The following is a 125,000-nucleotide window of genomic DNA, read 5'->3' on the forward strand; positions in this document are numbered from 1 at the left end:
ATGTATTCATTCATGAACTCATTGATTGATTAATTGTTTAATTATACACTTTAAAGCTAAAATGAGTTTACAGTAGTACACATGACAGTATCGCAGTTTTGATTATTGTTCTTTTCCTCACATAACATTAGCACAAATTCCATTTTAACATAAGTGTAGAATGCAGACTATTTGTTTCAGTGCTTTTAGGGTAATATCTAAAACAGTGAAAAAAATACATTTATTTTCATGTTCTCCTTACATGTGATACTGCAGGGAAGGTTGGTAGATTGCATTGCATTCCCATAAGCCTTTGCGGGTTCCTAGAGACGCAAAATGTGCTGTTTATTATGGTAGTGTGTGGGATTTCTAATTTTTATTTGTATATTTTTTGGGGTTACTGAATGGGTTTCATTGCTTTATGTTATGGCTTATCTTCAATTCAGGTGCAGTCTTCTGGGATAGCTTGACTGTTGCTTTGTAACATGTTTATGCGTATTCCTTCAAAATATAAAGGTCATATTTGTATCTTTGATTTGTATAGAACCACACCTTGTTTTCAATGCTAAAAAGACAAGCACTGCATCCCTGAGACACTAAGCTGAATAAACAGGTTAGTAATTGTATGAAGGATGTGATGGGCCTGTCTCTTATTGGGGTTAGTTTAAACAATGCTACAATATATAATTCAAGATAAAATAGGAATTATTGTCATTTATGCCATGCAAGGGGCTGATGTACCATCCAGCACTGGATTCTACCATGTGCTTGTGCTGCTGGGGATTGTCCTGACTCCCTGTTAGATTAAGCAGTGCAGAATATGGATTTATGGGTTTCAAAAGAATGTTCATTGCTACATGGATGTACAAAAGAATTTAATCCCCTTGAAAGTCATCATAATGTTCTGCATGGCAAAAGATTTGTACACATATTTATCAATTCAGTAACAGTAACAATGCATTTTGAAAGTGAAAATAAACAATTTTTTGTAGATATTTAACTGAAAAAGAAAAACTCAAAAGTTAGCATAAGTATTTAAACCTGTTTGCTTTGGAAGCTCCAGGTTTACACAAATGACAAATTAATCACAAACAACACAAAGATGACAGTCATTTGACCCTAATTAAACATAATTAGGTACTACTTATAGTCATTTATATCTCTCTGGATATAAAAAGCACCCTTTGTAAGGGCCATAGTCTTTGTTGGACAATCACTGCAAAAATGAAGACAAAGAAGCATACTGCTGATGTGAGAAACAAAGTAATTGAAATGAACCAGAAAGAAAATGGCTACAAAAAAGACAGAAGAGTTTGAATGTCCTGTTAAGTCCTGGATCCACCATTAGAAACTGGATGGTTCATCACAGCAGCCAGACTCTTACTAGAACAGGTCATACCTCGAAACTAAACATCAGAGCAAGACTGGTGAGTGAGGCTAGTAAACATTCAACCGTCACTCTCAGAAGTCTGCAATGGTGTTTGGCTGAAACTGGAGTGAAAGGGCCCACAATTTCAAGAGCCCTCTATAAAACTGGCCTCTGTGGGAGGGTAGTGAGAAAAAAAGCCATTCCTTAAGAAGGTCCACATGAAAGCACATATGTCATTTGCTACAAAGGATAAGAAAGACAGAGTTAAGATGTGGGAGACGGTTTTATGGTCAGATGAGGCCAAAACAGAACTTTTTGGCCAACCCTCAAAGAGGTATATGTGATGTAAAACTAACACTGCCCATGCCTCAAGAAACACCACACATATGGTGAAACATGGTGGTGGCAGCATCATGCTATGGGGGTCCTTTTCATGTGCTGGGACTGAGAATCTTGTCAGATCTTTTTGAATGGACAATGGATGGACACAAACACCGCACAATATTGCAGGAAAACTTGTTCCAGTCTGCTATGAACCTACGGGTAGGGAGAAGATTAATCTTTCAACATGACAATGACCCTAAGCATAAAGCCAAAGCAACACTGGAATGGCTCAAAAACAAAAAGGTGAATGTTTTGGAATGGTCAAGTCAAAACTCTTATTCTAACCCTATTTAGAATCTGTGGCATCATTTGAAAACTGCTGTCCAGAGGTGCCATCCCACCAACCTAGAGGATTTCTATAAATTCTGCCATGAAGAATGGGGAAGAATCGCTCCTGTTCAATGTGTAAAACTGATACATACTTACCCCAAATTAATTAAGGCTGTAATTGCAGCAAAGGGGTTCTCAAAAAAGTATTAACATGTAGGCTTGAATACTTATGCAAACACTAACTTTTGAGTTTTTCTTGTTCAGTTAAATATCTACAAAAAATTGTTTATTTTGACTTTGTAAATGTATTGTTACAGCATAAGAGTTCACATTAAAAATACTGAATGGATAAATATGTGAACAAATCTTTTGCCATGCAGAACATTATGGTGACTTTCAAGGGGATTGAATACTTTTACATGGCACTGTACGTGTGTATTTAATTGTTATCACTGTTGCTGCTGTTTTACTTCTGTCACATACTGTACATTTTAGGAAATACCTTCTAGGAGAGCAACATAAATTAAATCTTACAGCTATTAGCACCCATGTAAAAACACTTTGCAATTTTTGATTTAGCCTGGTAATCAGGGAGGCACAGCTGGTACCTATGGGTTTATTTGTACCTTCTAAGCCATTGCGGCTGCCATCAAAATGTGTATTTGATGGACACCTGTTTAGCCAGTTGTACATCACACTCACCAGTGATGGTCTGTTTGCCTAAAATAATACATTCTTGTTTATCATGGTGCCATAGAGTGACAACGTTTGCATGATGGAACATTACCAAGGGAATGCTGTTGAGTGGCATGCCCTACCCATCATGGGCATCACAAATGGGCATGCCAGTGTTATTATATCATTATGCGTGTTATTCTCACCACCTGCTGGGCTTTTTGATGGTCAAGCTGTGCAAATCCAACCTTACAGCTAAATGCAACCATGTGAAAGCTTTTGTGAAATGTTGGATTTGTGTCCATTGGTCATGTGGCACAGCTGGCACCTACAATCCATGTTTATGTACTTGTGCCAGAAACAAACTGCTCCCAGGCTGTTGAGTCTGCCATCACACAACCTGTGCTAAATTGATGCCAGCAGTCAGAAATTAAAACATTATTACGGAAATTTTGCTGAATGACACGCATAGTTTCTTCTCAGCTTATTCAGCATCTGACTAATGGCTGTCTGTTTGAATCTTTCCATTCTGGATTCCAACCTCGTTACCGCACTGAAATGCCCTTGTCAGAATTGTGAATGACCTTTCTACTCAGTACTGATGAAGGTTGTCCCTCAGCACTGTTAGAATTTGACCTTACTGCTGCTTTAGACACTGGTGACCACTGCATCTTCCTGCAATGTCTAAACAATTAAGCTGGAGTGACAGAAGGATTCTACTTCTAGATGTCATCCTGTTTCTCCGGCTGCATGCAGTCACCTGTCTTTGATGGAGATTCCAGCCCATTTCAGCCTCAGTGACCTCTCTTGTCCCTTGGTCCACTTAGTTTTAACATCCGTATGCTGCCTCTGGGCTACTTGATTCACCAGCATGACCTCATGATTCAACAGTCTCTGCTTTTATTCTGAGAACTTAATCATGCCACTTCCTTTGTCTGTCAGCTTTGAAAACTCCACCTGGAAATGATCAACTCCTCCTGTGCTATTTAACTTTGTTTCTATTACTTTTTCCATGTTTTGTTGTTCTCACTTTAATATTTTAACTATATTTAATTTGCAGACTCATGTTCATATTTGTGGTACGTTCTTGTGTACTTCACTGTACTGATTTGCTTGTTTGCCTCAAAGACTTAGTTTGACTCCCTTGTGGGGCTACATCTAGGTGGAGTTTGCATGCTCTCATACTGTCCACTGTAGGACATTGCCCATTTTGCTAGGCTTTCAGTGGCACACAGGGCCTGTTAACAGATTTAATAGGGATGCGGAAAGCCATTTGCAGCCCTACCTACATTTCAGAGCGAATGGCCTAACTGAAGTTCTACCATTTTTTTGGTCAGTTTTGTAATTCATCTGATAACAAAGGTATAAATCAGAGTTGAGCTGACACCTCTACAAAGACTTTTTTAGACAAAAAGGCACCCAAATGGACCTTTGTTTTAGGCTTGTAACCATTAACTGAACTCTGACTGACTGTAGTGGACAATATAAGGCACCTATGGGCAGGCACTGCTTCTGTAACTAGAAGTGGCTTGTTAGTGATCTAACAACCAGAGGGTACACCTTCCTTCAAAACTAGCTGTATTCATCTTTTCTGTCTGTTTGGGGACCCAAAGCTGTTGAGCCATTCTCTTTTGGAAGCTGACAGTTGATAATCAGTCCTCTTTGGGGTGAAAAGGCACCCACTCTCTACAGAGAAAAAAAAGCTCATAAACTTTCCTTGGCCTGGAAGCTACTTTCCATAGAGTCTTAGAGCTGGATGTCCTGATCTAACTTTAAAATCCATTCCGCAAAGCAATCTCGGTGTCAGTGACTGAGCTCAGTCTGAGAAGACTGAGAAGCAGCCAATTACTTCAAGAAGGGAACTGAAGTCCATTTAGAGTAACACTTCCTCTATGAGGTTCCAGAGGACAAAGCAAAGCGCCTAACAGCCAGCTGAGGAAGGCAGAATCACACCACACCATGGACAAAAGACCATGTAGCAAAAACCAACAGTGCACTCCAATCCAAGAAGAGTTCTCCACTTCAAGCTGGAACAACAACAGACAAGTCCATACAGCATCAGACATCATCCCTAAAGGCTTGGTTGGCATTGTCCATCCATCCATTATCCACTGCTTATCTGAGGTCGGGTTGCAGGGTCAGCAGCCTAAGCAGGAAAGCCTAGACCTCCCTCTCCCCAGCCACCTCCTCCAGCTCCTCTGGGAGGACCCCGGGGTGTTCCAAGGCCAGCCGGGAGATATACTCCCTCCAGCGTGTCCTGGGTCTGTCCCGTGGCCTTCTCCCAGTGGGGCATGCCCGGAACACCCCCCCCCCAGGGAGGCGTCCAGGGGACATCCTATCCAGATGCCCGAACCACCTCAACTGACTCCTCTCAATGCAGAGGAGCAGCGACTCTACTCCGAGTCTCTCCTGGATAACTGAACTCCTCACCCTATCTCTAAGGGAAAGTCCAGCCACCCTGCGGAGAAAACTCATTTCGGCCGCTTGTATCTGCAATCTTGCTCTTTCGGTCACTACCCAAAGCTCGTGGCCATAGGTGAGGGTAGGAAAGTAGATCGACTGGTAAATCGACAGCCTCGCCTTTTGGCTCAGCTCTCTCTTCACCACGATGGACTGTTGCAGAGCCCACATTACTGCGGATGCCGCACCAATCCGTCTGTCAACCTCCCGCTCCATTCTTCCTCACTCGTGAACAAGACCTCGCGATACTTGAACTCCTCCACTTGAGGCAGCACTGTGCTCCCAACCCGGAGAGAGCATTCCACCCTTTTCCGGCTGAAAACCATGGCCTCGGATTTAGAGGTGCTGACTCTCATCCCCGCTGCTTCGCACTTGGCTGGGAACCGCTCCAGTGAGAGCTGGAGGTCACTGTCCGATGAAGCCAACAAAACCACGTCATCTGCAAATAGCAGAGACGAGATTCTGAGGTCACCGAACAAGACCCCCTCCACTCCTTGGCTGTGCCTAGAAATTCTGTCCATATAACTTATGAACAGAATCGGTGACAAAAGGCAGCCCTGGCGGAGTCCAACCTCAACAGGAAACGAGTCTGACTTATTACTGGCAATGCGGACCAAGCTCCTGCTCCTCCTGTACAGGGACTGAATGGCTCGTAGCAACGAGCTTTGTACCCCGTACTCTTGGAGCACACAGGATGCTTTGAGGCAAACGGTCGAATGCCTTCTCCAAATCCACAGAACACATGTGGACTGGTTGGGCAAACTCCCATGCCCCATCCAGGATCCTGGCCAGAGTGTAGAGCTGGTCCAGTGTTCCACGGCCAGGACAAAATCCGCATTGTTCCTCTTGAATCCGAGATTCGACCATCGACTGAACTCTCTTCTCCAGCACCCCTGAATAGACCTTACCAGGGAGGCTGAGGAGTGTGATTCCCCCTATAGTTGGAGCACATCCTCCGGTCACCCTTCTTAAAAAGGGGAACCACCACCCAGGTTTGCCAATCCAGAGGGACTGCCCCCGATGTCCATGCGATGCTGCAGAGACGTGTCAAACAGGACAGCCCCACAGCATCCAGAGCCTTGAGGAACCCAGGGTGAACCTCGTCCACCCCAGGGGCCCTGCCACCTCGGAGCTTTTTAACTACCTCGGCGACCTCAGCCCCTATTATGAACGGGCCCCCCCCCCCCCCCGGAGTCCTCCAGCTCTGCTTCCTCTAAGGAAGACATACTGGTGGGATTGAGAAGATCCTCGAAGTATTCCTTCCACCGGTCAATAACATCTACAGTTGAAGTCAGCAGGGCCCCATCTCCACTGTACACAGTGTTGGTGGAGCACCGCTTCCCCTCCTGAGGCGCCTGACAGTTTGCCAGAACCTTCTCGGTGCTGACCGAAAGTCGTTTTCCATGGCTTCCCCAAACTCCTCTCATGCCCAAGTTTTTGCCTCTGCAGCAGCCAATGCCGCCACACGCTTGGCCTGCCGGTACCCCTCAGCTGCCTCTGGAGTCCCACTGGTCAACCAGACCTGATAGGACTCTTAATTCAGCTTGACGGCCTCTCGAACCTTAGGTGTCCACCACCGGGTTCGTGGATTGCCGCCACGAGAGGCACAGACAACCTTGAGGCCACAGCTCCGTTCTGCTGCTTCGACAATGGAGGCTCGGAACATGGCCCATTCAGACTCAATGTCCTTCGCCTCCCTCGGAATGAGGTTGAAGTTCTGCCGGAGGTGGCGGTTAAAGATCTTTCTGACCGGTTCCTCCGACAGACATTCCCAGCAGACCCTCATTATTCGTTTGGGTCTGCCTGGTCTGTCCGGCAGCCTCTCCTGCCATCTGATCCAACTTATCACCAGGTGGTGATCAGTTGACAGCTCAGCCCCTCTCTTCACCCGAGTGTCCAAGACATAAAGTCGCAGATCTGATGACATGATTACAAAGTCGATCATCGAACTGGGACCTTGGGTATCCTGGCGCCAAATACACTTATGGACACCCTTATGCTTGAACATGGTGTTCGTTATGGACAACCCATGGCCAGCACAGAAGTCCAACAACTGAACACCACTTGAGTTTAGATAAGGGAGGCCGTTCCTCCCAATCACACCTCTTCAGGTTTCACTGTCATTGCCGACAAGAGCTTTTAAGTCTCCCAGTAGGACGATAGAGTCCCCAGGAGCTGCGTCTCGCAGCGCCTCTTCCAGGGACTCCAAGAAGGCTGGGTACTCTGAACTGCTGTTCGGCGCATAAGCGCAAACAACAGTCAGAGTCCTTCCCCCAACTCGAAGGCGTAGGGAAACAACCCTCTCATCCAATGGGGAGAATCCCAACGTACAGGCCTCGAGCTGGGGGGCCATAAGCAAGCCCACCCCTGCCCGATGCCTCTCACCCACAGCAACTCCAGAGTGGAACAAAGTCCAGCCTCTCTCAAGAGGAATGGTTCCAGAGCCCAGACCATGCATAGAGGTGAGCCCGACTATAACTAGCCGGTACCTCTCAACCTCTCGCATGAGTTTAGACTCCTTCCCCGCCAAAGAGATAACATTCCATGTCCCAAAAGCCAGTTTCGGCAACCGAGGGTCGGAACGCCAGAGTTCCTGCCTTCGGCTACCACCCATACCACATTGCACCCGACCCCTATGGCCTCTCTTGCAGGTGGTGGGCCCACAACAGAGCGGAACCACGTTGCTCCTTCGGGCTGAGTCCGGCTAGGCCCCGTGGTCGAAGGTCCAGCCACTAGGCGCTCGCCAGCGGGCCTGGCTCCAGGGTGGGGCCCCGGGTACTCTTTCCCAGGTAAGGGAAACGCCGATCCTCAATTTAACTCCATATGGGGTCTCAGGATCGAGTTAGTCTGTATCTTCACCTCAGACCTGTTTGCCTTGGGAAGCCCTACCAGGAGCATGTAGCTCCCGACAACATAGCTCCGAGGATCACTAGACCACGCAAGCCCTTCTGCCAAGACAAGGCCTCGATCCAAGAAGGGAGCTGGCATCGTAAAACTGTTAAATCTGTGACAATACAAAGTAAAACCTGAAATAGCCAGTAAACAGCCAGTCTTTACTGCGTTTTATGTTTATCTGTTCCATACGTCTTGCACCCTGTCTTCAGTTTTGATACATATGCAGTTATCATATTTCTGTAATACTTATGTTTATAAATAAATTGTATTATTTTGTTTCTTAAAATGGGTGTGCTTCAGTTACCTTAATATAAGTAAAACGGCCGGAGACTGCCTCCTGCAGAGAAAAAAAAGGAAAAGAAAATAAATTTAGAGCTTTACCAAATTATTTAATGAATTACTGGCATAGCCAAAGCAAAACTGGTAATTAACTAATTGATTAACAGCAATCAATCAATTTGTCTCACATCATTACACACTTCTGCGGTGGGTTGGCACCCTGCCCAGGATTGTTTCCTGCCTTGTGCCCTGTGTTGTTTGGGATTGGCTCCAGCAGACCCCCGTGACCCTGTGTTCGGATTCAGCGGGTTGGAAAATGGATGGATGGATGGATTACACACTTTCCTACATTTACTTTTACAGAATAATGGGGCTTGTAGCACAGAGTAATGGGGATTGTGGAGGAGAGGTGAAAAAGAGAGTGCAGGCAGGGTGGAATGGGTGGAGAAGAGTGTCAGGAGTGATTTGTGACAGACGGGTATCAGCAAGAGTGAAAGGGAAGGTCTACAGGACGGTAGTGAGACCAGCTATGTTATATGGGTTGGAGACAGTGGCACTGACCGGAAAGCAGGAGACAGAGCTGGAGGTAGCAGAGTTAAAGATGCTAAGATTTGTATTGGGTGTGACGAGGATGGATAGGATTAGAAATGAGTACATTAGAGGGTCATCTCACATTGGATGGTTGGGAGACAAAGTCAGAGAGGCAAGATTACACTGGTTAGGAAATGTACAGAGGAGAGATGCTGAATATATTGGGAGAAGGATGCTAAGGATAGAGCTGCCAGGGAAGAGGAAAAGCAGAAGGCCTAAGAGAAGGTTTAATGATGTGGTGAGAGAGGACATGCAGGTGATGGGTGTAAGAGAACAAGATGTAGAGGACAGAAAGTTATGGAAGAAGATGATCCGCTGTGGTGACCCCTAATCGGGAGCAGCTGAAAGAAGAAGAAGATTTGACATATCTGTGTGGGTATGAAACAGAGAATCCCTTATATAAATTTCATACATCACAAGTGTTTTTCTTCAGACACTGCCTCTCATAATTCAAAACATGGGTTTATAAGAATAATTAGTGACTCCACTGTGAGTATGAGAGTATGCATGAATGTCCCCTGCAGAAAACTGGTGTCCCATCCAGGTTTTAAGCACACCGCTACAGTAGTAAAGGGCTCATGCTTTCTTTCTTGGGCTGGATCCTTCACCTTCAAATGTGCTTGCAGCTTTACAGATAATGTTTAAAAATGGAACTACATTTCAGAGAAGTGTGGTATGGTGTCTTGCACTGCAGTCCAGTAAGGTGTGGTTTGTCTTCCATTTGATGTCTATATGGTTTCATTATCTGTATTTTATAAATATATTATGTGTGCCATGGAAAAGTATTTGCCCTCTACCTGTTTTGGGCTCAGGAAATTAAAACATGTTAATCAGGAACAAAGCTGCCGAAGTGGGGAGCTAATCTAGGTTTTTTAAAATTCTTAGAGGAATTGATAAAACTGATCTACCATAATTCTCTCAGCTCAACTGTGAGTCATACATTCAAGGACATTAATGGAGAAATTAGCGAGGGGCAATACATTCAAAATTGCAGTCATTGTTTTACACAAAAGATCACCGGAATCTATAGCAAACCACTAAGTCGAAGTAATGTAATAATAACAATAATAAGAATGATAATTCCAGCTCTCCTTAAAGTAGTACTGGGCCTGTAAAAACTTTCTCCATTCTGAATTGTTACAAGTTAAAAGTTTTAAATCACCCCACAATTTTCCAAATTTACTTACTTCTTTTATTATTGTCCTTTTTGCCAATTATGAGCTGCATTTTTCTATCATTCTTTATACTGTTGTTTTCCAGTCAAGCACTTTTTTGTTGGGTATGTTGTCTCCCCTACAATGGAATGTTCTAAATAAACATTTTCATTGGTTGATTTCGTTTGTAATGTTGTGCTGATTTGTTCTTGCCCTTAGTTCTGCATCTGAATGTTCATATAGGCCAATATATTTGATAGGGCCTTCACGGCCGATGGTTTAAAAATACCGTAGAGTACCGGTATCTTAGAGCTGATTTCATTTGTCATTTTCAATGACTCGCAACCATAGAGCACAACTGATTTAACATTAGTGTTAAATATTCTAATTAGGTTGATTGCATATTTTGTGAAGAGTTCAATGATTTCTTAATTAGGCTGAACACTTAGTTGGCTTCCTAAATTCAGTTTTCAATGTCTTCATTTGCACCACCATCTATGGTAATAATGCTGCATAGATAACAAAATGTATTAACCTCTTGAAGTGTCTTCTTAAGCTGAATTTTTTGGAGTTGTTTCCTCAAATACACATGGTTTCAGTTTTATAAAAGTTGATTTTGGATTAAACTTTTGATGTTTCTAGGTTTCCTCACAGTTAGGAGACCTGGATTTGCTTCCCGGGTCCTCCCTGCCTGGAGTTTGCATGTTCTCCCCGGTGTCTGCATGGGTTTCCTCCGGGTGCTCTGGTTTCCTCCCACAGTCCAAAGACATGCAGGTTAGGTGCATTGGCGATCCTAAAATGTCCCTAGTGTGTGCTTGGTGTGTGGGTGTGTGTATGTGTGCCCTGCGGTGGGCTGGCACCCTGCCTGGGCTTTGTTTCCTGCCTTGTGCCTTATGTTGGCTGGGATTGGCTCCAGCAGACCCCCGTGACCCTGTAATTAGGATATAGCGGGTTGGATAATGGATGGATGGATGGATGGATGTTTCTAGGTACAGTACAACTGGTTGTTCATGTCCTTAAACGAGTGTGCATCTGCATAGTCTAGATCTTCTAGCTGTCCACATATTCAATGTGTTATTGCCTCTCAGAACTTTTATTTTTTATTTATACAATTAAGGACGCTGTTGTGTAGCAGGGGAGATAAACAACATTCCTTACTTACCTTTAAGGCATTTAATGACCAATCGGGCGTAGCCATCAGCAGTGTGTCGACCACGTTGAGTGGTTTATTTACCTCACCAGTGACATTCATGTCTTTGTTGACTCTTCCTATGAAGTCAGTAGATGGACTGGGAGAGTATGGGGGAGTCAAGAGGCTGCTGAAAAGGGGTGTGTTGCGCTCTGCATAAGGACAAAGGTCCAAGTCTTTAGAGTCCTGGTGCTTCCTATTTTGCTATATGGTTATGAGACATAAATGCCATCCAGACTCCTTTGGTACTATGTCTCTTCAGAGAATCCTTGGGAACCACTGTTTGACTTTGTGTTGAACGAGCAGTTGCTCACAGAGTCCCAAATGAGGCACATTTCCTGCATTGTGTGGGAGCGTCAGTTACAGCACTACGGCCATGTGGCGAGATTCCCTGAAGATGACCCAGCACACAGAATCCTCATTGCTGAGGACCCAAGCAGCTGGAGTAAGCCATGGGGACGCCCACGTAAAAACCTGGCTGCAGCAGATAGATAGTCATTTCCAGAGGGTGGCACTGGACCATGTATCTGCCTTGGGGGTTGCCAACTGGGATTCCAAGCTGTTTCGTTGTGTGGTGGGTGCAGCAACGCACTATACCAGAGCATGCTCTCCTACCTGACCTGATTTAAATTACACCACATGTGTTTTAAAAAATTTTCACTGGTGTAAACTTCATGCAAGTCATAACAATTGGCATAATGACAGAATTCTTTAATGATGTTTGATTATTTTTGTTGGAACTCAATAACGTTTCAGACTATTCCAAATTGCTTCATGTTCTAAACTATCAAAGGCTCTTTTGAAGTCTGTGAATGCCAAGAATAAGAAGGATTTTCATTAATGCAATTGTTCTATTGTTATATGTAAATGGTGCAGCCATTAACCATGTTATTCTTTTCTGAGCACAGGTTCTATTTTGTGGAGACAGTCGATTTACAGTGATACTTGTAATAATTTTTTTTAAGATGTTTTACAATGTAATTCTTCACCAGTTGATAGTGAAGCCATGCATGTAGGTGAACCAAAAACCTTGAGAGCTTATTAAAGGACACAGTATCTAGATTAGATAGTGGAACTACTATTCTAACCAAACAAGTCTGAAGATCAGGATGGTGTCTATTCCTTCTTGTGTCTTTACATTCCAGTACAAACCAGAGAGGCAGAATCAGCAAACACAGATCACTTCTCCCTCACCTCATGCACTGCCTGTCTACCAGTAGATCCTTTGTGTTAACTCCAAATGTGCCAAATTAAAGAACACAAACTAACCCAAAGCTCCTCACAAGAACCAATTAAAACCTAACTGTGTAAAATGGACATCAAATCATACAGCCACAGTCCAACTAAAAAAACACGGACAAAGATTTTCCTTTTTAGTCTGCATTAAAAAGCGAAGCCTGGAATGGGAGTAGGAGAGTATTTTGGTATCTCTTTTGGCAAATGACATAGGTTAGAGTCCAGTGTTTCTCAACCTTTAAGTATTTGCGACCAGAGTTTTCATAGCAGTTTTAATCGCACCCCCCTAACATTTTTTTGAAACCTAATAAAATGTATTCCTATATTTTTTGCTGTCGATACACCGCTACAAGTTTAAAATTTCCCTATGAATAGCGAAATTACTCTACATATGGCAACATTTGCTCCCCCTTTTTTGTTACTAGGGGGGTGTGCCCCACAGTTTGAGAACCGCTGGGTTAGACACTGAATATGGGTATTATTTTATGCTAATTTGGCAGTTTTCACCAAAAAAATGTCCATGTATATAGCAGTATGTATCAGAATACTAAACCAAGGGACAATATTTCACCCATTAGCAGAATGCACAGTATGATATTAGCCAAATAAACAAATTGTATTTTAACTACTGTAAGGCAAGTTAACTAAAGTATGCTCTAACTGTTCCTCATCAACATCTATAATGCAACATTAAGAATAAGGCACACACTGGACCATACTCCATGTGGATTTAGAATATTTATTTCCTTTAAGAATTACCATGCTATAAAAGGAACACATAATGGGAACTGTACTGATATAAAGGAGAACGTGCAAATCAATACCCAATCCAGAAGAGGAGACTACAAAAAAAAACAAACTTAAAACTAGCCTGATAGAGAGCAGGTTTTTATGAAATAATGTCCAACTCTTAGTGAAAAGTGTAATACAGCCGTGGGTCCGGACAATAGCCAAATCTTATCAATGGTTCCGAACCCAAGGGATGAAGGATGAACCATGGCAGAGGTTTTATCTTGAATTTCAAGTCTTCCCCACCATTTGTGCTGTACCTCATTGTGAACTTGTCAGATGGTGGGTCGCGTCTCGTTTTTCTTTTCTAACATACATGCTTGAATATATCAATCTATTGATGATCGAAACATACGGGCCGAAATCTATCCAAATTAAGAACCTTATTGATAAAGCACAGGCAAAATCATATCAGCTTCAGTTTCCCAATAGGATTTTTAAAATATACCACTCAAGGCTAATTGCGCTGCATTTTAAGCAGGAATACTTCATGTGTGAGGTAGCCGTGTAAGACACGACATTTACACTAGAAAACAGGGCGCAAGGTAAGCAATCACATTCGTATTTATGAAAGTGGTCGACAAACAACTGAAAGAGGACGTGTGTTCTAATGTGCGGATACACTGGAAGCGCGGCTGGAAGCGCATGCGCGATGAGACACCGGCGTTTCCCTGAAGATAGGCTTAGGAGGGAGACAGAGACGCTGGAATAAATAGATAAGTAAGCAAATAAATAAATGCATTCCAGAAGGCTGCACATCTCAGTGGCAGCCGTGGGATGGAGCAGTACGCGTGATCTCCGGGGAGCAGGTTTAAGGCAAGTCAAACCGTGTGCTCAACGGTTTCGTGGTTTCCTTCGGCAATTTTAGAGGGTTTCAGTTTCCTTTCTTTAATCTTTTTTCCCCCCATGACCTCCACTTTAGTTTCCACTGTTAACCTTATTAAGAAAGAAGGCTACTCCCGTCACTTTTTATACACCGATGCACGGCGAGGATAAGGAAAGAGGAGAGTTGAAAAATGTGACAAAGGATTACCGGCGAGGTATTCGGATGGAAAGAGCCACGCAAACGGCGTCCCTAAGCCCGCCTGCTCGGAACTGGCTTCTACTGCACGGAGCGGCGCTCTCTTCTGCCTGTTGGCTTCGGCCGCCCCTGATCTGATGAGAAGGGGCACAGCGTGGGCATCAGCTGAACCAAGAAATTTGCTCTTCGAAGCCACCGGGGACTCCACAGGATTATCAGGTAAGAAGCATGATTCCGTACGATCGGGTGGAGCGCGAAAGATTAGGCATAGTGGCTATTGTCCGGTTTGGCATTGTGGTTACTAGAAGTAAGTGTTCGTTTTAAAAAGGAGAGAGTCAAGCGCATAAATAATGTTTGCTTCGTATAATGAATGACAAGCTTTAAACGATTTATATGAAACTTGAGGAATTGTAGTTTCTAGAGTGAATTTCCAGGAAAATGTGTCTATAATTGGGTGCTTTTCAGTAGTGGTTCTGAATTGCACATTGACTTGTCGTTGCGAACGGCTGGCGGATGCGTGTGGCGCGGGCGGCAATGGTCAATTCAACTTAGAATTTTTTACAAAGGTGATTGCAAAGTGGCACAGCAGGAGGTGAAACCTTGTTGGCAATCATTCAACCCTGCAGTGAATTTCTCATCATCTGTATTATTTTGCTTTAGGGACAATTCGAGATCTATCTATCTATCTATCTATCTATCTATCTATCTATCTATCTATCTATCTATCTATCTATCTATCTATCTATCTATCTATCATTGTTACAATAGCTTTGTTTCGCAAGTGGTTCTTCTAAGTTTCCAACAAAAAACTGACATATTCGGTAAGGAAAATGACAGGTGCGAAATGAATAATAAAATATATTATTTTACCGTTTTATCGTAAAGAATGTGTCAGTTTAAACCATCGCACCAATCCATCCCTGATCTCCCGAGTGAATGGGAATAACGCGGCCACAGACTGTCAGGACGGTCCGCTCTGGCCCAATGTCACCAGTACATTCGATGCAGTATCATTTACGTGAAGTCGATATGCCTAATGAGACTTGTGAACGTATGATATTTCCATGCAACCATATCAAGATATGATTTTCATCAATTAAGAACGGTGAGCTTGGAAACCACGCTTAAGGAGCCTGCGTACTTTTTTCTACTTATAGAAATTCGATTTTCTCTTGCGTCCTACGCATTCATTAAAATCGCCTCTTAACTGTTTATTGTGTTTAATTCTAGAGCCACAGTGTGCTATATCGAGCTGAAGTGCATCAGAATGTGACATCGCTTCGCCTCCTGAAACTGTAGTTTCCACCTCCGCTCTTATTTTGCTAAATAATAATAATAATAATGTGGATGATAAACTTGCTCGTTACGCTGTCACCCCCTTCCGTCCAGCGCAATTTCGATTTCTCCATAACAGCTGACACAATGAAGACAGATTTGAGAGCGCGATTGCTACACACAGAGCAGAGAGCTACTCGTGGAGGCGCGTGGCCGTTTTGTGGAAGCAAACAAGGAATTCAGCGTAGAGTGTGAGGCGGAAGGTGTTATGATGTGTGGATTATGTATATACCGGTGAGAGACTGAATACAGTATATGTATTCAGTATATTTTACCATCTTTTCCCAGCCTCCTCTACTTTATTACGTACTCTCCTTTTAGCACTCTATAATTTACGGGTTGAACCGGTGTGGATTTGCCAGGTTGGCGCCCGGTCCAGGATGGGTTCTTGTCCCCCAAAATTCGACTAGGTGGTTCAACTGAAAGACAAGTGGCCAAATTAGTTTTAGCCTGCGCCTTAAAACTGGCTGATGGTCGTACAAAGAGCCACTGATTGTTACTGAGTTCTGGGTTAGGTATTGAACCTTTCGGTAATTTATAAAAAAAAAATAAACAAACAAACCGTTAAGCTTGACCTCGCATTCTGTGTCGCTGTTTTTCTTGATGCTGACACATATAACATAATCCTACAGTCAGAGGCCATATGATGTAGTGACTAATCAGTTTTAACATTACAGTAATTCTCGGGATTAATCACAGTACCTCCACACCTTTTGGAATTATTGTAAGAACTCAACGGCTAAAAAGAGATGACAACTGTAACTTTTCGTTTTTACTTTCAGACGTTCTTCCTTAGTATAGGCATTGCGCCCGCTGTCAGGACCGGTGCTTCAGATTCTGGCCCGTTCACTGGCTGCGTGGAGTCTGCGGGCCCGTGTTCTTTAGGGACACTTGTGGTCTCCTGCTTACCAAAGACGAGCACTTCCGGGCGATAGCCAACTTGAAACTGGCCCGGTGCGTGTGATTGTTTTCGTTGATGGATTTGCATCCTGAACAAAGTGGGTTCCCGCCTTGCACTCAGTTCTCCTGGCATTTTTTGACATCCCTGGAACTTCTTTGAATAAATGTCTTAAAAAGCTGACGGCTGAAACAGTGCGTTTTGAACTTCCTGTGTATTCTGTGAACATTCTGTGCTAGCCTGTTTCGTTTGACTAACATTATCTGTTAAGTACAATGTGGCTTAAGTTCATTTTTGAAGAATATAACTTGTATTGCGCATGACGGTTTTGTTATTTGTATTGCAAATGTCATCAGGATTAATGTGTGCCTTAACAACCTCCTCTTTATTTTGTATAAGCCCTTTCATGGTGGTTTCAGACTAGAGCCCTTGCATTCAGATAAATGTCTTTTGTTTGCACCTCAGTTGTCTTTATAGTATATTCTATTTCTGACAAAACAGAATATTCTCCAGTTTGTGGGGTTTTTTTTGTTAAAATATGAACCAGAGCCACTCAAACCTTTAACTCATTTTACACTAACTTATTGGGCACTGCATCTGAGTTTCCACCAGTGATCCAGTTTTAATTGAATTCCTAGAGTCACCACATCCACAGACAAATAAGAATGGAGCTCTTGGATATTTTACATGTAGGATGATCATAATGCTCTCCAATTGCAATAGTTGATACTCTCCTCCCACCATCATTTCCACTAAAATGTTAATTAACATTTGGATGGTTTACTTCCAGCAGTAGTTTCAGGAATACAACATTATCCCAGTGCAAGATCACTATTCCAGCTACGAACTGCTGAGTTTATCTTAAGCTCTGCACAAGCTTTGGATATTGTCATTATTGTCACTCTCTCTGTGATGTAAGCATGCAGAGATTTTAGGTTTTTTTTTATTATTATTTTTTATCATCCAGCCGAGTCAATTGTTCTGAGTCTAGTCAGCCACAGTTTCAATGAGTTTACTTTTTTGTGCTTCCGAGCAGTTGGTTAGCTGGTATTGCAATAGTCATGTCAAGAGTCTATGAGGTTGGCGTCATAGCTGACACTGTCCTTCCAACTGCAAGTCTTCATATGTGCTGATATGTGGTGGTACCAAATAATCTAGCATGATCTTACTAAGATTTAGTGGACCTTATGAACCATTTAATTTACATGCTTGTCTAGCAATAACAGAGGTGTATTTCAGGCATATTTCCTACCTGCAAAAGTCCATGTTTTTGTCCAAAATTGTAAATTTGATTATATAAAATCAGGAAGCTACATGTGAACTTCACAGTTTAAGATCTTTGATTTCACTCCTTGGGTTCAGGCCTGTCCTTTAAGGAATTTCTGATGTTGGGTGTAGCGGTGATGTGCGGCACAGACAAGGCTCGTGACCACCAGGCAATTCCCAGTGAAGTTTTAATGAAGCAGATTTATGGCAGCAGAAGATTCATTTTTAAGTGAATCTTGTAATCTCAGCCTTTTTTATGCATGCAAAGATAGACTGTAGCTCTTTTCCAGCTAAATATTTTGAGGAATCCTCAAGATGAAAATGAGGCTCCTGTAAAATGCTGAAAAAAACAATTGGGAGCCAGTAAGACATTTTAAGAGTCTTTTTTTTGTTTTTGTTTTTTTGTTTTTTGCTTTGTTGTTATTCATATCTTTCTCCTTGTACCTCATCCGGAGCTAAGTGTCATGCTTTTGATTTCCTCTGTGAATGGAGCATAGCCATGCCATTTTATTTTTGTCTGAAATAGAACAGGCGCTGCCCACAGAGCAGAACAGGAGTGAGTAGGAATTAGCAGAAAGAGGTAGCATGGTTCTGCATGAAATTCATGGAGTTATTTGTGGATTAATGAAGGGTCTATTACCCATAAACTGACAGTATATATCTCCTTCTCTTCATCGGTGTCTGCAGTGATATCATCCAAAGGCTGTCTCAGAGAGCAGCCCAAGGCCATGCGTGGAATTGAAGAGAGGCACATCCTGCAATAGTTTTCACACCACATATTGTCCTACTCTCAAAGTCCTCCTGTGGAGTGGAAAAATTAACAACCTAGCTTGTTGAGCTAAAGGAATTTTTTCCATTAGTCTGAGAGCCTATTTATTATCATTTTCCCTTGGGCTGGGGTGAGGAGCTCTGGTGCACTTATTGAGCCTAGTCCTTGATTGTTCACTTTAATTCACCAACTGTGCACTGAGTCAACCTTCTGTACAGGGAACCATAAAAACAAATGAGAATGTTATTAATTAAGCTTCCACAAGTTAAAGCTGATCTGATTTCAGTTACCAGAGATGCCTACTGTAATATATTCACACCAAATATCACATTGACATCCAGGCAGGTGTCACTTTTTTGGTGCTGTCTCACACTCATACAACCTTCCTGTATGTCCACTCTTCCGTTTAGGTCTCTGTCTCCCCTAACAGCTTTAGAATGCTGAGTTAAACTTATGTTCCTCAAGTTTATCAGGCATTGTAGGGACTTTTCTGGGCCATCCAGTGATGTCAGTAAGACAAAATCAACTCTGTCAAACATGTCATATTAAGGATCCGCATAAACCCCCGTCATACAGCCTATATCGAGATTTAGCAGGTGTTCTAAATCGAAGAAAATGCCATTCCTGTAATACAGTGGTGTGCATGTGAACATTGTTTTCCTTGTGCCCATTTTAAAAGGAAACAATTGATCGTTACCTTTTCCCCTTCTTAACAGCAATGCGTTCTTATTTAAGCGTTTCCCAAATATATATTTTATGCACATTTACTACGTGAGCCCCAAGGCTTCGGAACTCCCTTTCCGAACAACCAGTTCCATTAACCTTTTTACGAGGCCTCTAAAGACCTCTTTCTGCCTTCGCGTTGGGTGAAAGACAATAGGTCAATAAGATGTTTTCCACGCACAGGCCGAGCTCCGGATTCCGGGAGTGAGCCCGTGGCGTTCGTCTGATCGGAGCTGTCCTCAGTGCGCTGCTTGCCTTTGTTTAATTGGGACAGGATATCGTAACCAGATGTGCAGATTTTCTATTCAGGATGGGCTGTAATACTATGAATCCCACCCCCCCTTTCGTGATGCACTAGATGCATTTTCTCCACCTACAGTTGGTCTCTGCCAGATGTTTACTCGGTTTTACCCACAAAGTCCACAGTGAACAAGGTAATAATGGAGTCGCCGGGCCAAGCTGCAGATTAAAGCGAGGTGTTAAAAACGAACATTTGACATCCCAGACCGGCTGGCGCTGCAAGTCCAAGTCCACGTCAGCTGCTCCGTGGGAGGCGCGTGAGGCCGCAGGGCTCCTTCGTGTCACGCAGGCTCCCCGAATGCTGCGCTTTCGATAAGGGGCGCGAGCTTCCAACAACAGATGCGCTCGCTGCAGGCGAGGCGTTGCTTTTCTTACGGTTATCTTGACATTCGAGTGCCCACTCATTCGCCCATCGTATCTTAATGGGTGCCTTTACACGTCTTTTTCTCATACTTGACGCCGATGCGAGATCCTTCATTTTCTAGTTCTTAAGGAGGTAGATGATCGGAAACCGCCCCGTATTAGTGGGCAAACAGCGGCATCCATTAATAAAAAAAACATATAGTTTAACCCCGTCTTTGTTTTGGTCAACTTTAGCTGCTGATTACATCAATACTTACAGCCCAGTGCCGGGGGAGTAATCAGCTGGTAACGGGAAGCCATACACCAGGAACAGGAGAGGGGCGAATCAGATCGGACGGACTTGCTTTGCCGCCTCCGCCGCGCGCACACGCTGGACGGAGTTCACTTTCGGTGATTCGGAGCAGATCGTGTGCTGCCAGTGGATTACTCATCTTCTAAGTAGGAGGAAGGCCAGCTAAAATTAGTTGCCTTATGCAACGCGAGCACATTCCACTTCGTATAAGAATCCTTTCGCCTGAAGGTCCGAATTCCTGGTCATCGTTCAAGGATTGTCCACTTTTGGAGTGCTGGCTCGTTAAGCTGTGCATTAGATTTCGAGGGCAGTATTGGAAAGGGATTCCTCTGGCCCGACCAGTCAAAATGAAGAATCCACCAGGAGTGCCGCATAAAGTATCTGACAGCACCCGTCACCCGCACCTGATTGGCACCGAAAAGTCGACAGATGTGTAACAATCGCCGCTCCTGCTGACAATCTGAGAGCATGTACAGTACAGTGTTTAACCGCACAGTTCACGTAAACACTTTATAGGTGTGCACTTGGAAAAGTACCTTCAGGAATGCAGTTAGACTTTTTGTTTAAGTATGTGCAAGAGCACATATTGTAAAAAAAAAACAAGATGGAAAACTGAAAGCCCCGGATTAAGGAATTTATTTTGAATCAATTAGAAGTGTTGTGAAATCAGGGGAACTTTAAATTGCACAACTTAAACCATAAATAATTAAACCATTAATAATTGTACTGTAATGTGCAATTCTTAAACTGCAGCTAACAAATGAAGAGTGGACAGTAAATAGGCACACCCATACACACCAGCAGGGAATGGTACTTGATTTGTTCAAGTATATAAAGAAAATACATATGTGACGTATCCCTCCTTCCCTCCAATTGTCCTTTTACTGAACCCACTTTACAACTTTCGGTGTCGGGAAATGTAGTGCATTTCACATAGTCTAATGCAGATATATAAATGCAAGGTGGTGTACAGTAGTGATGTTTTTGTGCACAATTTTCAGCTTGGAGAAGACTTGACATTGATATCCCTTACAAAAATGTAATGGACAATTTTCATGGTGGTTAAGTATACAGTGTAATTATGCGTAAATGACCTACATACATTTCCTATTAGAATAATATTTAGAGGTCCACAATATTTTCCAGATTAGTCTGGTAAATCTGTAACTTCAGGGATGTTTCTTAAAAAACACATGAAACATTTTTAATGCAATAGAGAATACAATTATGGATGGCAAATGTTTGTTTTAAAACAGGCTATGAGTCTTAAAATTTGCACCAGAAAATATTCCTGCAATGTTGTGTTTAATTTGAAAAAGGCATATAGTGCATAGTTGTATATTAGAGCGGTCTGACAGATCACATTGACATCATTGCTGCCTGAGGTATGCTATGCTGCTGGCTGGCTTGGGTCAGACTCTATCTTATTCCACACCTTTCCATTGCTCTTCTAGCCTTTTTAAAGCACCTGTGATATGGTGGGCCAAACTTGTTCTTTGATATTGTGAAGTGCACACATTGAAGGTTAATTTTAAACTTGTTTTTGAGGGACCCAGCCTGAGACCAACCCTTGAACCTCAGTTCTATTGTATGTATCCATTAACATCTATTTCTTGTATTGTGGCTTTTGATGGTGCATGCTGAGGTGCTATATAAAGTTCAATTGATATTAGCTGCCATGACTAGTCTTAGATGATGTATGAATATATGTGTCATAGCCACTATAGTTGTCATTCATGGCTTACAGTCATTCTCTGTGCACAGTATAATGTAACTTAACACCTAATAGGAATGTCACATGTTTTGGACTTTGTATTTTAATGCTAGCCTTTCAGCAACAAAATGCATGCATTAAATTACTAAAAACTTTTCAGAACTTCATTGTATCCCAGTCCCTGCACAGACATTGGGCACAGCCATGACTTCATCTCTGTACCCTTGTTCAGGCTCAATTGGCCTGTTGCTTTACTTGACACTCCTCTGTCCAGAACTGGTGAAGAACTGCCCAAGTGCCGATGAGCTGCAGAGTAGTCTCGGCCTTGGCTGCTGTACTGCCAATGGCCATCCTTCAGCAGCCGGTTCTGTTAATCACCAACACAGAGGTCCAGGGTGGCTCATAGCTCTTTGTGCCCATCTCATTGTTGGTGTCTCTCCAGCACACTGATGCATCCCTGATCTCTTTCCTCCTCAGGCCATTACCATGTCTGCTGCAGTCTGCTATGCTGTGGTTGTCTGCCTCAGGGTTTCCACAGGGTTGAATGAGTTCAGCTATTGGAGTTCGTCTCTCCATCTAATTGATTTTTGTGCTGTAAGCATGGTTTGTCTAGCATGCTGGTGTCTTAAGTGTGTGTATTTTGTGAGTGCAAGCTATGATGGACAGGATTAGAAATGAGTACATTACAGGGTCTGCTCAGTTTGGATAGTTTAGAGACAAAGTCAGAGAAGTAAGAATGCGTTGGTTTGGACATGTGCAGAGGAGAAATGCTGTGTATATTGGGAAAAGTATGCTAAGAATAGAGCTGACAGGCAAGAGGGAAAGTGGAAGGCCAAAAGAGAAGGTTTATGGATGTGGTGAGAGAAGACGATGCCGGTGATGGGTGTAACAGCGCAAGATGCAGAGACCAGGAAGATATGGAAAAAGATGATCCGCTGTGGCAACCCCTAATGGGAGTAGCCGAAAGAAGAAGAAGCAGCTATTATCATCCATATACATGTACAGTGTTGTCCTATACTAAACAACAACTGTGGCGTTGCATCCATAATTGCTTATGCTCCTACACATTGACTTAAAGTCACAAATGCAACTTAGAAAAATCTATGGATAAATAAAGTTTGCATTGTAATCTCACATCACTTGGATTACACTTTCATTCTCAGCTATTGAGTCTTCTGTATGGAGCTTCTATGTTCTGTTGTGCTTGCTCCAAAATCCCAAAGCTATACATTGTTAATTGGTATTATTATTGTACATTTGGCTGACACCCATATCCCGGATGACTTCTTCAAGATCTGGTTATGTTACGACTCTATAGATATTTTGAACAGTTGGAGCTCAGGCCTTTTAATTAACTTGCCAAGGGTTTTATAGTAAAGTACTTGTATATACTGAACCAGCAGCCTTGTGGTTTAAGGTCCAGTGCCCACTGCCCTAGCCATTACACCACACTGACTTCCCAGGTATGTGAATGTGAGTGTGCTCACCCAGTGCAGGACTGCTGTCTTACCTACTCCCACTCTCCTTTTGAGTATTTTAATTTTCCACAATTAGAAGCTCAGTTTTGTTCCTGTGAGCAGCATTAAATAATATAAAGACCTACAACATGACTAAAGAAAGGAGAATGTCATGTTTTCTTAGCAGTATGGTGCCATTTAGTGTTTCTTATTTTGCACACAGTACAACATGCATACATTCTCAAACATACTTCTTCCAATTCCGGTAGAGGGTTCCAGAGCCTACTACAGCAAAACTGGGTGCTTGGCAGTTCATTGCCTGGTCCATTCACTCCACACCTACACAGGACCAATCATCCTCCAAAGCATTTATTGTGAGAGTAAAACTGGAATAACTGGAGAAAAAGTCTGTACTTCCAAGCAGTCAGCCAACTTCTTGTCTATCTGAAAGCAGTCTGGGGCTAGCTGATGTTTATTTCCATATTTCTAAGAAGGCCAGAGTAGACGGGTTGCCTCTACATTTTTACCAGAGCCAATCACCAAACATCTCTCTTCCAAGGATTACTTTCAAGGGTGAGTCTGGGATCGATTTCCACTATGTTTACAGATCACACCACCATGGTGAAATGTATCCGGGGTCCATGGAGAGTTTAGCGTGGTTAGAGAACCAGTAGAGGTGCTATTTTTTTTTTTAAGAGTAGTGTGGGTTGCATTTCATGAGCGTAGGTGTGTGCGGGAGAAACAAGCAAATTTGGAGTAATTAATGGGAGAACTGGTTGATTGCTCCTTCATGTGTCTGAGAGTGATTGGCACAGCCATCCCACAGACTGTTGCTCTGAGGATTGTTTAATTCAGTTACACTTACTGGAGTGTAAGATTTGATCTAGGATAGACAAAAAGAGATCCAATCCAAATGGAAGGAAGGAAAATCAAGAGGGACAGCAGGAGAGAGAGAGAGAGAGAGAAAGAACAGATACGGGCAGTTGAGACAGTGCAGAAGAGAGGAGCAAGGGGAATGGAACTCCATGGCTGGATCCCTCCTTTTGACCATTGTAGAAAGTAGCAAAATGAGGGAGACCAGGTTTGGTGGGTCTCAAAAGATGCCAATGGAAGGTGGCTGGGATGAGAGGAAAATGGCTAACTGCATTTGCCAGCATCTCAGCATCACTGCCAGATCTGAAGTGTGAGCAGAGAGAGAGAGACAGAGAGAGACGCATTGGGTCTTAGTAAGAAGAAAAGTCGATTCTGGCTGTGATTTTATCCTTGGTTTAACTTATGAAACACCATATTTTCGAACACTATTTATTTGCATAAACTTGCAGAATGCACGATTGCACTGATAACTGTTGTTGTGTCCTCATTCACCCTGGTCCGTCTTCAGTTATAAGTATTGATGTCCTGGGAAACAGAAGAGGCGCATGCCTGTGGGCACGCGGGGCATCACAACCTCACCTTCCTTTTTGCCTGCGTGGGATGTCAGTGCCTTATGTTAATATGTCTGGGAGGTGTTAGCAGTAATAACCGATTAAATTGTTGGTGGTAGTGGAGGCCTACAAGTGGGTTTTAGTGCTTTGGAAGGGAAATAGGAGGGTAACACTTAGTCTAAGAGCATGTCCCTAAAAAGAAACTGGACACCCCATAGGAAGTCTGTATGAGGGAACCAAACTCCATGAAAAACATGTCCTAGATAGGGATTTATCCTGTGGATCACATGGCAGCACACTTCCATGTGTTCTTCTCTTCCTTACATCCAATTTCTAAACTTATTTTTGCCAATATAGGAGAGTCGTCAGGCTTTAGCTATCCTGGTAGTGTCAGGTGCAGCACAGGAAATCAACCCTGATGTGTCACTAGTCTACAGTATAGCAGGATAACCTCACTTATTCTGGGCCAATTTAGAGATATCACTGTTAATATAACTGGAACCAATGTAGCTGGAGAAATCACACAGAGAACAAGCAAAGTGGGTTGAAATTTGAAGCTAAGACTCTGGAGCAGTTAGGCAGCAGTGCCAGTCACTGCTCCACTCTTAGGTATATCATGATACAAGTGAGTGTTGTGTAACTGCACTGTGTACTTCATTTAACACTTTAATGGGGACACTTCAAGTAAAGTGGTTTGCAGTGTTCTCTATTAATGTAGGACATTAACGCATTCAGAGTGGCGCCTGTTTGCTTGTACCTTAGTTTTAGACTCTTGACGACCATGAGAGAATTATGCACTGTAGTAATAAAGACATTCTCAATAATAAATCCTCTGGCCAAATTGTGGCTAGCTTTTTCGATTATGTTAGCATACTGTATGTGGCCAGCCAGTAATAAACAATTTATTAAATGATTATGTGAAATTAAAATGAATTATGTTATAGCCTGTGGTTTCACCACACAAGCAGGAAGGAGAATTAGTTCTGTTCCATTTGTTTTCATAATAAATTAACCATACCTCCCAATGTTGGCTTTGTTTCTTTTTCATTTTTAATATCAAATGTGTAAGAGTTTTATAATTTATCAAGTAGAAATCAAGGTTGGTTGTTTGCTGTCTCAGCCCCACTGCATTTTCATTGCATTTTTTTATGTTGTTCTGAGTTCATCAGGGCCTTCATGCAGCCAACAGATTGTAACAGGGACAAACCACACAGTTTCCCAGAGGCAGTAACACTCAATAATAATAATAATAATAATAATGCTTTTTTCAATACACTATACTCTCTCCATACATGGAGGACCCAGGATGCGAACCCATGATCTTCTTACTGCAAGACAGCAGCTTCTGCAAAGATTTACCTAATGTCATACATTTATGCAGAAAGATATTTCAGTCTTCTTCTAAGTGCCCTAGGATTTAGTTCTATATTTAAAGAGTCAAACTATGCAGCCAGAGTAAGGATCCTCCCTTCATCTTCACCCCCTACTCAAACACCATTCAAGGTTAGGCGCTACTTGACTTGTGTTTGTCACCTGGCATGCACTGTGACAATTTTATGTAAATTGGTCACAAAGCATCAAAGCAGATTGTATGAAAATGACTGAAGCTTTGATCCGCTTCTTCCAACTAAAGCTTTCTGTCTGCTCCCATTTCCATTTGGTCAGGCCTTTTTTAAATTAAATGAGGTTTTTGTACTTGTAAAATTATATTTTTTTCCTTTTTCTGATGGTATCTTCATTAAATGCAGTTTTCATTTTTAAAGATCCTTTAGCAGTTGTACCATCAGTTAACACTTACGCATTTAAGCATTGCACCTACAGTACATCACATCCAGGGCAGGTTCCTGCCTTCCACGTGATGCTGTTGACAGTACCATGGAAGTGTTAGCTGAATTGCTGCCAGGCTAGGCTGTAGTTCACTTCAGCTGTTAATTGAAAGAGGATCAGAGATGGGTGGATGTGGGGATGGAAACATTAGGACAATATAGCTTGCAATATAAGCTTGCCAGTCCTAACAACTTAATTCTTCCAAAATAACATCAAGTCTAGTGCTGAAGGTTCCTAAAGACCCACAGTCTACCACGCTACTTGTTAAATTAATTCCATGTGTCTGTGGTTCTCTGTGTGAAGAAAAAACTGTTTGTATGAAATGTAACAAATTTGCAACTGTGACCCCAGGTTCTTACTGAACTCATTTTAAGTAAATTGTCTCGATTGCCTTTATAATTTTAAACTCTTCAATCATGTCAATTATCTTATCTCCTTTTGCTTATACTGAAAAGGCTCAGCTTTGTTTTTATCTTTCCTCTTAACTCGTCCTCTGTAGCCCTATAATTAGACTAGTCACTCTTCTCGAGACTTTGTCTAGTGCTGTTCTGTCCTTTTTGTAGCCTGGAGACCAAAACTGTACACAGTACTCCAGATGAGGCCTCACCGGTGCTTTATAAAGCTTGAGCATAACTTCATTGATCTTGTACTCTACACATTATGGTTTAATACGTAACATTCTGTTAAACTTCTTAGTGGCTTCTAAACATCATCTGGAAGCTGATAGTGGCAAGTCCACCTTGACTTCTAAATCCTTCTCATAATGTCAGATAATGAGATATTCAATGTAGATAAAATCCATATTTTATATAAATGGAAAGCAGGCACCTTTTTGTAGGTCACACAATAATTTGGGATTTGTCTCATAACCGTTTGTTTTGTAATGACTCCTAAAAAGTTTGAACAAGTCGAGCTAGCTTCAAGTTTTCAGGCGATACATACAGAACATACAGAGAAGAGTTATACATCTCACAACAATGAGATCCTGAGCTTAAATTATCTCTTCAGATTTACCTCATGTTTGATCAAATGTCCTCCTTCAGTACAAAGGCTAATTTGTGTCTCTAAATTGCTGAGGTCATGGTCAGTTGTGCTGTGCTATGTGTAATGGAGTAGCATTACATGCTGTAACTCTTGTACATGTTACTGCTAAAAAAGGCTCACCGTGTCTCTGATGAGTACAAAATATTTGAATGAACTTGTTGTCAGCAACCAACAGACATATGGGACTTCAGATTTTTTATAGCAAAAATATGAATGAATTGTTATCTAAAAATGACTCAGTGCATTATTGTATTGCAGAAATACACTCCATTTTCTCCATTGCAGACTTGGCAAGTAAGTACAATCTGACCAGATATTGTGTGCAAAGGAGAAAGAACGATGGAGTGGGCACCTGCCCATCACAGAGTGCACACATGCTTACACATATTCAGTCTATTAGACTTTTTTCTAACCTGCATGTGTTTCAGATGGGGTGGGAAACACAACAACCAGAATACCTGCAAACATGACAAGGACACTGAGTAGGCTGGGATTTGAAACAACATCCCCGGAAGTGTGTTATAACTTCCCTAACATCTGTGCCATTGTATATAATAATGGATAATGTAATGACTGTGTAGTGTTAAATAAAATGTAATTATATTGTACTAATTCAAATGCAACATGAGTTTTATTAGTAGCATAGGTTATGCTCATAATAATTCAATATCACTTGCTCCAGCATTCACGATGGCTTCTGAAATAACTTTCTCTCTCTTAATTTGCTGGTAAAATCTTTGAAGAAGCACACTATGAATATTTGATGCACTTCTTGGACTGACAGCACAGATGTTTGAATCGTCTTTGCTCACAGAAATTGACGTGACTGCTGCAGGGTTTTGCAGGGCAGGCTGATGTGGATTTAGACGGAGGCAGCAATCAAGGAGGCTCTACCTGTTAGTTGGAGGCGATAATGATGTATTTGAGACGCATTCTCAGCGATCAGGGGAGAGAATTGGCGGGATAAGAATTTCATTCGTTATCATTTTTATTTAGAATAGGCTGGCATCTGTATGTTAGGGGTGACATCTAATAACTGTTAGGGTCGTATATTTTCCAATGGTGAGATGCTATCATTAGGGAGATGATGATGGTCTAATCCTGTCCTATCATTTGATGAACATATGATAACTTTAAAATATTAGATGAGCCTATCAACAGAATATTAAGGCACACTATGAAAGTCTTAGAAAATATGAATTAACTTTTTCCTTTGATCTTCTTTTATGTGTCTGAAATTGTTATTAGTTTATAATAGACTTATCAGTGTGTATATTGTGATCAGTCCCCATGACCATGCTCAGGATTGAGCGGGCATATAAAATGATATGGTAATGTATAGTATATTATTATTATCACTAACTCTAACAAGATAGTTTAGTTAAAAGCTAAATTCTACTGATGCTTCCATTCAGAAAGCCAGAATGCCACACACTACTATATATGCTGCTCAAAAAAATTATTAAAGTTGTTGATCATCAGTCTAACACCAAGCCATTTAAGCTTCAGGGATATCAGTCTGTTCAGTTAGGAAGCATAAGTGATTGTGAATCAACTTCCCTTGCTTTGGTGCAAATGAAAGTGACAACAGGTGCACTGGAGGGGCAACAGCAAGACAACACCCAAAAACACCCCAGACAATTGCTCTCTCCTTTTTCTTCTTGACTGATTACTCTCTAGTTTTGCATTTTGCTGGTGTCCTTGTCACTACTGATAGCATGAGGCCGTACCTGCAGCCGATTCAAGTTGCACATCTAGTCCAGCTTCTCCAGAAAGGTTTGCTGTGTTTCCCAGCACAGTCTGAAGAGAATAGAGGAGATACCAGGAGACAGGTCATTACACGAGGAGAGCTGGACAGGGCTGTAGAAGGGCACCAACTCAGCAGCAGGACCAGTATCTGCTCCTTTGTGCGAGGAGGAACAGAAAGAGCTGCCAAAGCCCTACAAAATGACCTCCAGCTGGCTATTGGTGAGCATGTTTCTCACCAAACTGTCAGATGCCGACTCCATGATGGCATGATGCCCTCTAGTGGGACCTGTGCTCACAGCCCAACAGTACCCTGACTGCTGTTAGGTACCGGGATAAACCTTAAATTGGTGCAGTGGGCCCTGGGTTCCTCCTGGTGCAGGGCATTAACTGGCTCAAATGTTCAACAGACCGGAAACCAACTGCGAACCCCTGGTATGTCATGTTTTGGTGCATCTGCCACTGCTAAGTAGCAGCACAGACTGTCCAGGAGCTCACTGATGACCTGATCCAGGTCTAAGAGGAGATCCCCTAGGACACCATCTGCCATCTCAACCTCAGCAAGCCCAGACATTGTCGGGAGTGTATACAGGCATTTGAGGGTCATACACACTACTTAGTCACATTATGGGTTGCCATGATGAAATTTATGCAAGTTGGATGAGCCTGTCATTTCAATTTTTGACTTTGATTTTCAGTGTGATGTTAATTCCAGCCCTCAGTGGGTTGGTGATTTTGGTTTCTGTTAACAGTTGATACATCATTTTGTTCTCAACAAATTAAACATTATTACTCAATAAAGAATTTCCACTTGAATATTTCATTCATCGAGATCTGACATGTGATTTAAGTGTTCTGTTAATTTCTTGAGCAGTGTATATTGAATAGGTGTTTTGGTTTGGCCAGGGATTCATCCCTGGAATTGGTCTTTTTAATCCTTGTCTTTTCATTTTGATGCTTTTTGTGAAACCCTGGCAAAACCACAACATCAAAGGTCAGGATTGCACACTTCCTGGTTGTTCAAGATTCTGAATACAAATAACACTGTTTTATCAACTTATAAGTTTAGAAACTTGTGTATCACCTTGTTTTTGATCATTGGTATTGTAAATTGGGCTTAGTAATTTGAAATATTTTTTCCTTTATTTACGACCCTTACTAGAAATTGCAATATTGATTATTGCCTTGTCTATCTCTTAGTTCTGTTTTACTATTTTTCCAGCTCTGCAGAACTTTGCCCTCTTCTATTGGCTTGTCTACCACAAGTTCAATTCACAAAACAGCTTTATTTAATAAATATTTTAAAAAATACACAAAAAGCAGAAAATGAACAAATAAGGATTAAAAAAGATAAAACCCTGGCATAGGTAAAAAATAACAAAAAATCACTATCAACAAAGAATGAAAAGTCTGAATTGGTTTAAGTTGCCCTCATTCAGGGTGTTTATAAGAAAAAGCAATGATTTACTTCATGAGATATAAGTACATAATAAACAAAAAGAGTTGTGTCACATTTGGATTATTAAAATGTGTGCTTCATTCAAATGTCTAGTCTAAATATTTTTCAATTTTAATAGAAATTTGTAATTTTTCACGATCCGTATCCCTAATAAAGGATCAAAAATCAAACATATTATCTCATCCATAATGACTGACCCTGAAATAGTCTTAAACTATACCCCACATACTTACATTTCAAATTTGTCATTTTTAGATAGACTGATAGATCTTTATTGTAATTGTCACTTTTACAAAGGAACAACGAAATTGAAGGTGCAGTCGACCCAGTGTGAGGCATAAGAGTTAAAAAGACAAGGAGAGAAAATAATAACAAACCGAATAGTAATAAAAGTACTTTACAAAATATAGAAATTGTACTTGTTATATATACAAATTGCACTGGTTGACTTAAGGTCTATATTGCACATTGGGAAAATGATATGGAGCAGTTTTATTCTGAGTTCAGGGCCATGATTGCTTTTGGATAAAAGCTGTTTTTAAGGCAGTTTGTCCTGGTTTGCATTGCTCTGTATCTCTTACCCAATGGCAAAAGTTGGAAGAGGCAATGACCGGGATGTGATGAATCCTGTGAAATGTCTATTGCTTTTTTGCGGCATCGGGAGGTGTAGATTTGTTCCAGAGTGGGAAGGGTACACCCAATTGTTCTCTCCGCTGTCCTGATGACCCTGTGGAGCGCTTTCCTTTCTGAGGAAGTGCAGCTGCCGTACCACACACACAGTCTGTACGTAAGCACACTCTCGATGGAACAGTGATAAAAGGCAAGGAGCAGATTTTGGGGGAGATGGTTCTTTCTGAGGATTCTCAGAAAATACAGTCTCTGCTGCACCTTCTTCAGCAGCTCCTTGGCGTTGGCGCTCCAGGTCAGGTCATCCTCCAGCTCAATGCCCAGAAACCTGAACACCGGGACCCTCTCCACACAGGCCCCGCCAATGATAAGTGGTTGGATGTCAGTTTTGTTTTTTCTAAAGTCAATAACAAGCTCCTTCATTTTTGTGGTGTTGAGGAGCAGGTTATTGACTCTGCAACACTCTGACTTTCCTCTCAATTAAAAGGGTGGCATCAGAAAGGGCATCTGGGTGTAAAAATGTCTGCTCATATATCCCCTTTGAGGTAAATAATCTGTTAACCTGGGTGAGCCCGGGAAATAGCCATTGAAACAGCAGAGAGAAGTGAGAAAGATTGAATCTACAGGAAGGAGCATGAATGTCGGAGTGATGAAACCATATGTTGTACTCCTTTAAGGCCACGTCATGTGATGTTCATAAATACAGTACTATCTTCACTTTCCACCAGAAGTTCTGTAAATAAGCTTATCAAAGACATAGTCACCAAAATAAAATCAGGCGTGATTTTTGCCTCCTGTGAAAATGTGATTTCTGGTTTTAAACTCTCAAGTGGTGTTATTTTTCTCATTTCAAAATGAGAGTTGTCATAGCGTTATGAAGATGAGGTTCCCCTTCCAATCACCTTTTTATGTATTAAACACATTCTTGGTATTTGGTGCAGTGGTTAGGACTGCTGCTTCATAATTTGTGGGGTAGCGATTTGAAATCTCACTGAAGCATTTATGAGGAGTTGCACGATCTCCCTGTGTTCATTTCCATCTCACATTGCAACAAAGTGAGCGTTAGGTTAGTTGGTTAATTGAAACTGGCACTGTATGAGTAATTGTGAAAGTATGCCCTGTGATAGACTTATTCTTATTCACTGTTGGTACCAGTGTTGTGCCCAATAGTGCAGCCATGTATTGGAATAAGCAAATACATACAATGGTTGAATTGGTCATCCTTGCTTGCCTATATTTCATTTTTTTTTTATTATGTATATTACAAAATATTGGCCTATGCTATAATGATAAAAAAATCATGCTTCCTCAAGCTGCAAGTACCCCAAGGTGAAGTTTCTCACACATTTCTGGTTTGTTTCTTTCCCATTCTACAACCCTTTGAGCTATGCCATTCAAACTCATTAGATAATTAATACAGGATTATATTTAGTTAATTAATACAGGGTTATATTTAAAATGTGTAAAATATAAAGCCCATATAATATTCAGCTTTGATGTTCTCCTTAAGTGTCAGGTGTACTTTGTGTTTCACTGCTTATGTAAATTAACTCTTGATTCAGTTAATCTCTGCAATCAATGTGAGTATCACATGTTACATTCACTATACATGGTAGTGAAAAATCTTGGAATTTTTTTTTGCATTTATGACCAAGCATTTGCAGTAGTCTGATGGTGCTTCTTTCTTCATTCCATTTACTCTTCTTTATACTTATCATCCTAAATCCTAAATGCAATATGATATGAGAAGATAATGTTATGTTAGTAATATAACCTGCAGGCTAGATATAGCCCATCAAAGAAACTCTCCCAGCCTGTAAGCAGTATCAAAGCCCTGTCTCTGTTGCGGTAGCATGAGGAGGACAAAAACAACAGCAACAAAAAAAAAGCTCCTGCAGGGGTTCAAAGGCCAAAAGACATTCTACTCAACATAAATGTCCTTAAGTTATTCCTCCTTGTTTGCAGACTTGGCCCCAGAGAATTCACAACAGTAGGTCTCGTAGATAGCCGGGACATCCACCTTCATTCAAGCATCACAGTTGGCTGCATAATGCCTCAATCACGCAGGCTAAGTTCAGGTTTTCTTGATCTGTTCATGCTGTGCTAGGCAGCCTACTATTCATTAAGGATATCTATTTTCTTCAGATACTGGAGCCCAAAGAACAAAATTCATGTGCAAAGAACCTTTACCAGAATAAAATGGTTCTTTGTCAAGCAGCAGTTCAATGAGGAACCACACAAACCTGTGAAGTGCCATTAAAGACCCAAGATTTTTAAGAGTGTACTTGATTATTTGTTTGCTGTCAAAAAATGCTTCTAATATCCAGCTATTAAAGTAGTAAAAAAAATGTTTTCATAATGAGTGGAGAATGTTAATAAAACCTTATTCAGTTAATGATGTCTTATCCAAGTCCAAAACTTAGGGGTAGTCAGAGTCCTGGTTTAAAATCCTGGCCTAGTCACTCTCTTTGTGACACTGGCATGCTCTCCCTTTGTCTGTGTGGTTTTTGCTCCAGGTATCCTACATTTCCTTCTGCAACCTAAGGACATATGTGTTGGGTTAAATGGCCACTCTTAATTGTCTCTGTGGGGGTGAGTGTGTAAATGTGCCCTGTAATACACTTGCACCCAATGTGGATCCTCTTCAATATTATTCTGTAAAGGAGTTTGGAAAATGCAATGGTACTTTGGGGTTTCTTCCCATGTTCCACTTGTACAGGACAATATAATTGCTTACACTATATTATTCCAGTATGGGTGAATGTGTGCGTTTACATGACTGGACTGGCACTTTCACCCAGGGTTGTTTTCTGACTTATGTACAGTTCTTTTAAAATAGAGTTATGTTTTAAGGCAATCTGTTGAAAACAATAATTTTATTGGGCATAATAGAGATAAATCTTTCTTTGAGTAAAATTTCCAAGAATAGGGATCTCTTACATACTGTAGGTAACAAGACTCTTTTCTAACTAACCAAAGCACTAACCATAAATTGAATTATAAAGTTGTCAGTAAACTAAGAGATTAGTTTAAATTTATTTAATTGCAGAGTTTTTTATTTAATTGCAAAGTTTTTATTTAACTGGACTTGATTTTCAGATGATGTCCAGAGGATGCAAATTTGTTATAGCAGCGGTATCTTGAACATGTGTTTAGCAACTGGTGCTATTGCCATAATCAACATGCTGATGCCCCCCAAAAATCACATTCAAAATGAAGAACAGCAAACAAAATGATGCCAAATTGACATCACAAATGCAATAAAAGCATATTTACAGAATGTCTTAAAATAAACCAGAAACGGAATTCTAATGCATTCCCAGCTCCACACAACTCGATAATTGGATTAAGTGAGTATGAAAAGGATAGGTTGGTAAAAAATGAATGGGTACATGAAGGAAATCTCCTGTCCGTTAATGTTACTCAGCCACTAGGGTCACTCAGTGTGTTTGTCAGGCAGCTAGTTAGATTGTCACCAAAAGGAAGCATGAAAATATGCAAATGATATCTAAATTTGTGTGATTCATGAACAAAGATAGTTTAAAATAGCCCATCCTAATAAAACCACACATTAACTAATTACAGTTAATTGTAAAAATAATGACAATAGTTGGATGATATCTGTCAAAGTCCAAAGTAATTAGTGCAATAAAAGGGATCCATTTGCCAAAGTACACAACACAATGCTTAGAAAATGTTGGATTATTAGACTAAAGTGACATGATGCTCTTATACAGTAGATAGTTGTTTGAAATATCATTTATAGAACAATACACAGAAACTAAAAGAAATTTTATATAAACAGTTAATGTTATTTTAAAACTGTTGTTTAATGATGTAATAGGACTTCCCACCCCCTCTCTTGCTTTGTTTGCTGAGTTTAGCCCATTCAGTCTTAACAGTTTTGGCGAATTTTCACATGACATAGTTAAAATCAAGCATTACTTTACACAGGGTTAAGCTTACCTTTGAAAGGGGCAGCACGGAATTAATAAATATTATTCTAAATTAGGGCTGGGTAATACAACCAAGATTTAGGTTATATTCTGTTCATTTGGACAGCATACTGTATGTCCAAAATTTTCAGAGGATGTATTGTGTCAGTGATTTTTTTTTTTGGAGCTGACAGTGTTCATTCAACAGTGTTGTGTAATACAGTATCTACAACTTCAAACTGCTGTTTGAGTAATTTGCACTTGATTATCCTGACATAGCTGCTAATGTATGATTGCCCTTGCTATTAAAATCATGTATCAGGCATATGTATACAGTCTTGTCCGAATGGCTTAAGCTTAAGCCATCTCCTTTTAGCCTATTTGTTTTTAAGTCCATGCCCATAACATAGGTTTCATGATTTATTTCTCACACATCTGACCTCATTTGGTGGTCATGGTCTGAAGTGACAGGAGTAAGCCAGACCACAAAACTGATTAAGTTAGTGTAGAGGAGGATAGTACAAGTGATGATATTATCTGCAAAAAGATATGGATATTTTGTATGAAGATGTTTCAGCTCCAAGGCTTAATTAACTGATTACGATGGACTTAATGCTTGTGCGTGCGTTAGAGAGAGGCTGTAAATTAACAGATGTATCACAATACTAAAAAATATACTTTAAAATTCTGTATAACCTAGAGATTTGTGTGTGCGTGTTTGTGTGTGAAAGAGAAATAGTCAAGAGGCTAATATTACCAATATCAAAATATTTATATGTTACAGCATATAATTAATATGTGCTTGTGTGTTTGTGTTCTGCTCTCAGAGATAAATATTGAAGTGACAAATAAAAGTATTCTGACATAGTCCTGACTACTAGATGAAACTTATACCATAGTATTTTAGAGAAAATAAAATATCAATACATATTGTATATCATCACATCCTAAAAATATCGACATGTAGTTTTTAAGCCATATCACCCGCCCTATAAAAGCACAAAAATTATACAAATACTTTATTTACAACACATTTACTCTTTTGTCGGAATTCTGTTACTTTAATTTTTGCCAATTGCCAGTTTGCTAGAGATGTTTTAACAAACAAGCCACCTTTATTTTATATATTGCATTCTCCATAGTAATCATTATCCCAAGGCAATTTACAAGATCAGGATTAGAACATTTTCATTAGAACATTTTGACATGAACAGACCATTCGCTAATCCTATTCACCTGATTTCTCCAAAATAAAGATTTGATGGTCTCTGAAATCCAGCTCTCTAACACACTGCTTGGTCATTTATCCCATTTCTCCGTGGTTCTCTGTGAGAAGTAATACTTTCTAACACTTTCCATCTGTATCAGTTATTGTTAAATAACTCACTTTAAAGTAGCACCCAGGATCCACTGCACTAATCCCTTTCATAATTTAAAAACTAGTCACGTCACTTCTTTCTTTCCTGATTGCATAAATAACTTAAATAAATTACATTTGTTTATTATTGCAACACAAGCTGAGATAAAACTTATTCAGAATGATACAGAAGTAGGAGCAAAACCAGCAGCCTTCATTTAAGTAAACTGTGCTGTTTGCCTGCCACAACTGAACTGGCATCATAGAGCATAGTCAATGAGGAGCTGCCTGAATGTGGGAAGACAAACAAAGTGACCTGAGGTCACCTGGGGGTTTGAATCACCTCAGTCCTTAATTGAATTGGTAGCAGAAAGTCAATTTAATGGCTCTTTTACCAAAGTGTGAGTTCTGCGCTATACACACTGTGCATATGCAAAGCAACTTTGATTTATTAAAGTGCTATGTGTGTAGAAGGTGGTTAATTAGGACCCAGGAGCATTTAGCTTGTCCTTGTCACATATTACCTGCTGCTATTTAAGGGGTATAGCTATCAGGAGTCCAAGAATGATTCCAGCAAGTCTTCCTTTTCCTGGGTCATTTGCAAACTACAAATTGGATAACATATAGTAAATTTAGGGCAAACTGTCAGAGATCTGTGTAGATAAACTGGAACACCAACTATCACAGAATATGCTTACTCAAACAGACAGATTTAAACTATTAAGCCTATTCTCTGTGTCTTTAGATTGTGAGAAAAATCTGAGTTACTTGCAGCAAAACCATGTGGAGATGAAGAAAACAGGCAATGACAGCGAGCAGGTGGAGATTTGAACCCAAAACTCTGGACTGTGTCTGATTGCAAAGTGCAAAATATGCCAGTCAGTTACATTGAAATATATGACACACTTTAGATTGACACAATTTGGGTGATGCAATAATGGGATATTGGAGAGCCAAACAGTGAAAGACATAAAAAAGGAACATCTGTTTATTTAGTTTATGGGCAATGCTAGTCCATCAAAAAGCATACTAATTCGCTCACTCACAGGGCCACTTTAGAGTTGCTGTTTAACTGAACTACTAAATCTTTAGGCTTAGAAGGAGGCTTGGAGTAGCTGGAAAAAAACTCACACAGACATTGGGAGAACATGCAAACTCCTCATTGATGGTCAGCTTAACAAATTGGAAGTTTGGCTTCACAAAAAAGTAAGAAACTAGAAGTGCAGAGTTCAGATTAGTTTAATCCTTTATAGAGCGTTTACAAGCTTAGGGCTCTGTTGTCTGCATATTCGCCTAGGACTGAGCAATATATTGAATTTTCAACTGTTTTCGATATTTAAGATAAATGAATGTACAAAAGCAAACATCATGATGTTTAGCACTTGATTTTCCACAACTTCTTCTGAATGTTAAATAAAATCCACAAAATCTTCAGCTTTCTTTAAAGCGTGATAATGTAGACTCTGCCCATGCTTCCTAGTGATGACAAGCTTAAGAAAAAATATAACAAGGATCAGAAGAGGAAAAGTATAGACCGGTAGGGTTCGCTCTGCTGTTTGCAAATGGTTTCATTTTACCAAAGAGTACAACATCTAAAGATAAAACACATTACCGCATATGAAGAGCCCTCCCATGCATGTTCAGCACCTGATACGTGCCTTTCTGCCTCTCTGGCAAAACGGGTGTCTGCCAAGCAAAGTTCCATAAAATGTTTACTGTTCCATTGCTTACTGTATGAGTGAACAAGCAGCAGATGGAAGGAGATAACAACTGCAGTGACTCACCATATTGCAAAACACACTTACTCCTACTTAAGATGTACCCTAAAAATACTCATTCTTTGTCAGTGGTCAGATAACTGCACAAACCACTAATTCACATCACAATAGAAGTGACATGTCTACACAGCTTAAACCCTTTCATGCTGTCACCACTCTGCACTGAAACTCTGTAAGCAGGAATGAAAACAGAAGCCTTCTGTATCAGTTATTGGGGTAAGCTGCATTACTGGTCATTTTTAGCAGGTGAATTGACCTTTCTAATTAAAATAATGAATATTCAATGTATAGTGCATTAATAAATGAGTTGTCTTGGTAATCTTTGAATGTGTTAATTATTGGAGGATGTCAAGTTTACAATCATATTAAGTAGTGAACAGAGGTTAGTAATAGAATAATAAAGTATTGTAGCATTGGTGCCGAGTGCTGCAATGGATGGATTCTCTGCTCTTTACATGGCTCTTTGAGGTGGCTCGACTTCCTTAAAAAGATGGCTCTCCTTTGACGCACTAGTTGGAAAAGTACCCCTGCCACTGGTGATGTAATGCCAGGTCATACTTGGGTGACTCATTCCTAGCTGATATAACTTGTCAGCACCCATTATATAGCCATCCTGCTGAAGTCGCCGTCCCTAGCGACTGCTTTCCCATTCCTTGCAATGCCGCACAAACTCGTTGAAACAGCAGCGTGATCTCTCATGCTTCAGTTGTGTAGCTGGTGACGAGAGCATATCAGCATGGATTGTGAGTGCTGTGTTGTCAAATGGCACTCCTGGGATGTTGAGTGCTACACTGTCATGTGGTGCAGCAGAAGCGTTCAAGGCTGGTCAGTTATTAGCTAGCAGGCAAACCTCCTTGTGTGGAGATGCAGATGTACTGGTCTCTTGGCTGTTTTCCTTCACTAAACAGTGTTCCAAGTCTAGATCTTGGCTTTGAGACTCTCTCTTCACCACTTCACAATGCCTTTATGATCTGCTTTGTCCTTTGCCCTGCACATTGTAACCACTACCACAGACACAGCAATACTTAACACAATTCCAGATTCAAATAAACGATTTTTATTTTCCACAATTCCTTCCACATATAATTAACAGAAAAATCAGCAATTCACAAATCCTCTTTTCTCCACCAAAGGAGCATTGCCCACTCCCTTCCGAGTCTGACACACTTTAAGTGAGACAGCTGGCTTTCTTTTAAACCCGCTTTAAACCGCTTCTTGACGTCTGGAGAATTTCTGGGTTGTACAGAAACCAGGAAAGTCCTGGGTTCAAAAAGACCCTGACAGGGCTGCGTTTCTGGATTCCAACTCCCATGCCACCCTGCAGGTGTCTTAAGCTGGTCCATCCTTGAGGAACACTGCCACCTGTCGTGTAGGGGTATTAACTGCTTCCGGTGAGCCCGTTCACCTGCTTCTCCCATTATGGCATCCTGGGCGGGCATGAATCCTTCCATTATCCCAGTCGGGATGCCTGTTCTTCCTGTCTGGTACCTACAGCATTAATACCACCAGCCCTGCTTCTCACAACTCACTTAGGGTCAGTGGCAACTCAATCTACTGCATCTTTCCTGAGCTCTGTGAGCCCGAAGCTACATCAGCGTCTGCTTACCCAGGCTAATGGACCTTAGCAGATGGAAAAGCAATTGTGGATCTATAGAGGTGGGAGTCTGTCAGCTGTCTTCCCTCTGTACTACTGCTGCAAACAGCACTCCAGATTATGGATTTGAGCATCAAGACTTTCCAGCAACTACTCTGGAGAGCCAAGCAGGTCCATTTTAGGTCTCTTGGTGCTCTACTATGTTGAACTGTAGGTTTTCTCAAGTGCAGTGCCGCTAGTGTATCTGAAGCTGATTTCCCCAATTTGCACATGAACTTGATGCTAGCACATTGTTCGAACTGTGACATTGCACGGAATGACTATGCACACGTCTAACTCAAACAGTAATTAAAACAATACTACCTGGCAAAACCAATCCAGACCTGTTGTAACTGGTCTACAGACCTGCTGCGCTCCCCTCCACAACAATGTGTGCGTAATCTGATCTCTCACTCTCCCACTATATCACAATTCTGGGAACTTTTTGACTGCCCCTTGCAGGACAGTCAAACAGAGAGAAAGAGAGCAGTGTTTACTGACCAGCAGACACAGATGCCAGCAATACAGGCAACTTGTTGAACTTAATACGTTCAATGGAAACTCAAAAATAAGTAGAGGAGATATAAAGCAAAAACACTTGGAAAAATTGTGCTATTTGAGATGTTTCTTTGAGGCACAGCTAATTTATAAATGTGTTCACTGTTGAGAAAAAAAGCTCTTCATTTACTAATATTCCATAATATTTTTCTGAGAAAATATATGAGGTTTTTGACTTTGTATAGAAAATCTGTATATACCTGTCTATATAGCACAGATCTTTAACCATTAAGGAATTTTGAGAACTTAATCGAGAAATACTGAATATTGTATTTTAGGTCAAAATGCAATATCAATTTAAGTCCATATCACCCAGTCCGAAATTCACCATTTCTCTATGTAGATTTTGTCCAGGTATTCTGCACCTTACATTAAATTGTAGCTCTAAAATGACACTTTATGAGTACGTGGAGGTGTGTACATGATTTTTTTTTCCTCAAATGACTGGTTCTTAATCCAGGTTTTCTTCCTATGTTAAGTCTGGTGATGTTAGGATATCTAGCAGCTTTTTGTGAAATGAGCTAAAAATGGATTATATCATTAAAACAGAATACAATATGCAACAGCTTTAGCAACTTGCAGAAACATTTTGAAATTAAAAAAAAAAACGCCTAACTGTGCATAGATAGAAATCTACATATTGTGAAATGACTGGACAGACACAGAAAGAGGTTTGGGGGCAGCCGCCCGTACACTTGAATTAGGCTGCCAAAATTGAATGGTTGGTTCCATAGAACAGGTCTCAACAGACTTCGGTCCATCAATAGAATGATCATGATAGGTAAAAATGACGGTTTTAAAGCCAGGCAGAGGAAGTGATGTCTTTGTGGCAGGAACCGGAAATGTCATCTTGGGGTCTGGAACTGGAAGTGACATCATCGGGGCAGGGCCAGGAAGTGTCGTCATTGGGTTTGGAATCTATCTATCTATCTATCTATCTATCTATCTATCTATCTATCTATCTATCTATCTATCTATCTATCTATCTATCTATCTATCAAACCAAATGCATAATAACCTTCACATATCCCTCCTCCTCCTTTGCCAGCTGGCCATCCAGCTGCCTCCCTAGGCATTCACCATTGTCAATGATTTGTTCAGAATATGACAAATGTCTGTCCCTGGCTTTGTTACAGCTTATGACACTTCCATTGTAAGGTCCCTTTTCCAAGATCAGGAGGGAAACAATGCTTGCCATGTTTCTGTGTCTGAAGGGTGAATCCAGCATTTCTCTTTCGGATGCCACAATCCAAACCCATGGCAACACTCTGCTGTCATGTGTACTTCTAGGTGTCGACTGTGGTATTTCTTTTCTACTGTAGACAGTAATTGTATTGTGTTATCATTTTATTCCTTTTAAAATCAGCTGAGCCGTTATACAGCACTAACCACAGGAATTAGAGTGAAGCCATTGAATGCCACTGTTCTCAATGAGTCTGAACTCTTCAACAAAATGCTTTCAGTTTTGTCTGCATACCCCAACTTAACATGTGTGTGCATGATCTGGTCTGTTTGTCGATTATTCTGAATTCATGTGTATGGATAAATGCCACCCGTTGCACGGTAAAATGCATAAGCATTGACATGATTTTGCATAGATTTCTTGCCCTTTCCTGTGTAACTGCTTATAGTCATAAATGTCAAACTTTGCATGAAAAACCACAGCCATAAAATCCACGCTTACTCCTTGTAGGTACATTGTCAGGCAGCTCAGGGCCACTTTAATATAGGACACGCAAGTATACAAACACTTAAATACTCACATTTGTTTCTGAATATTTCTATGTCATACCTGCATCAGTCACACTACCTGGTGGTCCTTTATCAAATCTGTGGCTTGGGTGGTGATCGATGGTATGTTCTGCACAGCATCAGCTATCTTTTTAATTAACCCAATTTATTATTTCTGACATGCCAAGCATCAACCAGTCCTGGATGGGGTGTCAGGCCATCCCACTGAATGCTCCTCACTTGACTATGAAAGTACCACAGCACAGTCACATATTGCAAAACATACAAGCTCCACATAGATAATGAAGGGGCTAGGATTTGAACCCAGGTCCTTATAGCTGTGAGGTATCAAACACAAATGTGTTGTGCCACCCCTGTTCTGTTAACTGCTCTGTATTGTACAATATACTTTCTTTAGCGGTACTTCATTATTATCATTATGCTAATAATAATCATTTTGATTTGAGGGCAGCGAGTCCTGACACAATAGGCTACTGATTCAAAATTAATGTAATGTGTTGTTCTTTGATGCTGCTTAGAGATTTGTTTTTAATTTGTGTGGGCGTCTCTGCAAAAAATACTAAATCCGTGTGGGACAAGAGAATGAAAAAAGGCTTCAACATTTGTTTACTTTTTTTTTGCTTCACCATTTGACGAGATTAGGTGCTGCATTAGCGGCTTGTCAGAAGACAGCGTAAAGAGCAAAAAAAAACAGAGCCTTATATTTATTTTACAGGTTTGTAATAATGACACCATTTATGAAGTGAATTTACATAAAATAAGCAGTTTCTGAGTTATGTTTTATGTAGCTAATGAATCGTATAGTGTGTGCCCTAATTACATAATTGCCCTGTAATATTCAGTAGCTCATCTGTTTTTTTGAAGGGGGGAGGAACATCTGCCAAAAGAAAAAAAAATGGTCAATAAAACAAATGAACTCTCTGCTAATGGATTTTCCTAATCGTGCTGTTGGCTTCTTTCCAGTGGCTGAACTGTTTTGCATGAAGACTTCTGGGGGAATGCATCATCCCCCTGGTTCCCCTAGGGTATACTAAGGTCATCCTCCATCTAGGGATTTCTAGATGCCCAAGCATTATACTTCCGTATTGCAAATGTGGGCCCAGTTGTCACAGATATGCTGCTTGCCCAAGGACCCTAAAACCAGCATTCTTCATTATTCTGCATTTTGTGAAGTGCTTTATGCCTCATAGCTTTGGAGACCTAGCCTTGATTCCCAGAACATAAATTCTCCCCATGTCTTTTATGGGTACTGTCTGTGTTCTCCAATTTCCTCCCATATCCCAAAAACGTATAGGATGCATTGATTAGTGAGTGTGCCCAGCAGTAGACTGTCACTAGTGAGAAATCACTCAGGGCCTCAGCTCTGTTTGTTTCACGTTCTCACATATCCACTAACATGTGGCCTATGAGTCAGGAAGCAACATCTTATAAAGTTCAGCTAAATGAGACTTACTGCCACTGGACTTTTGACTTCTGTAATTGTGAAGGTATCAAATTTTGTACAGCAGGAGACTCCCTCACTCTACTCTGACTTTCATCTTGTCCAAGGTCTGTTGCTATCTCAGGTCCATTGTAGCTGTAATATGTTCCTACTCTAAATTAATCTGTAAATGTAAAAAATAGGTTTACAATGGAGGCATTTTCATATTACTCTCAGCTTTATAAAATAATTGATGATGGATGATGAATCCTGTGCTCCCGACCTGCGAGTGTTTAGGCCATATTGTTTGTAGAACCATGAAAGCAAGAGTGTTCTGGTACCTCCCGGATAAAGCCTCAGTTGTGGTAATGATGTGTGTGTGCATTTAATGAACTTAGAGAGACATGACCTGCATTTTATTTTACATCAAGCACAGCAATGCTGCAATGTTGCTATTAGTTACTGGAATGTTGGCAGCGAGATGTTTATTATAAGAGTCGCAGGCATCGAAGACACAGAGGTTTATTGAGGTCTAGAGGATGAATTTGGACTGTCATGCTTTTAAAGTTTATTCATGTTTGTACTTAATAGCTAACTTGACTAATGCTCAGTCAAACTGCTTTCTCTCCTCACATCCTGAACCATAACTTCTCTCTGTCACCATCTGCCTACTTGATGTCTGTCACAACCAGCAGGCATTTAAAAGGAAAATAAATGAAATGCATTTTCTGGTGGCACAAAAATGAATTGCATGAAATTTAAACAGTGAGAAGTAGGCTTCAACAGCAAGTGAGGCTGAAAACCTAAAGGACTCATACAGTAACCTGAAAAGGAAGTTAAAAGGCAGCCCTACATAGATTGCACAAGAGCTGGCTTTACCTTCTTTACTCTTTGAGTGCCTGCCATTGTTAACTAACTCCTAATAGGTGTAGCCAGTACAGTTCTAAAAATGGGGACAACACAAAACAAACTAAAACTAAAACAGGTGACAGAGGTAAAACAAAGGGTATCATAAGTGCAGAAAAAGCCACCTGGAAAACAGCACAAGCTCATAAAAACCTAAAAATGACAGAGATGCCCTTTTGAAGAAAAAAAAACAAGATCTAAAATTCTTGCTGTAGCAAAGGCCTGCTTTTATAGTGAAAGAAAATGGTTACTAGGCACAGGAATATCATACACCAGCAGTGGGATCATGTCAACCATGTCATGTTGTTAATATCATGTAGCAGCAGTCTAGTATCCCAGACATATATTGTACCAAGCTAGCCAGGCTTTACAACATGAAGAATATAGAAAATATATGACAAAAATCTCAAAACCTTGCTGATGTGCAGTTAACTGCCCATAAATCTTTGCAGTGTCCAGACAAATACTACTCTTTGAGAAATGAGCTTTTCTTACTCCATGGAGACCTATCCACCCTTTCATTTTCTCAGCTGCTTTTTTCAATACAGTGTCACTGGGAGCTACATCCTATCAGAACAGCATGAAACTTTGGGCAGGATTCATCTCTGAATGTGATACAGGTCTATCATCACATACGCACACACACACACACACACACACACACATATCAAGTAAGTTTAGATTACAGTCAAACTTGTAGCGGTCTGAAAAAGACCCAGCTAAGATTCACACCACCTGTTGACGGTGATTTATTTTTTATTTTTTTGGCTAAGACCCAGCCTTAGCCCGACTCCCTCACACTCCCTCACAGAGTCCAAGAAGCAAACGACAATAAAACAGAAATTGACAAATGTATTAAACAGAAATAAATGAAATATAACTACAAAAACTAAAACAATCCCACCTCAGTTCTTTTTCCAGCGTATACACAATAAACATAAACTCAGAAACATCAAACAACTAACAAAAACTACACATGATAAAGTCCATAACAAAGTCCTTAGTCCAATGTAGTGAAATGATGAAGATTAAATAATCCAGAGATCAGATCGCTGTAAGTAAATGTAAACAAACAGTCCTACCGCTATATCCTGATGATGAAGAGTGATGGGATTGGGAGCGCTCCGTCTCCAAAGGTCGATGAACAATCCAATTCAGTCTTCACGCAGCAGGCAGACACCAGGCAGTCCATGTACATAAACAGGAGATAATCCAGGACAAGATCAATAATCCAAAGGCAGGGAACAGGAAGACAGAACAGACGGGTAACTCCAGACACAACACAACCTCCTCTCTCTGTAAAACTGGCCCCCTTTTAAAACTCATGCTGGCCTTTTTGTGCCCAGCAGCCCCTGCTGGGAGATTAAGTTTTTACTCCCCGGTAGCACTGTTACAAACTGCTACAGACATCTTTTGAGTATGGCCATTTTGACTAGATTTAATAAGCCTTCAGTCTCTCCTGGTGGTCGTGTAGCCCGTGTTATTTGTAGAACCAACAAAGTAGAAGTTGTGTGTTCAAGCGCTGATTTGTCTTGCGAAACTCCACCCTAGTAATGGTATATACTGTATATTGTATACATGCATTACGTGAATTTATTCACTTTTTTTGATTGGCCAATGCTGTATTTGTGCTCTAGGTGAACTTTTTCATCTTCTGCATTTTATTTTAAAACAAACATATGACAAGGGTTGATATTCTGAACCATCTCTGGATGGGATTCAAGTCCATGAAAAGGCACCCACTAATAACAGGCCAGTGTAGCTACCAGTTAATCTAGCAAAGGTGTTTGGGATTTGGGATGCTGTGAAAAATATGCAAGATCCACATAGGCAGCAATAAGACCAGGTTTCAAACCCATATCTCCAGAGCTGTGAGTCAGCAGCACTGAATACAGCACCAATGTGGAGATCACTCCAAGACCCTTTAACCATATGCTCATACAGTATCTCCCTATTTGCAAAATATTTTTCATAAGGTGTGAGCCCTGTAGCATTTTATCACTTTTGAAGGAGAACCTCGAGCAGTTTAATTATTTTGGACACATTTTTTGCAAATCTCATGTTTTTAAGAAAACCTGTCATTCAACACCAAGACCATTCGCAGCCTGCCAGCTTCCTGACAGACCAGGATGACTCAGAGTGAAGCTGAGATGCAAGCATATCAAAGCCTCCCTTATGTAACTGCTGTCAGATGCATTCTGAGGCGATTTTTCCTGCTGTAGTCTAGGCGCCTTAACTTCCCTTCCACCTCTTCTAGTTTATTGCCAGCAGACACAGCACTTTTTAGGATCCTTGGGGAAACACCAAGAATTATACAGTTCTCCCAAAAGTGTGGCTTTCCTCAGTCTGTGTCTTTAACTGTAGGTTCATCTCCTCTAAGTTGCCTTGAACTCTGTGATACCAAGTACTCAATTGTACTTTGTCATTTGGACTGTCTTCATCAGAACAGGGCCATCTTAACAGCATTATAGGCACCCGGGCAAAGCAGTGCACTGGGGCCCCTATGCTCATGGGGCCCACGGGCAACTGCCCAGCATACCCATGCGTTAAGACAGTGCTGCATCAGAATGCTTAATCAGAACTGATTTTATCTTTACCAATTTTAGCTGAAAATCTTGTCTAGCTTGTAACTTTTGAAAATACTCTCACATCTGTCACACGCATCTGGTGTTTTTCATTATACTGACATAGAATGATTTGAATGGTCTATTTGCACAGTAGCAAACCTGCCTCGATTGTGAGATTCAGTTAGGTTTAGCTTTTGGGATCACTTCACTTGAGTCTGAATAACTTCCTAATCCAAGATACTTTATTTGGAATTTATGATGTGGTCCTTCATTAGAATTAGCTTAGATTTTTACATCTCAGTATCTTCAACAGAATGGGTTCATTCCCATGTACTTTAAAGGTGATTATCATCAGTGAAGTTGATATACAAGCAAATTGAAACCTCCCTTATGTAAGTTTTAGAAGGCATTTTTCCTATTGCAGTTTAGATGCCTTAACTCCTTCTGACCCTATCCTAGTTTGTTTATTAATATTGTACTGTTGCTGTTCTTTTTTGTCACGTTTAAAAATTCCCAATCTGTAATTCCAATGATTCTCAAAAGTGTCATATCTTTATGTGTGACACTGATGTGGATGGATGTTTACAGGCACATATTGTGGTCCACTCATTTGTTTGTGGGAGTTTGGCTAAAAGACCAATGCATGAAGAGTTCTGACCTGTGTAATTTAGGTTTCCCCTCCTCATTCAAGGGACTGGGGTTCTCCTTCACATTTCACAGATCAAATATATTTTTTTCTTAGCCTTTCAGTATATTTGATTTTGTTCAACTGAGACACTAAATACCAATGTGGGGGAATGCATTACTAGTTTTGGCAACATTTAGGCCTTTAATAACATTATGTGGGGAAATAGCATCACTCCCAATGTTTTGTTTTTCTGCAGCAATCAAGGGATGGTAGTGTAAAGGCATATGCTTAAATAGTTTGGCTTTATGCCTCGATTAAGGCATTTAATGACAGTTTATACAAGATCGGTCATACACCTCATATTTTTATTTTGCCTTAGTGCAGCGATTACATTATTATATAATACCATGATGTAGGCAGTTCCCTTCTGATATTTTGACTTTGTGCCATAATCACAACATTTTGTAATGGTATTGAGGGTGTATTTTAAATATTTGGGTTCTGGTTTTGTCGATTGCTTTAATAATGGTAAGGGGAGTGGGTCCCTCTCAGTTATTTTGATGGCAGACTTTTGATGTTCTGGTTTTATTCAAGTACACTCTTGCTGAGCATTCTTCTCTGCTGCATTTAGTTGTGGCTATGACTTCGCCCATTACACCTGGTCTGAATCTGACACCACTGGCTGGTACTGCCTTATAATCTTGTGTATTGATATGAATCCCCTCTGTACAAAATGTTTATGAAGATTTCCACAGGTGAAACTCCTGTCTGTCTTTATTAGTCTTCACTCTATTCTGGAATATCAGTTGTCAGGACCTGAAGTAGAGAAAACTGTGACTACATTGATGTTAATTATACTAATGAAGGTTGTTTACATAATATATAATGTATGAATTATATCATGTGTGTAATATATAATGTTTGTATTTATATAATATGTAATATATATACACTATATGGACAAAAGTCTTAGGATGCCTAACCATTACACTAATAGGGACTTTAATGACAATGCATTCAGACGCATAGACTTTAATATGGAGTTGGTCCTCATCTTTGCAGCTATAACAGCTTGCACTATTCTTGGAAGACTTTCCACAAGAGTGTTTCTTTGGGAATTTGTGCCCATTCGTTCTGTAGAGCATTTATGAGGTCAGGCACTGATGTTGGACGAGAAGGCCTGACTCACAATCTCCATTCCAGTTCAATGGGTTGAGGTCAGGGCTCTGTGTGTGCAAATCAAGTTCTTCTACACTGAACTCATCCAACCATGTCTTTATGGACCTTGCTTTGTTCACAGGGGCACAGTCATGCTGGTTTAGAAAAGGGCCTTCCCCAAACTGTTTCCACAAAGTTGGAAGCACAGCATTGTCCAAAATGTCTTGGTATGCTGAAGTAATAAGATTTCCCTTCACTGAAAGTAAGGAGTCTAACCCGAACCCTGAAAAACAGTCCCGCACCATTATCCCTTCTCCACCAAACTTCACAGTTGGCACAACACAGTCAGGCAGGTAATGTTCTCCAGGCATCTGCCAAACCCAGACTTGCCCATCTGACTGCCAAACAGAGAAGCATGATTCATCACTCCATAGAACATGTTTCCACTGCTCTACAGTCCAGTGGCAGTGTGCTTTACACCACTCCATCCAACGCTTGGCATTTGACTTGGTGATGTGAAGCTTGCATGCAACTGCTCAGCCATGGAAACACATTCCATGAGGCTCCCGTTGCACAGTTAATGTCAGTGGAAGTTTGGAACACTGCAGCTATTGAATCAGAAGAGCGCTGGTGATTTTTATGCACCATGCATCTTAGCAGTTATTGACCCTGTTCTGTGACTTTACGTGGTCTTCCGCTTTGTGGCTGAGTTGCTGTTGTTCCTAAATGCTTCCACTCTCCAATAATAACACTTTCAGTTGACTGTGGAATATCTAGCTGGGATAAAATTTCACAAATCATCTTATTGGAAAGGTGGCATCCTATCACGGTACCACACATGAAGTAAGCACTGAGAATGACCCATTTTGTTTCACTGATGTTTGGAAATGGAGACTGCATGGGTAGGTGCTTGATTTTATACACCTGTTGCAATGGGTCAGATTGAAACACCAGAATTCAGTAATTAAGAGATGTGTCCCAATACTTTTGTCCATATAGAATATAAATATACAGTAAATCCTCAGAATCCATTTATTCAGTTATCAACTTTTATAAAAGTGTAGCCCATTTTGCGAGACTCTCAGTCTAATTGCGCTTATTTGCAGATAAGGTTCTTCCCACAAGTAAAGTGATGTGGAAACAACAGATATCAGAGAGTTGAATTCATGGCCACACACAGAAAAGAAAAAAATTCCAAAAGGCCTGTTGCGCATGAGCAACATGTGAGATTGAGCAAGAACAGGCCTGTGATACCCATACATGTTGGAGCTGAATTTGCAGTACACTAAAAGGGTCAATATGCGTCTTCCTGGCACTGCAAGGTGTGGGTAAGCCTTTGAACCCTGATCATGATGGGACTAAGGCTTACAGTTGTTTGTTATGAACAAGGAATTCCCAGTAAAGTTGGATCATAAGCTTGAACTGCTTAAGTTCCTGCCCTTAGCACACACCACATGTCACTACTACCAACTGAATAGTTTATTGTGGTCCTGGATGAATCCCGTTGCAGTTACATGTGGCTCTGGTAGAACACCTAGAAGACGTTCAAACTTGACAATAGAGAAAATAAACATTGTAATAAGATTTCCACAGGTGAAATAATAGAAGAATCTTGACCAAACCTCAAGGGGCAACAGAAGAGGGCTGGAACCTAACCCAATTTGTCCCTTAGGATCAGTGCTTCTCTATATTCATATAATATGTAGGGTCTTTCTTAACCCCTGTGGACAACAAGAATTGACTGCATGTGTTTGTGTGTGTGTGTGTGTGTGTATATATATATATCTATATTAAATATTCTGTGTTAGTTATGAAAATAATTACAATGAATTTCTCATTCTGTGAATCAATTAATGGCTGACCAGTACAATTTCTTTTCTTTAGCAGTAACCACAGGATGCAGTAGTAAGCTGCAATGACAGCGAGCACCACCTTCTGGTTCCTGGAACAATACCTTCACCTGTACTAGGATGCTTGCTCTGGACCAGACCCACCCAATTGTTTCTCCTTTTGCACGGCTCACTGCCCACCAGCCCAATCGCGCCTTCAGGCTCCACCATGAATGATGAGCAGATCCTCAACAGCAACGCACTGGCCTGGCTGGTCTGCTCAGGCGTCTCAATCCTGGCCAATACCTGGGGGATACTGAGTGTGAGCGCCAAACAAAAGAAATGGAAGCCCTTGGAATTCCTAATTTGCACATTGGCTGGCACACATATCCTGAACATGGGCATTCCCATCACAATGTATTCCGTCATCCAGCTACGACGGCAGCACTCAGACTATGAGTGGAACGAGGGTCTCTGCAAGGTGTTTGTATCCACCTTTTACACTTTGACACTTGTCACATGCTTCTCTGTTACTTCTCTGTCCTATCATCGCATGTGGATGGTCCGTTGGCCTGTCAATTACAGGTGAGAATCTCACTACCTTATTAATTATCTTTTGAAATTTGTTTATTTTTCTTATGGTATACATGTTTTTCTTAACCTTTTTCATTATTTTTGGAGAACCCATTTATTTGTTTCATTTCCTGTGTCAGCTTTTAAGGAGTTATTATTGTTTTGACATTATTTTATTTATTTATTTATTTATTTATTAATGCAGTTCCAGCAGGAGAATCTCATGATTGTGCCATTGTATTTATGACATGAATTCCAGTATAAATTTTGCTGTCATTTGCAGTTTTCATTTACTGGTTTGATTTTCCAATGTGACGTTTATGATGTTGAACCTTTAATATGATATTAATTTGCTGCACAGCCTGCGTTAAAAGGAATGAAAGATTTACTGTATTTTTTTGTTTTTTAAAAACAAAGGAAACACATTGGCTGATATCACATTGCTCACAAAACAAAGCAACCACAAACACCACTGGTGATCTGCGGTGGGTTGGTGCCCTGCCCGGGGATTTGTTCCTGCCTTGCACCCTGTGTTGGCTGAGATTGGCTCCAGCAGACCCCCATGACCCTGTGTTAGGATATAGCAGGTTGGAAAATGATTGACTGACCACTGGTGATTATTTATTTCTTTCTATTATAAAAAAAAATCTTGGGAAAAGAGATGAGACGTGATTTTCTCAGAGAGGCACTTTCAAGTCCTGCGAGACAAGACATTGTGCCAAGAGATGTAACCACGCCCGGGGCCGGAAATAAAAGACAAAGAGTAGGTGAAAAAGCAGAACGTTGTAAAGAATTCAAAAACGTCAGTGCGATACACATGAAGTTGTCAGATATCAAAGTCGGCGTGAAAAGGCGAATTGTAGCCCACCGTTTGAGTGTCATATGGAAGCTTATTAGGGTACAGAGAAAAGAAAAAAAAATAGGCACACAGTGGGAAAAAAGTTCGAAATGTCAACTTTAATCTCGAAATTTCCATTTTAATCACGCAGGTTATTTTGTCATTAAAGTAGAACATCATAAACTTCATCTTAAAATCGTTTAATTTACTAGCTTCTCAAATACCATCGTAACTAAAGTAGCACATTAAATTCTTTGTTTTGTATGTGTTGTTCTATGTGCTCTATGTGTGTAAATCACTATGTGCTTCTTAAACGGGCTTTCTCTTCCTCCAACAGGGCACAGAATCCATTACATTCGTGATATTACAGTTCTCTGAATAATTTAAATACTGAGATGTATACTTTGGTATCATTTTCATGATGGTATTAAACATGGGACCACGGTGGCGCTGTGATAGTGACAAACTGGTGCTCCATCCAGAGATTGTTCCTGCCTCACACAAGATGCTTGCTGCGTCGTGCACGACCTTCAATGAAATAATTTATTGCAGCAGTACTGTCTCTTTCAAATGTACTAAACCCCCATTCCCCAATATTATAACTGTATCGCAAGTTTACAGTGAGGTAATTGTACTTATAAGTACAAACAGTTCTATAAGGATCACTTGATGGACTAATTGATTGCATTTATAGTTCTTGGATGAAACTGTTTTTGAACTGCGAGGTCAGTACAGGAAAGGCTCTGAAGCGTTTTCCGTATGGGAGCAGTTCAATAGACAGCATGGCTGAGGCAGCGTGTGCTAGATGCTGTATACCGATAATTCTCTTTCCGATCAGCTGCTGTAGAGCTGTGATTCCACACTCAGATACAGTGATATAAATACTCTGTGTGGTGCAGTGAGAGTAATATGGAAAAAGATGATCCGCTGTGGCAACCCCTAATGGGAGCAGCTGAAAGAAGTAGAAGAAGAAGGTGCAGTGAGAATAACAATGCTAAAGCAGCTATGGTATTTGGAATAGTTTGGCCATTCCGTGGACCATTATAATTATATTGTTACAGGTTAATTAAAATCAGATGCCTTAAACTAATAAACAATATGTGGTTAATTTCAGTGTATATGATAAAGCTGCGTCAGGGATATGGATCTAAAAAGGAAAAGGAAACCACACTGGAACAAAAGCACTGCTTCGACACTGGGTGCCGCCAGTTTGCAAAACTGAGTGGAGAACTTGCGTACGCCAGGGTTTGAGCTAGCGTGAAACTGTGCGTGGCTTTACGCCAAGTTTAGGTTTTATACATTGCGATTTGAACATGGAAATGGGGTTTGGCGAGCGAAGCGAACAGGGGGCGAAGCTCCCTAATACTTTATATATCTGAATGAGTTGTGAAGTCTGCATTACTTCACAACTCAGTGAATTCAGGTAACAGAATTATTTTCTGATTTTCTCACTGGCCACTGGGAGTAGCATTCTCATGAAATGTGAAGCTTATATTTCCCATAGCAGGTGAGCGCAGCATCTGGCAGCTGTCCGATGTAGTCCCCTACATCATTCCCGCTCGTTTTTCTCTGGATTAATCCACATATTATTGTCACGGATGGGTGAATAATCTACATCTATCTCCTGTTATTTTCGATTTGCAATCATTCACCCATCATCCATGTGTTATTCACCCTATTGATAACATCCCGTCCCTGTTATAAGTCTCATTATAGCTCTTTTTATTTTATTTATTTATTAATTTTTTTATTTTGCTTTTTGTGATTAAGTAGAAAATGCAGATTTCACTTGGCCAAAGTTGTCTTTCTGTAATAATGTATAAATAATACAATATGAGTTACAATATGTTCTAAAGGAAGTGTGGTCATTTTCTCACTAAGAGCTGCCAAGAACAGAAAAACACAATGAATTACTTGAAGTATAGCCAGATTGTCTTGGAACTAGTACAAGTTTCCTGTCTTTGTAATTTTATGCTTTAGAATGAAGTATGAGACAGTGAACTCCTAACTGTTCTTTTGTCCTTTCTTGCTCCTCTCCTCCTCTAGGTTAAGTAATACAAAGAAGCAAGCAGTTCACACAGTGATGGGCATATGGATGGTCTCTTTCATTTTGTCTACACTACCAGCTGTGGGATGGCATGACACCACAGAGCGCTTTTATGCTCGGGACTGCCGTTTCATTGTCACTGAGATAGGCCTGGGTTTTGGAGTGTGCTTCTTGCTCCTGATTAGTGGGAGTGTCATCATGGGAGTAGTTTGCATTGGCATTGCCCTTTTTCAGACTTTTTCAATCCAGACTGGACACAATATTGATAAGAATAAGTTTAATGTCCCAACAATAGTTGTGGAGGATGCTCAGGGGAAGCGAAGATCATCCATTGACGGTTCAGAACCCATCAAGACCTCTCTCCAAATCACTTATTTAATCAGTGGAATAGTTTTTATCTATGATTTTTTAACTGGATTCCCAATTTTGGTAAGTATAGTATATCTTTTGTAATCTTGTATTACCATAAAGCTCTTTCAGTGCAGAGTGTTTTCTATTAAATGGTAATATTATGTGTTTTTCTGGTAGGATTTTCCAGTATCTGACTGAAAGGAATGTTTTGTCTGCTTGAGTTTTAATATCTGACTAGGAAGAGAATTCCAGAGGATGTTCTTGGATTAGGGCACTCCTAAGATTTTTGATGTCACATTGGTAAATGGCTGTCTTTTAATGGTTTAGGTTGTTTCATACAAATGAGGCCCTCATCTGTACTTTCAAAGTGAAACTAGTTGAGTAAATTATGTCATATTAGAGCAAGAGGAGATTTTCATCTCCTCATCTTGAAGCCAATGGGAAGGTCCTTCTTGGGCCACCAGAGTAGCCTCCAGTGTTGTTTCACAAATTATGACCTTTTGGTTTTTTTATTCCAGATGCAAAACATGTTGAGTCTTCATTTTAAGACTCAAAATCATACGATTAAGGTCTCTTCTATTAACATTTTCAGTCTAAATCATGTGTGCCCTAATTTTGAAATGTTTATGTTAATAGATAAGGACGAGAGCTTCACATGGGACACTAACAGGCTGATCTTAGGACCATTTCTTTATTTGAATTATGGGAGCAGGAGATAGAGCCCAAACCTTGATATGTAATAATGATATGATATGATATAATGATATATTTTCAGCATTAATTACTTACATTTAATAAGAATCTTTTTCATATGTTTTAAAGTATGCTTCTGTGCCTTAATGTTCTAAGACTTCATTATATATACTCTCCTGATATTGAGAAGTGAAGATACAGCAGAGAACATTTCTGAATCATTCTGTATTTGCCAGTGGCACATGAAAAACTCCTTTGTTGAGAAAGACGACTGGTACAGTGTTGGGTGAGAGATATTGGGACCTACCCTTGTCTCTTTGAATTATTATTTCATTTGAAAAGCAAATAGTGTTCTGTTTTTTTCTCAAGTTAGCTTGATTTGCGTAATATTTAGGGCATGCTTTGTCAATTCTCTCAAACTTCACAGTAACTCTGCCCCACTTTATGTGAATTAAGGGCATTGCTAAGAAATTTATTTATATCCAGATTGGATTTCACTATCAGGTTATCTCAGTAGCAAGCAAATCATATCCAATTCAGTATCTTCCAGGAGTTTAAAACCCCACTATATTGTATAAAATGTCTGCATAGCAAAATGTGATGGTTCATATTTCATCTCATTCATCTGCAGAAGAATTTTAGTGTCATGTGTTTACCTTTTGTTTTTACCTTTTCTCTGTGTTGCAGGGATGTAAGGAGCTTATCTACCAGCATACAAACACACACTCAGGTTCACACCTGGCCCATTTACACACCAGGCCCATTAAACATACACTTTTGGGTTGGTGGAGAAAAGCACAGTACTCAGAGGAAAGATATGAAAACATGGGGTAGCATCATGACTTTACCCAGGCCGTAGCTGTGAATCAGACTATAATTTCTAGAGCTATGAGATCATACCACTAACTACGGCACCACTCACTGCAACTTCATTCGTCTTTGAATCCCCTCTTCACAATTCAGGTTAGGGGGGAACTGGAGCTGCATCAGGTACACACCCAGACCCTTTCACACCAGAATATTTCAGAGTCAGACATTGCACTAATATGCACATCTTTAGGATTAGTGTTTATCAGTTAAATTTGCCAAAGCGTTTTACTCAGTGAATATACTGTGTTCAATGATGACCTTGTTTGACGAATATTCTCCTATAAATTTTCCCTGCAGCTGGCTTAGACAAACATTTTTTTTCCAAAAAGACCAGTGTGATATCACAAGAGTTATAGTAGCCATGCACAGACATTTCACGAATACTTACTATAAGATTGCTGCTCGAGCTGCTATGTGCATGTATGATGTCACAACCTTATCCAACCAGATTTGCACCCACATGTGTTTGAAAGCACAAAACAAAAAAACTTCATTTGAGGGGTACATTAGCTGACCATAAGAGGAATATTAGAACATTAGGACATTAGAACAGTCTAGATGAGAACAGGCCATTCATCCCTTCAAAGCTTGCTGTTCCTGTCCACTTAATTCTTCTAAAATAACATCAAGTCTAGTTTTGAAAGTCCCTAAAGTCCTACTGTCTACCACACTACTTGCTAGCTTATTCCATGTGTTTATGGTTCTCTGTGTAAAGAAAAACTTTGTGCATATTTTAACTACTGCAATCAGATATATAACGCTGATCCCTGTGGCCAGCTTTGTCTGGTGTACAACAGACACACCACATGGCTTATTATGTGTGCATAATTAGCTTTATGCTGTCCTTAGAGTCTAAAAAACAGCCTTAAAAGAGACATTCACCTCCTTCTCCTCAAGTTATAATGATACCATGTGAAATAAAAAATGAGAACATTAGAACAATCTAGATGAGAACAGGCCATTCAGCAACTGCTTGGCAGGGCTATCCACCTAATTCTTCCAAAATAACATCAATATCATAATAATAATAATAACAAAAGATGCACTGCTATTTACAAAGCATTTCTATCTTTTTGATGGAATAAAAAAGTGCAAAGTATCTGTACAGATAGAAAAAGATGTTCCAGCTGTGCCCAGAGCTCTAACTTCAAACAATGGAACAAGCCAATCTCCCGCTGCTGCTTTCTGGCATGACCATTGTGTGCCCCAAAATTGGAAACCTGTGAGCACAATGATGTACTGTATAATATTTATTTATTTATTCAACCTATTGCTAACTTGTGGCTATTTGTTGTATTTTGTTTGTGGTTAATCGTTTCTTCTGCATCTTTTGCTGTTTGAGGCATGGTGACGTAGTGGTTAGCCCTGTTCCCTAACAGCTCAGATAACATTTCTGGCCAATATAATCAGACCAGCACAGTTGACAGGTGCTTCTCTATTCCTCTGGGACACTTAAAAGATTCTTTTACTATTATACTTCATTCAAAACTGGTTCAAAACTAGTTATACTTTTTTTGTAATCACTACAATTTAGGTTTATTTTCCACACATATCATGAAAAAATCTAATACAAATTTGAGGGGATTAGAAAAGTAACAATGTATTGTTTCATCCCACATCCTGAAAAATGTGCTGGTTAGGTTGACTGGTGATTCCAAATTGTCCTTCTGTGACTGTGGGTGTGTGCATTGAGACGACTTATGCTGGAATGGTGTGCTGCCTTGGGCTGTTTTCTGCCAGGGTAGGCTCCAGACCCCCATGCCCCTGAATTGGTTTACTTAGGTGTGACACCATTCTAATTTGTTAAAATGATGTTGTTCCTTTTAAATAATTAATTGCATGTAGGTTTGCATCAAAGGAAACTCCTCTTCAAAATGCTGATGCTAATTCAAAATGACAAAAATATCTAGAAAAATGCCAAGATGCTGCTTAGTAAACACTAGCCTTTTTAGCTTGTTAGTGAAATTTGTCTGTTGTACTTCTAATTTTTGCTAAGCTTGTTAGCCTTGCATCTTCTTGATGAACATCTTATGAACATTTGATTAGGTTTGTAGTTTTTTTTTAATTATTTGTATTAAAGACAAGACTTAGTTTTTTAAAAGGTTAAAGAAAAAGAAAATGTGAATTGGTATTTGAATCTGTCAATTTTTGTAACATGAAATCAGTGATCGGTATTATCCCCTACAAAAACTTGATTGCAGCGTCTAGAACTATAGCTGTTTCTGGGGAAAGTCCAGCTACTACTTCTGGGGTCAGGAAAGTGCTGAGGACCTACCTGAGGCCTGTAAGAGCTCCTTCTAATGGTCTCAGGTTTCACTCTTCTATTAAAAGTTCAGGCAATCTGCCAGAAGCCTGTCTGTCATAATGGGGAACAAGATGATATATAGCAGATGAGTTTACCTGCTACTGCCTAATAACATGGTAACTCCAGGAATATTCTCCATCATTTTGAAGTTTCCTGAAGTTACCTTGGTCCTCATGGAGTCAGAGCTGTCTTAACAGCATCATAGCCCCACTGGCAAAGTAGTGCACTGGGGCCCCAAATTTTGATAGCAAAACAGACACATACATAGGCATCAGAAACATCATGGCCCCTATGTTCCTGAGTCCCCCAGCCAATGCCCATCGTGCCCATACATTAAGACGGCAGTGCCTGGAGTAATTTTCTCTGGGGCTACATACCTAATTTTAGGCAGAGTAACCTATTGATGATGTCCATGTGTAGTGAGACTGAGTCACTAGGAACTATTGTGAGTGTAAAGGAATACAGCCAGGAGATAATAATGTGAGACGAGAATCATAGTAATGGCCAAGCCAAAGTCAGTACTGAAAAGACAATTAAACACAGCCAAACCAGAAATCAGAGTCAAAACAAAGCTGGCCTAGCAAATGGCCTACTTGATATACAGCTAACTGTGCTATATTTTGTTTGTTATCCAATCAAAGGATGCCTTAGACAGAAACCAATGCCATATTTATAGCACAACAGCTACTAATGTCACAAATAAGACAATTGTGGTCATGTGAAAAGTCTCCCATGTCACATAAACAAAATAAAAGGAAAATCTAAAATGATGGTCAAAAATCTTCTTAACTGGATTCTCAATAAAGAGAATTCCTAAAATACTTAACAAAATAATGTTAAACAACATGTATTACCACACCCTGCCACCTCAACATCTTACAGCCCAATTCCTGTTCTGCACTATGAAAAAAATTGTTGCAATTATGCCAAAGTCTCATTTACAGAAGGTTTGAGAATGTTGCATCATTTTCCGTTATAATTCAGGTAAAAGACAGCTAATTAGAAATTGTAGCAAACGTTGGTAGCTCTATCATTGTTACCATGTTCATTCAAGATTCTGTTATGTTTCAGACATGGCTCCTTCACAAAATGGGGTTCAAATTCCTTTTTTTGTTAATGTTACTTTTGTTAATTATTTATGTTTTTCCCTTTCTTGATGTTTGTAAGTCATTGTTATGTGCCATGTGTTTTGTGGGTGGTTCCCCAGGAGGTGGAGCCACTTGCCTATCACTGCAATGTACTGGCCTCAGCCATATAAAGGCAGTGGGTATCTTACAGTAACTTGTGGTTCTTTTGAACACACTTGGGAGTTTGCTGAGTTTTAATGTCTTTGGATTGTCGTGGATTTTTTTACTTTTTTACTTTGTTGATTGGCCATTCTTTGAATATCTGCATTGTGGCTTGTTTGCTTTAGTTTGCCTTAGTGTTTCAGGAAACTTATTTTTGCCTTTTGTGCTCCAGTGAACTTTCTTTGTGCCTCAGGATATTTTTGAAAAATAAACCTTTTTAAATTTCTAAAGATCTACTGTTTTTCCCATTACTAGCTGGGTTTTGTCAGTAATAAAGTGGACACTTTTGAGGTTATTTGGGACTCTTTTTACTCTATTAAAGGCCCATGCAATTTCATTGCCCTACAACAGATTCATATTAAGCCTCTTATAGTTACCAGCTTTGCAAATCCACTAAACTTCATAAATAAGGCAACCAGCTTGTTCGGACTAAAAAGGCAGTCATACCAGAAAAATAGTTGAGTGGGGGTCAGGAGGAAGAACAGAGTCAAAAAGAAAGCAAAGGCCAAAACCTGAATTCAAAATGAGAATGGTCAAAATTCAATCATAAACCAAAAATGCAGAGTATTGTTTCACTAACGAGTAATTAGAAAATCAAAGAAAATAAGTAGCCAGGTTTGGACCAATCTTCAATACGAATGGCTGAATTTAGGGAATCTTTACACTGCCACACTGGTGACATCACAACTGGTGCAGCCTCTATGCATCATGGGAGAATCCGCATGGAAACAAGTTATGTGAAAGCCACAAAATAACCCCAACAATCGTGAAACCAAAATGCTGCCTGAAAAGATGATAAAAAAGTCAACTTCAAAATGGAAACTCTAAGTCATATTCTGGCTACAGAATTAGATTCCTTGCACAACAAAACCCCCAGAAATGACACCACAATAAATGTCCCTGCCTCCGTTAAATTCAAGAAATATAAAAACAAAACTCAAATTATAACACTGCTGTCATGCATACAGACACACAGGGCTTTGTTCACTTTCATGTGCCCAGCAATTTAGTGGTCCGACCGTCCATTACTGAATCGGTATAGTCTGGTTTATCAGTCCCCGGGAAGCACTGAGCCCAAGACAGGATCCCCCTTCCCTACACAGAGCTCTAGTCCATCTCACAAGACACACACTCACACATCCATCTATACTCACTCAGACTGATACAATTTAAGTTGCCTGTTAGACTAAATTACACAGCTTTAGGATACCCAGAGCACAGGAAGAAGAGGCAGTGAGCAGGCCTGGATTTGTATGCAGTCTCCTCCATGAGCTATGAAGCTGTGAAGCTAACCACTGAACCATTAAGGCACCCATAAGACCTTAAATTAGCTCAGGGTGAAAGAGTATGTGTACATGTAATGGACTAGCGCCCCATCCTGGTTTGGTTATTGCTTTGCACCCAGCTGTGCCAGAGCAGACATTGATTTCCCACAATCCTGTAATGACATGAAGGACTTTTAAAGAGGTTGCATTTATCTGTGCTTGAGGAACAGAGGTGTCTCAGTGATGCAATGGATGGGTAATTTTACTGCACTCTGTTATTGCAGTACTTGTTACTGTGAACTTGGGTTCACGCATTCTGGTATCACCACTTAACTGAGCACTTGCTGGAATACCCTGCAATGTTCAAGATGGTTTCCCTCTTCACAGGTTTCTTTCGCACTTCATTTCTTTGAGCCATTGAACAAGTGTGCTTAGTCTTAGTGCTGCAGGGACTAGCCTTGGCAATGAAATTTCAGGTTGTATACTCTCCTTTCTTTGTTTGATTTGGTACACTAGTCATTTCTGAGCTCAGTGTGGCACAGCGAAGATGAGTAAATCAAATCCCTACCTGCTAAGGAAACAAAATAATCCTCAACTTTCATTTGTATTAGTAAGGGGATCCCCTTGGACATAAGAGAAAAGGATGTCGCCATTAGTAAATTGCACAAGAACGAGATGCAAAGAGAAATCCATTCAGAAATGCCTAGAAGCAAATCTCACCAGGATAGATATGCAAAGGGACATTAATTGAGAATGCTGTTATACCTCCCCCCCACACCCCCCCCACCACCTTTCTTGCCAGAGATGTGGAGAAGGCTGATTTTGATCAATGAAAGAAATGTATATGGAGAAATAGAGAGATACAGCACATGGAAAGGATCCTATTAAGGAGAAATAATAGTATGGTTTCAGAAGACTCACTGTTTGGGCTGGCATTCAAAGCTGTGTGATCTGTCCTTTTGAATTGTTGGCCGGTGGTGATGGACTCCCAGCTGATGGTGTAGCATTGCATTGGAAGGAGTCCATCCACCTTCTGATCTAGTATGTCTCAGGGTCTCAGCAGCTCTGAGCCACAACTCAAATTAATAAGTTGGGCTCTCCTAGTCATCAGCATTGGCTGCTATGTCTCCTCATCCACTAGATTTCCCTTCCTGTGAACCTTGTATTTTTTTAATGTCATCCTTTTAATCTCGCATCAAGGAGACACTGTGCTGTTTGAGCCAGTATTTTCTTTTTTTATGGATACTTGCATGTTCTTCTGATGTCTGTATTTGGTTTTCATCTGAGTACATCAAAACTGAACGAGTGAGGGTCATGAGACTTTTGAGACTGCTTCTTAAGTTTGAAAGACTTATACCATTGTCATAGGGAGTCTGAACTTATCTCACAGCTGCAAGCATACGGCAGGAAGAATCCCATGCCATGATGTGGGGCCAACTCCCACATACACCCACGTTCACCTAGACAGGATCAATTTGGATTATGCATTTAGTACTCAAGTTCAGGGAGAAATGCAAATGACATACTGTAGAGGGTGAAAGGCTTGGGGATAGAAGTGAAGACTATGAAACTGTTGAGCAGTAGCAATAACAATCGCACCACTGTGGCTCCACTTTATGTGTCTACTTATTCTCTTAAAATCACCACAAGCAAAATGGGGTGGCAGTTCATCCACTTGCAGCATGTATGGCTGTGATTTTTATTATAATAACAATGTAAATCCAAGAAAGATAACATTCTCAAACCTGCTTAGTATAATTCAGGGGAGCAAAGTGTCAAACTCCATCACTGACTCGCTGGGTACGAGAAGTAGCCATGGATAAGGTGCCAATGTATTGCAGAGGTCACGAAAACCCATACATCCATGCTCAGATATGGCCAATTTAGGGTCACTGTTGAATCTAACATGGATGTGTTTAAGGACATCAGAGGAAAAGAGGAGAAAAATCCATATGGACAATGTGCAAACTCCGCACAGACCGTTAGGGATTTGGACTCAGGATGCTGAATCTGTGAAGCAGTAGCAATAACCACTTCACCATCATGTGTCATTCAAACGAAAGGGTCAGGTAGTAAAGTAAAGAATTTTTAAAGAAGGGAGGGTGAGGTAAGCAAGAGTGGGACATGGTCCCAGCATTCAGCTCATCTGGTGTAGTCTCTTGAGATTCTTCTGCTCATGTTCAGTCATCCAGATGGGAGTAAAATCTTAATTTTCCTGGGTCAGTGAGTAGGTTGGTATTTCTCAAAATCAAATACAGATATATCAGTCTCAGAGGTAGTGATGACCCTCAGCCTAGCTCTCATTCCACCCAGTAGACAGTAACTCTTTTTCTGACTTGGGATCTGAGAATATGTGATTCTCCACTTTAACCCCCTCATGTTATCAGCAGGAGATAAGTGAGGCTCAGCAGGTCTTCAGCAGCACCATTGCTAAGCTGCTTTGTCTGCCTCCCAGCTGAAAGGGCCACTTTGCTGGCTTGGCTGCGGTTGAGTGATTCTTATGGCTGCATTCATTTTATTGAAGAGCTTTTTTCAATGAAATCGGCTGCTCCAGTGCTCTAATGGTGAGGCAGTGGGGGGTGGGCGGACTCCCTGGTTACAGCCATCTATCATTAGTGCCCTGGCAAGACCTCTCAGTATCACACTCAGTTATTAAAAATTATTTCAGCTTGATGTCTACCTTTCATAATTAGGGGGATCCGCACCAGATTTGTGTCTTATCCTGTGGAGGTAATTCTGGGGCTGCCGTTCATGGGCCAGACTGTGACCTTATAAAGGGGTGAAGTGGGAGTTGTTGAGGTTGGCATTCTTTTGTATAGGGCGCTCTGTTCACATTAATAAAAGAGATCTGTGAAAGTTGAATTATTTATGTTCCTTCGAAAGCATGTGAGACTGAGCAGCATTCTTTAGGGAAGAGTCTGCTTTTGAAAGATTTCTGCAGTGCAATGCTTCCCAGAAATAAGACCAACCGATAAATCCTTCCTGTATCATCTAATGTAAGTTGTGTTATCAACAACTCTCTTCACCCCATTCGCCTTTTTATACAGCCCTTCAGAGGAGCTTGGCTTCATTTCGAAATTAAGAGAAAATTGAGAAACCCAACAAGGATTAGTTTTTTGTTTTAGAGGAATAGTTTTAGGCTGGAGCAGAGTTTGAACCATCTTTTTAAAGTCCGAACCATCTTCTTTGTTTTTTTAAAGTCCGGCACCCTAGACACTATTCCTCCCTGCAAACGTGCTGCTTACAGAATCATTTTGGGCTGCTCCATCATCCATTCTCAGAACTGGCCACATACCGCTCTGAACATGTCACCTCTATTATCCATTTCATAGGTTGTAGTGGCCCAAACGTAATTCCTTCTATTGGGTTGTTCCACATTGACCTCCACCAAAAGGAATTGCCTAATTTCCTATTTATTTTTTTTGGCAAGCTACACAATTTCCGTCCATCCTCTTCCGCTTATCTGAGGTCGGGTCGCGGGTGCAGCAGGTTGAGCAGAGATACCCAGACTTCCCTCTCCCCAGCCACTTCTTCTAGCTCTTCCGGGAGAATCCCGAGGTGTTCCCAGGCCAGCCAGGAGACATAGTCCCTCCAGCGTGTCCTGGGTCTTCCCCGAGGCCTCCTCCCGGTTGGATGTGCCCAGAACACCTCACCAGGGAGGCGTCCAGGAGGCATCCTGATCAGATGCCCGAGCCACCTCATATGACTCCTCTCGATGCGGATGAGCAGCGGCTCTACTCTAAGCCCCTCCCGGATGACTGAGCTTCTCACCCTATCTTTAAGGGAGAGCCCAGACACCCTGCGGAGGAAACTCATTTCAGCCGCTTGTATTCGCGATCTCGTTCTTTCGGTCACTACCCATAGCTCATGACCATAGGTGAGGGTAGGAACATAGATCGACTGTTAAATTGAGAGCTTTGCCTTACGGCTCAGCTCCTTTTTCACCACGACAGACCGATGCGGAGCCCGCATTACTGCGGACGCCGCACCAATCCGCCTATCGATCTCATGCTCCATTCTTCCCTCACTCGTGAACAAGACCCCAAGATACTTGAACTCCTCCACTTGAGGCAGGATCTTGCTCCCAACCCTGAGAGGGCACTCCACCCTTTTCCGGCTGAGGACCATGGTCTCGGATTTGGAGGTGCTGATTTCCATCCCAGCCGCTTCACACTCAGCTGCGAACCGATCCAGAGAGAGCTGAAGATCACGGCCTGATGAAGCAAACAGGACAACCTCATCTGCAAAAAGCAGTGACCCAATCCTGAGTCCACCAAACCAGACCCCCTCAACACCCTGGCTGCGCCTAGAAATTCTGTCCATAAAAGTTATGAACAGAATCGGTGACAAAGGGCAGCTCTGGTGGAGTCCAACTCTCACTGGAAACGGGTTTGACTTACTGCCGGCAATGCGGACCAAGCTCTGACACCGGTTGTACAGGGACCGAACAGCCCTTATCAGGGGGTTCGGTACCCCATACTCCCAGAGCACCCCCCACAGGATTCCCCGAGGGACACGGTCGAACGCCTTTTCCAAGTCCACAAAACACATGTAGACTGGTTGGACGAACTCCCATGCACCCTCTAGGACTCTGCTAAGGTTGTAGAGCTGATCAACTGTTCCGTGACTAGGACGAAAACCCCACTGTTCCTCCTGAATCTGAGGTTCAACTATGCGACGGACCCTCCTCTCCAGAACCCCCGAATAGACTTTTCCAGGGAGACTGAGGAGTGTGATCCCTCTGTAGTTGGAACACACCCTCCGGTTCCCCTTCTTAAAGAGGGGGACCACCACCCCGGTCTGCCAATCCAGAAGCACTGTCCCTGATGTCCATGCGATGTTGCAGAGACGTGTCAACCAAGACAGTCCTACAACATCCAGAGCCTTGAGGAACTCCGGGCGTATCTCATCCACCCCCGGGGCCCTGCCACCAAGGAGTTTTCTGACCACCTCGGTGACCTCAGTCCCAGAGATGGGGGAGCCCACCTCCAAGTCCCCAGGCTCTGCTTCCTCATTGGAAGACATGTTAGTGGGATTGAGGAGGTCTTCGAAGTACTCCCCCCACAAACCCACAACGTCCTGAGTCGAGGTCAGCAGCGCACCATCCCCACCATATACAGTGTTGACACTGCACTGCTTCCCCCTCCTGAGACGCCGGACGGTGGACCAGAATCTCCTCGAAGCCGTCCGAAAGTCGTTCACCATGGCCTCCCCAAACTCCTCCCATGCCTGAGTTTTTGCCTCAGCAACCACCAAAGCCACATTCCGCTTGGCCTGCCGGTACCTATTAGCTGCCTCCAGAGTCCCACAGGACAAAAGGGACCGGTAGGACTCCTTCTTCAGCTTGACAGCATCCCTCACCGCCGGTGTCCACCAACGGGTTTGGGGATTGCTGCCACGACAGGCATCGACCACCTTACAGCCACAGCTCCGGTCAGCCGCCTCAACAATAGAGGCACGGAACATGGCCCATTCGGACTCAATGTCCCCCACCTCCCTCGGGATGTGGTCGAAGTTCTGCCGGAGGTGGGAGTTGAAGCTACTTCTGACAGGGGGCTCTGCCAGACGTTCTCAGCAGACCCTCACAACACGTTTGGGCCTACCAGGCCTGACCGGCATCCTCCCCCACCATCGAAGCCAACTCACCACCAGGTGGTGATCAGTTGACAGCTCCACCCTCTCTTCACCCGAGTGTCCAAGACATGTGGCCGCAAGTCCGACAACACGACCACAAAGTCGATCATCGAACAGAGGCCTAGGGTGTCCTGATGCCAAGTGCACATATGAACATCCCTATGCTTGAACATGGTGTTTGTTATGGACAATCCGTGACGAGCACAGAAGTCCAATAACAAAACACCACTCGGGTTCAGATCGGGGGGGCCATTCCTCCCAATCATGCATACACACAAACAACAGTTAGGACCCGTCCCCCCACCCGAAGGCGGAGGGAGGCTACCTTCTCGTTCACCGGGGTAAACCCCAATGTACAGGCTCCAAGTCGGGGGGCAATAAGTATGCCCACACCCGCTCTGCGCCTCTCACCAGGGGCAACTCCAGAGTGGTACAGAGTCCAGCCCCTCTCAAGGAGATTGGTTCCAGAGTACAAGCTGTGCATCGAGATGAGCCCGACTATATCTAGCCGGAACCTCTCAACCTCGCACACAAGCTCAGGCTCCTTCCCCTTCAGAGAGGTGACATTCCACATCCCAAGAGCCAGCTTCTGTAGCCGAGGATCGGACTGCCAAGGTCCCCGCCTTTGGCCACCACCCAACTCACACTGCACCCGACCTCCTTGGTCCCTCCTATAGGTGGTGAGCCCATGGGAAGGGGGACCCACATTGCCTCTTCGGGCTGTGCCCGGCCGAGCCCCATGGGTGCAAGCCCGGCCACCAGGCGCTCGCCATCGAGCCCCACCTCCAGGCCTGGCTCCAGAGGGGGGCCCGGTGACCCGCGTCCAGGCGAGGGAAAACGCCATCCAAATTTTTTATTCATCATAGGAGGTTGTGTTGCAAGCTACCATTAACAAAACATTTTTGGTTGTAGTATTCAATCACAAAAAGCAATGACATCAGATTGACAACTTTGTTATGAAAATCCCAGTTGTAACCAGGAAATGGCTGAATGTTCTACTGTGTAATGACTAATACAGAGTGTAAGCACCAGAGAGGCTGGTCTAGCATCTCAACAGGGGTTTAGGAAAATTCTTTTTCTGTCCAGGATCCTTAATGGAAGGACTATAGGAATGGTATCAGGATGGACGTATAAGGGCCAGGGGATGTGGGTTTTTATTGATGATTGATTCCCTGGCACGAAAGGTGGCAGTATTCCTCTGGCTAACTCCCAACTAGGGTGTCTGCAGAGTGCCTAGGAAGTGGAGTTCAGTGGTTGCTGTTCTTGGGTGCTGCCAGGAGATTGTATGGGAAGAAAGCCTGCATGTGCCGTGCAGCTTTCCTATGATCCAGAAGTGCTTTGGCGGGCTAATGGCTTGGCTCCAGAAATGTTCCTGGGTTCAAGATTAAAGGAGGCATTCTAACTACCTGCCCAAATTACCTCAACTGGCTCGTAATCATGGACAGTGAGCCCAACAACCCTGTCTAGAAGTCTCATTTTGGCCTCTTGTACTTGCAGTCTTATTCTTTTAGTCACTACCCAGAGCTCATGGCCATATTTGGGAATGTGCTCATAGATCCACCAATAAATCAAATAAATTTGTTTGGAGACTTACCTTTGATTCATCACCATCATCATCTGGTACAATGTTTTTAAAACTGCTACCAGTGTACTGATTTGTTGGTCTGTCACATGATTGTCTCTACACTCATCTGTCAACAAGATCCCAATATTCTTGAAATCCCCCTTTGGGGTAGATAGTCAACCTTTACCTATAGGGAATAATCCATTAATTTCCAGGAGATGGCTATATGACATCAGACCTAATGAAGCCTTTAGGCTCCCAAACCTTAGGCGTCCCAAACTGGATAATATCCACACCTTGAGATCCCTAGAAACAGGGACTGAATGGAATGTAGCAGTAGTCCTTCAACCACATGTTCATGCATCACCTACTGTAAAAATGCTTGGGAATCGGAACATAGCCTTTTTCTCACTTTTTTTTTATGTGTGCGAGATTGTGCTCTGATCCAGGGATGATGGAGGTGCCTGCCTAATTCAGTATGCACATTAGTCAGTTGCCTCATTATTGCCATGGAGGGAGTGCCATCTCACACCTGCACCTAATTAGGAGAGGCAGTGTAAGAAGAGTCTACGCAGGACAGAAGGGGGATGGAGAAAGAATAAGAACTAAGAGATGCAGAGAGCCGTGAGAACAGCGTCAGGTGGAGAGGCAAGACAAGCCAGCCTGCCACTGTGGGAGCGGCAGTGTGGTCATTGGCCCCACAGACCAGGGGCAATTTGACCCCACTGATTTTTAGTGGTAGAGTGGGAGTGATTGAGGTGGAGTCTTACCCCAGGGATCCAAGGTACAACAAGGGAGCGTGAAGGATGATGGGAGGATAGCCAACCCCAGGCGGTCTGGCTGGAGTTGCTTGATGTAGCTAAGACAGGGGTTGGTCGGTGAGGACTGCAGCTGCTGGTGTCTCTGTCAGCTGTGTCAGCAATGGGTGAATCGGGGAGACGAAGATGGAGTTGTGTTGGTCTCGTTTGACAAAACATTAAGGACCCGATGATTCTGTTAATTTTACTCTTGCTTTAATTCTGGATTTTACCTCACTGACCATCACTGTATTTAATGAATCATTTATTTACATATTTATGAAGATTGCACTGCACTATTTAAATATTGTTTGTTTTTGATTGTTTTAATAAAAGCACATGAGCACTGTTACACCTACCCCTTTCTATATGAGTGTCCTCATTTGCTCGGCTCATCCTTGGTTATGAAATTGACCGTGGAGGGTCTAGAGTCTCCAGGATGGCAGAGGAAGCATGGAGCCGACCCACACCATCACACTTACAACCATACACTTCCAATTATTGCCATTATTCTCTATTTGTGCATTTAAAATTCCCTATCAGACTACAGAGTCAGTGGATGGTACCCTCTTTGAATAGTTTGTGAGAGAGGTTGAGAGCAGGCGCTGATTACAGCATGTTGCTGCACCCACCATACGCTGAACCACCCGGACTGAGATCCAAGTGCAAGCCGTGCAACGAGTGACACTTCAGCAATACACTGAATAGTGTGAGGTTTTTTTACAGTGGCTGGAGTGCCAATCCTGCCACCAACCCCCAAGTTTTCCCTGAAAGTTGGAGGACCTGCTTGCAGGATGCAAATTAGTGTCATACCCAGGATGGAGCAATTGCAGGTTAAGGGCCTTGCTCAGGGTCCCAGTGGAGTAGAGTCACTTCTGGCATTTATGGGATTCAAACTGACAACCTACCAATTGCTGCTGCAGATCCCTAGCCTCAGAGCCACCACTCCACCCTATTAAGTGAATGCACTTAATTTTAAAGTGTAAATAGGACTACAAAACCTGAAGGAATGCCTTTTTTCACCATTGTGCATTAAGTGAATGTAGAATTCACATGTCCTTCCTGATGGATTCATTGGGCATAGATACAAAGTTCTTCTCTCTTCAATTCAATGTTAAATTGAGGTACATCTATCCTCCACAGGAGTAAATTACAACTATACAGCAACCAGTGCTGATCATGTGAACATCTCCACACCTTCCTTGGTGCCTCCTCAGTGAGGCAACTCTACAGTGGAAGACAGACACTGCTGTGTTTAGAGGTGAGCCCAACTACATCTACCAGGAGTTCCAGGTACTTTACTTATCACATTCCACAGTGGGTCCTAGCTTGGATTTCTTGGGCTACGGATCTCTTAAATTTAATTAATTATAAATTGTTCCTGGTCTAATCCTTTCCTTAGACAAATTTACTGTGTGTAACTCTAACAGGAGCATATATTTGTAGGTCACATAGCTGTAAAGATCACTGAGGATAATAAGCACCCCCACCACTCCAAGGTCACTTCCCCTAGGAGGGGAACTGTAATAGCATTATGTTCAAATGAGATATAAGTTGGACAGCCGAAACCAGCTTATAGATTTCCTATGCACCAGCTCTAGGTCCTAAACCAATTTCTTATTTGTTTCATTCGTTATAAATGTTCCACAAATGCCTTATAGTACCTCTCTTTGGATGGTCCCACTTAGGGACTACTGTACTTTAAGGAAAGAAATAGACACACAATAGGTGGCTCAGTGCTACCTATAGCCTATCAACTGAGAAAAATGAATATCTGCCATTCTGTAAATGATGTGACCATTGTTATTCTACTTTTCAACAAGTCAGAGTTTTTTCTTGCTACCTAGGGACCATGAAGTCTTTACTGTTCTACTTATGGCTTCTGTGTTCCCTCAAGTCACATGGCTGAGATAGCTGGGTTGCATAAAAACCATCGTTGTTCTTGTAGAGCATTGTTTTATATTTAGGTTGGAAAAACTGCCATGAAAGCAGACTTTCAGGGTTACAGAAACATTAGTTTCACATTTTGATGTTAAAATTCTTGAGTGGCTCTTCCAGTTGAATAACCAGTGAAGAACAAGTAGCCACTTGTGTGGCTTTATGCTTATGGCATTGACTATACGTAGCCTGCACTGTTCCTGAAACACATGTATATTATTACATCTCACTTCTCCCTTCAGATGTGCTAACAGGAAGCCTTCCATTATGCGACTCTGAGGTTGCTATAGCAACTCAAGCTGGGCTTTTTTTAGCGTTCAAAATGCCAGAAGCCAATAAGCCAAGCCTTGTATTTTTTTAACATAATCTTCTTTTATTGTGTTCCTCTGTTACTGCGCAGCTTCACATGTTTGGTGAGCGGAAATAATTATAAATGTCTCCCAGCAGGGCCACAATATTTTTCCTGATTGCAGAGGAGGGGATGGTGTCCTTTGGGAGAACATGAAAGAATCATATTGGTTTTGAAATTTCACCTTCCACATTACAGAATTCAAGAACCAGGAATATGTGTATTATAGCCTTAACTTTTCCTTGGTGGCAGCAAGAGTTGAAAGGCCACAAGGCTTACAGGAGCCTTCATTTATGTTCAAAGAGAGATGTGAAGATCTGAAAGCAAGTGACAGATGATGTGCCCCATCCTGCTCCCTCAGCCATGGAGGATTATTTATTCTTTCCAAAATGTGGCTGCTTGGAGTAAAATCACTGGAGGTGCTGACTGGCCTGTAATTGTTCTTGACTTAAGATAAGGCTAAAGGGTAGAAAGGTGTGGTGATGGAATGCTGGGATGCTGTAGACAAAGTGCAAATGGAGCAGCCAAACAGTCCAACAATGGTCTAAGGTTACACAACAGACTTTATGTGACTTCACCCATTTTTATTTTTAACCCCCTTGGTACCCTATTGTAATTGCTATAAGGATCTAGCTTGAAAAAAACAACACAAATTCCAGTGGCAAGGATGTAAACTAGAAAGAATGAGATGGATTAGAATTACAATGATTAAGCAAACAAATGCCAGGTGGTCAGAAGAACTGAACAGCATATCTTGAGAATCAAAGCCAGAGGTTCACAATTAAGAAGGGACACCTGAATTTAAAACAATATCCACATTGCAGTGACATCACACATAATGACACAAGTCATGTGACTGGCAAAAGTCATGCTGCTCTTCAACAAAATGGCAGCATCTGCTGTCAAAATTAATGACTACAATAGTGATACAGTGATGTCAGCACCTACAAAAAGAAAAAAATATTAATCATGAAAAAACAAAAGCAACATATTCCACCTTTCTATAAAACTTCTGTAATGCCAAAAAGCTTAGATTACTAATAATTGCTATCTTTGGTTTATATTCCTCTGTCTCATATAATCATGTTTTTCGATTAGTTTGGAGCTACAAACTTTAAACTTTATAATTAAAGTAGCTGTGTTATGTGACTTCACCATTGAAATTACGTAAGACAATGGTAAGTGAGTTACAGTGGTGTCGGTTAATCAGGTGTATCAGAAGTACTTACTATGTGACTAACTGAGTGCTTTTGTGTATTCAATTTATGTAGTTTTTTGGGGTTTTTTTTAACTGACAGCTAATATTATTGACTGACAGTATAGTGTAGTGGTTAAGGCTTTAGACTTTAAACCCTGAGGTTGTGGGTTTGAATTCTCTACTAACACTGTGTACCTTTAGCAAGTCAGTTCACTTGCCTGTGCTCCAATTACAACCACAAATAACATGCAAGCAATTTTATCACAGATGTTGTAAGTCACCTTGGATAAAGGCATTGGTCAAATAATAAGTAATAATGTTGATATAATTAGTCACCGGAACTGATTACTCTTGAACATGCTATACAAAATTGTCAATGAGTAAAGCATTCCTGCCAAAGATCAATTCCTTCTTTTTCTAGTGACTTGGTTTTCGTTGATGGTCATTGAAAAGCACAATTTTATAGGAAAGTTTATTCTTTTGAAATCAAATGGGTAATCAGTAGGAATAATGTGAAGTTTGGGTATTTATTATTATCATTATTAGATAGGTGCTATTTTCATTTGTTTGTGTCATTCAGTCAAGTACAGTATATCTTTTCCCATTTTTCATCAGCTCCATGTAGTCCCCCTTTAAAGTCCACAGACACAAATGTATATTTAGGGTATTGCATGAAATGGATATGCATAAATGACAAAACCTATTTGTTACACTAATGTATTAAAGTGAAGCGCAAAGAGCACAGAGCATTAGCTCTGAGCATCACAACACAATTTACATGGCTTCCCCATTAGAAATTCAATCAGCACTTTCCAATGCCAACATTTCTCCCTTGAGTCCCCAGGTTCTTCGACAGCTCACCCTGGCAGCAACCATGGCACCCTAAAGGGCTGAGAAACCGAACTCCAAGTCCCAGGATACCCTGCGGGAATCCAGGGCACTGCCACACTACAATGCAGCTGCCATCTAGCGTTTTGGGGGAAGCAGTGTCGGCATATATAAATATATATATACAGGGTGTCCACAAAGTCCATGTGCAATCTAAAATAGTTGTAACTTTGTAAGTATATGTGATGGATTAGAAAGAAGAAACAGTTAAATTTTTTATTGTTCTTGTTCATTTTCCACATGTCCACCATCATTACTAATACAAAGGGTAATACGATTCTGTAGTTCTCAGAAAACATTTTCAAGCTGATTTTCAGTAATACTAGCAATCACATCAGTTATCCTGGCTTGCAGTAATACCAGCAATCACATTAATTATCCTAGCTTGCAAGTCTTCTAAAGATCAAGGTTTGGTTGAATAAACATCAGTTTTCACATGTCCCCATAAAAAGAAATCCAATGAAGTCTAATCTGGTGAATGTGGAGGCCAAGAAAATGGTCTACCTCTTCTAATCCATCTGTTAGGGAATATCTCATGTACAAACTATCCAACATGCAAAGCAAAGTGACAAGGAGCACCATCTTGTTGAAACACTGTATTCTCTATCAGTCCTAATTGTTCAGGTTGAGGAATAAAGTAATTTTACAGCATTTCTAAATAGCTATCACCATTAACAACACGCCCTTCAAAAAAAGAATGCCCATATGACTCATTTTTTTCCCAAAGCACACCACACATTAACTTTGGGAGAATCTCTTTCATGTTCAACAGACTCATGTGGATTTTCAGTTCCCCAAATATGGCAATTATGCCTGTTGACCTTGCAACTAATGTGCATTAAATATTAAAATTACTCAAAAATGCATGTTTTTCATTGAACTGGTGACAGAAAGTTAGTCGTGCATGATGATCCTCAACTGTGGGTCAACAGTGATTCTGAAAAATAAGTAATTTTTAAGTTACATTTCTAAAAATAAGACTTCTAAAGACAAAAGAAAAACTAGATACATGAAGCTTTCTAATCCTTTTTTTACGAATTCTTTCTATCACATATACTTAGAAAGTTACAACTATTTTAAATTGCACACAGACTTTATGGACACCCTGTATGTATATGTACAGTATATATACGTAATATAGATAGATAGATAGATAGATAGATAGATAGATAGATAGATAGATAGATAGATAGATAGATAGATACTTTATTAATCCCAGGGGGAAATTCACAGATATATAATTCACAATTCATATATATAGGTGTGTTTGTGTTTATATACATGTACAGTATATATAAATATTGTGGCTGGCGACTATGCCTTCCCCGGACCACGACAGGGCAGCTGCCCTGGTTTGTGTGGGGGCCACGGGAACTGAGCATGGAAGCTCAACCCTATAGGGGCCCGTGGTCATTGCCAGGGGGTGCCCAGAAGACTGTGCCCTGGACGTCAGCACTTCCACCACACCCGGAGGTGCTGGCGGAAGTATTACCAGGGACACTCGGAGTGCTTCCGGGTTCTCAGGAGGCACCTGGAGCATGTCCGGGTGGAAATAAAAGGGGCTGCCTCCCTCCAGTCATCAGCTGGAGTCGGGTGTAAGATGACAAAATTCAGAGTAGAGGAGTGGAGGTGGCGAAGAGAGGAATTAAGAGAAGCCCAGACTTGAGGGTGTGTGGTGCAGGGGCACTGGGTTGTGTGCGGGACACTTGTAAATAGTTATTGTAAATAAAGCGTGTGTCATGCTTGAACCTTTGGTGTCTGCCTGTCTGTGTTGAGGCTGATCTTTCCACTATATCCTTTCATATGCTATACTGTCTCACAGTTATGTTTGTCCATTGATTCATTTTCTGTATCTTCATCTGTTAATTTTATGACAGTAATGAGCCTACTGTATTTGTAGATATTGATTCTCCTGTACATTTTCCCACAGATGTTTTTTCTGTCATTTGCCGTAATAGTCAGGTCACCACCCATCCCTGTATCTGTAGTTGGCTTGATGCTTTCTCCCTTCCATTAAACTGTTAGTACCTGCATCCTTTCTTTTCTACATCTTTGCAACAGGGAGACTTAAGAGTATAACATAACCATTTTTAAATGCATGTATATTGTCTCGTGAATAGATTTTTGGATTTAGTTCATATTTTATTTGTTTATTTATATACTTATTATTATTATTTTAATTTCTTATTTGTCTTTTATTCTTCTTTTCTTCATTATGTAAAGCACTTTGAGCTACTTTTTGTATGAAAATGTGCTATATAAATAAATGTTGTTGTTGTTGTTGTTGTATTATTATTGAAACATTATTTTTCACCATTATACTCCAACTCCATTTTGTTTTGTCTTTTCATATACAGTTAGGTCCATAACTATTTGGACAGAGACAACTTTTTTCTAATTTTGGTTCTGTACATTACCACAATGAATTTTAAATGAAATAACTCAGATGCAGTTGAAGTGCAGACTTTCAGCTTTAATTCAGTGGGGTGAACAAAACGATTGCATAAAAATGTGAGGCTACTAAAGCATTTTTTTTAACACAATCCCTTCAGTTCAGGGTCTCAAAAGTAATTGGACAATTGACTCAAAGGCTATTTTCACTGGCAGGCGTGGGCAAGTCCGTCATTATGTCATTATCAATTAAGCAGATAAAAGGCCTGGAGTTGATTTGAGGTGTGGTGCTTGCATGTGGAAGATTTGGCTGTGAACAGACAACATGCGGTCAAAGGAGCTCTCCATGCAGGTGAAAGAAGCCATCCTTAAGCTGCGAAAACAGAAAAAACCCATCCGAGAAATTGCTACAATATTATGAGTGGCAAAATCTACAGTTTGGTACATCCTGAGAAAGAAAGCAAGCACTGGTAAACTCAGCAACGCAAAAAGACCTGGACGTACATGGAAGACAACAGTGGTGGATGATCACAGAATCATTTCCATGGTGAAGAGTTACCCCTTCACAACAGCCAACCAAGTGAACAACACTCTCCAGGGGGTAGGCGTATCGATATCCAAGTCTACCATAAAGAGAAGACTGCATGAAAGTAAATACAGAGGGTGCACTGTAAGGTGCAAGCCACTCATAAGCCTCAAGAATAGAAAGGCTAGATTGGACTTTGCTAAAGAACATCTAAAAAAGCCAGCACAGTTCTGGAAAAACATTCTTTGGACAGATGAAACCAAGATCAACCTCTACCAGAATGATGGCAAGAAAAAATTATGGAGAAGGCATGGAACAGCTCATTATCCAAATCATACCACATCATCTGTGAAACACGGTGGAAGCAGTTGATGGCTTGGGCATGCATGGCTGCCAGAGGCACTGGGACACTAGTGTTTATTGATGATGTGACACAGGACAGAAGCAGCCGAATGAAATCTGAGGTGTTCAGAGACTGTCTGCTCAAATCCAGCTAAATGCAGTCAAATTGATTGGGCGGCATTTCATGATACAGATGGACAATGACCCAAAACATTCAGCCAAAGCAACCCAGGAGTTTATTAAAGCAAAGGAGTGGAAAATTCTTGAATGGCCAAGTCAGTCACCTGATTGTAACCCAATTGAACATGCATTTCACTTGTTGAAGACTAAACTTCAGATAGAAAGGCCCACAAACAAACAGCAACTGAAAGCCGCTGCAGTAAAGGCCTGGCAGAGCATTAGAAAGGAGGATACCCAGCATCTGGTGATGTCCATGAGTTCAAGACTTCAGGCTGTCATTGCCAGCAAAGGGTTTTCATCCAAGTATTAGAAATGAACATTTTATATCCAGTTATTTAATTTGTCCAATTACTTTTGAGCTCCTGAAATGAAGGGATTGTGTTAAAAAAATGCTTTAGTTGCCTCACATTTTTATGCAATCATTTTGTTCACCCCACTGAATTAAAGCTGAAAGTCTGCACTTCAACTGCATGTGAGTTGTTTCATTTAAAATTCATTGTGGCAATGTACAGAACCAAAATTAGAAAAAAGTTGTCTCTGTCCAAATATTTATGGACCTAACTGTATGTGCCACCACTTGATAGCCTATCATGTCCACGTGCATGTTTGTTTAAGCAGCACTGTCTGTTTTTAAACATATGATTGGGCATTGATACTGCATGTAATGCCAGCACAATAAGATGGTGGCATGCATTATCTGAAGTTCAGGATATTGGTAAAATCAAATAGAATACATGATGAACGCTGAAAACACAATTATAGTTAGGGATTTAGTGCTCTTAGTAAAGGTTACAGCCTTCTTTTGCAATACGTATTTTACCTTTGTTTTTTTGTTCTTTCTTTTGGTTTTGTTGTTAGATTATCTGGCTTTCTGATGTGCACTACTCTTTTGCATGCTCCCAGTAGTATTTTCCTTCATTTGCTAGTTTATATTGGTTTTTTGTCTCATCTGTTTTCCACCTAGCCTCATACCCTGGTTACAGAGTTCAAATTAATAAGAAAGTTTTTGAAAAGTGTGTATCACATTATGCATTTGAAACAGTGAAAACAATTCAGATTGCTTCATTTTTGTGTATTGTGCACCTATGTGTCTTGTCTTCTTCTACGTAATATTTGCAGTCCTTGTGTTAGGTCTCCGTTGACCAATTTCTTGATTCACTGTTAAGCCATTAATAAAGGTTGAGAGTTAAGAACCTTATAGTTCATAAGCAAATAGAAAGCAATGCACAGTCTGACACTGGAACACCAAATCTCTGATTGTATTTCAGTAGTTTTGTAGGACTTTAGCATCTGTTTGAGGAATTGTTACATAAAAGAAAATGAAAGTGAAAAAAAATGTGTAAAACATGTGACCTTAAAATGAAAATGTTTTGTTTTACACTTCAAGTTATTTAATATGAATTATATTTTGTATTCATTATCTTATAATCTTACTATTTAGACTGTAGTCCCTAAGGAAGGATCTGCCATTGGGGCATTCTGGGTGCAGGACTAGGGGCCCTTGATAGCAAGGGTCCTTCTTTCCAATCTGCACTTCCCCACTTGATGAAACAGTGGAGTAGCGGTGGGCCGGAATGATCAATAGGACAAGTCTCCCATTGATGAAATGATCAAGTATACATGAGACCAAAATGACGAATAGGGACTTCTTACCCACTTGACGAAGTCTTGTTCCAACCCGGTGTCACATTCTGCATTGTTTAAAGTATGATTATCTCTCTGTTAAGGAGCTAAGTCACCCATGGCCTGTGAGGGGTCTTAATACATTCTTGTTGGTCCCAAACAACCATGAACTATTCTAAGCAGGCTTGAGAATGTTATTTTAAGTCATCTTGCAGCCTTGAGTGCTGCAATTTTGATTATAATAACATAATTAAGTTTTTCTAAACAACATGGCCATTAATGAATCAACATTAATGTCTAAAATCAAGTACTGTATACATCAAATAAATTACCAGTTCTGCAAATGTGAGAGTAATTCATCCATTTTTGTTAACATTCTTACTCAATTTAGGGCTGTTAGGAATCATGCCTAAACCAGCAGCACTGAATACAAAGATGGAACAAAGTCTGGGTGGGACATCAGCTCACTCACTCACTCGCATTTGTCATTTAGAAAATCAAGTTACCAGTTAACCTAATGTGCAATAGTTTGGGATGAGGGAGAAATTCGGAGCACCCAGAAAAGAAATTACCACATAGACAGTGAGTACGCCTCTCCTGAAACACTACACCAACTGTTCTGCCCTGAAAAATGAACTGATGCAGCAATAATAATTATAGATGGCATTGTGGTGCAGTTATTTAACTTCTGCCTCACAATTCAAGGACGCTTTGTTCAAATGTTATGGCCTGTAGCTGTGTGTGTGGAGTTATGTATGTTAACTGGCACCACAAGAGAAATTGCGGGTGGGTGTCTTTGTATCTGAGTGTTTCCTGCAGAGGACTGGCTTACCATCCAGGTCTGGATCTTGGCTTGTACCTGTTGCTGGAAAATACTTTGCCCCAGCAGTCCTGAGCTGGTAGCTATAGATTAAGGATATATGGACATAAACATTCATCTTTTCAACAATTGTTTTTCAGAATTGGAATGCAGCATTAAACTGGTTAGTGAAGGAAGGCTGTCATTTGAAGGTTTACTAATAATCTGAGAATTTATAAGCAGAGCTGCCATCCCATCCGGGATTGGTTTCTGCTTTGCACCCACTACTCCCAAGATAGGTTCTACCTGAAGCAATTCTATATTAGGCAAATTTAAAAATCAGTGGATAGATTAAACTATGTTATAAAAATAAATTGCTTAAAAACATTTGTTGATGGCATTGTGGCAAGCGGCTGGGGGTGGCACCCAGCTGGGATGCCCAGAAGGACCGGAGGAGGGATTACGCCTCCTCCAGACCACGAGGGGGCAACTGCCCTGGTGGCTTTGGGGACCACGGGAACTGAGCTTGGAAGCTCAACCCTATAGGGGCCTGTGGTCACCGCCTGGGGGCGCCCCGATGCCTGGAGAGCCCTGGTCCTCAGCACTTCCGCCACACCCGGAAGTGCTGGGGGGGAAGACAACCAGGGACACCCGGAGTGCTTCCGGGTGCGCAGCTGGTACTTCCGCCACACTGGGGAGTGCCGGCGGAGGTTAATTGGGAGGCACCTGGAGCATGTCTGGGTGATTATAAAAGGGGCCGCCTCCCTCCATTCGCTGGCTTGAGTCGGGAGCGGCCTGAAGAGAGACAGAGAAGCATTGTGTGAGAGGCCTGAACTTTGGGGGAGTTTTGGGGTTGTGTGTGCTTCACTGTAAATAGTATTTGTAAATAAAGCGTGTGTAGTGACTTACAACGATGTCTGCCTGTCTGTGTCTGGGCCATGCTCCACACCATTTTTTCATCTTTACTTTTTTTCATTAGCACAAAAGTTGTATGAATTTTTTTCTGTAGGTATCACTGATTTATACTCCAACATCATGTTTTGCCTTTTTTCTCTTTTGACAGCTTACCCCAGATGTTTTTTACCCCCCCCCCCCCCCCCATCAAAAAAACAAAAAAAAACTTTTTATCACTTACAAGAGTTCAAAAATGTATACAGTATTCTTCTTTTTTTCCTTAGTATTTTTAGCAAGCATTGCTTGCATTTTATTTTTTCAAGTCTATTTAATCAATATTGAGGACCAGAATCTATGGCTGAGCATACTGAATTCTGCCACAGGCAACATTTGATTCAATAAGCCCACACTTAAAAAAAAATACTAATGGGTCTGATTTGAAGGGCATGTCAAATCTATCTCTGACGTGATGTGCTGACAGGGAGCAGGGAAGTCTTTCTGTGAGTGTGCGCTCACATCAAAGCCCTGGGCCATCTCTTGTGGCCATGTGTTGTTTTGCCAGTTCGACAACTATAATTGTCTGTGATCCCTAATTTGTGGTTCAGGCTGAGTAGCCAAGTCCGGAAATAGAATTGAATCCCTCTCTTGGTCTAGAACAAGCTGTTCCAAGGCTTCCAGGTGGTGCATCTTATTCTGCCCATGTGTGTCAGATTCTGCTAGATCTCGGGACTGTGCAGACTTACCTCAAATGGAGTCTAATCCTGGGAAATTTTACTGTGCTCCTGCAATAACTCATTGGAATCTGGGGTTGTTTGAGCCTAGTGATGTTTCAACTACTGTGCTGGCATTTTTATACTCTAGGACCATCTCTCTTTCTCCCACTTCTTCATCAGTCTAGTGATAGAAGTGGCAGTGAGGAGTTGTGGCTGAATTATTGGGCTTTAAATCACTGAAGTGCAGTTCCCACTACTGACTGCCCGTGTATCCCTAAGCAAGTAATTTAACCTACTTGTACGTGAGTTGTTATGTATCAAGTATAATTCTGTATATATATATTTATATAGTTTATAAAGATAGTTATGTGTGTGCATCTACAGTATAAAGAGTTATAATATAGATCTGTATTTATATGGTGACATGTGATGATGATGACAATTGAAAAACAGCTTGTTGTGGTGTATATGATGGTGCAGTGGCTAGAACCCAGACTTCAGACCACAGCCTGGACTTTGCTTGTTTCCCTTGTGTATCTGTGGGTTTTCTTCCCAGTACCCCTATTTTCTTCCAACATTCTAAAGACCTGCATCTTCAGTTCATTGCGGAACCCTAAATGGCTCAGTGCACATGAGCATGAGTGTGCCCTGCAATAGACTGGCGCCCTTCCAAGACTGGTTTCCATCTTAAACCCAGCATTGCCAAGACAGGCACTCGCTTCCCATGACTATGTACTGAATAACCACGTTAAAAAATTGACACATCATTTATATATCCGTGCATTTGTTTATTTAGTATCTTGCTGCCTCTTAAAGCCCCTTTGTTAATGTAAACCAACTCTTTTTTATCTCTCTTTAAGTAACTGTTTTCTCACCTCTGTTGGTTAATCTTGAAACCCTTAATTTAAATTAACAAGCTAGTCAGAAAAGCCAATACACATTAGTAGCGTTTATAGATTGTACTTATTGATGTCTAAATGAAAGAGTACTGATTATCCGCCGTCCCTTTTCTAATTACTGTGCCCCTAAGGCGACCTGATATGATACGGGAATGGTCACAGCTTTGTGCCGTATTATGCCCAAGCAGTGATATGACTCTTTGTCTGCTGTTGAGTGCTAGACTCCTTCATTTTTCCTTGCAGCAATTCTGAAGCCTAGTGTATGCCCGTTGTAACACAGAAGGCTTTCTTTTTGGAACCCAACTCACCCAGAATGATACAAAGAATTATAAGAGTTATAACATTAGAGCCCTAATTGAAAACAAATAAAAAAGGAGTGAACACAGGGAGAACATAAAGTAAATAGAACAGACACAAAGTCTAGCCTCCTTCTAAAGGTTTTGAATTACTACCTGTCTGGTGGGGTGGCTCACCCAGTTTCACACTTTTTAAGTACTAACAAGGTCCTTTTCGTGCCCCATGTCTCTTTCTATCTTCCACACCCTTTAGGGGTTGCACTGCTTTTGCTACAGGGACACAAGGCTAGAACTCCTTGAGAAGATCACAGTATGTCTGCAACCTAATATTTCACTTGTTCTCAAAGAGCTGGGTCTCTTTGGTAGATTTTCAGCTGCCCATTACCATGAGAGGATTATGCTTTGCTGCTCTTTAGCATGTCAATGAGAGAAGACAGGCCTGCCACCATTCTACAGTGGATTTATACTTGGATAGAAAATACGATTCCAACTGATAGCACTAGGTTACCTGGTATCTAACATTCTGAGGGAACATTGCCTGTTTCCGTCAATGCTACCGGCACCCCTGCATTTTACTGTTCTGTGGCTCCTTGCACACTTACAGAGATAACCACTTCCTAGATACTCCTGTATTCCCACACTGGCATTTGACCTTCTGCCTTCCTTGAAGGCCTCTTGTATGACTATCAGCAGAGCCTCTACCCAAGACAGCCTCTTAGAATTCAGGCATCTCTTTCACAACATATTTTTTAAAATCATTCCTAGTTTTGCCTTCTCATCCCATCAACATTCATTTGAGCCAAGAGACTGAAACAAGAAACAGCCTTAAAGGAAGATGCTCTTCTGCAGACTTACAGACCAAGTGACTTCTTGCCTAAAGCAGGTGGGATATTTTCTTTTGGCGACATTTACATCCCCATCTGCTTTCTGTGCTGTTAAAGTGATTGACAGGGTACTTCATTTTTTATGTCTATACAGAAAATAAACAGGTTCCTAAAACTAAGTAAATCAGTGTTGAAGGGGAAAAAAGCTATGGCAACACATATACATTTAAGTCTGGCCTCCATTCCTGAAGGCCTGTGATTAGTGCAAATGATAAATAGCAGAAATAGCACTCAAAAACAGTAAGCATACTTGACAAACATAAGGTAAAGTGCAGGTATTTGTAATAAGTATACTATATTCTGTTATTAAAAAGGTTCTTTTAAAATTTGACAAGGAGCATGTCAGAGTTATAACTTCCTTAAAGTTTATACTGTAATAGAACCAGGCACCAGTGAGCCCAAACCCCAAACATGGATACACAAATGCAGTCCTGGGTTCAAATAATGGATGGTTTATTAAGCACAATGCCTCCAAAATAATCAAAGCACAAGTTATATCTCTCACTATCTCCTCACAATTTTCCTCTCACCACTGCACTGCCCTCCTCCAGTCAAGTGTTGCTTTATGTCCTCCCAGCTCGGTCTCGCCTAGATAAGGAAGTGCCATCCTTTTTATTGAGGACCCGAGAGTGCTTCCGGTGCCAGGACTGTTACCCGTTGGAAGTACTTCTGGGTCATACAGACGTCCGATATAATAAGGAGTACATCACCTAGCAGTGCCCTCTTGCAGCTCTCACGGGCATCAGCAGGTCTGCTCTGCTGGACTGCATTTCCCAGCATTCCATGCTGATTCCTGAATGGGCGCTGATATGGAGGACTGCTGTCATATAGCACCTGGGGGAATAAACACCATACAGAGACAGTCCTCCCCTGTCCTCTTCTCTTATCTCATCCAGGGACATGTCCAGTCAGGACGACTTTCAAATTGCTTGGGGTGTTCCACAGCCCAGGTATGGAATTCCTGGTTGGATTGTCCATCCCTCCTCCCAAGAAGTCCTTTTTGGGTCTGGAACTTTTCTCTCCCTTGGATGTCTGTCTGTCCTCAAGGAGCCTCCCATCCCCTCTCCTGGTCAGGATGCCCATCCACCCCATATGTCGCCTACATACTCAAGTTACCAATTCAGGGGGAGAGTCTGATTTTTAATACAGTATTGTTGTGGCAGAATGCTCAGTGTTGCCACACATTGCTATTCTACTGTCCCATTATAAACAAAGATATATTAAAATAAAGAACTTCAGTTTAATGAATAGATTGGTTTGACATATAAGTAAGAATTTCACAGTACTCTGCACATGTGACAATACCACTAATATTATTACTACTCCATTTCTACCATTGAAGACAAACCTAATAAGCTTCCTTACTCCTGTACCACACCACTTAAAAGAAAGAAAACCACAGCACTTCTCTTCTTCTGTGTAAGTCATAAAAGGAATGTCTAGTTTTCTTTCCAATGATTAAATCATTTTTCTAGGGGAAAGAAATAAATAAACTCCAGAAGGTTGAATTCTTATCATATGCAGAACTGGCTGATGTTAAGAATGGTGTCCCACTGGGGTCTGTGCTAGGGCCAACTGCTGTTTTTAATATATTTAAATGATTTGGATAGGAATATAAGTAACAAGCTGGTTGAGTTTGTAGCTGATACCAAGATAGGTGGATTATCAGATAATCTGGAATCTGTTGAATCATTACAGAGGGACTTGGACAGCATATAGACTTGGTCAAATTTGTGGCAGATGATGTAAGTAAATGTAAAGTATTACACGTAGGAGGTAAGAATGTTAGGCTTGAATACACAATGGGAGGTCTGAAAATCGAAAGTACATTTTATGAGAAGGGTTTAGGAGTCAGAGTGGACTCTACACTGTCAACTGGCAAACAATGTTCAGAAGCTATTAAGAAGGTTAACAGAATGTTAGGTTATATAGCATGATATGTGGAGTACAAGTCCAAGGAAGTTATGCTCAAGCTTTATAATTCACTGTTGCAGCATCATCTGGAGTATTGTGAGTAATATTGGTCTCCAGGTTACAAAATGGACATAGCAGCATTGGAAAGAGTCCAGAGAAGAGCGACTAGACTAATTCCAGGGCTACAGGGGATGAATTATGAGGAAAGATTAAAAGAGCTGAGCCTTTACATTTTACACAAAAGAAGATTAAGTGGATATGTGAGTGAAAACGTTTAAAATTATGAAGGGAATTAGTACAGTAGACTGAGACTGTTTACATTAAGATGAGTTCATGAAGAATATGGGGACACAATTGGAAACCTGTTGAAGGTAAATGTCACACAAACCTTCGGAAGTTTCTCTTTACACAGAGAGCCATAGACACATGGAATAAGAAGAGTTGATGTTATATTAAAATTATTAAGTGGATAGGACTGGCGAGCTTTGTTGGGCTGAATGGCTGGTCCTTGTCTACTGTAGATTGTTCTAATGTTCAGTATTTAATTCAGAGCAAACAACTCCAATTGTGTATTTCTGTTTTGCAAAAAGTCTAGTTAGGGCTAAAGCAAATCCAGTTTGTTCATCCATCAGTCGATTATGTGAACCTTCTTAACTCAGCTGTAGGATTATCAAACACATGAGACTAACCAACCAGTCCATAGCCAGCTATGGTCATACACACATCTTCTCGCTGTTATTTTAGTTACCAACTAGAATGTCCTCAGAATGAAGAAGTAAACTGCAGCACCCAGAGAGATGCGGAGAAAGTGCCAACCACAGATAGTGATCAGGCGAGCAATCAAACCCCAGAACTGTGTGGAACTGTGTAGCTAAAAACTACATTACCATGCTACTTAATTGTAGTTCAAGAAGCTGAATTATTAAAATCACAGGAGCACAAGGAAGATTTAGAATAGCCACTACTGAACATTCACCCACAGTTCATATTGTGCTTCTATAAAGAGGCTGATTGCCAATGGAAAGCAAATAACACATCCCACCCCAAAAAACAAAATCAAGAAAGCTACTTGTAGAAGATGATTTTCAATTTTAGTTCTGTTTATTTCTGATTGAATGGATTCACTGCCCAGTAATATTTTGGAAATGTAGCACATTAAAAGAAAAAAAAACAGAATTCAGAGTATCCAGCCATTCACTCATTCTCCATTTTTATTATCTAGTTGTGGAATGCAGAGAGGCAGTGCTTATTCCAGTGGCTGGGCATAAGATGGGAACCTACCCTGGAGAGAGTGCCAGTCCCACAGTATACTCATGAACACTTACTCATACCTGGCCTTTGGAATGTGAGAGGCAAACCAGAGTTCCCCAAGGAAGACTCACAAGATGTAGCCAAGCTGCAACCGGGTGAGGGATTTGAGCCCAGGACTCTAAAAGTGTGAAACAGTAGTGCTAAGTGCTAGCCACTTTCCTTTCATGCCATCCTCGATATTTTTAGGGAATAGAAATGCACACAAATAAAGTTCTTAAAGTTTAATCAATTGTTCAGTTTATGGCAGTATTGTCATGTAATTTCAATCAAACAAAACTAAACCAGTTTGCATGTTTCAAGAGGAAAGCAAAAGTACAGTTGACTGATACAGTAGGCAGAGTGCTTAATAATATCAATATGAACTTATTTTATGAACTGAGAAACTACAGTTGTCATTAGTATCCAGTTGTCCAATCTGAGACAGACTTCCAGCAGTCTGATCTGTTGTAACAAGGGGGCTCCGCCCCCTGCTCGCTTCGTTCGCCAACCCCCGGTGTTGGGTAACCCGAAACACATTGATGAATGTATGAGATATATTGGTTCATTCGTTGATAGATTGTGTCATCTGGATCTAACACGTAGATCTGTGCATATGTGCGTTCGTGATTTGGCTCAGGGTGCACCGTTCCAATCTGATGTAATATTTGTCCACATACGCGAAAGCAGTATGGGCCATTGCCAGCTGGTGGCCTGATATTTACCCCGGTAGATGCAAAAGCAAATGAACTATTGTAGGATCTAATGCAGTCCATAAAGTTTTTACTTTTGGGTACATTGTTAGTTAGAAACATCCATAGATATTCAGGATATTCATCTAACCCTAACCCTTTGACAACAACGTGTAAACTCATTAGTTGTATTGCCAGTTGTTTCTTCAGGGAAGTTAAGCGAATGACAATGACAGCAAATGATATTCATTAATCCTAATGAATGTTCATTAATAGTGGACGCATTACAGAATGCGTTGTCAGCTAATTGGCGGAATTGTTTAGTGGCTGTTTGTCGTTCCTTTCTTTGCCGTTTATCTGTTGCCTCTGCTGTTTGAGAGGCGCGTTGTAGGCGCCTGTGTTCATTAATTGTATTCAGGCGGGCTCGTTTCTGTATGTCCGTTAGTTGAAAAGTTTCGTTTTGGATCCGGAGCCGGAGCCGTGACCGTGACTCCATTAGTTATCCGTTGTCTACTGTTAGTAATATGGATAGTTGCACTTACTGTTAACACGGAGCGTTTTCTGTGGTTGTACTGTTAATAATGCATCACTGTAATGTGATTCACATATGCTATATGGTTTGGACGTGTGAGGATGCCGTACGTTTAATACGGAGAGTTCGTTTATTCTTATTACCCGGACCATGCTGTGTAGTGTGGACGTTTAGTTCAGAAGCGTGTTGTAGGCGCCTGCGCCTTTCGTACTTTCCCGCGCCTTCCGTACTATCTTTGTGGACCTTTGCGGACCCCGTAGTGTCTTCCGTTTGACTCTGGGGTGCAGTGCAGAATCCTCTTTTCTGTGTGGCGTTAGTTGAGCTATTTCGTTTTTGAGCCGTGACTCCTTCGTTAGTTGAGCTCTTTCGTTTTTGAGCCGTGACTCCTTCGTTCACGGTGAATCAGAAATCACTTGCAGTTTATGAGACGCGCGCTGTAGGCGCCTGCGCACTATGTCTCCTGCATCCATCGCCGTGTACCTGGGTCTGTGCCTTCCGGTTTACCATTCTCGTTTAGTAATATGGATTAGAATTGCTGGCATGTAACTGTTTATGTGTTTTTTTTATATCCAATAAAAGTTTAAAGATCAGTCATTACAAAATTACTGTGAACCTGACTTTATTCAGAGAGCATAGAGTTCAAAGCAGAACACTCAAACTACAGGACCATAACTGGGTGCAACTATGATAAAATACAATTTGTCTAGCTCTTTCACTGTGATTGAATTCATATTAGAAAGTCAGGTCAGTGAACATTGTCAAATGGAAATACATTTGGGAATTAGACTAGGAGGCTGAAACCGCTAGAAATATTGATGCTTTACACCATAAGAGGTCTAGTGTTTTGTTGCTCATCCCAGCCTATGAATGTTCAGCTGTTGGTGAACTAATCATTCTTTTTGGTGAGTCATTACAATATGCCGCATTCTTCTTTTCTGAAATTGTGACACTAAAGTCAGTTACAGTCAACCACCCTGGCTCATTCAGTCAGAGACCTTTTGAATCTGTGACAATGAATGTGCAATTATAACTGATTACAACCTATTAACAAGCAGCTTTGCATGCCTGCTCAGAAAAATATATTATTGTTCAGTTCCATGAAAAACTATTTGTTCCCTTTCATATTTTCTAAACCTTTGTTTTATTTTTTTTTACATATTGGATTTCCATGCAAATCCTGATCCAAATAATGAATAAGGAATATTTGAGTAAATAATGAGACTTATTTCTTTTTTCATCATTACATTCCTCCAGTATTCAGTATTTCCATACTGGATCGGTCGAGCTCCGGGTTAACAACGACTGCCACCAGTACTGTTAGCCAACAGGGTGCTGGCAGAAATTGGGCTACTGTTGGCCAAAGAAGAAGGAGGAGAAGAAGAGGGGGGGGGGGGTGTCCAGAGGCAGGAGGAGAGTAGGAAAGTAAAGAGAGTGGAACTGAGGGTAGGAACTTTGAATGTTGGCAGTATGACTGGTAAGGGGAGAGAGTTAGCAGATATGATGGAGAGAAGGAAGGTTGATATATTGTGTGTGCAAGAGACTAAATGGAAGAGGAGTAAGGCCAGGTAGATTGGAGGTGGATACAACTTGTTCTATCATGGTGTGGATGGGAGGAGAAATGGGGTAGGAGTTATTCTGAAGGAACAGTATGTTAAGAGTGTTTTGGAGGTGAAAAGAGTGTCAGGCAGAATAATGATTATGAAGCTGGAAATTGGAGGTGTGATGATGAATGTTGTTAGTGCATATTCAATGCAGGTTGGGTGTGCAATGGATGAGAAAGAAGATTTTTAGAGTGAGTTGGATGAAGTGATGAACAGTGTACCCAAGGAACAGAAAGTGGTAATTGGAGTGGATTTCAATGGACATGTTGGTGAAGGGAACAGAGGAGACGAGGAGGTGATGGATAGGTATGGTGTCAAGGAGAGGAATGAAGAAGGTCAGAGGATAGTGGATTTTGCCAAAAGGATGGACATGGCTGTGGTGAATACGTATTTTAAGAAGAGGGAGGAACATAGGGTGACATACAAGAGTGGAGGAAGATGCACACAGGTAGATTACATCCTATGCAGAAGAGTTGATCTGAAGGAGATTGAGGACTGCAAAGTGGTGGCAGGGGAAAGTGTAGCTAAGCAGCATAGGATGGTGGTCTATAGGATGACGTTGGAGATCAAGAAGAGGAAGAGAGTGAGGGCAGAGCCAAGGATCAAATGGTGGAAGTCGAAAAAGGAAGACTGCAAGGTTGAGTTTAGGGAGGAGGTGAGACAGGCACTGGGTGGCACTGAAGAGTTACCAGACAGCTGGGAAACTACAGCAGATGTAGTAAAGGTGACAGCAAGAAGGGCGCTTGGCGTGACACCTGGAAAGAGGAAGGAGGAAAAGGAAACCTGGTGGTGGAATGAGGAAATATAGAAGAGTATACAAAGGAAGAGGATGGCAAAGAAGAAGTGAGATAGTCAGAGAGATGCAGAAAGTAGACAAGAGTACAAGGAGATAAGGCACAAGGTGAAGAGAGAGGTGGCAAAGGCTAAAAAAAAAGTGTATAATGAGGAGTTGTATGAGAGGTTGTACACTAAGGAGGAAGAAAAGGACCTGTACCGATTGGCTAGACAGAGGGAGCGAGCTGGAAAAGATGTGCAGCAGGTTAGGGTGATAAAGGATAAAGATGGAAACATACTCACAAGCGAGGAGAGTGTGTTGAGCAGATGGAAAGAGTACTTTGAGAGGCTGATGAATGAAGAGAACGAAAGAGAGAAGAGGTTGGATGAAGTGGAGATAGTGAATCAGGAAGAAGTAAGGACAGCTATGAAGAGGATGAAGAATGGAAAGGCCGTTGGTCCAGATGACATACCTATGGAAGCATGGAGGTGTTTAGGAGAGATGGCAGTGGAGTTTTTAACCAGATTGTTTAATGGAATCTTGGAAAGTGAGAGGATGCCTGAGGAGTGGAGAAGAAGTGTACTGATGCCGATATTTAAGAATAAGGGGGATGTGCAGGACTGCAGTAACTACAGTAGAATAAAATTGATGAGCCACAGCATTAAGTTATGGGAAAGAGTAGTGGAAGCTAAGTTAAGAAGTGAGGTGATGATTAGAGAGCAGCAGTATGGTTTAATGCCAAGAAAGAGCACCACAGATGCAATGTTTGCTCTGAGGATGTTAATGGAGAAGTTTAGAGAATGCCGGAAGGAGTTGCATTACGTCTTTGTGGACCTAGAGAAAGCATATGACAGGGTGCCTCGAGAGGAGTTGTGGTATTGTATGAGGAAGTCGGGAGTGGCAGAGAAGTACGTAAGAGTTGTACAGGATATGTACAAGGGAAGTGTGACTGTGGTGAGGTCTGCGGTAGGAGTGACGAATGCATTTAAGTTGGAGGTTGGATTACATCAGGGATCGGCTCTGAGTCCTTTCTTATTTGCAATGGTGATGAACAGGTTGACAGACGAGATTAGACAGGAGTCCCCGTGGACTATGATGTTTGCTGATGACATTGTGATCTGTAGCGATAGTAGGGAGCAGGTTGAGGAGACCCTGGAGAGGTGGAGATATGCTCTAGAGAGGAGAGGAATGAAGGTCAGTAGGAACAAGACAGAATACATGTGTGTAAATGAGAGAGAGGTCAGTGGAATGGTGAGGATGCAAGGAGTTGGCGAAGGTGGATGAGTTTAAATGCTTAGGATCAACAGTACAGAGTAATGGGGATTGTGGAAGAGAGGTGAAGAAGAGAGTGCAAACAGGGTGGAATGGGTGGAGAAGAAAGTCAGGAGTAATTTGTGACAGACGGGTATCAGCAAGAGTGAAAGGGAAGGTCTACAGGACTATATTACACATAAATAGCTATGGTAAAATAAATGTGGAAATTGTGACATGTTATTATGCTTAGAAATTACTTTCTGCTGTTGGTGGTCTGCCATATCTTTCACTTTGACAAAGTGGTCCATGGTCTAAAACATTTTGAAATCCACTGAATTAAAATATGCAAATAGAATTCAAAACTTTAGAGGGAGAAGAATTTTGTAACAGTGTAATGTAGTATAGACTAGAGAAAATTGCTTTCCTTATGTTTCATTTGAATTTATAAACAATCACCACTATGCTGAATGGACTGTGCAAAAGAAGATGCAGACCCCTTCATGGTGTAACCTACTTTCTTCAGTTCATCTATTGCTATTCAAGATCTGAAACTAAAACATTTTCTTTTGATAAGTTTGAAAGTAATTTTGAAATTAACTCCATACATAATAAACTTCAATATCATGACTCAACTGGCACAAAAATAAAGACATACATTTTTCAAAGCAAATTGTGTGGAGAAATTGAAAAGTAATAAGGAAAAAAGATAAACAGGTATATTTTAGGGGCTTTCCAGAGGGCGTGATCTACAGCAGTCCAAAATCAGAAATCAATATACTGTATATATATTGTCAAAACACTTAACACCAAAATCCATCCATCCATTATCCAACCCACTATATCCTAACTATAGGGTCATGGGGGTCAGCTGGAGCCAATCCCAGCCAACACAGGGCACAAGGCAGGAAACAAACCCCGGCCAGGGCGCCAGCCCACCGCAGGTCACACTCACACACACACACACCCACACACACCAAGCACACACTAGGGACAATTTTGAATTGCCAATGCACCTAACCTGCATGTCTTTGGACTGTGGGAGGAAACTGGAGTAAACACCAAAATAATTCACCAAAATAATAACACAAATGAAAATCCATATGGTCTGACACACATTCTTCGCAACAACATGCCACTGAATGAAATTAATTTAAGCAGCAATGGGAAAACAAAAACAAAGAAAGGAGACAACCAAACAAGACCCAAACCCAACAACAGCCCTATGGCTGAGCCTGAAAATGTTTACTCATCTGGTTTTATTTGGCTAGCTATGAATATCTGTCTACATCACAGTGATGAATACAAATAAATAATACAGTTTAATTAAAAGAAGAATAAAGTTGTCAAAGCAAAAAATAAAGATGTAATTGCCTATTAAATAGTAAACAGAATTAAAATGCCAAAATGAATCTTGCTTTCCAAAAAAAGTAGAAGAGCTAGTAGACTTAGCATTCTCATAGGCCTTATTTTATAGCAGAGAAATTGCCTGCTCTGGAATCACAAACCAACATAACTGTAGCCCACCATTTTGGATCCCAGCAGCAATGGAAGACTGATAGTCAGATAAAACTGTATGAAAAAGTAAAAACAAGAAATAAAATGTACTAAAGTGGCTATTGAATGTGATATCAAGCAGCAGATCAAAGAAGCACCAAGTCGTTTTGAGGCGGCTATGAGGCAGCAACTGTATCTGCGGTAGTACCACATCCTGGTGGTACCTGCTGTGCTTCCTGGTACATCATCTCCGTGTTGAGAGAAACTATGTTTTATTGTTAAGTGACCATAATTTGGACAATTTCTGTCACGCATTTTCATGATCTCCCGTCATTTGTGTTTGGTTGTTTGTTCCAATGTATTTTAAAACAGTGTAGCAAATGGATTTGACAGCTTTTCATTCACACTGTGCATTTCTTCTTAAAGCAAAGCTAAATTGCAGCACATGAGTAAAGCAACAAGCAGAATTATGGGGGCTGACCAAACATCTCTAGGACTGTTAATTGAAGAACATGTCAGAAACTTCATCAGATTCTATACTCTGGACTGTAAATTCAGTTTTGGCAGTTTAACAAGTGATCAAAGAATAGAGTTTATATTAGACAGCATTTGTATTTTCAGCAATCAGGTAGTTTAATGTTAAAGAGCGTCTCAACAAAAAAATTCTGTGCATGTTGTTTAGAAATGAGCACTTTTATTTCCTTCATTTTTTATTATTCATTGTAAAGTTTACCTTGAGCTTGTGTATTTCTTATTCATAGAGTCAAGAATCTCTGCCTATTGATGCAATATTTCAGCAATTGTCTGATGAGTCTGACACTTCAAACTTGCTATCAACACATCATTTTAAACTTATCTTATATTGTTAAATCACCTGATTCTAAAGTATGACAAATTCTCAGACTGTTCAGATCAAAGGAGGCTATCACACAGTCTCTTGTTTAGAGCTGCCAGTTTTAAAGGCACCAAGCTACTGCATGGTGCTGGTCTGAAATGCTGGAGGCAAAATCATAAACATTCAAACAAAACAAGTCCCAAATAATTTAAATCATACCCAGCTACAGTTTACACTCTTCAATTTTTAACGCCGAAAAAGCCATACATAAAACCCACAGAAAGTACAAAACAATCGATTCTGAAAGCTCCAAGACTTTTGATCCTTTAAATCAGGCCATCTGAATTGAACAGATAAAGTAAATGTGTGGGCTGGTGCCTTGCCCAGGGTTTGTTTCCTGCCTTGTGCCCTGTGTTGGCTGGGATTGGCTCCAGCAGACCCCCGTGACCCTGTAGTTAGGATATAGCGGATTGGATAATGGATAGATGGATGGAAGTAAATGAGACCAAAATTGCTCATCTCAGTTGCCTGTTTGCTAGTCTGTCTAGATTACTGTCTGTCATTTTTATGAAGGCAGCTGTCAACTGTGCTAACATGAGGTAGTCACATCAACACCTAGGGTGGTTGTGGAGGTTAGCATCACTTTATGGGTATAGGATATCCATTTGTGTCATAGCAATAATTGCTGTTGTGTAACCAGTATGTCCCCAAATCTCTATACTTCACACATACAATGCAATTGGACTGCCTGTCTTTGTTTTATTTGTGTCCCCTTCCACAACAGGCTGAAAAAATAAGGTAAGCAAAATATGTAAATAAATGCAGTTTCCCTAATGCTCAGTGCCTTACATAAGGATTAAGACAAATTATAAAAGACACCACTCAGTCACCATGCTGTGAACAGCAGGCAGTGTGGAGTAGTGGGGATGGTTGCTGGTTCAATCCTCGCCTCCAACTGTTTTACTTTGTGTAAGGCACTTAACCCACCTGTGCTCCAAAAGTGTAAAAACACATGTTTCTGTGCAATTGGAAACCTGTTTTCACTGCAAAATGCATTGAGAAGACATTTTATTATGAAAAAGTGCTACATAATATATTTTTATATCAATTCATTTCCTGCCACATGTGTAATTTAGTTAAGAGTGCCTACCCTGGCAGCATCAGATGCATGGTTGGAACCAGCCCTGGAGAGGATTTGAGGCACACTCATGCAAATGTCCAAACCGACTGACATGGGGACAAGGCAACATCATTTACCATATCCTGCACATTGTTGTAGGAGGAAAATAGAAAGAAGAAAGCCTGCAAAGATGTGGGGAGAACAGCAAACAACGCACATGAGTCTCTTTTAGCTGTGAGGTAATATATGTAACAAGTGTGCCACCTAATAGAATGTGCATTACCTATTTGCATCAGTCTCATCCGAGCAGAATGGCTTGTAGTTTGACTTCTACCAGGTTACGCAGGTTTAATTAGTAATTTAATGCATTACTGCAATGCTCATTTTTGCACATTGACAGTAAAGATCTCTGACTGGCATATATTGAACTCTGTTCACATCCATGGCACATGTTAGACCAAATTATAAATGACAGTATTCTGTTGAAGACTTTTTCTTCACTAGTGTTAAGGTGCATGCTCAGATACTGTTCATTACTATAAATGACTTCAGCCTTAGAGCTACAATAAAAATGATGAAATAGTTGTTCAGTTAACCAGCATTATCTTGAAAAATGTTTTTTCACTTTTAAGCCCCTTTGTGTAGTGCCATCACTCATTTAATTGATCCACCCGGTGAGGACTCACGTATTGCAAGCCCATTTTTAAGGAAGTGTACCATCTTTAACTGATTATATATATCCCAAAACACTGAACCTTTCCATCCATTCATCACCAAATGTATTTCAAATGCAGAATAGCACATATAAGTAGGCAGAATTCCATTCTAAAATGGTTTATGGTGCCCACGTCTCTTGTAATGAAACACCCCTTCTCTGTGCACTTCATGCCACACTCATTACTGTATAAAGAAAAAAGGCTCCTTGGCAGACAAGACTGTCATTCCAAAAGGGTACACGTAGCAGCTCTAGAAAGCACCAGTGACAGCACAGTTTCAACTAAAAAATTGCCACTGATTGAGCCATTTTATATTGAAGAAAAGTCTTTTGTTTTCTTCTCAATGAGAAGAAAGTCTAATCCAAGACAGTTGAACGATTGGGGACATGGCCAGCACTTAATGCATCTCCTAGTAATTGACTGTGATGCTGGCACAATTCCAACTAAAAGGGAGAATGCATCTTGCTCTCTATAATCTGAGGAGAAAGAAATTCATATCTTCTTAGGCTGCTGCATTTTACCCACAATGAAGCCTTACCCTGCTCCCTTTTCATCTTGTCTGCTCTTTGTTGACCTTTCTGCTGAACGTCTGTGCCATTATTCTGTAAATGTAGCCTTACATTTTGCAGCACTGCCCCATAATTCCAAGGCTAGCATTACAGTTGTGTCACAAGCAGAGTGAATCTTTCTTCAGCTGTTTGTACCTTTTCAATACAATATGTGGCACTCTTATGGGGTGTTCACCAAACTCCAGAATAATGTTCATAAAACAAGAAATAATCAGGGGCCTCATTTATAAAGCTTTTGCGCATGCAAAAAAAGACTCAAAATGTAAGTACACAACTACACATGCAAACATTGGGATTTATAAAAGAACACTTGACGGGGAACATGCATATATCTTCAGCAGCTCTGACTCATGTGTACACAACGTTTCAGAGAAACTGGGAAATGACGACACCTTATACCCTTGATCAAGCAAGGAAATGCAGCCAAACCAGCTAAATTATGACTCACACCCGTAAGAATTCATATGAAGTGTGTCCTCATTTTCAGTTTTCTCCAAAATGTTGCATAAAGATGGGTCGGAGTTGCTGTAAATATATGCAGGTTTATCCATCAAGTTTTCTTTTATAAATCCTGAATTTTGTGTGGAGAGTTGTATACATACATTTTGGGTACATACAAAAGTTTTAAAAATCTGATCCCAGGAGATGACAGCCAACAAGGGATCTTAACCAAATTACTGACTCAAGGGCACAAGTAAAAATCAAGATTAAAAAGCAAAACAAGAAGTCAAAGGGTAGAACTAATTAATACTAAAACCTCAATATTTTTTCTTCACGCTTAACACTTACAACTTGCAGAATTTTAATGTTTCTACGATACAACTGAGAGACAAAGATATCTGGCAGACACCGCCATTTTATACCAGATATCCCATTGACATTGACCCTTCTTTGATGTCGCACACGTGGCAGAAACAGAAGCATGTGTCTTAACAATCCATAAAATTGTTGTCCGCTTGATGGGATATATAAACATAACATTAATTTAAACCCCCCAAATGAAAAATAAAAAACTGAAATCTGTGAGTTCCAAAACAACAGAAAACACTCATCAGAACTACATTTATAAGAGATAAAAAAATCAACAAACACTATTGCCCCGGTCTGTTTTCTATCTGATGCACTTAGCAAACTGTAATGGTTATGTCAACCCCCACTTATAGTAAAACAAATATCTTGTACTTACCATTGTTAGTGTGTGTTTTCCCTCTCTTAATAATATGGTCCTGCATTTGCCTGACTCTGGTTCTGTTACGTGGACTTTGTGACTGGACCTGTCCAGCAGCCTACCTGTTTATACCAAATTCCTACCAAGGTCAGGGCAGTCTCCATCAATGGTGATGTTACACAAGTGAAACAAGTCCAAGCCAGAAGCAGTGATGAGGAAAAGCCATTAGAAACCATTTTTTGCTTTCCTGATAAACGCACATTGTTCTTTGTTTCACTGATGCTTGATAGTGGGAAATGACACAGAGATATGTGGAGCTTTAAAATCCAAGGGTGTAACGGTTTCATCTTCATATTATACTCTCCGGAATATGTACCTTTATTGTAGAATGTCTAGGCAATTGTCGTAGGTCACCAGAGCCATTGCTTTGCCTGATTTTGTGACTTTGCTTGTTAAACATCAGCTCAGAACTGGAGTTTTTCTTTTATTTTCCATTGTCAACTGGCCATATGTCAGTTTTAATATTGCAGGATGTATTTTATCATGATTTTATGTTGATCAGTTTGATTTGCTTTGTTTTATTGTGTGCTCATTTTTGTAAATGATGTTTCCTTTAATAATTTCACTACATTCTACCTGTAAACTTATACCAGTGCTGTGAGTATGTACTCATTGAAGAGCATTATACAAAAATGAATTGGATTGGTAATATGCAAGGTCTTGGTGGAAGCAGTTTTAATATTTAGAATGCAGATGGAAAAAGGTGCTTCAGTGGAATGTACCATGTTGCATTAGTCTATCTCTGACAACTGTCTTTTGTCAGTGGCACACTGTGTCTAATTCACAGGTGTGATCCATCTGCTCCAACCATTAATCGAGTGTCTTTCAAAAGGGACAACATGTAATAGACACAGCTGCCTGACCCTGCTAGGACATTTACGTGTTCTTCCTGTGTCTATGTGGTTTTTTTTTCTCCAGAGCAACCTTTTCCCCATCATATTTAAAAGACCTGCCTGTTAAATTAATTGGTGCTTGTAAAGTGTATGAGTCCTTGTAGCTATTCCGATGTCTGTGTGCTAAAATGGACAGAAATTCCAACCCTAACACAGTAACTACCCAGCATTCAAAAAGGTGTCATCTTTTCACAACTCTGTAATGAACAAAGTGGTTTCTTTAAATAAATAGACCTTTCCTAGTAATCCCCATCTATCAATATTCCAAACTATTTACCCACTTCAGGGATGCTGGGAGCTGGTGCATATTTAGCAGCACTGAGCACTGGAAGGGACATCAGACCTCAGAACACGCATGTGGATGGGGGAGGGAAACACATTTAGATGCAGACTCAGACTGTGAAAAACAAAGAGACGTTTACCAAGCAGTAAAACTTTATTTCATAAGATACCATTCTATGATCCAACTAGTATAAAGGCACATAACTAGCGTAACATCACTTTCTTTCTGTTCTAACAATGAGCCAATTCTTAAATAGAGAAAGCTATAGTTACTGTAGGAAAAGAAGAGTTCATCTTTCAAGCCTCAGTCCTCTTCTTGCTGTTCTTCATCACCATTCACAAATTATATTTGCTTTTGCGTATGCAAAGCAACATTTTTTCAATATGTTAATTTTTGTTTTATATAGAGCTCTTTGTGGTAGGTTAATGTAGATGGCTGCACAGATTACCAGCTGTAAAACACAGAGCAGCATACTTAAATACTGTAACACACAACCACAAGGTGACTAATGGAGAAGCAGCACTGCCATAGTGTTGATGAGTTTCATTAGTAATTAATGAATAACAAAAGATATAATCATATTTAAAACGTTATTTTGCCTAATTATTAGAGAATGTTACCATTTTAAAGGCTTTCGTAAAAACTGATGTCCACTAGCAGCCATGCAAACTTCCATCCATTGTAACATCAAGACAGACCTCAGGCCATCTTTTATGATAATCACCGCATTGACTTAAGAGGACTCCTGTGAATGTGATCTGTAATGTCAGCGATAAGCTCTGGGGAACGAACAGAAGAACTTTGTGATTTCAGTGCCCTTCTTGTAGAGCCATTAGTATACCACTTTTTCACCAACTACTAAATTGCCCATTTCACTGGAGCACATCATCGGAATATTGTTTTACGACTGCTTCATGTGTTATCATGAAGGAGCATATAAAAGCATGCAGATGTACAATTAGAATACGCTGTTCCAATGAATATGGGCATGTCTTCTGTCCAGCAAACACACAAACCTAAGAAAATGAAAAACTACCAACATGTTCCAATAGCTTCACCTGACTGCATTTACTGCTGCTAATGCCAGTTTAGCAACAAATAAACCTTACCTTGTGCCCTACCCCACCATAGCATATCGTCTATGGGGGGGAGCAAAAGCTTTAGATTCTTCAAAAAGTTTGATCTCCATTTTTCGATGGATCTTGACATTTTACGGTCCCAATACCGAAAACATTGATATCTCAGTGATGGGTGTGTATCTGTCTGTGTGTGTCTGTGTCTGTCTGTGTGTCACAGTCTCTTGAGGATGATCTAGAGCTAAAACAGCTGGACGGAAAAATACCAAACTCGAAACTTAAGCCAATGATGATTAAGATGATTTTATGACTCGTTTTTGAGCCAAATCGTGCAACAGAAAGAAGTACTGTAGAGGAACCCTCACATACCATAATTCTGCAATTAATTATGAATTGTTCTCATCAATTGCTATCATAGTGACCTATTTAATGATCAGAAATATCAGCATCAGAGCAGTAAATAATTGCTGAAATGTTATAGAATAGTTCGGATAACTTGGATCCTAGGGCGCAAAGCCTACTGACATGTCCAAATTTTTTTCCATTTGCATTTGTGATGTTCCCGTGACCCTGTGTTCAGATTCAGCGGGTTGGAAAATGGATGGATGGATGGATTTGTGATGTTTAAAATGCCCTTCGGTGGCTTTGATTTATAGCTTTCTTACTAGGAGATTCGTTCTGTTTTATGAACCTGCCTAGTCCAATAAATTGCTGAAGAGAACTGTAGTCTTATCGATGAAGTGTCAGGCATAAGGCGGGAATCCACCCACCAACACCCCATCATACCTAGACCATATAAGAATATCATCCAGACTAATTTGCACATCTTTGGGGCATAGGAGGAACCAGAATAGCAGAAGAAATATCCACAGGGAGAATGTGTAAAATCAATACAGATAGCTTTCAGGCCATGATTTGAAGCTAGGAGTCTGTGGATATGAGACAGCAGCCACCATGGTGTCCTTCCCACCTCAAAATGTGAACACATGCATTTCCTTAATATAAAAACTCCATAAACTTTTGCATTCTCCATGAATTATTGCAAGTCATAAAGGTGATAATAAAATAAACAGGCTAAATGCTCCAAACTTTGTGGTCTGTTATTAAAAGTGTGATTGCTAGGTCGAACAATAATGTGTGTAACATAGTGCTGAAATGATCTTCTGGATGAAACAGTTAACAAAAATTGACGAAATGAAAGATGCAGTTAAACATGGGTTTGGTGATTTAATCAGAATAGCCTAAAAAGAGCATAACAGCTATAATCTAATGTTGGTAAAATTCATTTGATTTATTGTAGGATTATGCAGATTAATATTTAAGACCTCTTCTAATAAATTTGAAAGTGTTGTAGATTTCCTACCAGGTTATAGCACAATTTGCATTGTTATTTTTTATTCTGTTGTTACTTTTTTAGCGAACATTGTAAATAATAAAGTATAATGGTAACCTGGTCACCTTTTAATACAGAGCTGATCCACTATATGTCCTCTGAACAAAATGACCATGTCAAGACAAGGTCTCAAGAAAGTGTCAGCCCACAACACCCTCGGAAACTCACTGGGTCATTGGCTACCTAGATAAGCCACAAGATGGTTTATATTCTGATATGCCACTCTTGGCATCGCTGGTATACTTGGCTCATCTGTTTCTTACCATTAGCTGGATGTTTTTGGGTGGTGGCCCCATCTTGATACAACCCTGATTCCTATAACTACTAAAATATCTTAAACATGTCCAGGCTCCCTGAACATGATCTGATAACTCTGCCACAGGATGAAATGGGCAGATGGACCCAAGTACATGGCTAGTCAGTTCTTAATATACTGTAACTAAGGCTATGTGGCTATAGAAGACAGAAAATTGAAGCATTGTTTTTTGAAGGTACAGTAGGTAGGATATTGTGTCTAGGAAGAATCAAAAATATGTGAACTAACAACTGTGGGTCCTGGTTTTGATTTGTCTCTTTTCATTTTGTGATGTAGAGAGCTTTAAGGGATGGATTGGAAAGGAAGGGCTTGCTGTGCTCTTTCTGGCTTTTAGTAATTTAACCAAGGATGTAATGACTAACCTGGAGCCCTTCCATTTACCTGAAAACATATTGTTGTATAAAACACACTGTTGCTCAAAGTTCAAATAGGTTTGTTGTGTTTAAACTGCTTTTAATACTGATGTCTTTCAAAATTTGTTTTTTACTTCTGTACTATCCATCTTGTGGTTATTATGATTATGACAACCTGTTCAGAACTAGTTCCTGACTTTAGCCCCATGCTGATTGGATACACTTTAACCAACACAGTGGTCAACTAGATTAGGAAGTTTTGGTAATGAAAAGACTGAACATGTTCTGCTTTGGTATGAATTATTTGGATGTTTGACTTACTGTTAGTGTGCTTTTAATCAATAAATTAAATATAAATATAAAGTGAAGACCTTTCCATCTCTCTTTCTCTCTCTCTTATGTCCTACTCTTTCTTTTCTTCTACTGATCTCCCTGGTTCTGTTTCTCTCACTGATCCTTTTTTGGTTTTGGTCCTACTTCCCCATTTTTGTTTTTATCTGTTACTTCTACTACTCTTTCTTTGTTCTTTATTTATCCTTTTTTCTCCTTCTCCCTCTGCTTGCTATCGTTCTCTGTCTCTCTCTCTATCCCTCTCTCCCTTGCCCATTTTCTTTTAACAGGTGGTGAGCTTTGCCAGTCTGAAGTACGACCGCTCCTACAGCTGGATGGTCCTCTGTGTGCTCTGGTGCTCCATTGCTCAGTCCATCTTACTCCCGATGTTCTTGTGGGCCTGTGACCGCTACAGGGCCGATGTCAGGATGGTCTGGGAGAAGTGTGTCGCCATAATGTCCAATGATGATGTTGATGACGGTAAATAAAGTACCTCTGAGACCACTTAAGTCCTCTCTGTTGACTCTTGGGATTTGGGGGTTTGGAAATGTGGGAGTGAGGGTGGATGATCAACACTGAAGAATGACTGGGTGTCACTATGCGATGCCTAGTGTGCTTTGGCCCTGTTGTCACATCTCAGTGGCTTAAATAGCTATGCAAGACTTCCTCCTCTTTCATCTGCTTGTGTTTGTTATGTTTTCTTTTTTTTAGGATGTAATGTGTTGGGTGCTTAGGCTCATATACAGCACATAAAGCAGCACAGTTTTATTCTAATGATTTCACAAGTGATATGATTTTCAATGCATTTGCTTTTGTCCAGGGAGTATTTTCTAATTAAATATTTTTAAAGAGATTTGTAGATAGCAAAAGCAGCATGGTACCTAATCCCATTTTTTTGTATTTTTGCAGCAGCTCACCATATTTGCTGCCCCTTTTACACCAAACTGACATTTATGATATCTTATTCTAAGGTCTGATAAGTTTCTGTTCCGCCCAAACAAAAAGCAAAAGATCAAATAAAATAAGCAGCCATTGATTGTTCTCTTTCTCTCACTTATACGTCTGTCTGTCTGTCTGTCTGTCTGTGTATCTGGGCAGTTCTTGAATTCTAAAACATTATGCTTTCTGCATTTGCAGAAAACAGCCAGGATGGAGGAATTCATCCGGAGTTAATTTATGACAGACCATATGACTATAGCTGCGCGGCGGATATTGTGACGGTAGACCGTATTGCCAAGTATGAATTCTCCGCCCTAGAAAGGGGCGTCTCCCAGATTTACCCAATGAGACAACTGCAGGAAGATAAAATGCAGTATCTGCAGGTATATTTACATTAATCTTTTCTGTGCTAAACTCAGAATACGTTTGAACTGGTGCAATGAAAACGGTTTGCATGGAAAAAAATTTATAACAAGCACACCTCGTCCCTAATCCCCTCTGCACTGCGCTGCACTGGTCTGTGGATGGCCTTCCTTCATTTACTGGTCATTCACATAGACAGAGAGAGAGACAGAGGATGTTTTCAAAGTGAAACACAATGCCGAGTTGTCCAGCTGCCAACTGCATGATTTCATTATCAAGATGGTATTCTCTCCACTTATTTCCACAATGTACAGTTTATTGGGATTACAGAATGATGGGCCTTGGGGGCATGTTTCCAGTGAGTTAGGTTGGGTTTCAGGTCAGCATCAGCCTGGAGTGAATAAGTGTGCAGCTCAGACAGTATAGCAAGGGTTGGAGTAGAGAAGTGGCTGGGGCAGAGGCAGGCACAAAGGACATCATTTATAATTAAAATATATACAAAAAACAGTGAGACAGAATTAGTCAGAATGAGATCTTTCCATCATCAGGGTTTTCTTTACCTTTTTAAAGGTGGATTACTCCAACCATTATAGGGCATCATTTGCAGCAATGGTCCACTTAGCTTGAGCAAATGTGGGATCATCAGATTGGCTGCTGTAGAACTCAGAATTGTCATTTTATTTTTCTTTACTGCTGCCAGTTTCTTTTGATTGTTTTTGATTCCTTGTCTGCATGGGTGCAAATAATTTTACAAACAGAACAAAGTGTTTATATCCTCCCTCAATGTATTCAGTATCTGCAGACTTTGCAGTAATGGTGACACGTTTGCTCTTATATATACTGTACATATTCAAGCCCAGCTCACTGGCTTATTGCAGAGCAATACTGAAGAATGTTGTGTCTGTTTTGTGGCAAAGGTAAAATACAATGTTCCTGTCAAGATAGGTTACCTCTAAATGTCATTACTGCAAGCAGATGGCATGATAATTTTATAGAAGTTAGCCAAAGAAATGGGAAAATTCTAGTATGCTGCCTGTCTGTCACAATGAGAGGTGGGGTGGTGCACACTGGTGCTGGCAATGTAACACAAAATCACTGAATTGGTGCTAAAAAGCTTACTTGTTGAAATAAACTGTCCTTCGGGACAAGGAGCAAATTTCTCTTTTGCTTTTCATTGGTCATCTGCTATCTATCAAACAGCAGAACTCTGACAGGAATGGTTGTGTTTTGGTACTTTGGTGGCTCCACAAAACATATATTTATAATAATAACTTGTTGAACTACAGTTTTCCTTTCCTAGTTTTTTATTTGTAAAAAAAAAAAAAAAACTTTTTATCCAAAGCCTGCATCAGGCTTTTTTTCTGTAATGCATTGTAAGAAATGCAGTATATACTAGAGTGGAACGTTTTAATACAAAGTTAGTAAATATGATAAAAAGCAACTTTATAAGGCATATATGGTGAAAGTGTAAATCAGTTGATACTGTATTTAAAATTATTATCTACTGATGACATCACCAAGTGGCTGTCTTGATGTCAATAATTTGCTGGTCGTCTGAACTGTGCACTGTGAGTCTTGTAATGGAGTTCTATCATACGTGGATTCAATGCATGCAGCGAGTATTTCCAGGCTTGATTGCTAGAATATCAAGTTTAAGTGGCGAGTGCTGCATTTGGTCAAATAGCTAGGAATGGGTGGTGTTAGAATGCTGCTGTGAAACTGAACAACCAATATCCTTGATATCACTGGCACTTACCCTCTGTGCCAGCATCATATATGAGGCTTCAGTAGAAGGGTTTAATGGGGATGACCATAAAGACAGTCACCAGGCAGCCTATGTGCATTTGCAGTGCATGTTAGTAAGCCTGGTTTATTTGGATTCTTTCCAATCCCTAAAATAGTCAGTATTGGAGGACACCCGAGTCCTTAAAAACTCCTGCCAGCTTTCAATGATTAATTCCTGCACCACAGCAGCACCCTAACCCTCTCCTCTCGTCACGCTCTCCCACCCTTCTATTGTGCTGTGACCATTACTGACCTCTGTCCCTCTTTCCTTTCCTGTACACATGCAAAGGCATAAAATGCTCCACACCTCTAGGTAAAAACTTTCTGAAAAAGATCATGTCTGCAGCCGCAAATAAGCTAACCCTCTCTACATGACCATTTTAGCTTGCGGGTGGTGAAGGGATGGGGAAAGGGAATCTCAGAACACATCAGAGAGATAAATGTAACCTGGAATTACAAAGAATGAGTCAAGGCCACAAAAAGCACACAGAGAATAGAGTGGTGGTCATGTTCTGGGGGGGGTTATCCAGTTTGCATGCTGTTCTTAGGCAACATGTCCGCTGTTAGCCAGTGCTTACTTGCGCGCTAGTCCATGTGTAATGAAATCTGTGGCCCCTAATGGGATGCAGACCTATCAGCTGCTTTGACTGTGGCTGGCTCGGTGTTATGTCTACACGCCACACTCTGCCGCCCTCTTGTGTACTCATTTTATACTGCAAATTCTGTCTCCTTTGCTGCTGTTCCTTTATGTGATAATGATCAATAAAAATAACAATAATAATAATAATAACAATAACAATAAATGCTGTATTTCAACTGAAGAAAAAAATGATAGATTAAAATAACACCAGCTTATTGGCACCAGGTCTGTGAGGAAAAAAGTTAATTTATCTAACCTTTGAGTCTTTTAAGATTTCTAGAAACATTATTATTATTATTATTATTATTATTATTATTATTATTATTAATAAATTATAATATAATTATAGAAACCCTAATACTGCCTTGGTTCTCCTGTTCAATGCACCTAAGCAACACATCTTCCAGTGTTGTCTATGGGTCAACGTTCAATTGGCAGACAATTTAGGAACAGGGCACTTCTAGGGTTTCCTCGCCTGCATCTTCTCGCTGTTATCAGCTTCTCTTTTCACCTTCCTGAATGGATGTGACTCACATCAGTCAATTTCTCTTGCTGCAGGTGCCTCCTACCAGAAGATACTCCCACGACGAAACCGACATGTGGAACAGCGGCCAGATCCCAGCCTACCTCCACCGCTGGGGGTCCACCGAGAACATCGTTGGGATCCCACATTACAGCTCTCCTCAGCACGAGAGACGGAGAAGCAGCCTGGTCTCTTACCACGAGGAGAACCTATCATACCACAAGAGGAGGAAATCAGAAGAGAGCGTGCTATCTTTGAAGCAGCTCCCCCGAGAGGAGCGCTACGAGGACGACCTGAGGTGTTTCAGCCGGGACGAGGTGGTCAACTTTATCGATGAGACACCACTACCTAGCCCCATGAAAAGCCCTCTGCGCTCTTCTTCCATTTCCCTCATCCCAGATATCTATGAGCAGCGTGCTGGACTATACCCTCACTTTCCGTTGACCGATTTCGAAAGGGAACCACAAGTCCTGCGCCGGCTGACAGAGCAGGGGAAAGGGCGTTTGGCTGCCGGGGCGGTGTCTGAAGTGTCAAAGAGTAATGAGACAGCATTGTGTTCTGGGGGCAATGGTACGGCAATTGCTGGCAGCAGTGTTAGGGACCCACAGAACACCCAACAGTCAGCCCCACTGCCCTGTAGCACTCTGCGTACTGGCGATCATTTTGCTGGGAGGTTACGGACAGGTCTCAGTGGGAGCAGTAGCTGGGGTGATCAGGACAAACTGAGCAAAGTCGAGAGTCGGGGCAGTACAAACAGTTTCTTGAGCTCCCCTTCGGCCTCTTCTGGCTACATCACCTTCCATTCAGACTCCATTGGATCAGCATCTTAGGCAAAACTGTGCTGCTCTCCAGCCAATAGCCTTCTTCCACTGAGTGTGGAATGTTAATAGCATTTTATTGTTATTTCCTTTTTTGTATCATGTAAAAGGTTTATCAACATGGAGCTTCTTTGCGAGCACCAAAGATGATATTTTTTGTCAATTTTGTTGAATACAAAAACTTTTTTTAAAAAAAAAAGGAAAGAAAGAAAATAAACAAAAAGAGGATATGATACTTGGTGGCTTTTCGATTGTTTTTCTTCGTACCAGCTCAGATAGACCCAGAGGAAGGTGTATTTTTACTCAAAAGGCATTATAAGAAGTAGACGTCTTTTCCACTCCTACTTTGGAAAACTTAACTGGAGGCAATAATTTCCTGGGTATATTTTAGAAAATAGATAGATAGATACTTCACTTTGAAAGCTCAGTTCTGGTGGCAGACCAGCAATCAGATAGAATTCTTTTTATTACCACAGTTATTCTTAAGAATTTTATGGATTTTGTATTCCTGGGCTGGAAGACCAAAGCCATATTTAACTTATGCGTTGTTTGGGCCCATATGACAAGAAAATATATTTTCAATATATTTTTTATATATATGGGACATACTTTCTTAATATATAAAGGGTGAAAATAAATAAATACAAGAAAAAGGTACAGCTTCAAAGTTGTGTCGTAATTTGTGTTTTAAATATATGGCGCATATGTTCAGTTCTGTTTATGCTTTCTTGTTATTACATACCATGAAAAATATGTTGCTTATAAATAAATAAACATATACAAGTATAATATTTAATTTCATTCTGATTTAAGGAACTGATTATGAAAACTTTTCATAAAAGTGAAGTTTTTTTTGTTTGTTTTTTTTTTATAGGCCAGGGGCTTTAGATGGTTTACTTGTCTTTATTTCTTGTTGTTGATGTTCCTTATCTATACCCTCTCTGAGTGTCCCTTGAGCACTGTAGTGCTAACAGCTTGTGCTTCTTGTGAATGGAAGCCATCAAGTGCCCGTTTTGGATAAAAGATCTAGAATTTCTACTTCTTGCCTCCCTTTTTAGTCGTAAAAGTGTCTTGTTTTACTTTGCTGATTTTCACTAAGCTAGTTTTCCCTTCACTTTGCTTATTTTGTGTGTTTATTTAGGTATTCTGTTTTTGTTAATTTTCTACAGTTCTTTTTGTGTTTCAATGTTTTTACACATGCTTATTTTTTCCTTTTTATATTTCTGTTGTTGGATGGCTCTTGGGTTAAGCTGCCTTCTAATTAAGATCAGTGTTTTTTGCCTACTGAATTCAATCTATTTTTATATATTGCAGACTTTTAGAGCCTGAACACAAAGCCCTTTATGGATTTGCATATAAGAAACTAACAGTAAAATATAAAGCACCATGTCACATATCCATTAACCTAAGCACATCCATATAGAGATTAACAGATAAAAGAAAAACATAAAATTATTTTAAAGTTGTATAGTCCTTTAAATTAGAGACTCGTAATTCTGATCGTAATAAAGTCATTAGAGAAAAGCTTAGCTTGATATACCTCCTTGGAAAAATAAATTTCAGGTGGAACCAATGTTCTCGAAGAAAAATAACATCCTAATCCAACTAACTAAGGCCAACTAGCCATCCAGCCTTAATGTAATATAATTCAATGTATTCATAATTCTTAAAGAATCCTAAAAGACAACAGGTTAATAAAAGCTATTCATGATGATTGCCATTAGTGACGAGCAAAACAGCTGAGTTTCGTGTTGCATGCAGTTTTGTGAAAATTACACTAAAATCCATTTTGCATGCAATTTCTCAATCGTGAAACAAGATCATTTTTAAAAAGAATTTTTGAGGAGCATTTTTTTTTTTTTTTTTTTGGGGTGGGTGGAAAACAAGGAACGTTGCTCCCCAAAGCCTCATTCACACTTCTGAGTTCACCTGTCTTTTTTCTACATTTGCATAATGCAGGTAATCCACAATACACCAGTAAAACCAAATATATTTCATGGCTGTAATTTACATTGCACTGCAGAGGAGTGCAGGATTTTGTTTTTAATCTGACAAACTGAATATTTTTTGCATGAAGGCCCACCAAAAAAGCACCATTGTATGCATTACTGTGTTTTGTCTGCACTATACAGGAAGTCACCACCGGCTGTTACCTAGCAGCTGTCCTTTTCAATTTCCTGACTCCTGCAGGTGAGGCAGAGCATATTCATGATCCAGGCGCTATAAAGGAATGTACCAGGGATTGTTTCTGTCTCTGTATTGAACACATTCCAGTAACCAAGAACGTCATCATAAATGACAAAGCAGGTACCATTCTGCCGGAACAACTACAACATGTACGTCATGTCTACATGTGACAGGAAATAAGTCCAGCTATTCTTTTTTTACTAGGGAGATTTATTAAGCACTATGTCTGAATCTGTCAAATATCTGAATAGATGGTGCCTCTGTCGTGTATTTGTAGCAGTAAGAGGTACTGAAAGCAAGACTGTTATGTTAACAATAAATTCCCAACTCAGGTCAGACTAGATCAGTTTTCTCATATTATTTTCTCAACACTGTTAGCTTAAAGTGGCAATTTGTCACTGTTGTGGGTGTTGATGGACCCCTTATCCTATTTAATCATGTTGAATTCTCACACCAGATATCTGATCTGCTACACAGACACAATGCTTCCCTGGCAAATTAAACACATTTTCACATATTTACTGTTTTTATTCCTCGTACTCACTGCTTATTCAATGAGGATGAAGAGTTTTGTTTTGAGTAAACATTTCACAAAGAGAAAAATCACTTAGTTTCTTGCACTTTTATCACATTAACACAGGCTACCCAAAAATATCTCATTCAATAAATTTTCCAAATCCCTTGACTCCTGTGACAATAAAGATAAAAGGCTTAATTTGGAACACAAGCAGAGATAATACCGAGCACAAAGGTGTTCATTGAATTTCTAAGCACTAGAAACACAGGTTATCCATCCAGCAGAGTAACAGGGAATTGTAGTTTAACCTGGCACCACGGGACACAATACTGAACAAAGTGGCACACTCACATCTCCAACCACACTCTTTCATATGTGACCCATTTAAAGTCACCAATTAATTACACATATGTCTTTGAAGTATGGAAAACAAGAAGAGCTTGGTATGGGATGTGCATACTCTACAGGGCAACAGAACTATGAGGAAGCATTACTGACAAACTGTGCTTGGGTTTGGGCTCTCCATGATTTGTTCTGACTCTAACACAACACAACCAATACTTAAGATATGATAGTACTCACTGCGCATGCCAGTCCTCCAAATCTATCATTTCTTTTTCTTTTTTTTTCTTTTCTCCTATGCAGAGATCAAACTGGGCGGCATAGTGACTGGTAGTAAGGAGAAAGAGGCTAATCTAATAAAAATAGCAATTTGTCATATAAATGAATTTATCAGTCTTAATCAAAATCATCAATTTTATCAGTAGACCTTCCAATATGGAATATCTCTCTGTGTTAACACAATTCTGCAGTTACCTTTTAATTGATGAAGCCACTTGTTGCCTGTTTATTATTCTGTAAAAAGCAGCCCTGTTTTAAGATTTGTAAATCAGAATGATAAGGTTTTCATTACAAGTTACAAATATTACAAGTATAGAAGAAATATGCAGATCCTGCCTCAATTAAGTCAATTATTTGGCTTGAGATCTGCAGTCAGGCTGAGCCCCAGAAACCCAATTATGATGAAGGCCACTGACATCCATGATGCTGCAAAAGCCCCCATTTCTTTTTTAACTGTTAATTGGACTCCATTTCCTATATCAATCAGTTGGCATATTATCTAAAAAAAGTACATAGCTATTAAGTGGATCTACTGGCTTTGTTTAAGGCCTTTACTGTTCACAACGTCCTTTGCTATTTTCCCATTGAATTCTGTATGGTACTGGTTTCTCTGTAGACATTATTTCAGCACGTTAATGTATTTCTGATTGCGCATTTTGTCTCAGGATGTCTGTTCTAAAGCAAGTGTATTTTCAGTCCTGTATCCACATTAAAACAGTTCAATCAGCCCAAAAGTGCTGTAAGCTACTCAGTTATACTGTAAATGAGTATTGGATGGCTTCCAAGATGCCTAATCAACCCAAAAAGGAACCTCACAGGAAGAGCTTTACTTCATGAAGGTTCCATTAATGGCATCATTTTCCACTACATCCTTGTCGGCAGATTGTACCCCTAGTCCAGCTTCACTGTGGGCCAAGCAGCAATCAAGAACTGTTTTCTAAATATTTCAATCTTCAGTAATTACTTGTTTTCCTTTTGTTAACTCTCAATATTCCCTTGTTAAAAGTTTTCTGACCACCATGCTCCTGTAACATAAGAATGAAGCCCTTTCATTAAAAACAAACTCCAGATGTGTGCCCACTTTAATTCCCCTCTGTATTTTACCATGTTTTATTTACTCTTCCTGGCTAGATCTATATTGCCATAGGCGTCCTTTATTTTGTGCTACAGCAAATAGAAAATGTTTCCCAACATTTTAATATGACTGTGCATTTTAATCATTTTTAAGGTCTTCATTTTTGTCTCCAACAATAATATTTCTACCTAAAACACTGTGGAGTCTTACCCTAACAGACGTTTTCCTTGCTTTCTCAGACATCCAATTGAACACTCACTTGCAAATTCCCTGCTTTGTCAAAGACACCTTGAATTAAGAGATTTACAGAAGGAAGCAAACACAGGCTTGCCCCTTCCTGTGTTAGTCTGTTTCTTTATTTGAAAAACAGAAGTGCTAATGATTCCCACTCTTGGAGATCATCAGATCAGTATAAACCTGTTCAACAATAAAGTTCCCATAATCTGAAATCTATTCTTAATCTTCTCTTTATGAACCTAGAGAGCCAATGACATCCCTTAGGAATCAACAACTCAGCAAGCTTCAAAAGCTGTGCTTTGGCAATTGGAAAACTTGAGGATATCTTTGGGGAGCTTGATCTTCATGTTACACACTCAGGATGTGAATTTAAGCAAAACACTAGATGCTTTTTAAATTAAAAAGAAAACTGTACATTGTGTTTTTATAATAAAATGCCCTAAAGGTGTTATTTTTTGAATGAATGTGTTATGTGCCATAAGAATGTTTTTACAGTATTATTTGAAAAACACTGTAAACATTAACATTCTTTGAAGGGGTCCTACATGAGTGACTGATCATTTGATGCACCCTGCCCTATGATGTTTTATTCTTAAAATTTTGTTCACTGATAATTTTGCTATCAAAAAAAATGAATCAGCTGTTAAAAACTAAAAAAGAAGCTTGTTTAAACTGATCTTTGTGTATTTCTGCATTTGTAACATATGGTGTCATCCTTTTTGGTGATGTTTTAATGCCTTGCGAAAATGGACATTTCTGGGTCCAGTGAAATTTGTTTTAAAGGATAATATTAAAAAGAGGTTTGCTCACAACTCCATTTCTTATTGGTGGTACACAGATATGGAGAATGTTTAAGGTTCTGTTCTCTAACGAACAAAAAATAAAGAAGCTGCTTAAAAACTATTTCTGTTAGTGTATTCAATTCAGTCTTTCTGCTTTTGTGGTGTTTACAGTTCACACTGCCAAATAAAAGCATGGTTCTTAATAAGAATGCTCAATACAGCATCTAACGTTTTTGAAAACCCAAACATTATACAGTACAGTACATATTTTCAGCAGCCTGACTACATCTCATCATAAGGCACTATACTGTTCACATTTAATCAGAAAATCCTCTCTGGCATTGATGCACAGTGCAAAATATTACATCACTTTTCTTCACTCTTCTTCTCCTGGCAAAGATCACAGTGTCAGCACTCCACGTTAGACAGACCAGGCAGTTATAATCTTAGGAAGGCTTCCTGCAGACAAAGGTGTTTTTAAAGAATCAGGAGATGAAAACACTAATGGGAGAATGTAGGAACAAAGGGTCAAAGTGACAAAGAAGAGCTCTTGATACACATTATTGTTAATGACCTCTAGCTGTCTAGTGGGGTCATTTGTATTTCGTAAAGAATCCAACACTCAGATGGTAAAAGTTATGCACTTCTGTCTGATGTGAGACTAAATGACATAATATGTCATATGCTTCCATATGCAACTGGAGTACAATTTTGGAGTACTGCACAGTCTTGAAATCACTTTAACTGTTCATCCAGAATATAAGGTACTTGAACTTGTCCACAAATGGTGGCCACTCTGCTGAAGCTGCAGAGGGCAAGGTAAACTAATCCTGGAAGAGGACGATTGCCTCATGTCTAGAGGTATACATTTTCATGCCAACTGCATCATAGTCAGCTACAAAACACTTCAATGTGCAGAGCAACTCTTAAGTTCCCAAATGGGCTGCTCCTACACTCTGGCCTACAAAATGACATTCCATTATTAAAAATCATGAATAGGAAAGCAGACAAGGTATTCTGCAGCCACTTTACACTGACATTAACATCATGAAGGCAAAACACAACCACACTAATTCCAGGACACTGTACCCAGGAAGCACCTTTCCAAAGACACTATTGAATATGTTATCAATAGTCATCTCCAAATCTGTAAAAACCTGTAGGCAGAATTGTCAAATTCCCTTGACCGTTAAAGTATTAATTCAATGCCAAACAGTTGGCCATCTGTTCCACAGCCAGGACAGAATTCATCTTGTTTCTCCAGCATCTGAGGTTCACCTGTTAGTGTCAGGGAGTGCAGGATTTTGGAGACTATTACAATAGCTGGATTATGCCTGAAGTTATCTTATCCATCTAGGATGCTGATATAACAGAAGGCCAACAGGGAAATTTAGGTTCTGGCTTCTTAATCTCTAGTGACTCTATTATTCCCAGGTAGCCCCAATCTGCTTAGCGATTCAAATAAATGCAGCTGTAACTGAGTTAGCCTCAACATCTTGGCCCAATTAAAATGATACAGGAAGTGCTTCAGGAGTGTAGCTTATAAGGACCTCAAAAACCTTAGTCAGAGAATTAGGAATTAGTAGGAAGTTTAAAAAAATTGTACAATGGGTTAATATAGGGTTGAAATATAGAAGCTGCAAAGGAAAAAAAACAGCTGTGCAAGGTTTATAAGATTAACAACTCCAATGCGAATTTTAGGGCATATAAGAACATGAGAGCAAACATTAAGAAGGATATTAGGGAGGTTAAAAGGCATTGTGAGAGGAATATAGCAGATAAGGCAAAAGATGACCCAAAGAGATTCTTTCAGTATTTTAGAAGTAAAAGAACAGTCAAAGGAGGTGAACTGAATTAGGAATAGTAAAGGGGATTTAAAATAGAGACAGTGAAATAGCAGATGCTCAAAAGTCACTGTTTTCTGAGGTCTTCACATGTGAGGAAGAGGATAAACTCCCAGAAGTAAAAAGGGCTCCAAGGAGGTAGTGGGGGATTTGGAAATTGTAGAGGGAGAAGTGCTTCTTAGATGAAATAGGCTGAAATAATATTTCCCCTCCAGTTCTTGAAGAGGTTAGTGAGTACATTTATAAATCCTTGATGCCAAGTTTTAGGAAGTCACTGTGCACTTTGGGAATTCCAAAGGACTGTAAAATGTCAAATATTGTCCCATTATAAATAAAGGGTGACCAGGTAGATCCAAGTAACTATAGACCAGTAATCTTAACATGCATTACAGAGAAATTAATGGAAGGAATTAAGGATGAGATTGACCAACACATGGCAAGAACAGGAGTTTTACTTAACAGTCTCTCAGAAGAGAGAGGTCATGTTTTACTAATATGCTGGAATTCTATGAGGAAGCAAAAAATGTATATGATCAAAGTCGAGCATATAATATTATTTATCTCAACTTTCAGAAAGCATTTAATAAGGTGCCCAATGAGAGGAACTGAAAACAAATGTGGGACTTTTGGGTGTTGTTTGTAGATGGGTGCAAAATTGGCTCAGACATGGGAAGCAGAGGGTTATGATGCAAGGAACCATATCAGGATTTGGCTGACATTAAGAGTGGTGTTCCACAGGGGTCAGTGCTAGGGCCGCGTTTTTTCATACGAGATGGCCTGCATCCGAACAGTTTCGGCGCCAGGGCCCTCTCCGAAAACATATCCAAGGTAATTCGTTTGTCTTGACTATCTATCTCTGCTTTTAACCCCTTCCGAAATGCCACTCCTGTGCTTGGTCATGATAATTGTTTAATAAAATCTTCCATAAAAGTGCACAACATAAATACTGTAATAACCAATCTTAATGCACATAGAAAATCTAGGCAATACGGCATAAACACCAAAAATTTAATTAAAGTTACTACTTTAGATGAACAATGTATTAAAACTATAAAAACAGACTATAGGTTAAACAAAAAATACACACAGAGCGGCGCTAATAAAAATAACTTAGTGCCTGTTCCATATATCGCACATAGTATTCATCTCTGCTCCTCCGAAACATTAAATATGGCACTATTAAATATTAGAGCTTTAACTAACAAGACGTTTTTTATCAACGATCTTATAAGTGATAAAAAAATAGATTTTATTGCACTAAGTGAAACGTGGCTTAGCTCAGATGGCGCATCTGTTTTAATCGAATCTGCGCCTCCAGATTACAGTTTTACTCGTGCAGATCGCCAAGGAAAGAGTGGTGGCGGACTAGCAAACATTTACTCAAGCAGGTTAAAATGTAAAAATGTCAGTTTTGGTAAATTCAAGTCCTTTGAGTATCTCGCCATTGTTATTCAGGGAGATTCTCACGTTCTAGTATTATCCGTGTGTAGACCTCCTAAATTCAACGCGTCTTTCTTTGAGGAATTCTCTGACTTGATGTCAATCTTAATTATGAACTATGACACACTCTTAATAGTCGGCGACTTTAATTTTCATACAGATAATCGATGTGACCAAAAAGTAAAAGAATTTATGAACCTCCTGGACTCTTTTGATTTGAGACAGTTCATTAATCAGCCTACACATAAAGCAGGTCATACGTTAGACTTAGTAATTACTAAAGGACTAAAAGTTGATATAAAGCAGGTCATTGATACGGGTCTATCAGACCATTTTCTTCTGCTTTTTAATATAGAAATAATGATAGAAAACACGCATGAGAAGCATATTGTTAAAAAACGCTTCTTTGACTCATCAGCAGCTTTAAAACTTACAAACATTCTAAGCAATCAGTCCGTTTATAGTGCCAACTATAATAGCGAGGATAATGTAAATAGTAAGGTGGAAAGATTTAATACTAAAGTGAGGGCTGCTGTTGACATAGTTGCACCTGAAAAGACAGTTGAAAAATTTTCTAGCGTTGTTATACCATGGAAGACCCAAAGAGTGTCTGATTTAAAGAGAACATGCCGTAGAGCTGAGCGTAAATGGAGGAAGACTAAACTAACTATTGACTATGAAATATTAAAAGTTAAAATAACAGAATACAATAACACAGTCCGTCTTGAGAGGCGCTGCTATTTCTCTAAGATTATAAATAACAATGCTAGTAATCCCAGAGTCTTATTTTCGACGATTGATCGTCTGTTAAACCCAGGTAACTCAAAGGAATGCCTCCTAAGTACTTCCAGTAAAACCTGTGAGGCTATCGCTGTATTTTTCAATCAAAAAATTAATGATATTAGAAATAACATAGTATATCTCCCCAACAGTAAGGATCCTCCTAAACCCCAGTATTCCGTAATAAACAAATTAAATTCTTTCACTAGGATAGATTTACCTGATTTACATAAAATAATTTCTCAAATGAAACCCTCCACCTGTGCCCTTGACCCAATACCAACAAAATTTTTCAAAGAAGTATCGGGCGTGCTAATTGATAATGTTCTTGACATAGTAAATTTGTCATTAGATACGGGGGTCTTCCCAGACTGTCTTAAGACTGCTGTAGTTAAACCCCTACTTAAGATAATAATAATAAATAATCTCGACCCCTCTGCTCTTGAAAGTTATAGACCCATCTCTAACCTGCCCTTCTAAGTAAAATTCTAGAGAAGGCAGTCATTATGCAGTTAAATGAGCACCTCAATAAACATGCTATTCTTGATAAATTTCAGTCAGGTTTTAGAACAAATCACAGCACAGAAACTGCACTCATTAAAGTAGTAAATGACTTGCAAGTAAATGCAGACAGAGGCCATTTATCTGTTCTCATCCTCTTAGATCTGAGTGCCGCATTTGACACCATTGATCATAATATTCTTAAGAATCGCCTTAGTCAATGGGTGGGCCTCTCTGGCAGCATCTTAAATTGGTTTGAATCCTACCTGGCAGGGAGAAAATTCTTTGTTAGTTGTGGTAATTATGATTCAAAGACACATGATATGCTATATGGTGTTCCACAAGGCTCTATCCTGGGTCCGCTGCTCTTCTCAATCTACATGCTTCCATTAGGTCAGATTATCTCGGGACATAACGTGAGCTACCACAGCTATGCTGATGACACACAGCTGTATTTATCAATAGCACCCGATGACCCTGAATCTCTTGATTCGCTAGCACAATGTCTAACCTGTATCTCAGAATGGATGAATAGTAACTTTCTCAAATTAAATAAAGAGAAAACCGAAATCTTAGTGATTGGCAATAATGGATACAATGAGGCTATTAGAAATAAACTGGATGCATTAGGATTAAAAGTCAAAACAGAGGTAAAAAGCTTAGGGGTAACCATTGACTGTAATCTGAATTTTAAATCACATATTAATCAGATCACTAGGACAGCATTTTTTTCACTTAAGAAACATAGCAAAAGTTAGACCTTTTATATCATCGAAAGATGCAGAGAAATTAGTTCACGCATTTGTTTTCAGTTGGCTAGATTACTGTAACGCACTCCTCTCAGGACTACCCAAAAAAGACATAAATCGTTTGCAACTAGTGCAGAATGCAGCTGCTAGAATCCTAACCAGGAAAAGAAAATCCGAACACATTTCTCCAGTTTTAATGTCACTACACTGGTTACCTGTGTCATTCAGAATTGACTTTAAAATTCTGCTTGTGGTTTATAAAGCCTTAAATAATCTCGCTCCATCTTATATATCGGAATGTCTGACACCTTATATTCCAAATCGTAACCTCAGATCCTCAACTGAGTGTCTCCTTAGAATTCCAAGAGCAAAACGTAAAAGAAGTGGTGAGGCGGCCTTCTGCTGTTATGCACCTAAGATCTGGAATAGCCTGCCAGTAGGAATTCGCCGGGCTAATACAGTGGAGCACTTTAAAAAACTGCTGAAAACACATTACTTTAACATGGCCTTCTCATAACTTCACTATAATTTAATCCTGATACTCTGTATATCCAATTCATTATAATAACTATTCATTCAAAATCTGTACTAACCCCTAGTCTCTCTTCTGTTTCCTTTTCCGCTTGCGCCACCACCATCTACCCAAAGCTCCATGATGTTCCAACAATGATGGATGGATTAAAAGCCAGAAGTCTGTATGACCATCAGCATCAAGTGACTCCGTGAGAACCCTAACTACAAAGAGGACTATTTTCATTTATGTTAGGTAGAATGCCCAGGGGGGACTGGGCGGTCTCGTGGCCTGGAACCCCTACAGATTTTATTTTTTTCTCCAGCCATCTGGAGTTTTTTTTTTGTTTTTTCTGTCCACCCTGGCCATCGGACCTTACTCCTTTTCTATGTTAACTAATGTTATCTTATTTTAATTTTGTATTTTGTCTTTTATTTTTCTTTTCTTCATTATGTAAAGCACTTCGAGCTACTTTTTGTATGAAAATGTGCTATATAAATAAATGTTGTTGTTGTTGTTGTTATTGCTATTTTTAATATATATAAATGTTTTGTATAGGAATATAAGTAACTGGTTACGTTTGCAGATGATACCAAGCTAGGTGTATTGGCAGATAATCTGCTCATTACAGAGGAACTTGGACAGCATCCAGGTTTAGGCAGATTTGTGGTAGGTGAAATTTAATGTCAGTAAATGTAAAGCATTACAATAGGAAGTAAAAATGTTATGTATGGATACTCAGTGGGAGGTCTGAAAATCCAAAGTACACTTTATGAGAAGGATTTAACATTCATAGTGGACTCAACACTATATCAACTGCCAAATAGAATTCAGAAGTTGATAAAAAGGCAGTATCTTTACCCACAGAGTTTTGACAAATTCCAAAAAATATGAGTCTCTTTTCTCCACGCTTCTTCATTTAATCGTCGATGTTTCATTTCTACCCTATTCATTTCTACCATATTGACCTTATACACTTTATATGCACCTTGGGTAATGTTCTGCCTTCCCTGCATGAGTTGTTGAATCATTTCCAGAAGTAATTTTCCATGGTCTCACTGAAGAAGAGGCCTGAGTTGCCTCGAAAGCTTGCATATTGTAATCTTTTAGTTAGCCAATAAAAGGTGTCATTTTGCTTGGCTTTTCTCTATATGGTCTCACCACAATTCCTAACTTCAATGCAGTCTTCATTAAGAGTGGAAATCGCTTTAATACAATATATTAACTATTGAGATTCAGTTTTGTAATATATTAAATGTATTCCATCTCTTGTATTCAAATAAGTTAAAAATTATATCCATAGGCAATTATGTCTTATCTGTTACACCTAATCCTTTCACTCAGTCTCTTAACACATTTTTTTTTCTTTTTTAAATTAGTGAAAATGAGTTCAAGTATCTCAGCGTTCTCCACAGTAGCACTGAGAATATTCAGTTACAGTACACAATACACCCAATCCATGACTAGGAAAGTCACCTCGATGGTCAGTCAGTAGGTATCTAGCAATGAAACATTGAAAAATAATGATCATAAAGCTCATAAGAAACAAGTGAAGAAGATGTGGCACATGAAAGGATTTATTTCCAAAGAATAATTAACACATAACTTTTACTGGTATTTAAAAATCGTATTGTGTTTGATGTATTAATCTAAATTGTAATCTAAATATTGGAACAAATAATGGTCATAATACAAAGAACTCGCCTCACTAGGCATAGCCAAACATTACAATTACACACAAAAAGAATTTGTCATTGGTTTAGTTTACTATGATTATGACACACATTTCATCACCGCTGCAGACTCTAAGTTAGTCATATTAACCTTAAGATTTTTATTCATTTTGATGGAAGGAGATCCATTACTTTTAATTTGTTTATTTTATGGATTTCATCTGGAAACAAATCACTGTGGTCCAGATAATCTAAACTTTTAAACTGGATTTGAGATGACAAGTTTACAGTTTATTTCTTACCTGTTCAACTTCCTGGCGCTGTGCCATGCGTCTTCACCCTTTACAGAACCTCACTTTTCTTTCTCTCTTTTTAAATTTAGAATTATTCATGTTTTTAATGTAATTAATTCATATTAGTAATTGTGATGTTAAGCTTTCGCCTCTGGCTTGGTACCATACATTTTTAATTAATTTTAAAACAAAACTGAAGAGATGCTGCGGTTAACGCAGACCCGTACGCCGGCTCGCCTCAACTGTCTCTCAGACAAGCTGCGAATGTCACACTGAGCGTAAAAGATCTTTTGGCTGCCTAAGTCTACAGGTGCTGGTCATAAAATTAGAATATCATGACAAAGTTGATTTATTTCAGTAATTCCATTCAAAAAGTGAAACTTGTATATTAGATTCATTCATTACACACAGACTGATGTATTTCAAATGTTTATTTCTTTTAATGCTGATGATTATAACTGACAACTAATGAAACTCCCAAATTCAGTATCTCGGAAAATTAGAATATTGTGAAAAGGTTCAATATTGAAGACACCTGGTGCCACACTCTAATCAGCTAATTAACTCAAAACACCTGCAAAAGCCTTTAAATGGTCTCTCAGTCTAGTTCTGTAGGCTACACAATCATGGGGAAGACTGCTGACTTGACAGTTGTCCAAAAGACGACCATTGACACCTTGCACAAGGAGGGCAAGACACAAAAGGTCACTGCTAAAGAGGCTGGCTGTTCACAGAGCTCTGTGTCCAAGCACATTAATAGAGAGGCAAAGGGAAGGACAAGATGTGGTAGAAAAAAGTGTACAAGCAATAGGGATAACCGCACCCTGGAGAGGATTGTGAAACAAAACCCATTCAAAAATGTGGGGGAGATTCACAAAGAGTGGACTGCAGCTGGAGTCAGTGCTTCAAGAACCACCACGCACAGACGTATGCAAGACATGGGTTTCAGCTGTCGCATTCCTTGTGTCAAGCCACTCTTGAACAAGAGACAGCCTCAGAAGCGTCTCGCTTTGGACTGCTGCTGAGTGGTCCAAAGTTATGTTCTCTGATGAAAGTAAATTTTGCATTTCCTTTGGAAATCAAGGTCCCAGGGTCTGGAGGAAGAGAGGAGAGGCACAGAATCCACGTTGCGTGAGGTCCAGTGTAAAGTTTCCACAGTCAGTGATGGTTTGGGGTGCCATGTCATCTGCTGGTGTTGGTCCATTGTGTTTTCTGAGGTCCAAGGTCAACGCAGCCATCTACCAGGAAGTTTTAGAGCACTTCATGCTTCCTGCTGCTGACGAACTTTATGGAGATGCAGATTTCATTTTCCAACAGGACCTGGCACCTGCACACAGTGCCAAAGCTACCAGTACCTGGTTTAAGGACCATGGTATCCCTGTTCTTGATTGGCCAGCAAACTCGCCTTACCTTAACCCCATAGAAAATCTATGGGGTACTTTGAAGAGGAAGATGCAATACACCAGACCCAACAATTCAGAAGAGCTGAAGGCCACTATCAGAGCAACATGGGCTCTCATAACACCTGAGCAGTGCCACAGACTGATCGATTCCATGCCACGCCGCATTGCTGCAGTAATCCAGGCCAAAGGAGCCCCAACTAAATATTGAGTGCTGTACATGCTCATACTTTTCATGTTCATACCTTTCAGTTGGCCAACATTTCTAAAAATCCTTTTTTAGCATTGGTCTTAATTGATATTCTAATTTTCCGAGATACTGAATTTGGGACTTTCATTAGTTGTCAGTTATAATCATCAACATTAAAAGAAATAAACATTTGAAAAACATCAGTCTGTGTGTAATGAATGAATCTAATATACAAGTTTCACTTTTTGAATGGAATTACTGAAATAAATCAACATTGTCATGATATTCTAATTTTATGACCAGCACCTGTATATCGTCTGAGGGTATAAAAGACTCTGAGGAATGTAAAGTGGGACATGTTAAACATTTCCAAATTCATGCTAGCACTGCGATCCCCACCAACGGCGAGTAAAGAGCCCTGTTACATCCTATTGGGAGAGCTGCTTGTCCGAAAATGAACAAGACGAAGGAAAAGACGAATTTCCGGAGTAAAGATAAAAGTTACAAACAGCTCGTCTGATGATGGAGGAGGAGAAGGACCGAAGCGAAGACAGGGGTAGGGTGGAAAGGATTCAGACCTGGCTTTGCCTCAATGTACAGAGAAAGTTTCGGTTGTTTTTTATATAAGTTGTGTGAACTGTGATATCTTATAGCGAGTTACTGCAAGTTCAGGTACAATGATATTATGAGTACTGCGAAGACCCACCTTACACCTCTTATTTCAGATGCTATTTTAATGACAGGAGATTCATCATACTGAGTGGAAAAAGCTAGAGGGGGATTGAAGGTTGTTGTGAATGTTAAATGGTGAAAAAGACCTCATAGTACAGTTTAACATGTGCGATCAAGACATTGAAATGCAGACTTAATTCCTCCATGTCACTGCCCAGGAATGTAAGTTACATCATCCTGGCTGACTCACCAACAGAAATGATTCACTCTGTACTAACATCTTTGTGATAAATCATTATGCATGCCGGTGACTTCAAACAAGGAATCAAGTGTCTATTAGGTATGTTTCATTCCTGGACACTACAGGCTGGACCTGCTTTATCCAAACATTATAATGAATTTAAATGTAGATGTGTGGTTCAATCTAAGCAGGTCTATCTATCTATCTATCTATCTATCTATCTATCTATCTATCTATCTATCTATCTATCTATCTATCTATCTATCTATCTATCTATCTATCTATCTATCTATCTATCTATCTATCTATATGTATGTATTTTGAATTACAGTGCAGACATTGCCTTTTGAATTTGATGATATTTTGGTGGCATGAAATAGCCTCTTGAAGAAGAAAAGGATTCCCCTGTAGTGTATGGAGACAGACTATCCCAAGACCACTGCCATAACCATACAAATATACAAATATATAACACTCTTCTTTTAGGTAAGATTATCTGCACTTTATAGAGGAATGGGGAGAACTGATGTGGGTGTGCTCTCTTAATACAAATTCCTTATATTTTTGCCAAGATAAATGTCTCCAACGCTGCTGGAAATGTTTTTATTAAAGTTAACCTGAGGTTTTAGGAGATTTGCAACACACCCCAAAACGTACAGTACTTTTCTCCTCAGTATTGCAGTAAAACACATTTATAGTGTCTCTAAACAAAAACAACTTTTTAAAGTGTCACACAAAAAATGTACATCTGATCCTTAAAAGTTATGGTAAAGTCAAACACATGTACACATGTAATAAATAGTAAAACACTCCAAGGACCATTTTTTGAGGAGCGATGCACTAAAGTTTGTATTATGTAAAAAATGCCAGCCTGTTGAGCTACTTTTAATCACAATAAATTGATTTAAATGGTATGATTTTGGTGGGATGAACAGGATTATTTTTAAGCTTGCTCACATCTGCTTCTCCAACTGAAGCCTCAGTCTAATCCACTAAACAGTTTCTCCCACTCCAGCTTGCAAGACTGGACCCCAAGATAAGGGTCTGAACGTGATTAATTTTTTATGCCATTCCTATCCACTCCAATTATGAAGTATACTTTATTCAGATATTAAAACTATAATAAATTGCAGTATAATGCAGAGTACAATTCCAATGCTTAAAAATCCACAAAACCTAAAAAATCTTAATATTTGAGGCCCAAGTATTTTGAGGGAGTTTAGGGCAGTCCAGATTTTGAATTGTTCACTGTAATGTAAATTTAACCTATATTTTTAGTGTAAAGGTAAAATAAGTAACACATTAAAAATAGCTTGACTTAATGCTAGAAGTATCAAAAATAAAAGAAGTGAATTGGAGTTGTGTGTAGTTAATCATAATAATGATCTATACATATTAATAAAAGGCAAAGCCCTCACTGACTCACTGACTCACTGACTGACTGACTGACTGACTGATTGACTGACTGACTGACTGACTCACTCATCACTAATTCTCGAACTTCCCGTGTAGGTGGAAGGCTGAAATTTGGCAGGCTCATTCCTTACAGCTTACTTACAAAAGTTAGGCAGGTTTCATTTCGAAATTCTACGCGTAATGGTCATAACTGGAACATATTTTTTGTCCATACACTGTAATGGAGGAGGCGGAGTCACGTATCGCGTCATCACGCCTCCTACGTAATCACGTGAACTAAAAACAAGGAAGAGATTTACAGCACGAGTCAAACGCGGGAACGAAGGTAAATGACGTTAATTTTTGACTGTCTTTTAATACTGTGTAAGCATACATATTAACACATGTGCAATTAAACGTGTGCATTTACGGGGTGATTTCTCAGGCTTAAAAGCTCGCCTTTTACTAAAAAGGTAAATGCAAAACTATTTTCAATCAGTTTATTGAAACGCTCCCGTTAAGGATTGCAATAACATATTCGCGAGATAAAAGAACGAAGTAGGGGGAAATGAAGGAGGAGCCGCAAACAGCGAAGAGCAAAAAATTAATTAAACAATTGAGAAGGGAGCGAGTGAAGCATACAAGCATGTTCATAAGGGAAACAAAGCACGGTGTAAAACGTAAGTTTAAATTAAGTTTATAGAAACGCTCCCGCTGCGGATTGCAATAACATATTCGCGAGATAAAAGTTTAATGAGAAGACACGAGGTATAAACGAACCACACGCCGTGGCGCAACGTTAGGGGCAACAGTTTCAACCATTCTATGATCTGCTTCTCGCAACTGAAAGACGGCACATGGCGGATGTTAGCCGACTTGCTGACCGCAACGTTAGGGGCTTCAACTCTGGCGCTGACGCCACATCTCAGTGCCAACACTTTGCAGACTCTACTTAAAAGAC

General features: G+C 40.3%; 1 protein-coding gene across 3 annotated transcripts; it reads left to right on the plus strand.

The window, feature by feature from the left end:
• Positions 1-13,419: 13,419 nt before the first annotated feature.
• Positions 13,420-112,469, plus strand: LOC114656051 (probable G-protein coupled receptor 153). Of its 3 annotated transcripts, none has more exons than XM_028807446.2 (6): positions 13,424-14,510; positions 51,112-51,641; positions 54,514-54,943; positions 102,154-102,343; positions 103,001-103,185; positions 106,149-112,469. In XM_028807446.2, the coding sequence occupies exons 2-6, from the start codon at positions 51,286-51,288 to the stop codon at positions 106,941-106,943; spliced, it is 1,956 nt and encodes a 651-aa protein (XP_028663279.1). In that variant the 5' UTR covers positions 13,424-14,510; positions 51,112-51,285; the 3' UTR covers positions 106,944-112,469. The 3 variants fall into 3 exon arrangements, with proteins under 3 accessions (XP_028663281.1, XP_028663279.1, XP_028663280.1); XM_028807447.2 differs by having other exon boundaries at positions 51,115-51,641; XM_028807448.2 differs by lacking the exons at positions 102,154-102,343; positions 103,001-103,185 and having other exon boundaries at positions 13,420-14,510.
• Positions 112,470-125,000: the final 12,531 nt, after the last annotated feature.

The sequence above is a fragment of the Erpetoichthys calabaricus genome, chromosome 8 (assembly GCF_900747795.2).
Source record: "Erpetoichthys calabaricus chromosome 8, fErpCal1.3, whole genome shotgun sequence".
Lineage (NCBI taxonomy): Eukaryota > Metazoa > Chordata > Cladistia > Polypteriformes > Polypteridae > Erpetoichthys > Erpetoichthys calabaricus.

What these genes read in the sequence shown, in the direction of transcription:
- LOC114656051 (XM_028807446.2), top strand. Translation starts at nt 51,286, where the DNA reads ATGAATGATGAGCAGATCCTCAACAGCAACGCACTGGCCTGGCTGGTC. An exon ending in CGTTGGCCTGTCAATTACAG is followed by an intron (nt 51,642 to 54,513) that starts GTGAGAATCTCA and finishes CTCCTCCTCTAG; the next exon opens with GTTAAGTAATACAAAGAAGC. An exon ending in TAACTGGATTCCCAATTTTG is followed by an intron (nt 54,944 to 102,153) that starts GTAAGTATAGTA and finishes TTCTTTTAACAG; the next exon opens with GTGGTGAGCTTTGCCAGTCT.